The 144,179-nt window shown below is 31.2% G+C and overlaps 16 protein-coding genes across 18 annotated transcripts; 10 read left to right on the forward strand and 6 right to left on the reverse strand.

Annotated features, from left to right (window-relative positions):
- Window positions 1–3,917: 3,917 nt before the first annotated feature.
- On the forward strand, window positions 3,918–10,091 carry LOC125818083 (BEL1-like homeodomain protein 3). Its single transcript, XM_049497605.1, has 5 exons — window positions 3,918–5,304; window positions 6,595–6,968; window positions 7,401–7,461; window positions 8,205–8,475; window positions 9,355–10,091. Exons 1-5 carry the CDS (start codon window positions 4,372–4,374, stop codon window positions 9,831–9,833), a joined length of 2,118 nt encoding a protein of 705 aa, XP_049353562.1. The 5' UTR covers window positions 3,918–4,371; the 3' UTR covers window positions 9,834–10,091.
- A 5,370-nt stretch (window positions 10,092–15,461) lies between these two features.
- On the forward strand, window positions 15,462–16,771 carry LOC125818090 (E3 ubiquitin-protein ligase PUB23-like). The gene has a single exon (XM_049497612.1). The coding sequence runs from the start codon at window positions 15,484–15,486 to the stop codon at window positions 16,768–16,770; it is 1,287 nt and encodes a 428-aa protein (XP_049353569.1). The 5' UTR covers window positions 15,462–15,483; the 3' UTR covers window position 16,771.
- A 14,558-nt stretch (window positions 16,772–31,329) lies between these two features.
- On the forward strand, window positions 31,330–36,615 carry LOC125818082 (ubiquitin-like modifier-activating enzyme atg7). The gene is made up of 14 exons (XM_049497604.1): window positions 31,330–31,618; window positions 32,436–32,653; window positions 32,935–33,126; window positions 33,210–33,264; window positions 33,351–33,445; window positions 33,585–33,774; window positions 33,872–33,977; window positions 34,055–34,199; window positions 34,289–34,447; window positions 34,547–34,735; window positions 34,881–35,081; window positions 35,160–35,275; window positions 35,362–35,521; window positions 36,290–36,615. Exons 1-14 carry the CDS (start codon window positions 31,483–31,485, stop codon window positions 36,476–36,478), a joined length of 2,151 nt encoding a protein of 716 aa, XP_049353561.1. The 5' UTR covers window positions 31,330–31,482; the 3' UTR covers window positions 36,479–36,615.
- A 2,192-nt stretch (window positions 36,616–38,807) lies between these two features.
- Window positions 38,808–40,064, reverse strand: LOC125818093 (E3 ubiquitin-protein ligase PUB23-like). The gene has a single exon (XM_049497614.1). It carries the CDS (start codon window positions 40,029–40,031, stop codon window positions 38,808–38,810), a length of 1,224 nt encoding a protein of 407 aa, XP_049353571.1. The 5' UTR covers window positions 40,032–40,064.
- Window positions 40,065–51,431: 11,367 nt separating this feature from the next.
- LOC125818092 (methyl-CpG-binding domain-containing protein 11-like) lies at window positions 51,432–54,557 on the forward strand. The gene is made up of 3 exons (XM_049497613.1): window positions 51,432–51,538; window positions 52,973–53,123; window positions 53,292–54,557. The coding sequence occupies exons 1-3, from the start codon at window positions 51,452–51,454 to the stop codon at window positions 54,332–54,334; spliced, it is 1,281 nt and encodes a 426-aa protein (XP_049353570.1). The 5' UTR covers window positions 51,432–51,451; the 3' UTR covers window positions 54,335–54,557.
- Window positions 54,558–56,989: 2,432 nt separating this feature from the next.
- Window positions 56,990–61,512, forward strand: LOC125818097 (NDR1/HIN1-like protein 10). The gene is made up of 2 exons (XM_049497621.1): window positions 56,990–57,835; window positions 61,309–61,512. The coding sequence occupies exon 1, from the start codon at window positions 57,039–57,041 to the stop codon at window positions 57,810–57,812; it is 774 nt and encodes a 257-aa protein (XP_049353578.1). The 5' UTR covers window positions 56,990–57,038; the 3' UTR covers window positions 57,813–57,835; window positions 61,309–61,512.
- A 3,168-nt stretch (window positions 61,513–64,680) lies between these two features.
- LOC125818099 (NDR1/HIN1-like protein 1) lies at window positions 64,681–65,366 on the forward strand. Its single transcript, XM_049497623.1, has one exon. The coding sequence runs from the start codon at window positions 64,723–64,725 to the stop codon at window positions 65,350–65,352; it is 630 nt and encodes a 209-aa protein (XP_049353580.1). The 5' UTR covers window positions 64,681–64,722; the 3' UTR covers window positions 65,353–65,366.
- A 7,092-nt stretch (window positions 65,367–72,458) lies between these two features.
- Window positions 72,459–73,895, reverse strand: LOC125818088 (probable aspartyl protease At4g16563). The gene has a single exon (XM_049497610.1). The coding sequence runs from the start codon at window positions 73,851–73,853 to the stop codon at window positions 72,495–72,497; it is 1,359 nt and encodes a 452-aa protein (XP_049353567.1). The 5' UTR covers window positions 73,854–73,895; the 3' UTR covers window positions 72,459–72,494.
- A 984-nt stretch (window positions 73,896–74,879) lies between these two features.
- On the reverse strand, window positions 74,880–79,115 carry LOC125818094 (uncharacterized). 3 transcript variants are annotated; one of them, XM_049497615.1, is made up of 6 exons: window positions 78,917–79,115; window positions 78,595–78,785; window positions 77,895–78,017; window positions 76,801–77,019; window positions 75,343–75,798; window positions 74,880–75,210 (listed from the first exon to the last, which is right to left on the reverse strand). In XM_049497615.1, the coding sequence occupies exons 2-5, from the start codon at window positions 78,763–78,765 to the stop codon at window positions 75,370–75,372; spliced, it is 942 nt and encodes a 313-aa protein (XP_049353572.1). In that variant the 5' UTR covers window positions 78,766–78,785; window positions 78,917–79,115; the 3' UTR covers window positions 74,880–75,210; window positions 75,343–75,369. The 3 variants fall into 3 exon arrangements, with proteins under 3 accessions (XP_049353572.1, XP_049353574.1, XP_049353575.1); XM_049497617.1 differs by having other exon boundaries at window positions 78,595–78,790; window positions 78,917–79,057; XM_049497618.1 differs by lacking the exon at window positions 78,917–79,115 and having other exon boundaries at window positions 75,370–75,798.
- Window positions 79,116–80,227: 1,112 nt separating this feature from the next.
- On the reverse strand, window positions 80,228–87,581 carry LOC125818086 (uridine 5'-monophosphate synthase). The gene is made up of 7 exons (XM_049497608.1): window positions 87,002–87,581; window positions 83,861–84,200; window positions 83,364–83,447; window positions 82,672–82,754; window positions 82,505–82,592; window positions 82,163–82,417; window positions 80,228–80,579 (listed from the first exon to the last, which is right to left on the reverse strand). The coding sequence occupies exons 1-7, from the start codon at window positions 87,454–87,456 to the stop codon at window positions 80,451–80,453; spliced, it is 1,434 nt and encodes a 477-aa protein (XP_049353565.1). The 5' UTR covers window positions 87,457–87,581; the 3' UTR covers window positions 80,228–80,450.
- Window positions 87,582–90,291: 2,710 nt separating this feature from the next.
- LOC125818102 (50S ribosomal protein L27, chloroplastic) lies at window positions 90,292–93,166 on the forward strand. Its single transcript, XM_049497625.1, has 4 exons — window positions 90,292–90,339; window positions 91,680–91,953; window positions 92,576–92,677; window positions 92,749–93,166. The coding sequence occupies exons 2-4, from the start codon at window positions 91,687–91,689 to the stop codon at window positions 92,932–92,934; spliced, it is 555 nt and encodes a 184-aa protein (XP_049353582.1). The 5' UTR covers window positions 90,292–90,339; window positions 91,680–91,686; the 3' UTR covers window positions 92,935–93,166.
- Window positions 93,167–96,897: 3,731 nt separating this feature from the next.
- LOC125818106 (uncharacterized) lies at window positions 96,898–97,826 on the forward strand. The gene has a single exon (XM_049497631.1). It carries the CDS (start codon window positions 97,500–97,502, stop codon window positions 97,731–97,733), a length of 234 nt encoding a protein of 77 aa, XP_049353588.1. The 5' UTR covers window positions 96,898–97,499; the 3' UTR covers window positions 97,734–97,826.
- Window positions 97,827–98,750: 924 nt separating this feature from the next.
- Window positions 98,751–104,121, forward strand: LOC125818089 (transcription factor E2FB). The gene is made up of 14 exons (XM_049497611.1): window positions 98,751–99,206; window positions 100,603–100,783; window positions 101,027–101,086; window positions 101,274–101,359; window positions 101,465–101,553; window positions 101,682–101,736; window positions 101,999–102,051; window positions 102,138–102,188; window positions 102,309–102,357; window positions 102,459–102,524; window positions 102,622–102,698; window positions 102,832–103,054; window positions 103,304–103,370; window positions 103,560–104,121. The coding sequence occupies exons 1-14, from the start codon at window positions 99,051–99,053 to the stop codon at window positions 103,691–103,693; spliced, it is 1,347 nt and encodes a 448-aa protein (XP_049353568.1). The 5' UTR covers window positions 98,751–99,050; the 3' UTR covers window positions 103,694–104,121.
- A 320-nt stretch (window positions 104,122–104,441) lies between these two features.
- On the reverse strand, window positions 104,442–106,426 carry LOC125818100 (uncharacterized). The gene is made up of 3 exons (XM_049497624.1): window positions 106,083–106,426; window positions 105,444–105,635; window positions 104,442–104,676 (listed from the first exon to the last, which is right to left on the reverse strand). The coding sequence occupies exons 1-3, from the start codon at window positions 106,305–106,307 to the stop codon at window positions 104,518–104,520; spliced, it is 576 nt and encodes a 191-aa protein (XP_049353581.1). The 5' UTR covers window positions 106,308–106,426; the 3' UTR covers window positions 104,442–104,517.
- A 5,201-nt stretch (window positions 106,427–111,627) lies between these two features.
- On the forward strand, window positions 111,628–112,166 carry LOC125818104 (transcription repressor OFP6-like). Its single transcript, XM_049497627.1, has one exon. The coding sequence runs from the start codon at window positions 111,628–111,630 to the stop codon at window positions 112,045–112,047; it is 420 nt and encodes a 139-aa protein (XP_049353584.1). The 3' UTR covers window positions 112,048–112,166.
- A 5,374-nt stretch (window positions 112,167–117,540) lies between these two features.
- On the reverse strand, window positions 117,541–118,852 carry LOC125818096 (probable CCR4-associated factor 1 homolog 11). The gene has a single exon (XM_049497620.1). The coding sequence runs from the start codon at window positions 118,461–118,463 to the stop codon at window positions 117,606–117,608; it is 858 nt and encodes a 285-aa protein (XP_049353577.1). The 5' UTR covers window positions 118,464–118,852; the 3' UTR covers window positions 117,541–117,605.
- Window positions 118,853–144,179: the final 25,327 nt, after the last annotated feature.

The following is a 144,179-nucleotide window of genomic DNA, read 5'->3' on the forward strand; positions in this document are numbered from 1 at the left end:
GTGAAAAGACCCATGTTGACAAAAACTAGTGATAGAAATTCCAAAGGACAATATAAAAAGGAAGAAAAGAAAGATGAAAAGAGGTACGAGGTGAAAGTGAAAAGAAAGAAAGAAAAATTAAAGAAGAAAAAATAAAATTAAAGTTCTTGTATCCATTATGGCCATCTAAAATGAAAAATGTTATGCTTTTATGTTACATAAATAAAAGAAATTAGTTGTTAAATCATCCTTTTCAATCAAAATCCGTTTTTTATTTTTATTTGGAAATAGTAATTAACAAACTAATAGTATATAAGTAAATTATGAAAAAGTTGTTCAATTAAAAATAATTGTGATGTTGATGTTGAATTTAATTAATTAAGAGATGGAACACTTGTTATCACAAAACTTTGAGTTAATTAAAGGATGGAACACTTGGCATCCAAATTTATCAGGGATGTAAAGCGGGTATTATATAGTATCAAACATCGGGTGAGAAAAAATAATTCATACCATCATTTATTTTGAAGATTAAAGATAAATTTAAAATCTAAAATTTATGGATTCAAAATTTAGGTTTTAAACACTGAACCAATTGTACTTTTAAATGATGGATTCAAATCTATTTTCTCTTTCCCTAATTACTTGTCCACTTTTGAATTGACACACCTATTAAGAAAACAATGATTGACATAGGAGTTTACCATTTACCCCCATTAATTATGAAGTGGGTGAATTAAAAATTAAAGATTTTCAAGAAGTTCTACTTTTTCAAAATTAATTAATTGAGGATATAATAGGTAAAAAAAATTCTTTCTTGATTTGTCAAAATGAACAAATAAAATAGAAAAATTGGATAGGTAATTAGGGACACAAGGAGTATTACATATTACAATTTTAATAAATTTTCACGTACACAAATTTATTCATGTTAAAATTGTTTGAGATGTTCATCTTTGTTTTATGTTATAAAATAATAATACATATCTATCATTTCTTTGGAAAGTCTACTTGTCATAAAACCTATAAGGAATTAGCAATAATACATACAAACATACACACATATGACATATATATGTAGCATCAACCCTTTTCCTTTCAATTGAGTTGATGCCTCTTAAATTTGACACTTGATTTTTGTTGGCCAAGAAGTTGCAATACCTTCTAGTGACACCCTACCCACCCACACTCTATGAAGGGGATGCCCAAAATAGTTATTTTTTGAATATAGTAATGTTAGTATTAATTTGCTACCTTATATCAATACGAATATCGGATAATTATGTTCATTAAAGGCTGTTGAATAGATAATAAAGTAAATAAAAATGTGTTTTCTGATTCTCTCAAACAAATAACAATCCATGTATGCATGTTGATCATGAGATCGTTCACACACTTCGATATAATAATAGAACAAATAAATATCTTAGGTTCAAATCTCATTATCACCCAACAAAATATACCTAGTGTGTATCAAAAGATTTTCACATATATACTTGGATCATAAAAAGAATCAGGTTCGTAATAAGTAAAAGCGTGTTAAAGAGATAATAAAGTAAATAAGGTATGTTAGCTCACTCTTTACAAACTAAAACTTTTAGACGAGAGATAATTAATATATATATATATATATATATATATATATATATAATTCAGCAAAAGCTTACATAAATAAGAAGAAATCTCATGGGGCTTTCTTTTTGTCTATGTTGAGAATTAATCCCTAATCTCTAATAGATTTTCACCAATTTAGTTGATTGTTAGGCACATGAGCCTTAATAGCAAAATGGAGATTAAATTACTCTTAAAAGAATAGATGCATGTTTAATAAATACACTATTTGTATAAATAATTATTTATACTATATATCAAAATATTATTTAAAAAAGGTTTAGGATTTTGGGTACAATATTTGAAACAATTAAAAGTATGATGATAATCAAGGTTTTTTTGGGTTTCTCACTCGATATTTGGATTCTACATTAGAGTCCTGACTAAATTCATATTCCACACTACATAACCCATTCAGAGGTGATGCTCCCAACAAAATTTTCTCCATATTCAAAACTCGAACACGAAACATCTGATTAAAAGTGAAACAGTTCCACCACAGCACCACATCTCTATAAAAAAAGAAGAAGAAGCTGACACATACTTACAAAATGCTGTTCATGAAAAAAAGCAAAAAAAAAGAAGAGAGAGAACTAATAATTCAAATTATTCTTCTCAATAAAATAATCAATTCTATGAAAGATGATTCTTGGATCTCAGAAAAGGAGTAACTAACTAACTGTCCCTTTAATTTTATAGAGTAATTTCCCTATCAAGCACATGAGTTATGAAGTATATTTTTGGTCCTTGATTTTATATGTACTTCAAGAATGTCACTTATTATATACTATTCATAGAGTATATAATAAATCCAATAATTTAACTTTCTTGGAGTTGGAGGATAGGGATGGAGGGACACTTTTTTTTCATGTTGAACTTGTCATATGGTCCATGACCTAGGTACTAATCGGGAGAAAGGGTTTTCATTCGGATTTTTTTAATCGAAAAAGCATATTGTATATGATTTTTTTTATGTATATATACATTAGATGAAGATAAATGTTCTTTTAAGTGAAAATCTTGCTTTTATCATTAGTTAGTACTTACAATTCTTTCTGTCTTATTTTATATGATATTTTTTAAAATTTAGTTTACCCCAAAAATAAATGATATGTTTTTATATATTTAACTAATTCAATTTTAAACTTCTTTGAATCTCAATCAAATTGCCTCATTTTTGAGAAGGAGTTCGATTTCAAACCCAGATTCGATCCACCCCAAGAAAAAGAGAAAAGAAAACAAATCAACTACGAACCCCCACCCCACCCCCACTCCCCACCATCGGAAAAAGGGTCATAAGTAGAAATAAAGAAAAAATGAGGGACTTCTAGCAACTAATATAATCAATTATGTATTATATATGGACCCACCAAATTGGTGGAAAAAGACGTTTCCTCATTTTTCATATATCTATGGCCTACTTCCTTTAAGTTAATGTTTTTTTTTCTTCATCTAATTTTAAGTCGAGTATTTATTTTGAGACTCTGATTAATTTAAATTGATATTTTTAGAAAAACTTATTAAAAGTGAAAGTCTAACTTATTGAGAATTTTCTTATTTGTATGATTCAAATTTGTAACCTCTAAATAAAGATGAAAAATCTTAATCATTTCATCATTACTCGTAATTATTTTCTTCTTGTTAGTGTTCACCGTACGCTCTCTTTCTCTCTAAAGATATTTTTGAAAAAAAATATCTAAATTATGCCAGCATCAAATCATTTTATAATAGTGAAATTAAGATTGGGTCTATTTATTTTTTCCATCACACGTATGTACCTAACACCAAATAAAATTATTAAAAAAAATATCCAAAGAACAAGAACCCCCCACCCCCACCTTCGCCGCCACCCCCACCCCTTACTATCGAGTTTAACTAATATTTATTAGTATAAAATTATATTTATCTGTCATAACAAGTAAAATGTCTTATTTTTAAAATTGAAAGTTTACATTTTTATGAAGGGTTAAAACATGTAACATCATTTAGGTAACTTGATATAGTATAAAAAATTATTTACATTATATATAAATTAAATGCATGATTACTAAAAGAATTCAATCATCAGGTCATCTTTATCTATGAAATGTTTTATTTGTGAAATTACAAACCTCACATTTAAAAAAGTTTATCTATAAATATATTTTTAAATAACCTTCCTGATAATGTAAAAATATTTATACTGACGATTCTTACTGAATTTTTTTTTTTACTGTGTTTCTGAGGGGTGGGGGTGAGGGTGGGGGTGGGGGAGTGGGTAAGGGGGATATGTTGGGAGGCTTACACTAAATAAACATGTCTTCTTTATTCATATTCCCCTTTATGTGTTGTGGAGTTTTAAGAAAATCTCTCACTTTCTCTTTCTCCCAATTATAATAAGAAAACTTTCTTTCCTCCTTGTTTTTATTTTTAAAAAATATTTCAGTTTAGTATATGGTTGAAGATATTTGATATAGCCTTTATATATGTCACTTATGTGAGTACAATTTTTCTCCATATATATCAAAATCAAGATTTTCAATTTGAGTGATTAATTAATTGTATATAACTCATCATATATTATTTTAATTTTCTTTGTTAAAAATGTTTGCTATCTTTAGGGTATTGCATGGATTTATTATAATTTTTTTCTATCTTACTTTCTAATTTCAGGTTCCATCATCAGCCAAGTGTTAGAAGTCACTTTCTTTAACAAGATTTTCTTGAAAAATATTTAAAAAATTGAACTCCAAAAAAAGAAAGAAAAAAGGAGTGTAGTTTTCTTGATTGGTTGTGAAATTTATGGCTATGTACTATCAAGGAGGCTCAGAAATCCAAGCTGATGGTCTGCAGACACTTTATTTGATGAACCCTAATTATATAGGCTATACTGACACACATCATCATCAACACCAACAACAATCAGCCAACATGTTTTTCTTGAATTCCGTGGCGGCGGGGAATTTTCCCCACGTGTCCCTCCCTTTGCAAGCACATGCGCAGGGGCACTTGGTTGGAGTGCCCCTGCCAGCTGGTTTTCAAGATCCTAACCGACCTTCCATTCAAGAAATTCCGACCTCTCATCATGGCCTTCTCTCGCGTTTGTGGACTTCTAGTGACCAAAATACCCCTAGAGGTGGAGGAGGAGAAGGAAATGGAAGTCAATCACATATACCGTCTTCCACGGTGGTTTCTCCCAACTCAGGTAGTGGGGGAGGCACCACCACGGACTTTGCTTCCCAATTAGGGTTCCAAAGACCGGGGTTGGTGTCACCAACACAGGCGCACCATCAAGGTCTTTCTCTAAGCCTTTCTCCACAACAACAAATGAATTTCAGGTCTAGTCTTCCACTAGACCACCGCGATATTTCAACAACAAATCATCAAGTTGGAATACTATCATCATCACCATTACCATCACCAGGAACAAATACCAATCATACTCGAGGATTAGGGGCATCATCGTCTTTTTCGATTTCTAATGGGATGATATTGGGTTCTAAGTACCTAAAAGTTGCACAAGATCTTCTTGATGAAGTTGTTAATGTTGGAAAAAACATCAAATTATCAGAGGTTGGTGCAAAGGAGAAACATAAATTGGACAATGAATTAATATCTTTGGCTAGTGATGATGTTGAAAGTAGCAGCCAAAAAAATATTGTTGTTGAACTTACTACAGCTCAAAGACAAGAACTTCAAATGAAGAAAGCCAAGCTTTTTAGCATGCTTGATGAGGTATATATACTTCTAATTATTCATATATTAATTAATTAATCATATATATATATTAATCAAATTATTCATATATTTATATCAAGTTTCTTGATTTGGAGTTTGATCATTTAGGCAAATTTCACTACTATATATAAAACACTCAATTTTAACGGATGTTTGGTTAGTAAGAAATTCTCAATTTTCAATCAAACATTTATTAGAATTTCACATTTTTTAGTAGTGAAATTAATTAAATAATCTAAAAATTGTTCAATCGAATTTACAACAAAACGTCCATTGAAATTTTGCTTTCTTTTCAATAGTGAAATCAATTAAATGGGATTGACTATCCAATTAATAGTTATTATCTTATCTTCTTCTAGATTTTAATATTTTTTCAATATAAAGAGTAATTTTAATTATGAGATAATAAACTACTGATAAATTATGACAATATAAAAAATCAACTCCTATTAAATGATTCAAAAAGTGTACAAATTTGTATATCTTAATGTTAATTTCTTTGTTTTATTTATTTATTTAGTTACTTTTTTTTCCTTCTTGGGGAGGGGGAGGGTTCAAGTTGCTATTGATTCATATACTAGCAATAATTATTGATTTATTTCAAAGGTACAATTTTGTTCATCATGAAACTATAAGCTAGACAATATATGTGGTTCTAAATTTTTTTCTATTGGGGGTCCAACTAAAGTTAAAGATAATACACCTAATATGTCTTGTTGAGTTGACAAAAAATCAAAGGCACGTGGTCTTATTCAATCACTTAATTAGAATCTTTTAAATTTGGAAATATTCTTACCTTTCTTTTGAGATAATCACATAGAAAAAAACTTTTGGAATAATTTATATTTTTGGTATTCCTATTGATATTTGATATCTTTTTTGAAGCTTAACTAATATAAATATTCGTCAGAAAGTTATCTCACTTTAGGAGGTTAAAACGCTTCTTAGTAAAAGTGACTTCATATTCAGGACTTGAATAATATTACTTGATGATCATTTGGACACAATTGATCAATTGGGAAATAATGAAATATTATTTTGCAAATCAAGTTTTATTTTATAATTTCATTAGTTATTTCGACTTGAACTTGAAATAAAGAATTTGAAGTTTGAAAAATCGATTCAAAGAGTATTTTTTTCCACTCTAAGAACTTCAAACAATTTCAACTTCAACTTCATATAATCATATTTTTTTTTTCTACTTCAATCAGATACCGTCGAGACATGATCAATACCAGTCTACTTATTTTTATTTTATTGTTTGTATTTTTTTTGAATTTTTTATAGGTGGATCAAAGGTATAGACAATACCATCACCAAATGCAAATGATTGCAACATCATTTGAGCAAACAACAGGAATTGGATCATCAAAATCATACACACAACTTGCTTTGCACACGATTTCAAAGCAATTTAGATGTTTAAAAGATGCAATTTCTGGGCAAATAAAGGACACAAGTAAAACTTTAGGGGAAGAAGAGAACATTGGAGGCAAAATTGAAGGATCAAAGTTGAAATTTGTGGATCATCATTTACGCCAACAACGTGCACTACAACAATTAGGGATGATGCAAACCAATGCATGGAGGCCACAAAGAGGTTTACCCGAAAGAGCGGTTTCGGTTCTCCGCGCTTGGCTTTTCGAGCATTTTCTTCATCCGTAAGTATCTGTTGAAGACGTAATTAAGTAAATTAATATACATAACTTTTAATAGTTTAAGATTTTAAACAAAGCAATCACAACATCCTACATGTTTCACCGCTTGTACTCCTTATTAGGAAAGATAACCAATTGTTCTAGAGTATATGAGAAAGAATCAGACACGCAATCTAGCATTTGAAGTGGCAAATACAAGACTAATTAAGTAAATACAAATAATTTTGTTAAAAATAACAATTTAAACTTTTGAATGAGATAGATTTAATTAACACCTTATATTACCTATAAGAAATGAACTTCAATCTCTATTTTTTTTTTAAAAAAAACAATTTTATACACCATTTAGAAACCTTTATAAAGAAATTAAATTAAATCACTCATACCATTTCTTTTAAATTTCAATAAATAAATTATATATTTCTTGTCTTGCAGGTATCCCAAAGATTCAGATAAAATCATGCTTGCTAAGCAAACAGGGCTAACAAGGAGCCAGGTTTTTGAAAAATTCATCATCTCAATTTATTTGACGCATTTTTTTAACATATCTAGAAAAGACGTTTTATTTCATATTTAGAAATAATAAAACTTTAAAATTCTCAACAATCATAGTACCTCTCTATATAACTGTAACAACATCTTATTATAACAACCAATTTTTTGAATATGCCATAAAAAAAAAATTATATTTTCAATTTAGGAACAATATAACTATAAAATTCTCAACAGTCATAGTACCTCTCTATATAACAGTAACAACATCTTGTTATAACAAATTAAACTAAGTTTTTTTTTAAACCAACTTTCACTACAACAAAAAATAACTTTTAGCGGCAATAAAATATGCATATTAATAAAGAATACTAAAGCTTTTACCGGCATTAGTTAATTTCATTGGATCCATTATCGCTATAGACTGTAGATACATTTACAAAATGTATTAATTACCACTAAAAACACATATGTAGTGACAATTATGCTATTGCTATTAATTAATTAATTAATGTTATAAATATAATTTTTAATGTAGTGTTTCATGTTATGTTAAAGTCATGTAGTATATGTTCTCTACGAACAGTATTTCACTATATCAGACAAAAAATATCTAGAATAAACAATGATGTTATAGAAAGATTTGACAGCAAGTCACACAAATATATACCTAAGAGTACTTATCTTAGACTACAAGTTTTAAAAGTCGATCGTCTGTTCTTTCTTAAAATACTTTTGAAAATGCAGGTATCAAATTGGTTTATAAATGCTAGAGTTAGACTATGGAAGCCAATGGTAGAAGAAATGTACATGGAAGAAGTGAAGAAAAACAATCAAGAACAAAATATTGAGCCTAATAACAATGAAATTGTTGGTTCAAAATCAAGTGTTCCACAAGAGAAATTACCAATTAGTAGCAATATTATTCATAATGCTTCTCCAAATGATATTTCTACTTCCACCATTTCAACATCTCCGACGGGTGGCGGCGGTTCAATTCCGGCTCAGACGGTTGCAGGTTAGTTGGGATATATAAGAAAGTCACTTTAAAAGTTGTCGTTGTTTGACCTATAATAGGTTTTGAGTCGTGGAAGCCATCACTAATTTGCATAAAGGTAGGTTGTCCCCTTGGGGTAGGGTCTTTTCATGGAGTAACGGTAGAGTTGTTTCCACTGACCTATATAAGTTACAGGTTCGAGTTGTGGAATTGGTTGCGTTGTTGATGCTCATGTCGGGGTAGACTGTCTACAACACACACCTTGAGATACAACCTTTTATTGTACCCTACATGAATGTGAAATACTTCACGCACCAAACTGCCTAATAACTCTTAGAAAAGAACACACTTGACTCACACATCTATATAGCTACGTAGTACCTCAATTGATAAATAATCTAGGATGATTAGATGGTTACACATATCAAACATATAATAGGTTCAAGTCGTAGAAGGCGTCACTAATTTGCATCAAGGTAGGTTGTCCCCTTGGGGTATGATCCTCTCATGGACCATGTAGACACTCTTGAAGTTGAGTCTTGAAGTAACAGTAAAGTCATCTCCACGTGACCTATATAAGTCACAACTTCGAGTTGTGGAGTTGGCTGAGCTCTTATCAGGATAGACTGTCTACATCACATGACTCCTTGAAATGCAACCTTTTTTTGAACCTTACGTGAATGTGAGACTACGCTCTTGACTAACATCTATATAACTACTATACCTCAATTAATAAACAATCTAGGATAATTAGATGGTCACACACTCTAAACACCTAGGTTAGATCAAAAGACAATAAAACTAGCTAGAGTACTTTTTTATTTATTGTAACAAGTATTACTTATCAAAGTGTGACTCTATACTGTTTAACTAATTAACATGTTTAATTTGTCTAAACAGGTTTCTCCTTCATTAGGTCATTAAACATGGAGAACATTAATGATCAAAGGAACAACAAAAAGGCAAGAAATGAGGTGCAAAATTGTTCAACTAGTACTATTCTCTCAATGGAAAGAGAAATCATGAATAAAGTTGTCCAAGATGAGACAATCAAAAGTGAAAAGTTCAACAACACACAAACAAGAGAATGTTATTCTCTAATGACTCCAAATTACACAATGGATGATCAATTTGGAACAAGGTTCAACAATCAAAATCATGAACAATTGGCAACAACAACAACAACTTTTCATCAAGGAAATGGTCATGTTTCTCTTACTCTAGGGCTTCCACCAAATTCTGAAAACCAACACAATTACATTGGATTGGAAAATCATTACAATCAACCTACACATCATCCAAATATTAGCTATGAAAACATTGATTTTCAGAGTGGAAAGCGATACGCCACTCAACTATTACAAGATTTTGTTTCTTGATGATATATATAATTTGCAGGTAAATCAGCTTGAAATTACATCATGAAAGGCCTTGAATAAAAGAAGGGGAGTTGAGATCTAGTGATCATATAAATATGTATAGGTAGAAAGTTTAGTTAGTATATATAGGTTATACTTCTAGTTTCTTAAATGGAGATACAACTTTTGTTGTTATTTTTGTATTGAGATAACTAGCTAGCTTGGATTATTTAAAGTTGTTGCATGCAACCAAAGAAGAAGAAAAAATAATCTATATATGCAAACTATAGTATGTTGTAAATTTTGTGCTTCTTTTTGTTTCAATTTGCATATATGTAAACCAGGTGATTGCATATATCTTCTCTGATTATCTCCCAACAAGTTCAAAAGAATTGTCCCGAAAATTGCATATACACTATCCTCTGCAGACTCGACTTGTGTGATTACAGTAGTTATGTTGTTGTTGGGGTTGCTTTATTTTTTGGTCATGTAAAATGGGGTTTGATGAAGTTGTTATTTTACATTTCTCTTGTTTGATTTTTTTTTTTTTCAAGCTATGGAATTACACCTACTTACCCATTTTACTTGAGTTTATATTTGATCACAATGGTCTTGTTGAGTTTAGCATTTTTTTTAGCGGATGCAAAAATACCAGATGATTAATTTGTTCCATCAGTCCAAGCCTTACTATACAGAGCTACATGGAGCGTATAACGGATGCAAAATATGTGCAGAAATGACAATTAGTCGAGATGTGCACAACCTGTCTCGGATGCAACTGTTATTAGTTGTAAGAACAATAAATAAGGGTTGTTTTGTTATGAAGGGAACACCTTCCTTCTTGTTCAGTAACAAAAAAATTGAGACAAATTATCGCTAAATATGTGTCGGATCTTTTAAAGTAATGCATTTTTTCAGGATTCATGAACATGGGCGCGGTGACATTTTCGAGGAGTCTGAACAACATAACTTAACATCATTCAACCCTGTTGGACTGGGATGAATATATGTTATGCCAAATTTGGATTAAGTTGTTTCTGGCTTCCATATGCTCATATTCAAAGCTCACTAATCATGATTAAGTGTTAAAATAGATGTGCAAACACATGTTAATTAATGCATATTGGAAAAATTATATAATTAGACATACTTCACTATCATATATAATGTTATTACATGCACTTTTAAAATATTATGTATCTTACCACGGATTAAGAGTTTTGTATCATATATTAAAGAAAATACACTTAGATACATGTGATTCGCATGTATCTGAGATACCAGATACATGGGAGAATGGCGAGCGAGATGGGAGAGATGTGAGGGCGACAAGCGAGATTTGTTATGTATTTCAGATATATGGAATCTGATTGTACAATGTATTCAGAACAAATTACACTTAATTTTGACTCCATTCTTTTGAGATGCATGTATCTGAACGTATCTGGAGGCACCAAAATCTAGTAAGATGCATAATATTGTGAACTAAAGTATATCTAAGTAATTGACTCCTGAACTAATGAGATTTATGTAAGTTTTCCTAATACTTATTTAGTGCAAAATTTGAGTGTGAATAAATTTTTACTAACTAGTCTTAATTACGACCCTTAATAATCATCGAACTTGGCTTAAACCATGTCAATTATTAGCTTCATTTTTACACAAATATATCAAAGTTACTTATAAATTATTTTGATCAACTTATATGCTTAGTCAAATCATCGCAAATAATGACAGTTTAAACTATTTAGATCAACTTTAAAATCCTTCTAGATAGTTTCTATACACTATTTTTCAAGTGATTGGGACTATACTCCATCAACCATATATTATATACCAACATGTCGTAGTTTAGTCTCCAAGTATTAAATTGATCTAACCTAAAAAAAAAAAAAACTAAACTATAGTCCTTTTTAAAAAGAAAAGAAAAGTTGGTTTATCTTATTTTATTATTTTTAAAAAAGGTATGGTAACGGTCATGATTGGTGCTAGAAGTCTTATTTGGACGGTGAAGACCGGAATTTAAAACGAAAGAATAGATGTTTACCGTTCGAGCAATTTTTTTCTGTTCTTCTGGATTATATTCAAATATTATATGTAAAATTTTAATCCGTTTGGTGTTAATATCCTAAATGTTTGTGTGTATGAGAGTGTATTTTACTTTATAACAACGACAATAAATTTAGCATAGTATTATATGGAGAGTCTAGAAAAAGATATATATATATATATATATAAATTTTATCTCTTATCTTTATGAGTATTTTACTCTCTTTGAATTAATTTTTATTGTGGAAAAATGTATCCTCAATAATTATAATTAGACATACCGAAGTATTTAAGAGTGTGGTTGTATTGTGTCATTTCTTTAAATTATTTTGACTGTTAGTTAATTTTGTAATATCGTATTGTTCAAATAGTAGTTATGTAATTTTATGTAAGGATTAATTTGATGTGATTATGTCATTTTTGTTTTAAATCATTTATATCCTACTTTTTTCCCCTTATAATTAATAACTCTGCCGGCTACCCTACTGTGTTAAGTTCGAACAATCTATTGCAACGATTAAAAAATTATACTAAATAAACACCTTTTATGTTTAATCCAAATAATATATTACGATAATTATAAATTCAGGATTTTAAATTTATACGTTCTAGATTTAATTAGGACATAAAAGTGGATTGTTTTTTTCAAACATGTGTTCTTTGCTTTGATGCATGCCAGATCATTGGAATTTGTACTTTCAAAATTCACTGTTGAAAAATCATACTGATTGAAATATTTTCCACAATTCAAACACCAAAAGTATAAATATTGGGACAAAAAAAAAGGTGCACTATACAAATCTACCATGATTAACAAATCTTTTATTTCACATATGGACAATCATACTTTTTAATTTTGAAAATTTAAAATATTCTTTGTAGGGACATTTTGCCAATATTAATTATTATTTTAAAAATAACCAGTTTACATGTTTGTTTTTAGATAAATATTATTAAGCTAAATTATTTTATATCAATAAATCTGTTCAATTCCCCACGTTTGTGTCATACATAAATAATTTTATGATGATCTCACTTTGATATTAAAAATTATAAAAACTGAGTTTATAATATTATGAATTTCTTATTGTGAATCTGAAATAATTAGATGTCAAAATAAGTACTCTTAAAAATGGACCCAAGTTAACTTTCTTAGAGAGTATTTTATCCTTTAAATTAGATCTTTTTAGCGAAATTTAAGATTAGTTGGTTCCTAAAGTAAATTCCTGAATGGCTGAAAATAGATTCGTGTTTGATATATAGCGCTTTGCCCTCCAAACGAAATTTTTTTGATATGATTTCAGATTAATCGATGAACCCTACATTAAAGTGGTCGAACAGGTACCCTGCAAATAGCATTGTAAATAGTAGATGGTGTTTTACTTTCACGTAAGACTTTTTAGTACAAATTTAAATAAATTGGATCTCAAACCAAATATCAAATGAGTTTTTTTTTAATTTTATGTTATATATATATATATATAAGTATAACAATTTTTGATTGGTTCATTTTTTCTACAATTATAATTTATAGGTATGTTTTAAGTTGACTTTCAATAAATGCTAGTTGTAATATAGGATGGAATGCACCAAACAGAATATATGATCTGTTTTTCATCTTGAATAGTTCATATAAAAAAACAAAAATAATAAAAGATCAATCAATAGGACATTGAAAATCAAACATTTTAAGTCAAAAATGGAAGCTTGATTTGTTTGACTGAAATTGTCTAGATAACTTAAAACACTAAATTTATATTTGATTTACAGATAAGATAGGTACTTCATTTTATTGAAAAATTATATTATTTATATAAAAGTTGAAAAATATATAGAAGTTAAAAATTATTTATATATATATATATATTAAATCTTAAACATTCTTAATGAAATTTATGATTTCGTCACGATAGATAAGGTTATATAAAAGGAAAGAAGAAATTATGGAGGTGAATGATTAAGTGTTTTATCCTAAAGTGAAATTTCTTTCATTGTTTTTATATGTGGTTAAGATTATTCCTTTAGAATTGAAAATGATTAGCATACTCGCACACCAAGCTATATCCTCACAAATCAATTCGCTCGCTTCGATCCATAGCCATTAGAGCAAAACTCATTTGTATTAATTAGTGATAGGTCAAATAAATTTTCAATTTTTTTTAACAAAACGTCACTTAATCGTATATTATATTTTAAAATTGAATTGCAATAAAAAAAAAATTTTCCAATTTTTTTTTCTATTTTGTTAAGATAAAAAGAGATAATTTTCAATGTCGTTTATTTTATATTTACAAAATAGACTAGTAACGTCACAAAATGGTGAAAAACATGTTCCATCTTTAATGAAGAAAAAAATAAACAAGTAGAAAAACATATATTCGAATAAAAACAAAGCAACGTTGGGTCAAGCCGAAATTAATTACTTTTTGATTTTCATTCATATATACCAAACTTCTAATTTAAATTTATATTATTCACATGATGAAACGATTTATACATGTAAAGCAAAGTGGGGGTGGGGTAAAAGTGCATGAATATGGAAATTAAAGTTGATTATGAATTTATATGAATTTAATATATACATTTATTAAGATATTTTATTTATAAATATTTAATTATAAATTTAGTTGTTATTATTATAATATTAATTTGAGGTCTCTATATAAATTTTTAAATTTTGAATTTATTTCTTACTAAAATGGTCATCAAATATTATCATGATCATGTGATAAGTATCTTTTCTTTTTAACCAGGGTCTTGGGTTCAATTTGAGTCCCAAGAATATAATTATTTTCTATAGTGCACTTCACTTCATCTCTAAAGTGAATCTACATTTAAAAGTGATGAAGTCACAAAAAAGCTCTGAAATTGTAGTTAGCACTTTCACTTTCAATGTGAATCTAAATTTAATAGTAATAGAGTCACAAAAATATCAAAAAAATCTTGAATAAGGGGTACTGAATCCATCACTAATCCTTTCAGTTTGAATTTGAATTAACCAATCTAATACGAAAATCAGCCCAGGTGGATAACAAAATAAATAATCTAATTAAAGTTAATTCAAATTAAACAATCATACAATGCACTTGGTATATATCAAATGCTAAGCAAATTCAATTTATCATTCCAATTTCAGAAAAAAACATTCCAAAAATAAATCAAACACTCCATTAATTACCTTTGACTTTGATGTTTTTTTTTTCATGTCGACTATGATTTATCTTCCACGTGGCAAATATTTAAAAGTCAACAAAAATGTGAGATTTTCATATCTATTTTCAAATTATTTAATCTTTATCGTGGGGATTTGATTAGCCACCACCTCCTCAGTCCTATTCAACCTTTGACCACTAAAACCAAATTCAAAAATAAAAAAAAATACTTCCAACAATAATCCTATAGTTTTTTTTTTTAATAAAAAAATAACTAAATATCATCTAGAATTTTCTTAGTCTTCATTCTTCCTTCTCATTCAAACTTCCATACATTATATTAGCCCCTTTATCATACCAAAAAATTGGGGGAAAAAATCATTGAACATATCTTATTTCTCTCTTTTCATTATATATATAGAATTAGGTTCTTGATTTTATATTTGTAGCTAAAGAAAAAAAAAAGTTATATGGAAGAACTAGATATACCACAATATTTTTTATGCCCTATATCATTACAAATTATGAAAGATCCGGTAACAACGGTCACCGGGATCACGTATGATCGAGAAAGTATCGAAATGTGGTTGTACACGGCAGAGGAAGAGGTGGTGACCACCACGTGCCCGGTGACAAAGCAATATTTGCCTAAAGACATCGAGTTGTTGACTCCAAATCATATGCTCCGACGATTAATTCAAGCATGGTGCATAGTCAACGCGGAAAATGGCGTTGACCTAATCCCAACGCCAAAGTATCCGATGGATAAATCGAATGTACTTCGATTAATTCGCCAGGTAAATAATAGTAATAATAATAGTAATAATGATCAACAACTTTGTGTTAATGCTTTGAGGAAAATGGATGATTTAGTTAGTGAAAATGAGAAAAATATAAAGTGCATGGAGGAAGTTGGTGCAATTAAGGCTATTATTGGTTTTATTGTGAGAAGTTACAAAATTAGGAAATTATTAATTCCTGGACTTGAAGAAGCTTTAAGGATTTTTCATTCAATTTGGAATCCATCACATGAAGATCACAAGAATCATGTGAAGGATAATCATGATTTAGTCAAAGCTATTTTATGGATTTTGAAAAACGAAACGAAAAACAACTGTCACGATAATGTCATCAAGACACATGCAATGATGGTCTTGAAGGACGTGATAGAGGTCTCTAGTTCAAATCTTCTATCAGGATTAGACTCAGAATTCTTTCAGGAAATAGTGCACACATTACGAAAAAACAACAGGACTTACATCTCCCAGCAAGCAACCAAAGCAGCCCTACAAGTGCTAATAGGCGTATGTACGTGGGGGCGCAACAAGCTTAAGATCATCGAATCAGGAGCCATATTCGAGCTCATCGAGCTCGAATTAACTAACCCTGAGAAAAGGGTTAGTGAATTAGGGTTTTGTCTATTGGCTAATTTGTGTGTTTTGGCTGATGGGAGGGCAAAATTTCTGGAACATGCAGCTGGAATTGCATTGGTAACAAAGAGGACATTGAGAATTAGTGCAACTATAGATGATAATGCAATACAAATATTTGGTTTAATTTGTAAATTTTCAGCCACAAAAGAAGTTTTATTGGAGATGTTGAGAGTAGGGGGAGTGTCAAAAATTTGTATGGTAATGCAAGCAAATTGTGAAATTCATTTGAAGAAAAAAGCAAGAGAGATATTAAGAGCACATTCACATATTTGGAGTAATTCTCCATGTATACAAATTTTATCTTTTGACAAGACAATAGAATAGAGTTTTTTTTTTTTTTTTTTTTTGTAATTTGTATTTTTCCCCTTCTTGTATAATTATAGCAATATACATCATTTTTAGGATTGTAAAACAACAATCAAAATTGTATATATAGATCGTTGGAAATCACAATGATATATGTGAAGCACTAGTTGTTTATCTCATTTTGAGTGTTTTTTTTTTCACTACAAAAGGAACCTCAATTACCAACAAATTTTTTTCTCGTAAATTTATCAAATTGGTTGGCAAATTGAGTTACCAACCAAATGTCAACTTATATTAATCCATTGCTAAAAGGCTCGTCGGTAAATATTACCAACCGATTTTAATTTGTTGGTAAACTTACCAACCAAAAATCAGTTGGTAAACACCCAAAGATGTTGTTACAAAATTTTGAAACATGGCCCTAAAATTTCCGTTGGTAAATTCACCAACTAATTTTTGGTTAGTATATCGTTAGTACCTTTACTAACGAATTGAAAAGGAGTTAGTAAAATTTTTTTTTCATTATTTGATTCCGTTGGTAATACGTTGGTAATTAAAGTAAATTTTTGTTGGTAATTTACCAATAAATTTTAAATATATATTTTTTTGGTTTCCCATCTGGTGTTCGGTACCCACACCGGAGCCCGATTAAATCCGAATTCACGTTGGAAAGTCCCACATTGGGGAGTAAAGCGCTCCCTAACAAAGGCGGCTATGTACCAAGGGGAATCGAACATGAGACCTCTTGGTTAAGGATGATGCAGTACTTACCAGTTACCACTCCACCACAACCCTTGTTGGTAATAAATTTTAAATACGTTAGTATGATTATTTATTTTTCTAATAAATTTACTAATTGATTGTTAGTTTGTTGGTAATATATCATTCAAGGCAACTCCGTATCCAAGGGGAATCGAACCTGAGACCTCTTGGTTAAGGATGAAGGAGTACTTACCACTCTACCACAACCCTTATTGGTAATAAATTTTAAATACGTTAGTATGATTATTTGTTTTTCTAATAAATTTACTAATTGATTGTTAGTTTGTTGGTAATTCACTACTAGAAATTTGACTTACTGCAACGCTTATGTATCAACGGTTACACAATCGTAGCAATAGATTGCCTATTACAACGGTTATAACTGTTGCAATATATCATTGGATTTAATAGAACAATTCTTAAAATGAACCGTGGCATCATCCCTATAACCGTCCCTATAGAGTTTCTATGGCTACAGATTTTAGAATCGTTGCAATAGATGACTCTATGGCAACGATTATTTTAGGAGAAATATTGTGGTTCCGATTTTTATCCCTAAAATATATTTCCCTCCCCAAAAATATATATTTCCCTCCACTAATTTTGCAAAGCGCCAATTTTTTTTATGTCATTAAAAAAATCTAAAAGAAAAAAGGCCTTTCCCATAAAACCCTTTCTCAACCAAATTAAAGCACGCTTTTTCCCAAATGTTGTTCTGTTCTACAAAATCTCAGCGAAATTCTTGGTGAAGAAAACAACAGCGAAGTTCTTGGTGAAGAAATCTCTCTGGTGAAGCTCGTTGGTCTTTCGCCAGCAAATTTCTTGGGCATTGATATCTTTTACTTCAGTTGAAGCTCCACTGGTCTTTCGACAACAAATTTTTGGATGTAAAGGTGAGTAAATTTTATGTTTTCTCTGCTAGTTAATGATTTCTAAGTCCCCATTGAATGATTTTTGAAAAATCGTAAAGAATAATATATGGGTTTGTCTTAAATCTATGTTATTTGTTCTAATCTAGGTCTGCCATATAATCTAGGGTTATAGTTTGTATTTCGTGCTTGGTGGAGATTTGAGAACTCTCAAGCAAAAGTCTTTGAGAGAGTGAATTTTAGTTTTATGAGAGAAATTTCGATTTGTAGTTGATTTTTTCCCTAAAAATCACGCACAGGACATATTGAAGGTAAAAAAAAGTCTAAGATACTTGTCATCTTTTTCTATACAATAAACTGAATATGCTGGTGTAATAACCCGTTAGATCATTTTTAGTACTAGAATTATTTGACTATTCCCGAAAATTTTATAAGGGGTATTTTGGACTATTAGTTAATTATAGTTATATAATTGAAGAATTTTAATTATTTATTTAAGGTCTTATATTACTTGGTCCATGTGTAAAAGTAAATTAGGTTTATAATATTTGTGGAAACCGCATAGTCGTGCGGCGTTAGTCCTAAATGACCAGAAGAAAGCGTGAGCAGTGATTTCTCTTCCTTTAGGTAAGAATCTTTGTTTTGCTTGGGATAACTTAATTCATGTCTTAATTATATGTTTTGTGGTTATGTGCGATAGCTGAAAGATATTGGAGTTGAAACTTGGAAATTCTCCTAGACAGCGTAGGTGGAACTATTTCATGGGATTAAAAGTAAGAAAGTTAAATAGTTTTGATTGGTTGATTGGTTAAATGTTGATAGCTGTAGTAGGTAGTGCACTTTCTTAATATTATTTGTATAGAAATAGTAAAAATTTCACTTGAGAATTTGCACAGCGACAAGTTTGACTTACAATCATGGAAATAGTGATGGCATAATGATTAAGGGTAACAAATAACAAATTATTAGATAGTCTTTAGGAGTATAAGATGCGTGGTTACTTTGTTTTCCCAAATTCACGTCACTGTCTGGTTACTTGATGGTAAATTGGACTTTTGTTTCGTGCTTTAAGTTTCTTGTTATGGTTACATTATTATTCTAGTTTTAATATATTGAGATAGGTACTTAAATATTTGGGGTATTATATTACTTGAATACCTTTAAATTTATAATAACCGGAGGAATTAAGACTTGACCTTAGCCTTGAAATTTGGAAAATGTTAAGAGCTTGTTACAGATTTGAGTGAGCTTTTGGGTCTAGACTAGACACCTAGTAATATGAGTGTTGTTAGTTATGAAATCTCATTGTGGTTATGTATTTGAATAGATTACATTGATTTGGAAACTCAACGAAAAGGGAAGGCTCAAGTCTCGGAGTGAATTGTGAATCCATTGAGGCAAGTGGATTTCTAAACCCTTGTTAAGCGTATGGAATTCGTGTATTTCCTTGTCGTATATGTTCGTGAGTAATGTGATCAATTGTTTGTGTGATGTGTTGTGAATTGTTTGAAAGACTTGTTGAATCATTGTTGAAGTTGTATCATGATTCGGTTGTTGTGATTTGTGCAATGTTATGAAAATGGTCATCTCCTTATTATTTGTGTGAACATGTCATTTGCATTATTCTGAGACATGGTTGTGACAAGTGTTATGTGCATTGAGAAAGAATAAGAAATTAAGGAGGATGTACCATTTCGAGGGACGTATCGCGCGCCGCGATGGATACTATATTTCGAGGGACGTGTCGCGCGCCGCGACGAATATTATATTTCGAGGGACGTATCGCGCGCCGCGATGGATGCATGGACAGATATGTCCCCCATGGGTCCCGGACTGAGAGACAGCGGGTGTGTATCATTAGGTCAGACATGCATCACTATAATTGACATTGCATTTCATTGCATTGCACATTTTTATTATTAATGAACTTGATCTTGTGTGTTGTTGATCTTGTGAGTGCCTCTCTATGGAACTTGTGACTGACGAATATTGAGGTGTTATTGAGAATATATGACCTGTTAGAGTGCTATTGTTGAGTTGTATGCTTTGTAAATTGTAAATTGTTAGGTTGGGTTGGTTTTATGCAGGTTGTAGTTATGGAGGTTAGGATGGGGTGTAAGGAGTACCCGTATTCTGTACTCTTAGCTTGTGTTTAGAGGTTTGCTTGTTGAGTACCGTGTGGTTTGGTACTCACCCCTTGCTTCTACAATCTTTTGTAGGTTACGAGCCCGGATCTTCGTGATACCTTCAATTCTCTTCGTTTCCGAGGTTTTCTGTGGAGATCTGAGAGGTAGCTGTTTGTCATCTCAGCGAACCTTCTTACTCCTGTTTATGATTTTGTTTTTACTTGAAAGACAACGTCATTTGAGACTTGCGTATTTTCTTTCAATTCTAGTATTTACATTAGAGGCTTGTGCACGTGACAACCAGGTTTTGGGGATTGAATTAAGTTGACTTGTTTTCGTAATAGTAATTGCTATTGAACTTTGCTTTATTTCCGCACTTTATCGAAATGATTGGGTTTTAGGCTGACTTGTCTTGGTGGGATACGACGAGTGCCATCACATCCATTTTTGGGTCGTGACAGCTGGACTGATCAGATTTGAAAATTTCAGGAAGAATTTTCATGCTAGAGTCTAAGAGAATTTCACTGAATTTACTTCTTGTATGCGTTTGAGTTTATTCCCTCTACCTTTTGATGCTAATATCCATTTCAGGGGTAGCTACGTAGATGAAGATTCTGATTACACTATTTATTTATGATTCTGTTGTAAGACTATATGGAGTAGGAGTTACAAAGACTACTTTGAAAAACAAGTTGGCAATTCGGAATCAACTTTAAATGCAACAACTGATGGAATGCAGCAAATGCAAGAAAGGATGCAGAAAATGGAGAAACAAATGGAGGAATAAAAGAAAACTGTGCGACAAGAAGTTATTGCAGATGTAATTGCACAACTCAAGCATGCGGGATTAATTGATCCTAACATACTGGCAGCATTGTCCATTCCTTCACCAAGTGAACCTACTTCTGTTCAAGGGGCTGAGCAAGGTTGGTGTCGCTAATTCTATGTTTTGAGTGTTTCTTCTTCTTCTTTATGTTTCTCTTGCAACTCTATTTCCTTTCTCTGTTGCGACTTTGTTTATTTTTCTATTGCGACTCTTTTTTTTGCTCTTCTTCTTCATTTTCCTATTGATGGTGATATGGAGGGTTAAACCAAAGGCCTTCCATGAGTTACTATAGTTTAGTACAATTTACGTTGGAGGTTCAGTTGGTGACTTTCTTTGCCTGCTCAATGCAGATGTGGGCATTGTGTAGATTATGTTGAATTGTACAGATTATTATTGTGAAGTTTTTAGAGTCCTAGCCAAAATCTGCAGAAATTTTTGGATGTGCTCTGAAAATGTGAATGTGCTGAAAACTGCATTTTTATTTTGAAGTGTCATGTACTAAATTGTGGAGCTTATTTGTGGTGAAATTGTGCTGAAACAACACAACTTAAACCTATCCAAAAAGAATTTTACACATATAATAGTCTGCTTTAATGGCTTTTTTCAATTCCATCTTTCAGAAACTCTTTCAGATTTCTCAAGAACTGAGCTTCTTCACTTGTACCTTCTATGTTTTCATCACCAGTAAAAGATTGCCATTCTATCCACTTGTGAGCTATAACTTGACAAATACCTTTTGCGATGTTTAGGGACAACCCCTCATACCCTATATATCATAGAGAAAAAGACAGATTTATTAGGAATGTTGTTCACTAGTTTATTTTCTATTATTTGTAGTTTAAATTAGACAAAACCAACTATAGATTATAGTAGAAAGCTGGAAAGTGCACACCTTGGATCTTCATCCAGTGTGCATCATTTCATGAGCCAAAGTTGCTGCCAAGTCCAACCTGTTTACAAAGACTAGTTATGCATACCATAAAATTTAAGTGGGGAACTTGTTTCAACCTTACACATCCCCTCTTAAAGACTGGAAGTAACTTGTCTTTGGAAAAACATAGACATCAATCCCAATTTAGGTGACATAGTGGGATGAGTAACATGAAAGAACCTACTACTTAAGGCAAGAACAATAACTGTAAATGGTTGTTAATAGTGCAGATTTTTTGATAGATTCTTTGAATCCCAAAATATATTGTGTTTAATGCAAATGAGAGACGCATATACTATTCTAAATCAACTGCACTTTTTCAACTAGCCATACTATATATTCTAAGATATGTTCATCAGAAGTGGCATCTTGTGATTGTTTATTACATGAAATATGAAAATGCAGATTCTTTTTATATTTTAAGTATATAGCTTGTAGATAAATCTATTGGGTATCATACCACTAAATTAGTCAAACCCAGTTTTTCTAAAACATGGCTTCCTTTGGCCAACCTGGGCAGCTGCTGGTAAGTGTAATTGTTGTAGAATGTCGGACCATTTAGATAGGAAGTCAGTTGTATAGTTTGCCTCTCTATATATGTGATTGCACTTTAAGATTTCCAGCTGATTTGTGAGCCTTTGAAGGTCCTGAATGCACTGGTGGAGTGCCGATGGAGGTTGGCTGTTGTGAGCCTATACCCATGTTGTATGCACTAGTCCATCTTTATCTCTCATTATTTCTAAAAACAACAACAATACACCTAGTGTAATCCCTACTAGTGGGGTCTAGGGAGTGTAGGAGACATACCTTACCCCTATCTTTGTAGGGTAGACAATATTTACTGAACTAAAAGTATTCCTGACAGGCACCAGATTTAATGTAACAGTAAAAACAACAACTAAACCTTAATTTGAACTAGTTGTCACTGTCCATATGGTTCTTTTGCTTCTATTATCTTCTATTATTAGCTAGAAGTCATGAACATTACACATACATGATGGCGATCAGTTTGGTATTTCTTTTGTTCCTTTGTTCTCTGGTTTGGTAACAAAACAGAGAGAACTAGCTGAATGTAGTTGTTCTGGTTGGAGGGGCCGGGATGTATGGTATTCTTTACACCGTCTCCATTTTTGATGAGATACATGCATTCATTTTGGGATTATAGACTTCCAACTCCCCAAGCTGAAGCATCTATGGCAGCAACGAAGTTGCGGAAAAGTTTGAGATTAGTCCATACTCCATATATATAGTTTAATGTTATTTGAGTTTATTGAATTATATGTATGTCTTAGATATAGAGTATTAACTTTGTAATATATGACTACTGTGGAGCCATTAGGCTTTTGCGAACAAATTGCTAAATTATTTATATTTTTTCTAATTGTATGTAGGTGATGAAATCGAAGAAGGCGATGAAAGCAGTAGTGAAGACTTGACATAGAAGCTGAAGTATTGTTAATGTTAATTTTACTCATGATGTTCTAGAAATCTTTTATTTTTGAAGATTGAAAACTGTGTGGTGAATGCTTGTGTTTCACCCTTTTTGAATGGTAAAAAAATATTTGTATATATATTTTGGTTTTATGGATCTTGAATTATAATTTTGGTAATGAATATTTCTTCTCGTGAACAATTTATGTGTATTTTATGTTATAAAATTACTGCATTAGCTCAATAATATAATATTTATGGAAGTTCACCAACAATATATATATATATATATATATATATACACACACGTTGCAATAGCTTAATAACAATTGTTGCAGAAAGTAAGAATTGTTGCAGTACCCTGTAATAACCGTTGCATTACTCTATAACAACCGTCGCAATAGAATGAAATGGTTTTTGAATAGAAAGAAAAATTGTAGCCATAGCCTCAAAAGAACTGATGCATAAAACTCTTTTCCAACAGTTCATAATCGTAGCAATACGACACTAAGCGTTGGCAACTTATTAAAATTAAAACCGTGGCAATAGGTCTATCTACTGCTACGGTTTTTTGAACCATCGTACATAACCGTAGCAACATATCTATTGCTACGCGATCTGTTGTAGCGGTTGCTATAACCGTTGCATTAGACCAATGGCTACGGTAGGAAAGTCTATTGCAACGGTACATGAACTGTGGCAATAGATCAAATTTCTAATAGTGTAATATATCATTCAAGTTCAATGTTATGTTAGTAATTGATTGACAATATGTTCAAAATATTATTAACTGAATGATTATACAATAGTAAAAGATTTATTAATTTATTGCATTTAAAAATCTAAGAGCATGAATATAAATCCAAAAATATTAATATCAATTTTATAAATCATATTTGAATGAAACAATGCAAAATCTATGATAACAAGTTAAATTAATCTCAATATGACACATATCATTTTATCAAAAATTTTAATTTGAGCACGTTTATCAAAAATATTGACCAAATCTAAATTTTGGCTAAAAATTAAAAGTTAAAACGCCTAACAACACAAACTGAAAATGGAAGCCTCAAAACCTGAACCAACCATCCTATTAGATATAAAAATGACTTTCCAAAGCTAATCGTGCTGACGGAATTCTCATCAGAGCACGTTTACAAAATATGTTAAGCAAAGTCAAATTTTGGCCAAAAGTTAAAAGTTAAAACGCCTAATGGTACAAACTGAATATGAAAACCTCAAAATCCAAATCAACCATCCTATAAGATGAAAAATGACCTTCTAGAGCTAACCGCGCTGACGAAATTCAAATTTGAGCATGTTTCCCAAAAAAATTGACCTAATTCAAATTTTAGCTAAAAGTTAAAACGTTGAACGACACAAACTGAAAATAAAAGTCTCAAAACCCGAACCAACCATCCTATGAGACCAAAACAAAACTTATATGGCTAACCGCGGTGACAAAATTTCAATTCAAGCACGATTACCAAAAGTATTGACTAAAGTGAAATTTTGGCCAAAACTTAAAAGTTAAAATACCTAACGGCACAAACTAAAAATGGAAGCCTCAAAATCCGAACCCTCTATCTTATTACATAAAAAATGACCTTCCGCATCTAACTGCACTGACGAAATTATCATCTGAGCACGTTTATCAAATATATTGACCAAAGTTAAATTTTGGCCAAAATTTATAAGTTAAAACACCTAACGGCACACACTAAAAATGAAAGCCTCAAATCCCGAACCAACCATCCTATTAGATAAAAAACGACCTTTGGAGTTAATTACGCTGATGGAATTCTCATCTGAGCACGTTCACAAAAATATTGACCAAAGTCAAATTTTGGCCAAAACATAAGATTTAAAACACCTAACGGCACAAACAAAAAACGGAAGCCTCAAAACTTGAACCAACTTTCCTGTTAGGTCAAAAATGACCTTCGAAGCTAATGACACTGACAGAGTTCTAATCTGAGCACGTTTATAAAAAAATATCGACCAAAGTCAAGTTTTGGCTAAAATTTAAAAGTTAAAACGCCTAACAACACAAACTAAATATAAAAGCCTCAACACTAGACGCTGATTTACCAAAAAGTTTAACTTCAATTGATAAATTTACCAACTATTCAAATATAAGTTAGTAATTAATAATTTACCAATAAATTTTATCACAGTTGGTAATATTTACTATTCAACTAAACATTCATATGTATTATTACCAACTAATAATTAATATGTTGGTAAATTTTACCAATGGATTAATGATCGGTTGGTATATTACCAACTATTTTAATGATGCTAGTAATTTACAAACTACAATCTTTATTCGTCGGCAAAATTTTCAACTAATTGGATATTGGTTGGCAAGTTTACCAACAAATTACATTTTGTTACTAATTTACCAACACATTTATATTTGGTTGGTAAATTTAGCAACACAATCTTGCCGTTGGTAAATGTTTGGTTAGTAATTCATTGGTAATATGTTAATAAATTATATAAACAATTTTTTGTCATATTTACCAACTGATATAAACTTCGTTGGTAATATTACCAACAAAAGGTGTGTGTTAGTAATATTTCAGTTGGTAATCCATTGATAGAATGTTGCTAAATTTGGCGCCATTTTTTTCCGCCGTATTTACCAACTAAAATACTTAGTTAGTAAGATTTTGGTTGGTAATCTGTTAGAATTTCGTTGTTATGTTTTAAAATATAATTCAGTTAGAAATATGTTGGTAATTTGTTAGTAGAATACTAACCAACTTAAGTTGTTAGTAAAAATTGTTGGCAATTTGGGGTTTTTTTGTAGTGTTTAATGGTATGATATCTACTTTGAAGCTTGATTAATCTGTATTTAGCAAGAGACAATTTTATATTTTGAAGTAAAACACTTTCTACCAATAAAAATGTCATTATAATCAAACCTTGATTAAGAATGAAGAGGCATTTAATTACCACCTCAATACCATGTACGATTTACTAATTTGAGTTTAGAAGAAAAAATAAGGGCATGTTTCAAATTTTAATCTTTTGACAAGACAATAAAATAGAGTATTTTTTTTTGTTTTTTTCCCCTTCTTGTATAATTATAACAATATACAACATTTTTATGATTGTAAAACAATAGAATAAAGTATTTTTGTTTATCAAGTGATGTATGGTATCTGTTTTGAGGTTGGATTAATTTATATGACTCTGGAGGTCATTTCATGCTTTGGGATAAAATATTCCCTATCAATAAAAATGATATCATAATCGAACATTTAATCAAAGATAAAAGAATATTTAATTACTAATTCGAGTTTAGAAGAAAATATTAAGTACATGTTTCAGAGTAAGTGTCTCATAGATAGAGCTGTCAAAATGGGATGGCCCAACCCAACCCAACCCAACCCTAACGGGCTAGAGAGTTAAATGGGTTGGGACGGGCTAGCCCTTTTAATTAAAGGGCCGATAAAATAGCAGCCCAACCCAGCCCTAAGCGGGCCACGGGTTGGGACGGGTTGGCCCTTCAACCAAAAAATGAACAATATTACACTCTTAGAAAGAGTATCGAACTTTGACATCTATGAACACGACATCAATACATACAAAAAATTATTTATAAATCACACTTCGGTGAATACTTACAAAAATACATTTTTGAATCACACACGAAGTGAATACTTACAAAAATACATAATAGCCAATGTAAGATTTAGCGGATAAATGTTGATCATTCCAATTTCCACCATTCCTTCCACAAAAAACTAGCTGATTTACAAGATTTCCAGCAACACAAGGCAGCCCAAATACTTAACAAATCTAAATTGCTAAATATTACATGACCCGTTAATTAAAGTTTCACGACTCCGCTTCCACTTGTACCATCGATCACATTTGAATCAGCATGTGATATTGTTTCCTTAAGAAGTTCATCTTCATCTACAATTCACCATACAAGATGTTAGTTAGATAATAATTAACAAATACTTTCAAAAAAAGAGTGATATATTAATAGATTAGATAGAAAAATATTACCCTCACTAGGTTGAGTAAATCCATGCAACCAATTTCTGGTAGTGACAAGAGTTTGAACATTTTCATGATGGATAGAATTTCTATATTTGGTAACAACACGACCACCAATACTAAATGCCGATTCAGATGCTACGGTGGTAATTGGAACACTGAGGACATCTCGTGCCATTACCGAAAGATCAGGATATTTTTTTTCATTATCCTTCCAATACTTAATAACATCCATCTCATGAAAAGTTTGATAATCGAGCTTTTTTTCCTCCAAATAAAGGTCCAATTCTGACTTTCCAGCAATGCAAACTGATGTACCCTCAAACTCTTTAAATTCCTATTAATTTGAAACATGAAATATACTAACGATAAGAAGACGAACCCCATCATAGCAAGTAAAAAAGTAAACTGATTTTAACTTCAAATAAAATAGAGAAAGGTAACTCTACACTAATTTTAACTTCAAATAAAATAGTGAAAGGTAACTATAAACTGATTTTAACTTCAAATAAAATAGTGAAAGGTAACTCATAATTGATTTTAACTTCAAATAAAATAGTGAAAGGTAACTCATAATTGATTTTAACTTCAAATAAAATAGTGAAAGGTAACTCATTTTTATCTAACTACACATTAAATAGAACTACAAAAATTATCAAGTAGACAAAATTAGTTCTAAAATGTGTAAGTGCTTTTAATCACAACCCATCAAAGTAGAGAATAGAAGTGTTTTTAAGAAAAGATACATAATGATTTAAAGATAAAAAATTAAATACTTACCGCAAACAAAGTAGACTTCTTTTGTTTGGATTGACTTCCTTCTTCAATTGGTTTGGACCAAGTAGTAGGAGCAGTTGTCCCTATTTGATTATTTGCATATTGTTCATAGAGGTTGTATAATTTTAACTTTATAGTTGCAGCCTGCGCTTTTGCCGAAGAAGTGTTCACCTTTGAGAAACAATATTCTAAAAGTTGCATCTTGAAGCGAGGATCCAAAATTGCTCCAAATGAGAGTACCAAACTATATCTATTCCAATATTTCTGAAACTTATTGAACATTCTTACAGCCATTTCCTTAATAACTTCATCTAAATTACTTGAATTCTCCTTCAGCAAGCATTCAATTTTCCAAACTTGCATAAAGTACAAATTGGAAGTTGGATAACTTGAACCAGAAATTAAGTTTGTTATTTCATAAAAAGGCTCCAAGAATCCAAATATTTTTTCTGCCCTTCTCCAATGATCAAATGTAGGACAACTTGAGTAATTTCTATCAATTAACTGTAGACTAGAAAAAGCTTTTTCATATTGTAGTGCACTCTCAAGCATCAAGTACGTTGAGTTCCATCTAGTTGTCACATCCAAACGTAAACCCAAATTTGTACTAATTCCAACTTGCTTAACACATTGCTCAAACTTTCTCATTCTACCATCTGATCCTTTAACATACTTCACACTTTCTCTAATTCTAAACAAGGCATCATTAGCTGCTTTTAAACCTTCTTGGACAATCAAATTTATAATATGAGCAGAACAACATACATGAAAGAACTCACCATCACATAACAAACTCTTTTGCAAACCAAGATGACCTTTTAAAATAGTTTGCATGCTATCATTGTTAGTGGCATTATCTAAAGTGATAGAGAACACCTTCCTATCAATTCCCCACTCTTTCAAACAATCATATATAGTTGCAGCCAATTCAACTCCGGTATGAGGAGGAATCATATGACAAAAGTTCAAAATTTTACTTACTACCTTCCAATTATCATCAATATATTGAGCAGTTAAACACAAATATCCTTCAGAAGTACCTGCTGTCCAGCAATCAGAAGTTAAGCAAACTCGATTAGGAATCTTCACCAACACTTGTTTTAATTTTTCTTTCTCTCTGAAATACACTTTTTGAACATCCACAACAGAAGTGTTCCTTGATGGCATTACCAATTCTGGATTTACATAATCTGCCCAAGCTCTAATTTTTTTATATTCAACAAAAGAATACGGCAGATCATGCTCAATAATAGCTTCAGCAAGCTTTTCACGGGAAATTAATTGATCGATCTTTCTTGATTGTATGTTACCTTGATGATCCATATACATTTGACCCAAATCATAGAACTTAACCTTTTTACATTTAATTAAATGACGTTTCAAATGTGATGTTCCATAGTTCTTACCATTAGGTCCAGGAGTAGAACCAACCCTATATGGTTCCTTACAACCTCTGCATATTGCTTTTTCCACTCCATTTTTATCTCTACCAATCTTCTTGAAATACCTCCAAACAGATGATTTTAACTGCCTCACTTTCTTCTGTGGAGATTCTTTAGATTCACTCACCCCTACACTAGTTTCATGTGCACTATATTCATCATCATCCTCCATTGATTTCTCTGTATACGTTAAATATGTCAAAAGTTAGTTTCAAACTTCAAAATGAACATGTAGAGAAACTAACTTTTCTGATTACTCATTAGGAAAACACAACTAATACACATGGTATCATACAATACGAAAATAATTAAGAAAAAGATGTTATATATGAAACTATCACAAAAGATGAACATGATTAAGAGTTAAGACGAAGTTCAACTCGTTTTGGAGAAGAAACAAATCGAAAAAATGATAGATTCTTACTTGTATGGTTGTATGCTTGTATCAATATTCAATACCAATCTGAAAATTGAACTTTGAATGAGCTTGGAAACTCTAAAACTTCAAAACCCTAATGTCATTCCTAAAATAAAAGAGAAAGCTGCTGCCTGCTAAGCTAAAAGACAAAGAGAATATATATGATTATATTATATACTTATAATAAAATGAATCAAAAGTCAAAACTCTAATAAAGTAATGGGCTTGGGCAATTAAAAAAATCTGTGGGCTCATGGCCTAAAATGTAAAAGATTTGCAAAAGACTTGATTTTTTATTTTTTCAAAATATTTATTGATAACATCTTTACAAATAAAACACTACTAAAAATATATATAAAAAAAAATTTAAAAAAATTAATAGCCCACGGGCTGGCCTCTGAGGCTTGCGGGTTGGGCCTATGAGGCTGCGGGCCAAACGAGGCTGGGCTAAAAAGCCTCGTTCCTAAATGGGCCAAAAAAATTAAGCCCAACCCCACTTAATTCAAGGGTTGGGTTGGGCCGGCCTCGCGGGCCAAGCCCATTTTGACGGCTCTACTCATAGATATGATATTGGTGAGAATATCTTCGATAGAGTAAGTGTCTCATAGATATGATATTGGTGAGAATATCTTCGATAATTGTTTTAAATTTAAAAAATAAAATTAATAACATATTATTTCTTCCGTCTCATAATAAGTGTAATATAAAAATTTGTCAAAAAGCTTCAACTTAAAATTCAAGATAAATTTTTATTCGTTCTTAATTTCAACCATACCCTTATATCCATCTTTTTAATACTATTTCGTTCTCAAAAAAATATTTATTAAATATAAATAATTTAGTTAATTATCATTTATTAATTTCACAATAGACGTGATTTTTGCTAAAATAACACTTATCTTAAGATAAAAGTTTTTATATTTGCAGTTTGCACCCTATACTTTGCTAAAATACCAAATCAGTCCACTTCGATTTGTAGTTGTCATCTTCTTCCTTAACGATCTTTTTGTTTCTTTTCTGCAAATATATCTAACTATTAAACCTTCAATTCTCAGCAAGAGAGGTCAACGAACAACATATTTAGTGGGTTTTCAATAAGCTCAAGATTTTATTGCTCGAGTTTTATCCATGGCGGATACTGGAAAAGGAACAATTCTTCAATTTGCACCTTTCCAGAGTTTTGTAGATGAAGGGTTTTGGCATAAATTATCTTCTTTAAAGCTTAATAAATTGCGTCTTGATGAATCCCCAATTCCAATTACTGGTATAATACTAAACCCCTTTTACTTCTTTTTTGGTTTCTTACAAAAAAAATATGAAAAAAATCGTTGGCTATTTGTTTTAGTTACTGTAAATTAGATAGCTTTTGTGATTTTGTTGAATTGTGTTTGATATTTATAAGTTACCCTTTTTGTTAAAATCGATAATTTGTGTTTATTTGATTGTGATTGTTCACTGTATTGAGCTCTTTTTTTTTGCAGTTTTTTGGTGATTACTGGATTGTTCTTGCTATTTATAAGATACCCTTTTGTTCGGATTCAACAATGTAGATCTTTGTTTATGATTTTCCATTACTTTTTAGTGTTTACCCCTTTACTTAGAATCAATCAATAAGTGCTTATGCTTTCAGTTTATCTCGTCGTGATTTTCATTGTTTTGAGCTTATTCTTCTTCTTTTTCCCTCTTTTTTGGATTAGTGAGCTATTACCCTTTTTAGATATAAAAATTGAATCTTTTTGGGGTTTATTTCACAGTCTTTGTTTGGGGTGAGATTTAGAGTTTTTGAATGTTATCTAGTAGTATACATTTGTCTTATTTATTGTTTTGGTATGATGATGACGTGAGTTGAGGTTAAACGGGGAAGGATGGTCAGTGAGGACTCGTATAGGCCGTTCCCATCTCATTTGGGATTGAGGTGTAGTAGTTGTTGGGACTGAAATTGTAGCTTTTTGGGGTTTATATCGTAATAGAGTTACTGAATTTTATCTGATTTTATGAACGATTGCCTTTTTGATGGAATTGAAATTGTAGCCTTTGGGGTTTAGTGTTTGTTCCTGCTGGACTGAATTGTTTTTGTGCAGGCTTTTATGCACCTTGCTCGCATCCTCAAGTATCAAATCACTTGACTCTCCTGGCTGAATCTTTGCCTGCTGATTCCGATGATGAACCATCGTCTCTTCTAGCTAGTCAGGGGAATAGAAATAGGTGTCCTGTTCCTGGCGTTCTTCTCAACACAAACACGTTAGAAAGTTTCTATGCGCTTGATAAGCAGAGCCTGCTTAAGGCAGAAGCCAAGAAGGTATAGTAAACCATTTTTTTCTCAAAAAATTGCAACTTATATGTTTAGCCATATCTGCTAACACTTGGGATAGGTTAATATTTGGCCATAGAGTAAGAGAAAAACAATAGCACATCTTGTCTTCTTCTATTTCATAAAGAAGTTATAGCTATGAGCCTATTGCATAAAAGATCTTTTGCATTATGTTATTGTGTAGCTTAATAGTATGTATCATGCATGGGAAGAAGTTGAACTTTAGTGTCATCTCACCGTGATAGTTTTGTATTGTTATTGCGAATCAGATATGGGATGACATTTACTCAGGCAAAGTTGAGGAGGACAGTTCTGTGCTCTTAAGATTCCTAGTTATATCATTTGCAGACTTGAAAAAGTGGAGCTTTCATTATTGGTTTGCGTTCCCTGCTTTGGTGCTTGATCCTCCTGCAACTCTAGTTAATTTGAAACCAGCTTCCCAGTGCTTCACTTCCGAAGAGGTTTTTTTCTCTTGACTGATCCGTTAATTCATTCATTCACAATTTAGATGTAATTATCTCAAATTGGTTGTAATGGTGAACAGGCTGAATCTGTGTCTAGTGCTTGTAATGAGTGGCGCAGCAAGAGCTCCACTGCAGGTAAAAAGTTGACTATCATATAATCCTTAAAGGTGACAAGTTTTGACATTTCTTTTTCCGGGACCTGAAGCATTTGTTGAATGCAGATATACCATTCTTTTTGGTGTCTATTGGTTCAAATTCAATTGCTACTCTCAGGCATCTAAGGGAGTTGGAAACCTGCCAAAATAATGGTCAAAAGGTTTTTCTGTTTGCTCTTGATGTTGTTTGTAATCTTAACTAGTATAAAGGCTGTATAGTTTCCGTGTAATCTCTTCATATGTGTGATATTTATGTTACAGGAGTGTCTTTGACATAATTTCAGTGATTACGATTAGCAGGTTCTTTTTGGTTTTTATGACCCTTGTCATCTTCCGAATAATCCTGGATGGCCACTACGCAATTATCTTGCCTATATCTGTTCAAGGTGGGGCCTTGGAAAGATTCACTTTTTCTGCTACCGCGAGAACCGTGGTTTTGCAGATCTGGGATTGTCCCTTGTTGGAGAAGCTGAAATATCTCTTTCACAAGGTAGATCTATTGGTAATAGGTTTGGTTTCCGATTTATGCTTTCCTTTATAAATGGTGAAAGTCATATCTTCTACATCGCCCTAATGAATTTGTTTAGGAGGAAGGAGTCATCAGAACATGCCCAATGTTGTGGGATGGGAACTAAATAAAGGGAAGAAGGGTTTGAGATGCATCAGCCTCGCTAAAACTATGGATCCGACGAGGTATGCATAAACATCTACTGCTGTATTCTATGAATAATTTAATGGTCATTATAGGAATCACTGTCATGTTTTACCAGGTTAGCTGTATCAGCTGCTGATTTGAACTTGAAACTAATGAGATGGCGCACATTGCCGTCATTGAATCTAGAAATGTTGGCTTCCACGAGATGTCTCCTTCTGGGAGCAGGTACCCTTGGATGCCAAGTTGCTCGAATGCTTATGGTAAGTGCTCAAGAAAATGGGAAAAAAATAGAAGCAATAATTGTGTAAAAACATTTGAAAGTTCTTATCAGACTTTTTAAATTTTGTAGGCATGGGGTGTCCGAAAAATTACATTGGTTGACAGTGGTAAGGTCTCAATGTCTAATCCAATAAGGCAGTCTCTTTATGCGCTTGATGACTGTTTAAATGGTGGCAAATTTAAGGCCGTTGCAGCAGTTGAAAGTCTCAAGCGAATATTTCCAGCAGTGGTATTGATCCATTATTGAGACCTCAGAATCAAAATAAAATAATTTAAGATATAGAGAAAAGATAAATTCATTTGCCGATGCACCTTAATTTCTTGACAGGAAGCAGAAGGTGTTGTGATGGCTATTCCGATGCCTGGACATCCAGTGTCTAGCCAAGAAGAAAGTAGTATACTTCAGGACTGCAGAGATTTGAGTGATTTGATCAACTCACATGATGCAATCTTTCTATTAACTGATACACGGGAAAGTCGGTGGCTTCCTAGTCTACTTTGTGCTAGTGCTAACAAGGTTTTACTCCTTTACTTTCTCTTGTGAATTTTCCTTTGAAATTTTGTTTACTTTTCCGAAACTAGTATGTTGCATGTGATGTTGAATTCACTAGAGTCAGCTGAATTCTTCCTGATTATTACACGTCTTTTGTTTCTCTCTGCAGATCGCTATTACTGCAGCCTTAGGCTTCGATAGCTTTCTAGTGATGCGTCATGGAGCAGGCCCTTTGGATGCTCTACGAAACTCACAAGCTGAAACTTCGAGTAATGTCTCTGCCAGTATGGAGAATCTCTCCCTTTCGAATCAAAATGAGTCAGTGCGATTGGGATGTTACTTCTGCAATGATGTGGTTGCACCAATTGATGTAAGATTCTTGTGAAAGTGATAGTAATTGTTCGATTTCAATAACTGCATATATGAATCGTTTTTGTTCTGTGTGCAGTCAACGGCTAACCGTACCCTGGACCAACAATGTACAGTTACTCGTCCCGGGCTGGCTCCTATTGCATCAGCCCTTGCTGTTGAACTTTTGGTTGGAGTCTTGCATCATCCTTCTGGGTAAATCCTTAACTATTTTGTGATATACATGCAAATTATGTTGTATCCCGACATTTTAAGCATTTCTTATTTAACTACGTTTGCAGAATATGTGCCAAAGCTGAGTTTGCAAACTCTAATGATAACGGCAGCACTGAACAACCTCTTGGCATTCTACCTCATCAGATTCGGGGCTCCATCTCTCAGTTTTCTCAGATGACACTTGTCGGTCATGCTTCAACTTGTTGCACTGCTTGTTGTAGCACTGTAAGTTAAAATGTTTTAAGGCAATTCCATCCTGAACTATTATTATACTGTACAATTTGACGTCATTTTCTTGCCTGCCCCTCTGCTTAACCCGTAACCTCCGCCTATATTATCAAATATGAAATTGTTCCATAAGATCTTAGTTATTTTGTTGAAACTTTGTATATTGATATGATGATTTCCACCTTATTTATGAGAACCTAGAAATTCAGTTTCCTGTATTAGCGTGATTTAGAAATCCGTGTGACGATGTTCATTAAAAATTCAGATCCAGTTTGAGTCATGTGACCATTCATTCATCTATGGTCCTTGCACTACACAATGTAACATCTTTAACTAACTTCGATTAGATTATGCCTAAGCATTTAAAAAGAGAACACTTAGATTAAGTAATGCCCAACTATGTTGGCGTTTGACTTGGGAGCAACACAAAGTTGTTTCTAGGTGACCTATAAGTCAAGGGTTTGATTCGTGGAATTAGCCACTGATACTTCAATAGGCTGCCTGCACTACACCTCCTTGAGGGTGCAAACCTCCCCCAGAGTCCAGACCCTGCGTGAACTGGGATGTTTTGTGCATCCAACTGCCCTTTTTATGTTGTCGTTGGACTCTTAAAAAGGAGAACTATTTCTTGGGTTATGAAACTGTCCATCTTAAAAGCAAGTAAAATTCTACAACATGAACTGTTTTTCCAGCTAATTTTACAAACTTGACTATCCGAAAGCATCATAACTTGACTAATACACATGAAATTCCTTATATGCTCAGGTTGTATCAGAATATCGAACGAAAGGGATGGACTTCATACTTCAAGCTATCAATCATCCTACATATCTGGAGGATCTAACTGGACTAACAGAACTCATGAAGTCAGCAGGATCTTACACGCTGGACTGGGATAACGATAGTGAAAATGATGACAACGACGATGATGATGATGATTGTGTAGAAATATAACCTTACTGTAACATAACTTACATTCATTCTTTTGCAATCAATTTGATTGATTGTTTGTGTTTCACCTGACCGGATTTTCATTGCCGTATGACAAGTTTACAACTACAGTGATTAGGTACCACAATGTTCTGTTATAAAATATGGCATTCTGTTTTAGTTTTTCTAAGTACTAACAAGTCTGGTGTTTTGGTTATCGCATTATTTTGTTGTTGCTACTGTCTTCTTTCTGTAGTGCTTGTTTTTATCTCTTTTCTTCTGTATCTTCTTTGATTTGCGTTACCTGAGCCAAGTTTTTTCGGAAATAGTCTCTCTATTTTCGGGAAGTAGGGATATTAGAAAATACCCTACATGTATGTATTGTGTATATCTTGGAAATTACCTTACATATTGCATTCATTTGCAATATAATTCAATTTTCCCTCACCTACTTCTGCAATTTATTATTATTGTTAGTATTATTATTCTACAACCAACTACATCAGTGTCAGTATGGCAACTGTATGAAAAGTTTGTTTCTTGAATTAAAGAATTTTTTTTTCTATTTAACATTATATATATTTGGTCAATAATGACCACCAATGATATTACTATTTTTTTCTCTCTCAATTAAATACTTTTTCATTAAAAAATACAAGGAGAATACAACTTGTGAATTCGAATAAAAGAGGAGGATTGTGATAGATCGATAATAACTCATTTGTTTAGTAAAAGGCTACTTTTAGTAGAAGTGGTAAAATTATATCAAATATTTTGACTGAAATAACTATGTACATTATTTTTTTATTCACTCGTGATCTGATGATATATATATATATATATATATAACTTGTGTCTATTATCCCCCCAAAGCGTCTACTATTTCTTTTCTTTTATTATTATTATTAAATAATATAATAACTTGTGTATATAACAACATTGAATTTGAAATAGACGTAATGCAATTTGTTTAAGACTTTTCATGTTCACACTTTAGAGTACTATTAACTAAGGTTTTGACTTTATTAATTTGTTAAAGTCAATTTATTTTTTATTTATAAATCAAAGTCTTTTATGAAAACGAAATCACTCAATTATCAAAAGAAATATTGACCAAGCAACAATGTCTTTTGCCATCCGAGACGGATTTAACCTTTTGGCTACGAATTCATCTAAATACGAAATATAAATATATAAGAATCTTAAAATTAGAACTCATCAAATTTAAATCTTGAATCCATATATATATATATATATATATATATATATGTGTGTGTGTGTTCTTCATTCTCTGAAAGTAGAAGCGTCAAATTGGCGAGTCAAGCTATTTTGAAATGAATTAAAATGTGTCAAAGCAATAAACTAGTTGAGTCATAATCTGCTTATTATTATTGATGAGTCATATTTTCATCATTTCATGAGCTAGAAAATAACATTTACTAATCACTTTTTGATTCCCAAGTCTTTAATAAAAATAACTATTACCCTTTAATTCTCAACTTTGTGGAAGCTAAAACTTCGAGATACTGATTTTTTTTTAATAATTATTATAAATGTAAAAATTGATTTATTTATTTATTCGAGTTTTGCACCCTGTCTCATAAATGTTTCCTCAAATATTATATTAAAAGTGTGTACGCATAATGTATTGGGTAGGTGTGTAAGCTTTGGACAGATCAAATACAGCTCAAAGACAGACAAGTATTTTTTAGAATCATATTATATTGTTCGACTTGATACGTCTCATAATTTTTTTTTAATTAGAAATATATTTTGAAATTTTAAATTTATGTAGTTATTTAATATTAAAGATAGTATAGAAAAACAAAATAGAACAAATAAAAATGAAACATCTAATTATAGTATAATCGTCAGGTAAAATAAAAGAAAGGAAGTATATGATTTCGGCCTAATTCAATAACTTTTGATATGTGCTAAGAAAACCACACAAAATATACATGAATATAAAAATCCAAGCTCGGACATTAGTACTTGAGATCTTTATTCAGTGATTCTGAATCTATAAAGTTTAAATCGTGAATATTCTGATACTAAATACTTGTAAGAAGCCAAGAAAATAACTACATAAATTAGTTTTTTTTTGTTTATTCATATGCTTGTTTGCTTCATCACACTAAATATATTTATCCCTAGATAAAATCCCAATGCACTATATATGTACATTAAAAGGAAAAAAGAAAAACTCTCAAACTACCAAAATAACAAGAAATCAGCTACAAACTTCGTCGTTGCTAATAAAAAATAGTTCGTAGCTAATAAGATTTTTTTTTATGATAACCCTATTTTGGATTTTTGTTGTTTAACGACAGAAGTTGTCCGTCACTATTTTTTATCAAGGATAAGAAGAAAGCAAATGAGGAGGTATACAAGAAGAATCCCTCCAAACCCTAGAATGTAACCTTAGAATTTCCTTAGTTTTCTCTTTAGTCTTTGGACTAACATCCACTTGAAGAACCAAACACAACTTTGACACAACTCCCACTTGCAACATCTCTTGAAGAACTTTAGTACTATAACAAGTTGCTAAGAATTTTGAAATTGAATAAAGGATCCTCACTCCCCTATCACTTGCCAAATGTGAAACCCTAAGAATTTTCTTAGAAACAATGGCTATTCCTCCACCATGTCTCAACAACTCCGACCTCCCATTAGCACATGTACACAGATGATCCAGAGCCGTTAGTATCAATTCGCAAACCCTTCTTTCATTTGTGTCAAGAAGAAGTTCAATTAGGGCAAACACAGCTCCATTTTCAACCGCTTTTATTTTATTTCTTCCCCATGGACATAACTCAACTAGGAGCTTAAGTGCTACTTTTGTTGCTTGTTGAGAGATTTTGTCATTTAATATACAAACTATACCCTTGATATACACTGGTTGTATACCAATTAATTGAGCTGGATCAGCCACATTTAGGGTTGATCTCAATAGGTTTATCGCGTTGGTACGCGATTGAACATGACCATTATTCAAGAATTGAAGTAAAGAATCCAAGAAATGCTTATCATTTTGCGAGTTGATTAACTTTTTCAACTCAGTATCAGAAGGGTTTAGATGAAAAAGAATATTCAAAGCCTCAGCGCTCGCCTCTGATACCTCTGATTCTTCTTTTTTCTTCATCATAATCGAGGTCAAGAAATCAATTACCCCAGCTGACTCTAGACACATTTTATTACTCTCACTTACACACGCTATTGATTTGATCCTCCTAAGGCAATTAAACTCCATATTCGGATATTTTTGTGCTTCGTTCAATATTCTCACAACGTGAGCTTTTTGAACCTGAGGCTTCGGGGTTGGCATCCTTTGGATACCATTTGAAGAATTCAACATGCACCACGATTGGATCAAACGTCGTAGATTATGATTTGGAGTAAGATCTTTGAATTTTAGGTCTTGATTTGTGACAGGACAAGTTGTGTGTTTGCATGAGAATAACCATTTTTCTATATTTTGTCTATCATATGTTATTCCAGTTGATATCGTAACTGGATCCCTCATAACTTCCATTGAGATTGGACATAGAAAATAAGAAGGAATATCAATTTCCTCCATATTTTCCACTATACAATATGAAAAATTTGAAGGAAAAAAAGAAGAAGAAAGGATTTGTATATATTGAAGATGGAAATGAAATTATTGGTTTTTATATATATAATATGTTTGTGAATGTGAAGAAGTATATAGTAATTAATAAGGGACCATGTTTAGATGCAAGTTGATTATTAAATTATTAGAAAGTCAACAAAAGAAAATTCATAAGAGAGAGAGACAAGGAGAAAGGGGCTCTTAATAGACTTTTTCAATATTTTGGAAAAATAAAATTGAATTATATAATATATTTTGCAGACTTTTTGGTCAACAAAGATAAAATTATGTTAAACACAACGTATACATTTTCTTCCATTCAATTCGTAAGTGATCGTATCGAAAAGAATGTGTAATAATTATTTTTTAATATTTTTTTTCATTCAATGTCCAGAGTTCATATTGGAGCTATGACTAAATTCATATCGCGTACTACAGGACCTACTCAAAGATAATGCTCCCAACAAGATTTCTTCATACCCTAAGCTCGAACATGATACCTCTGAACTAATTTTTAACTTTATTTCAATTTATATGACAGTTCTTTTAAATTTTTTATAATTATTTGAAGTTTCTCATTTCTCAAAATAAAAATCTTGAACGATGCCTCGATATGATTCAAATTCCACCTATATTTATTTTTTAGATTTACATCAAGTATTTTTCTCTTTTATTATTCGTTGATAGATCTAACACTGATCGACACAATATTATTAGCCTTTCACTCTTTATAAATAATCTAGAACAATGATAATGGTCATAAAATGACAATTTAGCCTTTCCTCATGAAAGTTTAGTATCGCAACAGCAAATTCGATCAAAGTTGAAATATTTTTCAGACCCTTATCCCACATAGTTATAGAACGGAAAATGAAGGTCTATAATTGTCTTTTCTGAGACATAAAATAAAATTAAAACGATACAAAAAACGTCTCGAACTTATAAAATTATTTTTTATGGCATTGAATAGCACATAGGAGGGGACGTCGGTGTTGCGTTGTGTAGATAATGTCCACATTTTGACCTTTTAGTACAATCTTTAATTTATTGTACCAAATTAATAATTTACAATATACTTTGTAAAAGTACATTTTCTAATATATTTTTCTTTTAATGTAACAACGTGAACACATGCTGGATACCGACAGAAATCAATGTGCCAATGTGGGGTTCTTCCGTATTTTAAGGTTAAAAAAATATTTACTTGCCGATGGTTTGATAGTTAGTTAGAATTATTTATATATTAATAATGTAGTTATTAGTTATATACGTATATTTAGTTTTGGCGATAAATCTCCTTATGTCCCTCTAGTTCCACCCGGGATTGGGGTCGCTAGAATGAGGGTATGTACATAAGTACTAAGACACTCATTCACATTGAACAAGAATGAATGAATAAGAGGACGCTCATAAAATTAAGATGTAAAAAGAATTCAAAAGTCTCGTTACAGTTGAAGAATGAGTGTGTTGTTAAGCCATCACAGAAATAAGATAGAAGCGCCCACAAAACAAAAAAATAAAACTTTAACTTATGATAACTTTTTCGTAGATGTTTACTTGCATTACATATACAAATTATATTCTCTGAGTCTTGTAACTTAATATCTTTAACTAAATAATTTGTTGAACATTGAGTGGTAAAAATAATTAGAGATTGGTATGATTTAATTCAACTTTTGTTCATTCAGATTTAATTATGATGTGCTATTATTCGAATGTTGTCTATCATTAAATAATTAAATTGTTGATATTGACCTAAAAAAAAACTTATAGATACAACTAGTTCGTGATCAACTAATCATTGTACTAAGAAATTCGAATATGTTATATTTGATTGATTATTTTTTCTAAGATGATTTACTAAATTTATCGAGTTATTTTAAAGATCAAAACGATCAATTATTAATGAAATCTTCGAGAACCTACCTTATATGTGATTGTTGTGAAAATTTTGATTCCAAATCAAACTATTTCTTTACTTACCTCATGAAATTGGGCCTCTCTCATAATTGCAAAATTGATATAAAGTTTATTATTTTTTAGGGATAAGGGTCTGAAAAATATCTCAACTTTGATCGAACTTGCTGTTGCGATACTAAACTTTCATGAGGACCTATTACCTCCCTAGACTATTTAATACCGTATTTTAAACATATATATTTGCCTAAGTGGACATAAAAAATAATGCAAAATTATAAATAGTAATGTGTCCACGTGGGCACGTATGTACCTTTTTAAATACACTATTAAATAGTTCAGGGGGTAAAAAATACGGTATTAAATAGTCTAGGGGGGTAATAGGTCCTTATGAAAGTTTAGTATTGCAACATCAAATCCAACCAAAGTTAGGGTATTTTTCAGACCCTTATTCCTATATTTTACCATTCTAAACTATATATAGGTTTCTTGATTTGGTCCATAACAAAGTTAATGGTTCCACCTATCCAAATTAATTTTGATGGTCCAAAGAATTGGCATTTATATATAGAGAAAGTTTCCTTCTTAATTCTTTCATTAATTTTTTAAATATTTAATTTCTTGCTTAACTTATTGAAATTTTTTATTAAGTAACGGTCAAGTAATTAGTAAAACTTCAAGATTAAGTTTGGTGTTTTCCAAAGAATTAATGAGATAAGTAAGTTATGTTAGAAGTATTCTCATGGGATATTAATCAAGTCAAAATACAAACCCTAGGTTAGAAATAAATAAATAAAAATTAGTAGCTTGTTTGAAGGGGCACCTTTGATAAACTACTCATTAAACACAAACCCTGAATTGTAAATAAAGTCAAAACGCAATTTCCAGAACTTACATAAATATCACTAGTTTAGGAACTAATTATTTAGATATACTATAATTTGCAATATTACGTATTTTACCAGATACATGAGGTCAAATTAGGTGCAATTTGTTCTAGATATATTGTATCAAAATGGATTCGCATGTATTTGGGATACATAATAAATCTTGATTGTCTCCCTCATTTCTCTCCCATCTCGCTGGCCACTCCCCCCCCCCCCCCCCCCCCGATACACGTGAATCACTTCAGATACATACAAATACATGTATCTAGTAGCAAAAATACATGTATCTAAGTGTATTTTTTTCAAAATATATGGTAAGATACATAATATTTTGAAAGTATAGGTAATGATAGTATATATGGCAGTGGACTATGTCTAATTATGTCGTTTTCCTTTCCTTTAACCATCTAATTTTCGGTGCTTACTACTTAATTTGAATTAACGCCGCATAAGACTTAGTTAAGAAATAAGCGCTCGATCTCTATAAAAAATTCACCGTTCCTAAGGTTAGGACCCAAGACCTTTGGTTAATCATTCACACCTATGAGAGGGGACAACTTATTTGACTTGAACTTTTTTCGTTTTCTACCTGATGTGCGATACCGATTTTGGGACGTGACCAATTCAAATTTGCACTAGGAATGTCCACTTAATTAAAGAGGTAAAATACTCTTTATAAACCAGTGTTCAAACTCGAGACCTCCTAATGGAACAAAACCTATTAATTCATGTACTACAATACAATGTAGTAGTTGACATTGAGAAATTTACAAAATTCTTGGTTGTAGTTGGAGGAGTAATAGAAAGGACATTTGAATTTTCCAGAAAGTCTTTTGCAATTACTAAATTACATATTTAGTCATTTAAGTTGCTGTAAAATAGGGTAGCATATCACAAAAGTCTCACCACAAATTGGTACATAGTTATTTTGTAGGGAAGAATATTAGCACAACATTGATTAGACAATCAAATCAAGTTTGACTTACTCCACTCACGAAACACAGAATTTCTGACAGACGTTCTTGTCAAAATACAATCAGAAATATGAAATTTTCAATAAAAAAATAATCGAATTAGTTTTTTTTTAGTAGTGCTCCTATAATCTATAACATTTACAAATTTGAATAATTAAATTCATTTAATTATCTAATTAAAAATCTAATAGATTTTTTTTATCTATCGACTTAACTTTTTAATAATTTTTTTTATATCTTTAATCAAGAGGAATATAATACAAAAATCAATTTAATATTATAAAATGCTGTGTGTGTCAAATAATGTCGCATAAAATTCAAGTTCAAATTAGTCTTTGACTACACAATTTCAAAATTCAATTATAATTTCTACTCAAACACCAAGATTAATTTTTGAATACAAGTCAAATGGATTGAAACAAGCAACTCTAACTCAAATCAGTGGGGCTATTATTTTATTTTTGAATTTTCTGAATTTGAAAATTAATTTATTGAAAAGCTCCATTGACAACCGTAAAAAATGTTTTGAAGATTAAAGTTCAAGTGATTTTTTTTCTTCAAAAATATTATTTATCTGAATTGAGGATTGTAACAAACAATTGGGAATATTTTTGGAGTTTATATCTCAATTCTAAGAGAGTTCGCTGAAGATTAGAGTTGGTTTTAATTTTAATTTTAAATTTCAACCAAATACATACGAACAACATACAAATGACATAATGACATACACAAACATATCAAATACATATAAACAGCATACAAAATGTATCTAACGAATAATATAATTGTATCATGTAGGTAAGTTGTATATATCATTCGAATGTGTATACAATAAACTTTTTGTATGTAAGTAGTTGTTTTGATCGAATTTGTATATAATAATAAAATTGTATACAAGTTAACTTGATTCTACGCAGCATAAAATTGTAAAGAAATTAAAGGTAAGTTGTATATTTTGTAAAACATAGTGATATTATGTTTTTTAAAAAAAAATAAAAGATATAAGATTTATGCATTTGTGTATCTAATTAAAAATCTTAGCAGTAAACATTCTCAATAGAGATGATGACATGCTCCATTATTTCAGTTTATATAAATATCTTTTACTATAAAAAAAAAACACCTAATTTACTTATTTACGTACAACATGTAAGTGTTGATTTCTCGATACGTACGACATACACTTGATATATCTTTCACAGACTGTTGACCTCACATACAATTGACTTGCACGTACAGTTTGAAAGCACATACATTAGATCTAGTTGGTGGCGCATACAATCAACGTATACACATACAGATGCATACATCCAGCTTTGAAAACACATACATACATACATATAAAAATCATATATTATAGGGAAAAAACATAAAAACCCCCCTGAACTTGGCACGAAAATTTACTTTAGTACTTAAACTACACGGGTGTTTATATACCCCCCTTAACATCTTTTAAGTGAATTATTTTCAACCCTCCGAACATCAGCCCAGTTGAAGGCTGGGCATTGTTACCCACGCGTGTTTTCATTGGTCCACGTCGCAAAGGGTTTTAAAAATATCTTACCCATTTTTTATAACCCACCCGTTCCCAAAATACAACCCAACCCATTTTTAAACAACTATCCCTAAATCTCTCTCAAATCTAAAGACCTAATCTGAAGAATAACAAGTCATTAGCGTGAAGGATTTGCTGAGTTTAGGATTTTCGTGAAGAAACAAAGGATTTGCGTGAAGAAACAAAGTTACCAGGTTAGTAATCTTCGTTTAGATGATTGTAATATTTGACCGAGTTTAGGGTTTTCGTAAAGCTTAGTTTTTTTTTTATCTTTTCAGTTTGACGATGGATGTGTACGTTACCTTAAGGTTTCACCATGGTGGAAAACTACAACAAAAACCTCGTATTAAGTATGAAGGAGGTATTGTCACTGATTGTTTTGATGTAGATGTTGATAAATTGTCCTACTTTGAATTTGTTGATATAGTTAAAGAAATTGGCTATAACTGTTCTGCTTGTGTTGTTTATATTAAACCACCTAAATGTCGACGTGTTGTTGAAGTTAAAAGTGATAGGGATATTATGGGTATTGTACATAAATTAAAAAATGGAGATATTGTTGAACTTTATGTGACTCATTTAGTTGAAGAAGCTGTTGTGCCCCCCCCCCCCCCCCGAAATTGGATATCTAAATGATGTGGGTGGGGAATCTAGTACTACTTTTGATAAGGAATCTAGTCAAACTTTTGAGAGTAGTAAAGGTTTAGAATTTGAAGAGGCTGCACAACCTGCACAACCTGAAGAACCTATTGTGGGTGAAGAGTTGGATGAAGTGTTAGGTAGGACTTCTGCTAGTGTTGGAGAGGACTTGGGTAGGGCTTCTGCTGGTGTTGGAGAGGACTTGGGTAGGGATTTTGTTAGTGTTGGAGAAGACTTGGGTGGTACTTCTTCTGCTGCTGCTGCATCTGATATTCCAGAAGTTGGGTCTGATTGGGAAAGTGAAACAGAAGCAAGTGATGATTTAGACAATGCAGATTTGTCTGATGAAGGAAAAGATGAGTATGGTAGTGATGTTCATGAGGAGGTTATAAATCTTAGGAAAGAGAAAAGGGCTGCTAAAATAAAAAAGAGAAAAGAAAAGGGCCCTAGATCTGAAGGAGTTGATTTAGGAAAAAAAGGAGTTGATTTGGGATATGATGTATATTTATCCAAGAAACAAACTACTTTTGAGGGTAAGATAGCTGGAGATGAGCCTTACTTTGATTCAGATGAAGCTGTTAGTTTTGAAATAGATACTGATGAAGATGTTAATGAGGAAGATGAGGTTGAACAACCTATAAGAAGACAAAGAAAAGCAAGAAGAGCAAAAAGAAATAAAAAGAAAGTTGTATTTGATCCTACCTGTCAGTTAATAGTTTGGGAGACTGGTCTTGCTTTTGAAAGTGTTAAGCAATTTAGAGAAGCTATTACTAGATATGCAGTTCAAGAACATGTTGAATTAGATAAATATGTTAATGATGCAACTAGAGTGAGGGTAAAGTGTACTGCTGGTTGTCCATGGTTGTTGTTTGGAAGTATTGATTCAAGAACATGAGATTTTGTGGTGAAGAATTATAATCCAGTACATAAATGCAATGGCACAACCAAAAATAAATTGGTGAATTCAAAGTACTTATCAGAAAGGTACAAGGACAGAATTATTTCTGAGCCTGGCATTAGAGTTTTTCAGTTTCAAATTTTAGTGAAGAAAGAGTTGAATGTGTATGTAGGGAGGACTGTAACAAGGAAAGCTAGAAACATTGTGTTGAAACAAATTATGGGTGATCATGTGGAGGAGTTTAAAAGAATTTTAGATTATAGAAATGAGCTCTTAAAGACTAATCCAGGCAGCACATGTGTGGTGAGACTTAGTGAAGAAACTTTTGAAGGTGACAGAAAAATGTTTCAATCATTTTACATATGCTTTGATGCTTTAAAGAAGGCATTCAAAGCTGGAGCTAGAAGATGTATAGGATTTGATGGTTGCTTCTTGAAAGGTGTTTCTAGAGGTCAATTACTTGTGGTTGTTTGTAAGGATGGGAACAACCAAATGCTACCACTAGCATGGGCAGTTGTTGAGGTTGAAAACACATTCACTTGGAAATGGTTTATCAAGCTTGTAAGACATGATCTTGAGCTAGGAGATGGAACAGAATTGACAACCATTACTGATATGCAGAAGGTATTTTTGTTTTCTTTTTTATTTATTCATTTATTTTCTTTTTAATTTATTCATTAAGTTAGATCTCATGTTAGTATAAATGTTGTTGTTTAAAGGGTCTTGACAAAGCTATTCAAGATCTTCTGCCAAATGCAGAACAAAGAATGTGTGCAAGACATGTTCTAGCCAACTGGTCTAAGAATTGGAAAGGCATTGAAAGAAGAAATTGTTTTTGGAGATGTGCCAAATCTACATATGAACAAGAATTGAAAAGAAATTTGGATCATATGGAGAAGTTAGGCACTGGAATATGTGATGACTTATTGTGGTACAATATAGAGAGGTGGTCTAAATTATACTTTAAGTTTTTCAGCTGTTGTGATAGTGTTGACAACAACATGGCTGAAAGCTTTAATTCATGGATTTTGGGGCCAAGACACAAAACTATCATCACAATGCTTGAAGAAATAAGGATCAAAGTGATGAGAAGAATAGGACAAGTGAGGGAGTTCTGTGATACTTGGATAACAAACATATCTCCAATGGCCCTAAAGGTATTGACAGAGAACACAACAAAGTCAATGAAGTGTAACCTTGAATGGAATGGCGAATATGGTTTTGAGGTTAAAGACAGCTGGGATAACACATTTGTTGTGAACCTAGGCAATCAAACATGTACTTGTAGATCTTGGATGCTAAGAGGTATACCTTGTTGTCATGTTATAGCTGCACTTCATTTTAGAAAATTGGAGCCCATTAACTATGTTGCACATTGGTATAGCAAGGAGACTTATCTCAAGGTCTATAGTCACTACATTCAACCAGTTACTAACATGAAAATGTGGCCACAGTCGGCCAACCCTTCTGTTATTCCACCTGTTATAAAAACACTACCAGGAAGGCCTAGAAAGTGTAGGAGAAAGGAGCAGAATGAAAACAAAACAGGAAAATTATCCAAGAGAGGTGTTGAGATGACCTGCAGTCTTTGTCATGCAAAGGGTCATAATAAGAGGGGTTGTCATTTGAATAATCAAGCTAATGCAGGCAGAGGAAGAGGAATGGGGAAAGGATGTGAGCCTAGTTCAACAAGGTCAAGTGTTGGTTCTTCTAGAGCACCAACTGAATCACAATCAAGCACAAAGAGAGGAAGAGGTCGACCAAGAGGTTCTACAAAACAGGTAATGTTTATAGTAATTCATTTAGTTGTTAATTTACATCTTAATCAGTCTAATATATTTGTTGATCAACTTATGTTATAGGCTAGTGCTACTGGAAGGGGAAGAGGAACTGCAACTGGTAATGGAACAGGGATTGGTGTTGCTGCTGATAGTTCTGGTGCCACTGGAAGGGGAAGAGGAACTGGAACTGGTTTAGCTGGAAGGGGAAGAAGAACTAGTGTAGTTGTTACTGCTACTGATGTTCCTGGTGCTACTAGAAGAGGGAAGAGGCCAAGAATGGTTGGAATGGGGATACTACATACACAGAGTGGTTTTACAATCCACAATGTAAGTTGTCTTAATTATTTACACACTTTTTAATTTTAACTTATGAAGCATCTAAGACAACATATTTTTGTAAATCTAGCCTGGAATGCCTATGAACTCTTCAGTAGTGACTGGAAATCTTGGGCATCATAAACCAAAATCAGGCTTAAAATGGAAAGGAAAGGCTGTTGTAACTCAACAAGGTCTTCAAGAGATGAGAGAAAACAAAAGAATGAGAACAAGGTCCAATGCTGCTGAAGTTTGATATGGAGACTGCTTTAGTTTGATATTTTAGCTGTTTTTGGAACAATTATGCAGCTGTGACTGCATTAGTTTGATCTGTTTGTTTTTGAAACAATTATGTTGCAATTGTGACTGCATAGTTTGATCTATGTTTGTTTTTGAAACAATTATGCAGTTGTGACTGCATTAGTTTGATATTTTAGTTGTCTCTTTTTGAAACAATTATGCAGCCAGTTTTGCATTACTTTTATGTGTACAATTATGCAATTGTGACTGCAATTTAGCGAATGCAGTTGTAAATAAAACACAAACAAATACACAAACCACCAAATTACATTAAGAGAATAAGAAAACTCATTACAAAAGAGTTTTGCACCTAATTGGTTACAACATAAACAGTGCTACACTACACCAACATTGGATCTCACTACATCAACAACTTAAGGTAACTTCATTGAACATTTCTTCATATTTATCACCCAGAACCAATAGCTTATAGCTATAACCATAACGCAACAACAAGCAACAGCAAAAAAGAGCACATTCTGCCATGTTCTTCTCCATTTATTCTGCATCACTTTCATCTTCTCAACCTCTTCTTGCAACATTTTCAATTTCATACCTAGACCATCATCATCTTGTTTGAAATCTCCCGGCTTGTCAACTTCTTCAGTAACCTCAATCAATTCAAATGCAGTGGCTGAGGTTTGAGAGGATTCTACTATATTCTCAAGCTCACCCAATTTCTGTATTAGTTTAGGAATCACAAATTTCGATCTTGAATCAATATTTTCTTTATCCTTCCAACACCAAAAGTTGCAAGATCTAGGACTCTTCAATAATGAAAAAGGATGAAGGAATTAGTGGTTAATCAAATTCTTAATCGGCTAAAAAAATTTAAACAAAAATGATCTTTACCCCATAATAAGGACATGACCAATATCTTCTTCCGGGGTTATTTGAAGTCCAAGATGTTTTCAAACGCACCACAAGTCCATGATTACAATAAACTTTTTTCTTCGTAGTATAATCATCTTCTTCCATACAAAGATTTGTCAAATTAATTGATCGCATTGTGTGCTACAATTTTGTGCAAGAATTAACGAATATCTGGAAAAAACAGAAAATAAGAAAAAGGGAGGAAAGAAAAATCAAAATAATAGATGAAGAAGAGTAGGTTTGAATCTTACATTTTGAAGAACACTTCCTTCAAAGATTCAACTTTTAGGTTTGAATCTTACATTTTGAAGAACAATTCCTTTAAACATTCAACTTTTAGGTTTGAAGAGCTAAGATTTGAGAAAAATAATGAATTAAGTCGCCATTTTTTGGATGATTGGGTTGGTGAGGGAGAAGAGGTATTTAGGGTTCTTCAAAAGTGAAGATTGTTCTTCAAATGGGTAATGGGTCGGATATTACCGTTGGAGGGGTAAATTTAATTTTTAAAAAATGTTAAAAGATGACTAACGCGCCGTTCTAAGCTGTAACAACACGCGCACAAGGTTGGTGTTCGGAGGGTTGAAAATAATTCACATAAAAGATGTTAAGGGGGGTATATAAACACCCGTGTAGTTTAAGTACTAAAGCAAGTTTTCGTGCCAAATTCAGGGGGGGTTTTATGTATTTTCCCTATATTATATTTGTGTTTCACTTAAGATTAAATATTATATATACGTAAACACAAGATATCTTACTACATTTTGAAAAAAAATTCAAAAGTAAGTGAAGTACTTCAACAGATTATATCGAAGGAGCCGTTGCTAAGAATGAAATGCATAGATTTGGAACTTCCTCCTCTGCGACTTTGTTTCAATCTTTTCTATCCTGCTCACACATAAGCCGATTACTCATTAAGAACATTTTATAAAACATCTAATTTTCTACGTTTTGAAAAACAAATCCCTATATATTTACAAAAATGAGCACTAAATAAAGCTATTTATTAAAAATCCTAAATCTAAAAGAAATAATAGATCCTAAATCTTCGTCAAAATAATAAAAATGAGTTGATCGGACTTTAACCGAATAATTCCAATTTAGTTAAGGAAAAAAATCTGACGTCCGTTGTTACACTTTCCCTATTTAATTTCCCAATTCGAAAAATTCCCCTTTTTGTCTGTTTACAAAATTCATTCTGAGCGGGAAAATCTTCAAAGTTTTTTCCAGTTTCAAAACCGAAGAAGAAGAATGGAAATGGAGAACAAAGATGTTGCTATGGAGAAAACCGACGCCGTTCCGATCGAATTACCTGCTCCTCCTGGCTGGAAGAAGAGAGTTTGTACTCTTTAATACTTTCTTCGCAGTTAAAATTTCGATTCAGCTGTTTTGATTTAGTGATTTCTGTAATTTTCGTTGCTTAGTTGCGTTTTTGTGGTTGAAAAATGGAGATTTAACTTTTGCTGCTGTTAGTGTGCGGATTTAGGTTTTCATGAGGTTATGATTTGGTGATTAAATTTCGATTTAGCTGTTTTTTGTTGTTTTGAATTAATGATATGTTAAGCGTTAATTGTGATCTAGATTTAATTATGTGTGACATGTGCAGCTCTGAAACAAGTAGATGCATTATGCTTTAGTTAGCTTCCTAGCAAAAAATTATGCAGTTTAAGTATATTCAGTATGTGTTTGCAGATGTGTCTTGTATGAACTTGATAGAATTCATTTTTTGACTTTTTTATCTTGTTTGAATCTGAATCTGAATGAATAATTATGAGTGATGTATCGTGGAACTCAATCAAGTAGGTGTGTTATGCTTTAGTTAGCTTATTAGCAGAAGTTCCGTGAATAGGTGTATGCAGTTTGTCTTATGAAGTTAATAGAAATCGTTTTTGTTTATGATTTTCATAACTGTTGGGATTGTCTCCTAGCTAATCTGCATAATTTCAAAATTAAGATGCTGTGGTTTAGTTTGTTGATTTCATCACCTCGTTTCAGTCATATACCTTCCAGGTTATTAGTTGAAAGGGGTAGATCGTCACTAAGCAGTTCTTTTATGTTATTGAGGGGGAAAGCTGTTCCAGTAATGACAATGAAAGATGTATACTACTTGAAATAAATGCTTATTTAGGAGAGGTATTTATACCAGCATTTAGGACGTAGGCGGAATTGTCTCCTAGCTAATCTGTAAAATATCATAATTAAGATGTTGTGGTGTTTGTTGGTTGATTTAATCACCTCTTTTAAGTCATGGTTTCCAAGCCATTATTCGAAAGACATAAGATAGTCACTGTACAGCTCTTTATGTAATTGAGGGTGCAAGCTGTTCCAGTATTGACCATGAAACATCCGGAGTACTCATAGATTCCTATTTAGGAGAGATATTTATACAAGTACTCAGGACTAACTTGGAAACTAATGCTACTAGTCTGCCCTAATACAGAAATTTTGTTGTTGTTTGAAATATATCTTAAGATTGTCAGAAGTTTGAATCAACTTCAACTTTGAATGTTGCTTATTTAAGTTTGTTGAATGTGGCACCAACTATAATTACCTGTGCGGAACATATACGAAAAATATCAGTGAATCTGAACTTTTCTCCTCTTTTGATGGACCTGTGGCCTATCTGATGTGGCTTAAAATTCTGAAGTGAATTTCTCCTAGAGGGTTGTATACAAAAGTTGAGTCTCTATTTAGAATGCCGACTTGTGGAAGTATTATTTATTTTAATCAGTTTGTATTTTGTTGGTAGTAAGTATTTGTTTGTCTTTCCAGTTCACTCCAGGAAAGAGCAGTACCCCTAGAAGGAATGATATTGTATTTGTTTCACCTGATGGCGACGAAATTAAGAACAAGAGGCAATTGGACAAGTATCTGAAATCACATCCAGGAGGACCTCCTGCGTCTGAATTTAATTGGGGTACAGGTATATCTTCTCTATTCTCCTTTTCTTTGTCTGTGCATATCTGGAATGCATATCTCCCAATGAAATATCCAGTAAATTCTTCGGATGAGATGTTGCAGATTCATCTCTGGGAGGTTTGTTTCAATTCCTTATTGATTGGATGAATCCTCTACTTTCTGACTTATTCAGGTGACACTCCTAGACGATCAACTAGATTGGGTGGAAAATCTAAAGCAACGGAGACACCAGAAAGTGATACTCCCAGTACGAAGAGACAAAGGAAATCAAGTTCCAAAAAAGAAGCCAAGGAGGATGGTGGCGCACAAGAAGCTGAGGGTGCTACTGAGAAAGAAGCTAAGGCAAGTGATGAACCTGCTTTGCCTGATGCAGAGGATCTAGAAGTCCAAGATGTAGAGATGGCATCTAAGAATCTCACCGATGGAGATAACATAAAGGATGAGAAGGAGCAGACCAATGATGGTGAGATTGTCCCCAAGGAGCCTCTGGCAAGTGAAGATAAGATGGAGATTGTGCATGAAAAAGAAGAAACAAAGGATGAGAAGGAGAAGATCAGGGATGGTGAGATTGTCCCCGAGGAGCCTCTGGTAAGTGAAGATAAGATGGAAATTGTGCAAGAAAAAGAAGAAACAAAGGATGAGGAAGAGAAGACCAATGCTGGTGAGATTGTCCCTGAGGAGCCTCCGGAAAGTGAAGATAAGATGGAAATTGTGCAAGAAAAAGAAGAAACATTGGATGAGGGAAACATAGAGAAAATGAAAAATCGAGAAGCGGAAGATAAGCCTCTGGACAACAGCCTTAAAACTGACAATAAAATGCTTCCATTGAATGTGTTTGAAGAAAATAAGAGTGAGAGTAAACCAGCTGGGACAGATGCCTCGTCTCTTTCTGCTGAACTCAGCAAGGCAAGCTCAGGTAGCCCAGAAGAAATTGCAGAAGAAGCTCCTGCCGCTGAAGATGCACTGGATGTGGTCGATGAAAATAAGATAGGGAGTAAACCAGCTGGGCCAGATGCCTCATCTCGTTCTGCTGAACTCAGCAAGGCAACCTCAGTTAGCCAAGAAGAAGCTCCAGCCGCTGCAGATCCACTGGTTCAGAATTCTAATGATGGTAAAGTACACGAAAACGAGCAGATTGACAGGGAGATTCCAATTGAGGAGATCATTGGCACAGGATCAGCTGCAGCAGGTGTTAACAGTTCTGTGCAGCAATAACCCACCGTAATCGACCAAGCCACCTCAAGTTAACTTTTTTATATCTTTTAGTATAATACTGTGTATCATCTGCCCTTTATTTCTTTTTGGCCCTGATTTAGGTAACTGGCAAACAGCATTAAGCATGCTCTTCATATGTTAAGAATTCTTAGCTACTTATTTTGTGTTACATTTGTATTGCTGCTGTTATCATCGACATTGATCAGCTTATATTCTATTAAGGTCTCAGCAGGGTACTTCAAAGTTTGCTTGAAGTTGCAATAACAAGTTATTTCATCACTTTTTCGATATAGCTCACTGTGCAGCAATTGAAGATTTAAAATTTCATCAACATGAATGAAGATTTTTGATGGGGCTTGGCTGCAGTTTCAAGTATACATCGAACTCTCCATGAAACCGTAAGTTCCTTCCCTCTAATTTCAGGTTTTGTTTCTCCATATCATTTTCTTTCAATACTTTGATTACAGTTCTGAATTGAATAGTTTTGACGTATGCTATAATGTGATTTTCTATCTATTTATACAGATGTTTTTCATTCAGTTTGAACTGATTACTTACTTGTAATATAGACCGATTATTATCATAGATCTGCTTCCTTTTTATCTCCATTTATAATGAGTGATCATGTAAGAGCTTGATCACAAGCTTTTTTTTTGCTTTAAGTTTTATTGAAATGATGCTGTTGGAAGTTAATTTTAACTTCAGTTAATATGATTATGTTTTTTTCTGCTGAAAATTGATCTTGTTGGTGAAATGTTGTTAATATTTTTAGATATGGGATATTGATTTTGTGTAATGTAATATTTTGTTATTCTCCGTACTTTTTACTCACTTGTAATTGCTTCTAAACTAAAAAAAAGGGAGAGTAAGTTGGTGCATGTTTACTTCAATCATATGTTCTTTCATGTTATTCTTTCCTTTTAGTTTGAGGAACTTTGTCCGCATGCATAATATTAATCATAGTATTAGTTTAAAATTTAAATATTTTTTATTTTCATTTTTAGATTAAATATATTGTAGAGGGTTAATAATTTTGCAAGATCTAAAAATGAAAATAGAATACAAACTTTGGAAAGGAAATAAGAGGAATTTAATTATGACGTCAACTTCTTGATGGGGCATTAGTGAACTTCGATACCTAAGAACACGATTATATGTGCTCCCATCGTCCTAAATTATTAGTCGTGTTTTTCTTTATATATTTTTTTGAAAAATATTAATTAAAAGAAGATTTTAGCTATTTTATTTTTATTTTTGTTTAAAATAGAAATTTCTTTTATGAAATATTTATTCTATTAAGGTGTTAAAAGTCTTCAAGAACAATTACTACAAAAAATAAATTGAGAAAAATAATTAATTATGTCTTGAATTTCTAAACAACAACATAATATGCATAGTCACACAATGGATTTCGGAAGAATAGAATATACACATAATTTTCTAAAATAATAAATTATTTTTAAAAATTACGAATATAATCTGAGACAAAAAAAATTGAATCTTGAATATGAAAAGGAATACTAGAGAGCAGTGTATTTTCCCCAAATGACCCTTCGAGAACCTCAATACAAGTATCGAACAAAAATATAAAACAATCAAAAATAGATGAGTAAGCATTGAGTTGTCCATTAGAAAAACCGCTGCTTAGAAACATGGATTTTGTGGGAAACAAAAGTGGTGGTTATGATATTTATCTTAATTTAGTAAATTTATATTTTCATCCTTCTAGTTTGGTTTAAAAAAACATACACTTCCATGTTTTAGTAAAAGACAAATACCTTCATTCCTCGATAACTTTTAAATTTTAAGTACATATACGTGATAAAAGGACCATTTGATCATTATAAAGAATCTTATTCATTTTATCATAATCATCGTATTAACAAAAAACTATTTTATCATCATCTCTTCCTTCTACTTTAATTGAACTATCATTATAAATAATATACGTATCACTTAAAATATTTATTTCTAAAGCAAACCAAAATTATTATAAACAATAACCAAAATTTAGATATTGCTGATGAATCTTCTAATAAGAAATTGATAAATTGTACAAAATAAAGATTATCCGGCTAATCCTCAAAATAAATAAATAATGATGGAGAAAATATTTCACTAATGCAAGTCATGTGCGGATGTGCCTACTACTTAAGCGCTTAATTTTTTTTCTTAACTTAGAAGAAATTGAAAAGATCAAGTTAGAGATGTTATTTACATATCAACCCCCAACCTTTTCATATACGAAAATCCACCCTCACATTTCACCTTAATTCGAGACAAAACTTAATAAAACTCGTAAAATTCGACGAGGAATTTGAATCGTCCCTTCTGACATTTCTAACTATTCGGTTAGCGTTCTTCACTTAATGAATCACGCTTATTTTCAAAACATTACTATTTCTGAATACAGATTTGAAGATTCATGCCATGTCAGTTTTCCTTTGCTAATTGAAATTTTATTCCAAAGATATAATCTTAGAGCTTGCTTATACTAAGTATATGTATAAATTGAAAAAAAAATAAAAATTGTGGACATTATTACATATTAGCCCCCAAACTTCTTAAAATGTCAAAAAACGCCCCTAAAGTGTTTATTTTACTCTTTTTGTTTAAAAAGGAAGAATCATTGCCGACTTACTGCAGCATTTCACTATAAAACTTCACAATTCTCCGCCTTTTATGCTACCAAAAATTCTCCGCCATGAACGACCCCAATCGGCCAGTTACCGGTTACCCTGCCGCCGGAGCACCGCCGCCAAACCCTAACGGTTACGGAGGTGCTGCTCACCAACAACCACCGATAGGCACCGCTTACCCATATGCAGCACCGCCACCTGCCTCCGCGGTGTACTACCAAAACAACCCGTACTACCAACCTAATAATCCCTACGACGCCCAACGCAACACCTTCCTCCGCCGAGTGATCGGTATGGCTATAGCTGCTATGGTCATCGCTGGTACCTTTGTTTTCATTCTCTGGCTTATACTCCGTCCTCGAATCCCCGAGTTCAGAGTTGATTCACTGTCAGTATCGAATCTTAATCTCACCAATTCGCTGATTTCTGGTAAATGGGACCTTCGTTTTACTGTTAGAAACCCAAATAAGAAGATGACTCTTTACTATGATGATGTCGCCGCTGCGGTTTTCTATGATGACGTGTCGCTTTCGGATACAACGGTTCCGCCTTTCTTTCAGGAGAAGAGGGCTGAGACGGCCCGGCAAGCGAGTTTTGCTACTGCGGGAGCATATGTGAATAATCGGGCTTTTGATCAGATGAACAAAGAAAGGTCGCGAAAAGGTGCAATTGGGTTCAATGTGAGGATGGTGGCTAGGGTTAGGTTTAGGGCTGGGGCTTGGAGAGCGAGGAGGAGGTTTGTAAGGGTCTATTGTAAGGATTTGTCAGTGGAGGTCGGGTCGAATAATTCATCGGGTACCTTGCTTGGTGGTGCACGACAGTGCCGCGTTGGACTCTGACGGTGATCTTTGCTTGTTTTAAGGTGAAAATCTATTGCTATTGGCAAATGCAATGTGGTTAATTGTGGTCTGAGTAATTATAAGAAAGACTATTTATAAGGGTTCATTGGTTTACATTGTGTATAATTTTCTCAGTAGTTGTTTTTTCTGAGGTACATTGGTTATCAAGCTAATAGCTTTTCCTTGGTTGTTCTTGCTTTTAATAGTCCATAGCATAACGAATGAAGTGGACATGAATGTAAACTTGATATGTTCTGTTAAAAAGTAAATATGAATTGAGAGTAGTTATATACATCACTGATCTTGAGGTAAATCGAGATGTAGAAAGGCCCTTTAGTTCAATTATGGAATTTGCTTCTGGATCATTCCGCTGATTCACATATTTGATTATTGACATTAGCCTGTATAACTTATTTTTTTGTCCTGGTGCTCTGACATGTTTGTTTTCCAAGTCCAACCAAAGTTCTTTTTGGAATATAATCTACTGGAAAGTGATACCTAATAGTTCAAGGAGAGTAGGATTTGTTTAGTTCATGTGCAATTTTTGTATATAATGTTTTCTTCTATACTAGCTGCTGGTAGAAGTTCACTCTTGAACTGCGACAACTGGAATGTGCTCATCTCTTGGTAGATGATAAGTACACTGGCCAGTTGCTGATGTGTTCAAGACCTCCTAGTTTTTGCTGAAATAGAGGATATCACCTTTCTTAGTGTCTGTATTCTGATCTGGTTAGGTAACCGACAGCTCGGAGCACACATGTCTGTCTCTTCAAATCTGGACCTACAGTCCTCAAATGAGAAAGACTGTCACAAACTTGAAGGTTTAGATTCTTGGTCCTAAAGAATCCTAATCATGGCTGTTACTGATGACTTTGGCTTACTCTTAAAAGTTCCCTGATCACCACACTTGATAACCTAAGAAGATGTGTGGATTTGAGAAGAAGAGTGAATATTAGGGGATAGGAAAGGACTTCAGTAATTGGAGATGTGAAATGCACAGATGAAATTAGAGTTAAGATGAGTCAGTTTCAGTGGTTTAAGAATTTCAAGGTGTGCAGCTGCTAGCTGCATTTATGTACTTGGTCTTAATGGTAAGGTCAAACGATTAGTTAAGCTGTAGGACGTTTTTCTACATTTGCAAATTTATCACTGCTTGTATGATTGCATACTTCCCATCTATCTGAGAATGTACTTTCCCGGTAATTGTTCTATATTCTTGCTTTATGGTGTAATGATAAAAGCGTTGGAAAGAAGTGGATGTGAAAAGGTATATGAATATATTTATAGAGAGTATTGCCTCGTGTATGGATGAGGGGATAGGAGTGATATCATAAAATGGACTTCTGGGTTGGGACTTGGGTCAACCATAAATGTTCGGGCAGGTTGAGTCACAATTCCTGGCTTAGTAGATGCCATCTTTGCTTCAATCTGTTTAAGTTTTGGAAGATATCATGGTCTAATAAAATACATATACGTCATCCACTATGTATCATTGAATTTGGGTGGGATTGGCGTGCTTTCCTTTTAATACTCCTTTATCAGCTCTCCACTTGTTTAGGAAAGAAATCAAGTAAACCTTCTAAGCAATGTGCAGTTTCGATGACGGGACTATGTGTGCTTATTTCTAGCTGATAGTAGGTTTGATTAATTTTTATATGTACGGTCATAATTCATCTTATAGTTCGTTGCATGTTCAGATTTTGTCAGGGGAGACAGTATCCAACTTTGAGATCTTTATGTTTTTGTTTCTCAAAATGTAACTTCTGTTCATTACTTATCGCGTCTTAGCTATACTGCTATCCCCAAAAAGATACTACCAATATTTTCATAGAGCTATTATCTGCCCTTCCGCAGAGATCACCTTAAATCACTTGAAGTAATACAAAGCATAGAGTTTTGAATGGGCTTTTCTTTATGCATGCAGTTTTATGTTGTACTCTTAATGATAATTTTATATCTATTGCCACAGGTCAAACGATATTATGTGAGCATAAATCTATTGTTGTCATCATAATTTCTCTGAATGTAGAAAAAGCAATGACTTTTGGGGTATTGTGCTGTAATTTTGGTGATTTGAAAATTAAGGGACAACCTTGTGCAAGGAATAAACTTATGACCTACAACGAACAGAACAAACTCAGACATAATAAGGTACATTGTGGGACTTCTCCTAGAAAATACGTGTAGACTATTTTAGATATTTAAGTTTAGAAGATAAAAGGTCAACGCACAACCAATAGAAAAAAAATGATAATGGTCAATGCATAGTGCCTTGTTATATATCAAGGATAAAATTGAAACATTAAATTAGGCGCTGGTTTGTTATTTACATCCTCATGTCCAATCTCCCTGGGTTTTGTTAAGGAATCAAGAAGTATACTTGATAGGTATATTCTTCACACATTTTCTATTTCTAGATCACTTAATTGAAATGTTGGCAATAGTAGTAGGTACTGGCAGTAGTTTCTAATATACACGTGGTGTTTGTAGCGTTAAATATTCCTTATATTCATAAACAGATCATTTTATCTTTTCCCGTTCTTCTGTGTGGAAGGAAAAAACTTACTTTAGGACTTGCCTGCCATGCTATGCTTCCATAGAGGTTTTCCTTTTAAGCTGTTCTCACAATAATGCAATAAGGTTTTGGAACTTCCTAAATGTTTGAACTGTGCATCACTAATACTGATCATTTATTTTTCCAATACTAGTAGTCGTAGTATTACTCTGGGAGTTTCTTGTTATTCCATTTCTATTACTATTTAATGTTTCTTGCACTTCGATTATCGTATTATTTATAGTAGTGACTGCTCCTTTTTAAGTATGCTTTGTCATGCGTTCTTTAGCATTTTGTCTTGGCTTCTTCATTCCCATTGTTTTGTTTTTCAAACTGCTTTGTGATGCTGCTTTTACTTGAGCTGAGGGTCTATCGGGAACATCCTCTCTACCTCCCAAGGTAGGGCTGAGGTTAAGTTGTGGCTTGAAATTTTCCACATTGATCGAGTGGCATTATTAATTTCAAAGAGATCTACCTATTACATTTGTACTTTCCACAACTTTGTCACGGAAGGCCCGTGTATCTGCCTTCTGTACTTTGAGCCTGTAGTTTACTAGTGAAGCTTGTACAGTTCATGTTCATATTTTTCAGAACCAAAAAGATATTTTGGCTTCTGTGTTTTTTGATCATATTATTTGGTGGTGCTGTATTTATAGTTCAGGTTTTGTTATGCAGTTAAAGTATATTCCATCTTATCTAAGGGATAAGACGGTAAGAAAAATATGCTTGCGAAACAATACAGTTCTATGTTTGCATGGACTCTTTCACAATTGCAATGGGTACGTGCCGGAACCTTCAGAAGTAGTGTATATTTGGAGAAACCGACATGGATGCAACAACATTTGCTGAGAGTTCAAGCAGACATAGTTTTTATGAGACAAGTTGTTGAAATATGATGTTCTTGTCATCTTGCTTATGAAGCTAACAAAATCTCGTTTACAGGTATGCGTGGGAACAGCGTGTTTTTGCCAGTCTTAGTTGCCGCGTCTCTACCAAAACGACATCAGAGGCTTCTGCTGCTGTTGCTGTTTCATCTGGGATAATTTTTTAGGTTTCTTCAATTAGAACTTGGTAGTAGTATCAGTTAATATCATATGCTCCCAAAACATATATTGTACATGCTTTACATTGACAACTTAATTGTCTGTAGATATCCTTTTTATTAATGTTAAAAGCTTTTGGGGGCTCATTTACTTTGCTTCTTCATAATTGTATAGTTGCAATTTAGTAAACTGGCTAAATTGTTTTATATTTTGTGGCGGCGGAGCTAGCTAGGATTTTGAATTTATGGGTTTTAGATTTTAAAAATAGAAAATCATTGGGGGTTCTTAATATTTTTTTGAATCTCTAAACTTCAGTTAGATGTGTAGACTAATATGGTTATTTCTGTTTCCCATAGGTAATTAGTTTGAGTTTGATCTTGAGTGCTTTACTATACAAGATGAGGTAATTTTTTGTCTGTTTCAAAAGAAGAACGATACATTTCTATATTGAGAAACAATTAAGCTATAAATAACATCTAAACATTGCAATTTCTTGTAAATGAGATGGTTTATCGACGAATACATGAACTTTGTGCTCTGATTGCATATACAACTTCATTTACCAAGTTACTATGGTTAGGGTAGAGCTATGTGTAATTCATTCTTGATTAAAGGTTTTGGGTATGAACTTTGAGTATGAAATCATATCTTATAGGAAGTGCATCTTCAAAATGGAACTTCTCGATATGAATTCAGATTAGTCGAATTTTAAATTGATTCTGACAATGCATGAGGGAGAAACAACTTCTTTTTCAACAAAGTTACAAAAGGTCCTTAGTCTCAAAGTATTCTTTTCTTATCCTCTTTCTCATTTTTTTTTATCCCTTAGAAAGTTAGATTCTTAACACATAGATGAGAAAAGAGGTTGGTAGTACAAGTTTCAAGTTTGAAACCCATTGCCACTGAAAGTAAGGGATTGTCTTCTGGCTCGGGTTCATTGCACTCGGCTAACCTAGTGTGGTTTACCTCTTTTGTGTGATTTACGAGTTATTGCATAGAAGCAGAAGTTTTACTCTGTGCGCACCCAAAAGATACAACTGTGGATTTTCCTTGTCATATAAAAAAAAGAGGTGGTGATATTAGTATTTGCTTTGGATATTTCTCTAGTTCCCTACACCTTTTCCTTCTTTGTCTTCTCTGCTTGGATTAAAAGGAGATTGAAAATTTTATCCACATTTAATATTTACATAAAATTAATATATTATAAATAATATACATAATCTTTATAAAAACATATTTTTTGCTTAACTATAATCATCAAGTCATAATATGTATAGAGCGCGAATAAATAATTAAATAATAGAAGTTTCCATCATATTTCTACAATTGTGTGGAAACTTCATAGTTCATTACATATCATAACGTTAGTATAACTTATTCAGCACAATTTCGTAAATGAATTCTGAATAGAGAAGTGTACATAGGCTCTTTTCTCTTATTTTTATGGAGTGACGATAATTTTTAATAGATTCTCATCTTAAAAAAATCTCTAACAAATTTGAAAGAGCAAAAGGCACATGCACAAGTGAATTCTGAATAGGATATAATATATGTAGAGAATAAATTTTCTAACATATTAAGATTAGAGTTAGGTTTAAGGTGATAACTAATGCCCCTAACTCTATTCTTAATCAAAATTTCGGAGAACTCTAAGAATATAATGGTTTTTAGTAAAAAAATTTTTTATTTTTAATGAAGTATTTCGAGTTCAACTTATGAAAATAGAAAAATTCCTACTAAATAGGAAGCATTTCTCCCGAGGATTATGGTAAAAAACAAGACTTCTTCTATAATTTGTAGTCAAGATAAAATAAAAATTTGATTAGCTTATTATTAAAAAAAAAAAAAAAAATCTCAGCTATAAATATTAATATTTACTCCCTTCCTATAAAACTATGAAATATGATAAAAATACGATAAGTAGGTACATAAGGTGGCAATAAATTTATTACGTTTGTTGACCCATTGTATGGTAAAAACAAGAAATTAATTGATTTTACATAATATAAACCTAAATTAATTGAGCTAATGAATTTTGATAGCAAACTACTAAACAAAAAAATGTCTTTATTACATGAAAAATGTGTTTTATTATCTTTTGCTCATTCATTTGTATTTTGCTATTTTGTTGTTATATTTTATTTTATTTTATTTTTATATTTATGCTATGAATTCTTTTATTCTTTTTTTTTCTTCCTTTTTAAGTCGGGAGTTTATTGAAAATTATCTATTTATCTCCATAAAGATAGAATGATTTGTATATATCTTATTTCTAATTTTTATTTATGAAATTGCACGAAATATGTTCTTGATATTGTTGTTATCGTCTTTATTCATGAAAAACGAAATCGAAATTTCCAAATAATGAAAAACTCCAAATTAAAGTTCTTACACTTTCTTGGTATAATAGGCAGAGTTGGTGGGTGTGACTTGAGAATCATGTCATACCTTCATCATGTCATTTGCATTTACAATATATATATATATATATATATATATATACTTTTTGGTATAATTCTTGAATCTTTCTTTATAACTTTTTAACCTTTTAACCCTTTTTTTTTTGTGTGTAGAAGCATCTATCCCTAAAAGATAAGGTTGTACCAAACAAAACTTCAATTACCATCACCAAACTTCATTTTCCACCATTCACTTTAATATCATCTAATTCATCATAAGTAATAGTAGTTGGTACATCTTTGGCTTCTGTATTGGTCTTTGGCACAATTTATCAATAACTACTATATATGACAGGATAGATAAGATTATTTCACTCTGACATACGTCTCTTATAAATATATATGGACCTTACATAACAATATAAATTTAAATTAATCATATTAATATGTTATAATTCTTCCTTTACGGATAGTAAATGGTGATATAAAAAAAGACTTAGTTCTTATTAATGGAAAGTAAGTGTCGATTCATGTATTAAACTAAATAAAACTAGAGTTTAAATTATATACGTCATCAGTTTAATAATGTGATTTTACACCATCAAGTTGATTTTACTTATAACAATATATATTCAGTATAATTTCACAAGTGGAGTTGAAAAAGATAGAATATACACATTTTATTTCCATCTTACAAAAATAAAGAGATTGCTTCCGAGACGCACTACTCAAATAACACATCTGTTTTTTTCTAAAAAAAAAAGGAAGATTTTCATATATATCCCCTACTTTGTTCCCTTCTAACACCTACAAACCATATTTCATCAACTTATCTCAAAACTCAAACAAATACTCTCTCAACTTCAACTCTCTCAAACAACCAAAAAATCACACCACCACCATCCACCACCATCATGACGGAAAAGGACTGCAGCCACCACATTGACGATGAGCGGCACAACCTCCAACGCCGCCTAATCACCGCCTTGATCGCGTTCGTAACCCTAATCCTCTTCACAATCCTCCTCATTTTTCTCATCCTACGTCCAACAAAACCACATTTCATCCTCCAAGACGCGACCGTGTACGCGTTCAACACCTCTACCCCCTTTAATTTCCTCACGACCAACATACAAATCACGATCGCCTCTCGTAATCCTAATGATAAAATTGGAATTTACTATGATAAACTCGATGTCTACGCCACGTATCGTGGCCAACAAGTTACACTACCAACATTGTTGCCACAAACGTACCAAGGTCACAAAGATGTGTCGATATGGTCACCTTTTGTGTATGGTAATAATGTACCAATTGCACCTTACTTAGGTAATGAAATTAGTCAAGATATACTATTTGGTACAATTTTATTAAATGTTAGGATTGATGGAAGAGTTAGGTGGAAAGTTGGGAGTTTTATTTCAAGTAAATATCATTTGTATGTTAATTGTCCTGCTTATGTTGGTATTGGTGGAAAATTTCTTGGGAATAGTGTTGTTGTTGGGAAGTATCAATTGGTGCAAAATTGTCATGTTGATGTTTGAAGAATAATTGAAGAATTTCTTATTTTCAAAACTATCTTTCTCCTCTCTCTCTCTACTAGATCTTTTTTCTTTGGTGAAATCTTCTGGTATTCGATATTCAGTATTATATTAGTCTTATTGAATAGAGCAAATCATTTTCGTATCAAAAGTTATTCTATTTTGGGAGTTTAGACTCGAGATTTCTAGTTAACTTCGTGTATGCCTAGCTATTCTGAAGGTTTAAACTCGAAACTTTTGAGTTAGATAGAACGATTTAACCACGGTTTCTTTATCTAGAATGTACGGTTTGTTGATCATACACTTTCCTTTTAAATTTTTGTAATTTATTGGTCTTACTAAAGAGAAAAATGCTTCCTATCTCATAAGTTTTTTCTATTTGAACAGTTCGAACTCAAAATCTATAATTAACAATCGTGTAGTGCCTAGCTATTAAAAAGGAAGCACTTCTTACTAGTGTTTTTGCCATTTCAAAGCTATGAACCCGAAACTTCTAAATAAGGTAAAAAAATTTAACCCCGATTTCTTCATCTAGGTTTTACCGTGTAGCGTTTTATTTTATTTTTTCGAAATCATCACCAATTGGTTGTAAGTCACTAATGTGGGGGTTAGACTTGATCCTTGCCATGTCCATTAATTCAGAAAGTGTACAAAATTAGAGGGTAACATGAACCAACCTTACCTCCAACAAGAACCGTGTAGCACTTTCCCTTTTGTTTTTAATATGTTCTGAACTTTTGTAATTTTATTGTTATTGTTTTAGACCTTTGGTGGGGATTGTTTTATTTTGGTGTTAATAATTCACTTGAATTTTTTTTCTCTCTCTTCTTTTTTTTCTTTTTATGGTTAGTGAATATTTGTAGAATGCATAAACTTTTAATTGGTGAGAAGCAAAAGTTTAAGAATCAAGTTAGGGACATCGGATAGTTTGATGAACAAAATATTTCAGTTAATTATTTCGAATCTTGAAAAAGGCTATACCAAGAAGTGTGATGTAATCTTAAAATATTCATGTTTTCACGAGCATGATCTTAGGATCTTGTTACAAGGGTGCAATACATGCACCAACAACTTTCTAGTATCTACAAAACTATTTTATGGATTGAAACAAAGTATATATGCTTAATAGATACAAGTGAATCCACGTTCATATATGTATAGAAATATTCCGTATTCACGTATAATTTGAGAAAAAGATTATAGATGTAAGCGACGTAAGGTATCAATAGTTGATTCAAAAAATCCTATCTAAATACGGAATACATCATGCACCGAGTTTCAATAAATAATTTAACAATGATATAAATTTTTCTCATTAATTGTTTTTTTTGTTTTTCTTAGTTCGAGTCATGCAAGAACTTTGGACATGCAATACGTGTCATTAAAGGAAGAAGTCGTTTCTATCATAATATTTTTCATTTTCATAATCAAACTTAAATTTTTTAAATTAAAAATGAAAAAATCGTATTCATCCGCGATGTGAAAGAGATTGGAGAGGTAAATGCTGATTCCCACTTGTGAAAAAAAGGTGTTGTGTGGTACAGAAAAAGCTTGAGAATGTGGTACGTTATTAATTATAGTAACTTCTTTATACCTACTGCTACTTTTTCTTACTTTATTTTTTTGCTTTTATTTACTGCTAACTGTACCCACTATATATACACAATCATGTAAGTTTGTAACACAACTATGATGTGTGCTTTTGAAAAGCTTTTTATCATCAACATGGTTGAATTTGGTGAGATGGTTCGGGATTTCTTCACTCTTTAAGTTTTAATAAGAGGTCTCAGGTGAAAGATATTTTAAGAAATGAATTTTATAATGCGTAAATTCAAATTTTATTTAACTCTAATATAAATATCAGACATCGAGTGAAGAAAAACAAAGAAGCTTTTTATTGATCATTTAGCTTAGTCCTTACGAATCAGTTTAATTTCTCACAACATTTGTTAAATGATCCATATAATTAAAGGACTGTATTTTAAGAGGTGTGATGTAAACAGTATATCTTAATTAGTTATAATTCTCACAACTCAAAATTATATGCCCTATAGATCACACAAAAACAATTTTATCGTTAATCGAAAGCTCCTCAGATGATGAATAGAAGCTTTTTTCTTTGTTACATTCAATGGATGGCTACTTGACAAACACAAGTTTAATACTCGTCAATTATTGAACTGACTCACTTCTCTATTAGAACTAGAAAAATATGACATGTGGCACAGGTCCAACGTGAAGATTGTTTAAGCTAGATTGATGTTATTCACAATAATAATTGGAAAACATATACTTTCTTTGTCCAAATTTATATGATTTACTTTCCTTTTTAGTTAGTCCCAAAAAGAATGACACATTTTCATATTAAGTAAGAATTTAACTATAAATTGTCTATTTTATCCTTAATGAAATGATTTACCGCCACACAAATTTCTATCATTTATTTTAGACCGCAAGTTTTAAAACTCTTCATTTCTTTCTTAAACGTTGTGCCGAGTCAAACTACCTCACGGAGGGAGTATTAATTATTTGATAGTACTTACCAAGAGGAGCCAAGTTTCCAAAATAGTTTTGCGCGTTTTATTTACATAAGTTTACAAAATAGTTTTGTGCGTCTTATTTCCATAAATTTACAAAATAGTTTTGCGCGTCTTATTTACACAAGTTTACAAAATAGTTTTGTGCGTCTTATTTACATAAATTTACAAAATCTGATGTATCTTGAAGTTTCAGATTCTTAACCATAAAATTGAGACCCGCTACATAAAGAAGGTGAGATTAAAGTGAATCACAATCACTTGAAACGATTAATAATCAAAATGAATTAAGAGTTATGACCACTTTTATTCCCAAACTAACAACAACAAAAAAACATAGGCACACATCCTTTTGTGATCATTATCCAAACTTATAAATGATCGACATACATATATGTAAGGAAGGGGAAAAAAAGAATGAATAAATATCCTTTTAGTTGAGATGGTATTGAAGTTAGGAAGAGTTCACAAATTGACTTGGTGGTGTCTACTCCAAAGTCAATGAATTTTGTTTAGTTATTGGTTCTAATTATAAAGAATTGAAGTTAGAAGAGGTTACCATATTCAACAATATAAATGGATCTCTAACATATCCCAACTACCTAATGGAAAAATTAGCTAACTAGTCAAAATTTCTAACTTAATTATTAAAAACATCTACACTTTAACATAATTATTTAAAATGTCAATATGTCAATATTTTAGCAAATAAAGTGTATCCATCGTATTTTCTCTCATATTTTTTCAAATTAATTTTTATCTCTCTCATATATAGCAAATTATATGTTTATAATTATCCTCCTAAAATAAATCCTATTTTCACTCCCCTTCAACCACAATTTTCACTCTCCTTCAATCCCACTTTCTCTCTATTCATTATTTTTATTCCCCTCTCTTTGTCCAGATTCTTTCTTCTTCTTCTTCTTTTCAAAATGAAAAAGAATTATATAAAAGATATGTATCAAATTATCATTTGATCGAATAACTTCTTATTGGATTTATATTTATTAAGTTCATATCAATATATATGCGCATCAGATTATCCTTTGATCGGATAAATTCTTTTTGGGTTTGTATTTATTAAGTTCATATCAATATTTTTTAGTTTTGATTTGTATATTTTGAGTCTTTTATGTATTTTTGTGTTTTAATATAAAATCGTTTATTTAGTAAATTTTCTTTTGGGTCTATATTTTTATTAACCTCACTATTATTTAATTTGTGTTGATATTAGTATTGTCAGTTGTATTTTTCATATGTCAATTATATTTTCAGAACATTGCATTTGTTTGAATGAAATTATAAGCGAATTAAATGATATATATCTTTACTTAAATTTGTATGCATACTAATATGTATGTTGTATTCTTTATATTTGAATTGTATTTTTCAGTAATATAATATCGTATTTATTTTAACATATTGTATTGTATTCATGTGCATTCAAATCATTCATTTTGTATGTTATGTTCAAGTTCAATTATCAATTATAATTGTATTCAAATAAATGTATTTTGTATGTTGTATATCAATTATTTATACTCATATAGTTTCATTTTAACTTTTGATTAAACAAAAAAATTGTATTCAAAACTGGATTTTGCATTTCAAAAATTGTATTCTAAAGTCGTTTCTTAATTGTTCATCAAATTAATTATTCACTTTTATTTATAACTTTTGATGTAAACAAAAGTTATATTCTAAACTGATTTGTATTTCAAAATTTTCTTCTCAAACAGAAAAATAGAATTTAATTGAATTCACTTCAACAGAAATTGAGTAGTATCAATGGAAATTTAATATTGATATTGGAGAATTTGATGAAGAAGAGGGATGGGTGCTATGCATTTATTTTTAAATTTGTAACTTATGAGAATTTTAATTGATATGTTCTTTTTTTAAAAATAATCTCTCCTCTAAATTTTTCATTTCTGTAATTAAAAATAAGTGTATTCTTTTAATTAAATCAAATAAAAAAAATATAAATCAAATACATAACAAACTAAAATTTTGACATTTTTAATAAATATTGAAAGTGTGGCTAAGGGGTGGTCCTATTAAATGCTAAAATATTGATATTTTGAAAAATTTCCCTAAACTAATACTCCATTTGTCCTAGATTTACTTTCCTTATTAAAAAATGACACATTTCTATATTTAACAACAATTTAATTTTAATATGTTTATTTTATTCTTAATGATGAAATGATTTTTAGTCACAAATATCTATGACTCACATTGAACTACAAGTTTCAAAAGTTTTTATTTCCTAAACTCCGTGACTAACTCATATAAATTGAAACGAAGAAAATACTAAATTTTATACATGGAATATGATGAATCACATACTTTGGCACCTCCAAAATCTCTTTCATACTTTACTTCATTAAACAACACTTGTCTAATTTTAACCAAAAAAAATCATTTGAATCCACCAGCTCAACAACGAACCAGCCTTGATGAGCATTTCTTTACTTTAATTTTTTCTCTCACACAACAAAAAATCGAGCCTCTGCAAATTCAACTGATCTTTCCTCAAATTTTCTGGATCGAACAAAGTCCCACTTCCTATAGTCCAGAGCAAAACCTACAAATCTAGTAAATTACCTAGAATGAGTATAATCGAATTGAGTTTTCTTTCTTCCATAATTCTTCCATTAAAATTTATGGAGGATGAAGAGAAATCTCAAAGCAAAACCTAACCATCTAACCAAATTATAACAAAAAACTGAATTAATGATACAACAGAATAAATTTATCTGATATAACAACACCACTACACCTTATGCTTACTCTTTCTTTTCCTAAACACAGAAGAAGAGATACAGACCACCAAGAAGAGATCAGTGACATCCTATTTAAGTTAAAGCCAAAGTATTGCTACGTGTCTACTCCAAAGTAGATATAAGACACGTATGTTGCTTGTAATTACAGATCAGTTTGATAGGGCAAATGACCATAATACCGATATTTTAGAATTAATTGATATAGGATAAATGACCACAATACCCCATATTTCATAATTAATTTGAAACTATCTCTTTTATATAAGAGAAAAAAAATCTAAGCAAACAATGTTTTTTAAAAATTTAAAGAAAAAGGGTAAAGTGAAAAATCAATAAATACACTCATAACGATCGGACTTATTGTTACCAAATTCAGTCAATAAATGCGCTTATAACTACCATATTTATTTTCGTAATTTAATGTTTTAACTAATGATAATCAACAAAGGGATGATCTAGACATCTTTTTTTTGTTTTCCACCTAGTGTTAGAAGTCCGCATTAGAGCCACGACTAAATTTGGATCACGCACTACCCGAGACCTCTGGTTAAGGGTGAAGCATCACACCACTGCACCCACAACCCATGTTGATAACGATCTAGACATCTAGTCGTTAAAAGAGGATATATATAACGACTAAAATTCTTGCCGCCAATAAATAAATATTTAACCATAAATGATACACTTTTAACATCGAGATAATTAAATATCAGATATTATCTCATCAAGGTAATCATATTTCTTTCGATAAATATGTTTTTCAGACATTTGAATTTGTTTGGATTACATCTAGACAAATATAACATAGATTTGTGTTTGGGCTGTAAGGAGTTGAGGGCCCTAACATTTGGACTACTTTGATAAATAGCCCTCTAACAACTGTTGTATGAAACTCGACAATGTATATATATTCAATGAATTTCTTAAGAGAAATACAGAGTTAGGATTAATGGATTCGGACTCAAGCTTCGCACATGTTTGTATTAACCACTTAACATAAAATAATAGTTCAAACTCTAGAATATTTTTCTAAGGTTTCACTTGCTAAGTTTGAATGTTCTAGAATTTTACTTACACAAGTTCCAATCATATCCTACAAAAGAGTATTCAACACAGACAGGCTCAGGGAAAACATCCTAAAGAAAAAAGGTGACATAATAGGTCAGAATTTGTTCTCTCGCTCCTTGTTGGAGGAGCAGCATACCGGAAAAAAAAAGCCCACCCTTGGATTCGAACCGATGACTTTCTTAGCCTATTTCTAAAGGGCGAACTGAGCAAAGGATTGACAAGTCTAATGGGGGAAGAATGGCTGACACGTTGACTGCCTTCGATAGACGGAAAAAAACCCATGATATGCGAGATGAGATAAGTAATAATAGTTCATATTTTAAGGATAAAATAATCTCGTGATTTGCTAATACCTTAAATCAAATGTAGTAAGCACTATCATCGCCCTCTAGCCAGTGACTAAACTACCTTTTCTTTTCTTGCGAATATAATCACAATGCAGTTATGGAACAAAAAATCATCTCATGAATACTTCAAAATAAAATCTTATTTGGTATTATTTTTATCTTATATTCTAAAGTTCAAGTAAAAGAACTACACAAAAGCTAAAGTCTTTCAACCACTTTTCACCTAGCTATATTGTTCAGACTCTTAAAATATATCGACTAGTGCATGTTGGATCCACCAAACATAGCGCATCCAACACTTTACCTTGCTCGAACTCTTTGAAAATGCTCAACATTTTAAAAGCATTCGAGCAACATAGTCTGATAATATTTTTAGAGAGTCTAAGCAATATCGTCAAACTTCCCTCTCATTTGCACACTTGATGCCTGAACCCAAACATGTCATTTTTGAGATCAAACTCAACAAAAAAGTTCTGCATTTGAAAATTCCCAAGAATTATCGATGGTCCGGTAGACAATTCGAGCCTAGAATCACTCACCATTGTCAAACAAATCACATCATTTTCACCAACAATAGAGAAGTAATTTGCCAATGGCAATACCATCTCTGAACCCCCTTGGAAATGAAACTTCATCTCTGGCAATGACACTATTTTATGCCCTGAAACATTGAAACATGGCCTTAAATTTGTCAATCTTTCAATTTTCTCAGTTCTTGAAAACCCCTTTACTTGGTTCACAAATGCATTCATCACAGGCACAAAAATATCATGATTCAAGAAAGTGAAAGTCGTGCCTGAATCCACAATCGTCCCACCATTCCCTTTTGAATTTGGTGCCAAATATTGATATGGTACCTTCACTATTTGCTCACCAACTGTGATTTTTCTCAATCCAACATAGTAGTATCCTGCTAATGCATTTCTTCCAGCAACAAATGGACTTTTTAGCAATGGGGTGCGGATCAAATTTTTGGACTTTTCGTAAACAGTGTCCAAAACAAGCATGCTACTCTTAGGAATATCATCAAACATATGAAATACAAGACAATAAGACAATTTCTTGGCTCCTAATTGGTTTGGCAATGATGACATTCCCCTCCCAAACCCCGCGATTCCCGCAGGCTGTTGGGAGGAGAGTAAAGAACAACCAACAAGAAAATTAGGTATTTTCTTGTTTGGTAAGTTCAGTGTTTCAACTAGGCCAATCCCAGCTGTGGAACCTGAACCATAAAGAATCATATAAGGTGGACAAGCATGTTTACAGTTTGTTCTATTACGTGATTCGCAATCATGGCAAAGAGATTTTGGGCTGTTTTTTGGGTGAATCCAACTGCATTTTGGATTTAAACATCCAAGAACTCTAGCTGAAGATGACAATCTTGGAATAAAAGTTGGATTCTTTTGTGAAGAAACAGGACATTTGGAACATTGGTACTTTTTAGTACATGGGAACCAAACAAAGCTACTTCCAGTGTCCATGACAAATGGGATTTTTTGAGGAGGTGTACCAAATGGAAGTGTAATTGAGTAGCCTCCATAGCTATGAGGATATAAAGGGATGTTAGAAATTGAAGAATCTTGAGGATTCTTGATATGATGAGCTCTAGCTAAAGAGAAAGAAGCTAAATGAGTGAGTTTTTGGTAAAAATCTTGATTTGTGTTAGTGTTGAGAAATGAAAGAGGGATTGTTGTGGAGGAGTTTGATGAAGAAATGAAGGGAAATAGGAAAGAAATGATGGAGAGGAAAAGGAGGAAAGAAGCCATGGTTCTTGGGAACTTTGGAGATAATTGACATTTGCCAAACTATATAGTATTTCATAATAGTATGTTGAAGGAAGTTAAGAGTGTCTTTAATATCAAACAGTTGTTGTGCTGGGGTGATAAGTACTTCATTAGAGGTTTTAGGTTCGAGATTTGAGAATGAAATTGTTTTGAGCAAGGAGTATTTTTCTCCAAAATGAGACTTCTTGGCGCCACTCTTAGATTAGTCAGGCTCCAATGTGACACCAGGTGAAAAAACTAAAAAGAGAAATTGAATGTCTTTTCCATCAAAGGTAGTTGTGGTAGCAAAGGCGGATCCAAAATTTAAGTGACAAAGATAAATGTTATGGGTTCTAATGAACCCACAACCTAGATTCATCTCTCTGACTTCTTGATGTAAATCCAGATTAGTTTGACCACAAAACGAATATCGAGACATCGGATAGAAAAAAAAGAAGTTTGAGAGCCTTTAGTTAAAGCAGAATAGTAGGTTTTGGTACCACTATTGGGACATAGGTACAACAATTTGGCAGTGTGCCATGTGATTCAACAATCAACAATCAACAATCAACAAACTTCCAAAAAAATTAGTAATATTTTGCACCGATAAAGGAGCGGTGGGGTTTGATAAAATCCAAGAAACCTTGCTGCAACACATTTTTGTTTTGGATACTTACCATTACACAAGCATTTGTTTGCTAGTATATATATATTATGTACTCAAGTTTCAATGCAGCCATAAGAGCTTACAAGACTATGTGATGCAATATACAAAAGGGATAGGTACAACTAGGAGTGCAACATAGTGGTCAATGAAATGGATCGAGAAATCAATAATTTCTACAGCCTATGAGTCATGAATTTGAAGTGGATTTTGTGAACCAATCAAAATTAATAGACTACTATGAAAATGTGATTATAGGATAAACATATAGCCCTCATTTTTTTCTGCTCCAGCATTAATGGATAAACTGCCATTCAATAGCAAAGAAAATTCACAAATAAATCACTTTTCAGCCCCAATAAATGAAAAATAGTTATTATCTTGAAGTTTCAAAATCAATTTGGAATATTTCATGATAATATCTGAGGGTTCCATTTTCTAGAATTTGAAATTTCATTACAATAGCTATTTTTCAAAGACGGGACCAAAAAGTGACTTGTGGGCACTATTTCTACTTTTAAGACAACAGCGATAAACCCAATTTAATCCCACAAGTGGACGGGGGAGTTAAGATGTACGCAACCTCACCCCTACCTTTACGGGATAGAGAGGCGATTTCCAATTGATCCTTGACAACCCTACTCCATACTCCAGAAGTTTCAAAAACAAGGAAGCTATGCAGCTTTGATCAGAGTCCTGTTCAATAGAAAGTACGAAAATGTGCATTCAAATGTCGAAATCATGAAAAAAGACAGTTACAACAATGTGAGTGTGTGTATATAACAGGAGAAAATCTTAATCATAGAAAGATAAGATATCAGCTTCAACCAAAAAAACAACAGCAGCAGCTGGAACCTATTGTTCCTTCGCCCTCTTCCTAGCCAAGAACCGTTCCTTAGCTGCAGCAACAGCGTCCAGACTTCTTTTATGATGGTCAACTTTCGGTTGATCACTTGCCGCAGGTTCAGTGGTAGTAGTTGGTACATTGTCGGAAGCTAATTTTTCAGCCCTCTCGTCAGACAAACCATCTGAAGGAGGTTTCATATCCGCGGCTCCATCAGTCCTTTCCTTACGAGGAGGAGAAACAGAAGGTTCATGATCTTGCGTCTTTATCTCCCTAGACATGTGTGAATGTACATCTGCTGATGATGAAGGCTTTTCTTCTGTCTGAACTGCTTCCGGTTCATGATGATTCACAGCCTTCTTGGACTTGCCCTCTCCTCCAAAGGCAACATTTTTCTGAAGACTAAAGTAAAAATCACTGATGTCCGTCTTCTTAGTAACCTGTCAATATATTTCACATTATTAGAACATAAAGGGATTATGTGCTGATAGGGGTCGCTTTCAGCTCAAATAGAAAAATTAATGCATGCAACAGACAACCATAGCTTCTTTATATTTTCCATACTGATTAACAGCGTCAACTGACACAGTATTTCTGTTAGCGGTGATTATCTCTTGTGAAGTGTTCTGTGTTAAACCAACAAGGGAAGTATGATCAAAAGCTTATGTCCATAAAATAAGTATTACTAGCAGTTCTAGTTTTTCCTTTTGACATCATTAGTTGTAGGGTGGCTTCAGTACTTCTGTTCAGGGATAATTAAACCAGTTGAAACTGTCCGCATCTGAGAAATAAGTGTGTTGGTATGAAGAATATGTCCTCCAGTATTCGATAAATTTTACTAATGCATTTAGTCTGACATAATTGGAACTTATGGAACTGTTTTGGACCTGCAATTCAGATTTCAGGTGCTAGTTTTAAAAGACACAAACACGGCCCCACTATCAAATGTGAGTGAAATCTTCTACACCAAACACTTTATGAAGTAATTATCTAAAATTTGGGAATTCTTTTAAGAATTATCCGAAAATATATTTCTTTAAAAACTAATACACTCCAAAACAGACCCTTAATATTGAGAAAGTAATTTTCTTTCATTCAGTTATGTTTCCTTGATAAGAGTTTCAAATATTCTTCCCATGGAAATCACTATGAGATTTTAGTACATAAAGCCAAAACTTTTCAAATGAGCTTGACAATCATCAATCACATTTAAGCAGAAACTAACTTAAGATCTTGCTAGAACATGCTCGGTCATCAGGCAGTTATCAAATGAAATGAGCAGTTAGGTGTAAAATTAAATTATGATCATTAACATAAATGGAAGGCCATCCGTAATTTTTACAGAAATACCTCAAGTATAAAGATAAGCAAGCAAAGAACAAAAGAGATCCTGAAGTTGGTACCAACTGGAAATCACAAGTAGATGAAAAGATTTCACTTACATCATCTCTCTCCTCTCGTAGTTCACGAAGACGCTCTTCCTCCAACCACTTAGCCTGCTCTTGAAGTTTCCTTTTGTAAGCAGCAGTGACGAACTTGTCTTTGTCTGCAAAAAGATGATCATCTTTACTCCTCTCTTTTGCTATTTTCCTCTCATAAATGACCTCATGCTCCCGTTCTCGCTGTTTTGCCTTATCCATTAGCATCTGGATATATTTTGGCTGGAACAAAGCATAAAAGTTCAAAAAGGTGCAAAAATTGTGGAAGTAATTTTCACTTCCGTCAAGTTAAAAGTGCAGATATTAATGATATCATCCCGTGCACAAAGAGTCATTATATGTTCTAGATATTATTGAAAAGGAAGAAGGAATAAGGGAAGTCACAATAATATATAGCTCCAGTTTCGCAGGAAAATTTTTTGAGAAAGAAAACTGCTGTGCATATTTCAAGAGACCTTCAGGGAGAAGATAATGCAACCAGACAAAAGCAGATTAGATTGAAAAAATTAGCATAACCACTGAGAAAAGAGAGCCATCTCCTATTTTTTTCTAGCATAATTCCATCAGAATAAAAACTTCTCTAATGTAAAATATACTTTACCTCGGTATGAAAAACAGTTAAAAGAGTAGCTTACTTGGTCCTTGAATGAAGAATAACAAATCAAAGAATACTTAAATTTAACACTATGCAGAATCTTTCCATGATTCATTTCACTCGGAAGATGCTCCTTATCCTAGCATCTTACTGCCAAAGCCACCATAGCATGTCAAATTTAGGTTCTAGAGCTAAACCAGGATATATCCTAGAAGACTTCAAGTTGTATTGAGGTGAAAAGGTAATATCGCAAAATCCAATTTCACTTATAGTCTACCACAACAGAATTTACAATACAAATTACTTCGACCAAGTGATTCCTGGCAAAAAGGTCTGTTAGCCTACTCAGCATAGCAACTACTGTCACATGGTTTTAACAATTAATTGCAGAAACAATCATGAGTATCCTCTCCAAACTTTTGAACTGTTCATTTATTTTGTTTCGTCAAATCATACTGGATATCTAAAAATACACTGGAAAAGATGCAACTTAAAACATTACCTTCCTCTCTTCGCGATCCTGAGCTCGAGGTTGGACAGCCTTCACTTTCATATCATCATATACTCCATCATAATCAAATACTGAAGGGTCCTCTTCTAAAGCCTTCTTATGTTGTTCTTCAATCTGCCAAAAAAAAAAAAAGTAAATTGCATCAATGGAGTTATAACCCTAGTTAGTCACTTCCCCTTTTTGAGTCATACATCCGTTTCTTATTTCGGAGATAAACAAAAACCAGTCTAAAAAGGTTCAGAACAATGTATACCAAGCGACCTAGTGGTCAATGGGTTGAGAAAAATAAGATTCCAGGTTCAACAAACACTAGGCAATTTCTTCTCATATGCATATAGTTTCAGGTGTCGAGGAGCGCACAAGCTGACCCAGACACCATGGTTATAAAACTTCAGATGAATTTATAAAACAGAAGTGAAAATTATCATATACAGCTAAAGCTTAGTAGTAGGTGCAGGCGTGCAGCATGGATAGAGTCGAGCTGCGCACGAACACAATGATTATCAAAAAAGTAAAGAAGAATTTATAAAACAGAAGTGAAAATTATCTTATACAGCTAAAGCTTAGTAGTAGGTGCAGCCGTGCAGCATGGAATTAGTCGAGTTGCGCACGAACACGATGATTATCAAAAAAAGCTAAGAAGAATTTATAAAACAAATGTGAAAATTGTGAGATAAGAGCTAAAGCTTACATCTTTAAGAGCCTTATTCTTAGAGGCATGACGAGAAATTTCTTTCTCAACATCATCATCATCACCATCCCCAAAACCAAGTACTTTAGGAAGCGGAGGCCTCGCAGGCTGTTTCTTCTTCTGCTGCGATGGTGGAACTCTTAATTGTAAACCATATCCCGATTTTTTCATGATTCACTATCAACTTCAAACTGAAAATTCATAATTAAAAAACAAAAATCTTCAGGTGCTATCGTATGAAAAACAATTGCAATACAGATACGATAAATTTTCTATATTCCAATTTGAATTTACGGGTTTAAAGCTTATTTTGATTACTTACAGTACAGGTCCTTTGATTTGTAGCTGACGCTACCAAACCCTAAAACACTGCGGCGAGTTCTGTTCTTGATTGACAGAAGTCGGAAATTTAGAGACGTCGGAAGAAGACGGTGGTCCGGCGGCAGAGAGACGGTGGCGGAATGGAGTACCGGCGACGATGGTAAACTGGACCGGTATGGATCCAATGAGGTCACCGGTTTCTTATTTATGTATAAGAAATATATATATGAAATTGAAAATAGAAAATTGAAATATTACTTTTACACCATGTTTGGATGGTTGTTACGGTAGTATATTGTATTATTAGTTTAAATATAATGTTTGTTTTAATTATTACTTAAATTTTATTGTATCGTATAGTTTAAATTTATCGTAAGATAACAACGAAAAAATTGACTTTACGTAAGGATCGATTTGATGTGATTGTGTGTAACCTTAATATTGTCTTCTTATTTTGTCATTATTTATTATTTAATAATCATATTTCATCTTTTATCCTAATGTTTCATAGTAGTTCTACCCCGTATCCTACTTTTACGTAGGTTTATCATTTAAATTATAGATGTATACATTATGTAACGACGGAGAACGATATAATTTATCCAAACATTGTATTCATTAAAACAATATAACACAATACAATACAACACAATATAATATAATAACATTATGAAACAATACGTAACAACCATCCAAACATAGTGTTAAAGAGATAGTAATGTGATACTCAGAATTAAGTTAGCAAGGAGTAAATTTAATCTCAACTTTAATATTGGAATATCTACATTATTCCATCTAACTTGGTAATTATTATTTTGTCCCAACTTGCAAATGGGTATAAATTGGTCTTAGATTATAATTTCAAGATTATAATTCTGAAATAACTGTGAAAAAATGAATTTTCTTTTAAGAAACGTATAGTAATTTATAATAGAACTCTTTCATGGAATAATACAATTAAATGAGATAATTAAAAACTTTAAACTTTATAAAAATACTTGCAATTGAATAAGTAACTTTAATGTTCAGCAGAAGATAGCAACTTTAAGGATTATTTTATTAAAGATTTAGCATTCACTAATTAATCTATTTACATTATTTTATTTTTAATGCACATGTATTTGAATATGTTAACTAGCCACTGGTGAAACTAATAGATGATTTCTACACTATACATAGTTTTCTATACCACCAATCATTCCTTCAACCTCCATATGCAATTGTAGGGAGCGCTTTTACCCCCAACGATTTTAGTCGGGCTCCAATATAGGTATCAGATAGGGAAACCAAACCAAAAAAAAAAGATATATCATTCATCCAAACTCAATTGTATTTCAATGCATCTAGTTATTCAAATCATCAGAGTCGGAAGAAAGTAGTCTAGAATTATTCTTTTAGAGCACACATCTAGGATCAACACTCAATTTCGAGCCCAACTGGCTGTGAAAGGGCGAAAAAGGCGCGATCAAAAGAAAAAAAAAACTTGAAGGAACTCCTGGCTCGAAAGCCCCCGTCCTCCCTACTACAACTGCCTCTTACTTGGTGTTAACCAAATATGCATCCCAACCTTGAAGCCGGTATTCACGAGCTGCTTCTGCGGGGTTAGCAGCCTTTATAATTCCACGGCCAACAATAATAATATCACTGCCTCTATCAGCAATTACCTGAAACAACAATTTCTCACAGTGAGCAGCTAATACAATTCTATCTATGTCGCGTTAAAACTAGAGCAGTTCTAACAAAACCAAACTTTCAGGTCTTCAATTTTCTTATTCTTACTGGTAAACCTGCAGTTGAGGCAGTTGCAAGTTGTTATTCTTGCAACAAACCCAATCAGTAAGGTAGCAGGGAGAAACTAATTATTTGAAGGAAAATTGAAGGTTTACGGTCATGCAATTGCTGCACAACCACAAATGTCATAAGATTCTAGTATATTTCATTCACTGAATTATCAAGGTGCAATCTTTGGGATATAAGCCATCTTATGAGTAAAAGTTGCTTCTCTAGTTCGTTGAGGAAAAAAGTTGTGTTTCTAGTTTAATGTTGCGACTGAAGAATATTGGACATTCATGAAATGGATAAGAGGGTTAGACAAATTCCAAAGTACAACAAGGTTTTGAATTCCCTTAGCACACTGGAGACAAAATGAGGGTAATTTAAGCACCAAAAGTGTTGAGCTCAATTAAGTAGAGGCCATGACATCATACTTCACAGGTGAGCCTTCTAAGAAGGTACAAAGAGTTCGGTCATCAATTCCTTTACCTCGCCACCCAAAAACAAAAGGAATTTCTAACAATAATTGATGACAGGTTTGTTTGTGCCACCCCCCACGCATGCATAGATGTGTTGACAGCTATGGTTGAGGCTAAGGTGTATGAAAGGAAGGGTATTCAAACACCTGAAGAATGTTTGAGAAATTTCAATCCTCGTCAAGGTTCATCAGTATGCCTTCATGGATTCATAAATACATTTGGACATAGATGCGGCAAAAATACATCTGTCTGTATACCAGGCAGCAAATTTTATCTATGACAATTATTGGAAGGGCCACAAATAGTCTAGCTACCAGAATGAGTGTTGGTATGGATTTGGGGTTCTCCATCGTTTGGTATATAGGGAGAAAGTACATAATTGGACCGTTTCCTAGTTACTTAAGATTGTAGGAATACTTCATCTATTACACGCAGGTTACTTGGTAAAAATTTGGTTCGCGGTGTCGACAAAATTATGTGTTGATGCTAGTAACTACCCACAGGGGTGTCCTAGCCATCAATGACTATAATCCATATCAATCTGCTGGCTCATCCATGATACCAAATTATATATTATTGATACGATGGAGCTGGCAGACAGGGGAATCGAACCTCAAATAGAAGAAAGTGGGGTTTGTATAACTTGCAAGAGTTTGAGAAGTAGAAAAGAAGATAAAGAAGCGAAAAGTTAGTAGAGCTTTGGTTTTCCCGGATGAAGAAGAATAGAAAAGAAGCAGCTGCTAGAAAACATCATTTATCAATAAAGGACAGTCATATAAAAATGAGAAGGAAAATAATGGGCAAACTATTCAGCTCTTCTGACCAACTTACAGAACCTATCATTCCATTTTGTTTTTAAATTTTTTGATAACTATGGTATCCGGGACATCATGCGCTAACCTAATCATTCTGTAATAGACCATCTACTTCAATGTAGGTATTAAGACTGAAATGTAAGAAATGAAAAATAAGACGCGATAGCAAATGGGACTTACTGAATTTGGAGTGTTATATTGTTGGCCTAGGGCATCGCCTCCTTTTACCAATTGAACACCAGGTGTAGCATGGATGAGGGATGGGTTTCCAGGTCCATTAGGCCAAGAGGCAGGATTCACAGAGATGAACCCAATGACGAAATCCGAGTGATCCTCGGCAATTTTTACCGCTGCTGCTGTGTAATCTCCCGTGGCTAGGTTACCTGCAGAACTCATTTCAGCAAGAAGCAGCAGGCCTCTTCCACGTGGCAAGCCCTAAGTACAGGAGAACCAAATCAGATCTTATTAGAATGTTCTGTAGCTCAATAGCTAAGGTATCAGTAAAAGTAAAATAAAACAAACCTTCAGTTTCAGACCATCAACAATTCCTGGACCAGATATAATGTGTGCATTAATTATATCAGCCCAATCTAAAATGCGGAAGATACCTCTGCAGACAAACAGATCATATTAGATCAACTTGAGCAACAAAAAAATAAGAATGTTAAAGAAAGCTGGCATTCCCTCACCCTTCAGCTTGCATTGTCACTGTATTTCCAATGTCAGCAAATTTACGATCTTCAAATATTAAGAAGTTGTGCTTGTCTGCAATCTACAGAAGAAAAGAAACAATAGGAAGGACTCACATAAACTTTAAAAATCCCTATTCATTGGCAAAAACAAGCATTATTTTTAAAGCCCCTTCAATATCATTTTTCTTTTCAACTTGCAACAAGTGTCGATTAAACCTGATGTTAGCATACATTATTATTTAAGTCAACAAATACTTCAATCACGTAGTATCCTTTTATTTGGTCCGTTGCTATCAGCTAGAGCAGAACCCAGTAGTTTTGGCTCAAACACTATTATTGTGTAGAAAATTTCATATAATATGCAGAAATAATCTATTCAGAACCCACTAATGGTCCGGAACCATAAACTAAAGATCTTAGCTTCATCACTAGCTATCAGCCAAGGAAACTAAGTCAGTTTTCAGATAAATACCTAAACATAAGCTACTCCTTGGATGCAATGGTTGAACTTTTAAGATAAAATTCGTAATCTTTGCTGGCGAGCTCATTATTAAATAGCTCATGCACATGTTGAAGGAATAAATAAATACAGAAATACGGTAAACATGATCCAAAATTTTCCTAGAGCAAAATGAAGCACAAACTGCATCATCATCCACCAGAGCAATCAATGAGCACTAGCAACTTACCGATCTAAGCTTAGAACCAAAATCAGGAGTAAAATCAGGTAATATATCAACATGTGTTTTTAACATGCAGATTTCAGGTCCAACCTACATAGAAAGATTAGAAATAAACTTATCAGATTATTAAACATGAAAGGCACTGACAGAAATATTGGACAAAGATTAAATAGGAAAGGAGAAAAGCAGCATGATTTCCTTGTGTCACACCAAATCAAAGGAGATTTAGCACAATTCATATGCTAAATGCAGCTACCAGTGTGATTATTTCAGTTTATTTGACACCCATAGACAAGGTAATAGGGTCTCTACAACTCCTGTAACATAAGTACATATATAACAAGAAAGAACAGCAGAGCGGCAGCGATTATTATATCTCACCAGCACTGTTCCTTGTTTGCAGAAACTATTTTACACACATTTTGCCTAATGCCTACTTATATTGTTTCCTATACCTTATTCATGAACGTTCACAGATAAAGATCAAAAGGTATTATCATCACCTTGTCAGCAATATCTAGCAGTTCAGCAGCAGTGGCCACATCAGCAGCCAAACACAAATTAGTGTTCTTCTGCACCATGATTTCAAACAACTTCTTCCCAGTAGGGTTTTTTGCAATCTTTGCCCTCTCATCATATGGTAATCTGTCCCTGACCTTTGTTTCCTTCACTGGTGCAGGAACCGCAACCTTGCGGTTCTCCTCCAAGAATTTCTTCACCATTTTTTCTGTTTCCTCTGAAACCCTACCCTTTTCCTTTAGTATCCTCACCATCTCAGTAAGTTTCACCATTGAATGCAATGTGATTCCATTATCAGCCAAATTTTCCCTTCCTCCTTGCTCTCTGTCCAAGAGAATCACCAAACAAGCCACAATCAGGAAAAAAGAATAGCCCCAGTTTCGCCAATATATCACAAATCTGTGCTAATTGAATTTCTCAAAGACACACTAACACCAAATAAGACTTAGGCACCAAACAATCCTCTTACCGGTAAAAAGAAAATTGAGGAAGGTAACAAGTACAACCAATATATTACAACAATTGTACGCCATCATTTTTCTTTTCGCTTGTGTTAATCATGTTCATGCTTATCTCTGAACTTGACTTCTACAAACATTACGCTAGTTTTAAAATGCAATACACCTTACACTTCCCTGATTTAGCATATAATTTTGATCTATCGCACACCTCTTTTAAAATAATAATGGTTTTCCCAACAGTTCAATCTAATATAAACTACTAGTAGCTCTTTATAGTATTTCAGATTTTGACACTGAAATGTTCAACTAAATTTCCCATCTTAACATATTTTAAGGTATCACTTCCTTCATCATAAAAAGGATGACATTATTACTATTTGAAAAGTCAAACAACATTACTTTAAACTAAGATCTTATCAAACATTTAAAAATCTTAATGAAGTGTTACTTATAGAATGTTTTAGGCGAAATGGTCTGGTGGACCCTTATACTTGTATCAGTTTGTATTTTGAACCCTTCTACTTACACCTTTGTCATCTGGACCCTTAAACTCAATAAAACACAATTTAACAAACCCCTCTGACCGTTGACCAGGCTTATGTGGCAGTATGATGTCTGATTTGGCAAAAGTGTGTAACTACACGCCTATTAAGGCGAGTGAGGAGCATTTTTACTTAAAAAATATTTAAAATTATAAAAAAATATTTTTTTTTAAACCATTAATTAAAAAACTCCTTCTTCTTCACCCATTACACCTCATTTTCAGCCATATTCATCCCTTCCACCAACCCTTTTTTTCTTTTTTTCCAAAATCTATTTTTCGGCTAGATCTAGTGTGTTGGCTTAGGTTGTTGGTTTTGTGAGGTTGGACAAGGAAAGGAAAATGGTCGTCACGTGTGGCGGAGATGAAGGCAGGTAAAGGAAGGAATATGAGTGGTTTCGCCGGCAACAATGGCGACGGCGGCGATGGTTTGGGCCATGAAACAATGGGAAGGGGAGAAACTATAATGGGTAGATTTCGACGAGTTTCACGGCATAGGTTGGTGTGAAATTGTATTTGTAAACAATTTGGGGTGTGAGGATTACGAAAAGTTCGGCCAGATCTGGTTGTGCGGTGGCCAGATCTGGTTTTGCGGTGGTTTAGGTTATTGTTATTGTGGAGGTTGGAGGAGGAAAGAAAAATAGTGATGGTGTGCGACGGAGATTAAGATGGGTGAGGGAGAAAGTATATGTGATTTCGCCGGCAAAAATGGCGACGACGCCGGCGATGTTTGATCGTGAAATAGGGAGAATTAGAAATGCCAATAATAAATTAAAATGTTATTATTTTACATTTTACTAAATAATTTTGGTTAATAAAAAATAGTTATGAAATAATTATGATGTGGCATTAATATATCTGACGTGGATATGACATGTCAATTATATAAAGGAGAGTGAGCTACACACATGGTTGGAGGGGCTTAAAAGTCTCATTTTAATTGAGTTTAAGGGTCCAAATGACAAAGGTGTAAGTAGAAGGGTTTAGAATACAAACTGATACAAGTATAAGGGTCCACCAGACCATTTCGCCAATGTTTTATGTAGTTTAAAATATATAAATTTCATTTTATATTTTAAAAAAAAGGAACTTAATCCAAATTCACAAAGAAGTTAGATTAGTTGACCTCCATGTTTGAACTCTGTCATTCCTTTGGAATGACTAGACCATTTTAAACTCCTTTATAATAAACTCAATCTAATCTTCTACTCAAACATGTCAAACCCTGTGATAATCAAATTCCTTTGATGTTATAGGGGTTAAGTATTAATTCATATAAGCAATACTAATTAGTTGGGATTAAGAACTTGTCGCGTTGATGCACGTACTTCCGGTCTAAAGTTTGCTAGGAATCTTTTAGTCCTGTTCAGTAGAAAATGTGAAGAACTTCTACTTTTCCTGAATCTTTTTTTCCCTTTGAATATGGGATTGTGACAGGTCTAAATGGAACAATATGGATAGTGAGGGCAGGCATAGTAGTAGTTGTAATAAATTATTGTCTCTGATCTATCACACACAGAGAAATCAATAAAATAATATACTCCAACATTTTACCCTTACAATTCTTGAAAGCCTATGGTGGCATTTATGATATCAAATTTTGCCCAAAAAAAAGAAACTTGTCCAGACAATGCTGACCTCAAAGCCTAGAAAATCTTTCTGCAAATTTTGGCATGATGAATAACCACTCACAAACATTTTTTCAACTTGAAATATCCCATTTGCTTGTTTATTAACTGGACTATTTACATTGAGAGTCCAAACAGTGACTATTAGATACCCAAATAAACACCATTGGAGCTGCTTTTACCCAAAAATTACTATCCAAGGTCTAAAATCTTTCGAAAATAAACATTTTTATAACCTTGGTGTCACTAAGGCCAGAACATATGCAAAAAAAATCACCTAGCTTGTTGTCTTAGTTGGGATTCTAACCGTGACCTCGTGGTTGTTCTCAACCCACTTCATTGACATATACGCCAAAAAATGTGACTTTTGCAAAACTCTTTGTAATAAAGTTAGCTAATTTATTATTTTTCCGGTAAAAAATAGTCCAAACGCCACAAAAGTGATCGATAGCATAAATTCAACTGTATGAGTAAGAAGAAAAGAAATTGGAGTACCTGTCAATCATGACAACAGCATCAGTAACCTTCAACCCAACAGCACGAAGAGGAGCAGCAGTCTCAAGTACCGAAGCACCACTAGTAACCAAATCCTCAACAATAAGACAAGCTTGACCCGGTTTAAAAGCACCTTCAATAGCCTTAGCAGTTCCATAATCCTTAACCTCTTTCCTCCGCATTAACATCGGCAAGTCATGTGCAGTGGAAATACACGTCGCAATAGGCAACGCCGTGTACGGTACACCGCAAACAACGTCGTATTTGGTAGATTCCGGTAGTGAACCAACCAGGGTTTCTGAAATCTGACGGAGAATCGAAGGGTACGAAACGATTAACCGGAGGTCAATGTAGATTGGGGAAAAGATACCGGATTTGAGCTTGAATTCGCCGAATTTAACGGCGGAGATGTCATGAAGCTGAAGGATTATCGACTCCATTGTTTCAGATACCATTTTTTTGAGCTTTTAGATTGAAGGTGGCTATTGAGTTGAGTCCAAAGCATGAAGAAAATAGCACTTTTATAGTTACTTTCATGTTGGGAAAGTAGGGAGAGGTTTTGTCTAGGGCAAAAATGGTACACCTCTCGGAATATAATTTAGACAAATATTATGATATTGAATCCAAAAAATATTGTAATTAAAATTCGGATTAAGGTTAGGATCAAGAGTCAATTAGGTTTCACGTCTCGACCTTACACTCAAGAGTCAAAATCAAGATTGGAAGTCAGGTAGAGGTGGGGTTAGGTTTGGGAGATCGCGAGTTCAACCCATGACCTGACTTGACATGTTAGGATCAATAGTCGACCTTATACTCAAGAGTCAAAATCAAGATTGGGACTTGGGAGTCAGGTCGAGATGGGTTAGATTTGGGAGATCGTGAGTTTAATCCATGACCTGACTCTCGACCCTGAGACTAGGGTCGAGGGCTAAGATCAAGAAATTATAAAATTTAAATCCCAAAAAATTATTACCATTATTTAGATAAATTATTTTATTAGAATAATTGAAAAAAGTTCAGCTTTTACGATAAGATGATTTTAATTGGAATAACATTTCATGTAATAATATAATTAATTTCATCTTTCTTAACTAATACTACATTGAGAACATGAAGAAAAAACGTGACCATCAAAGTAGGGTTCGATACTTTTTAAAAAAAAGTAATTGCGGCTTATCGTGTTAGTTGATGTATTTTTTATATTTATTTATTTTTATATTTGAATCGTGATTTCAAAAATTGTCTCTTTATATTCACGAAATAATGATAAAATCTACGTAAATCCTGCTTTCTTTTAATTTTACTTATAAAATTTCATTAGATATATTATTATTAATCGCAAACCGATTGAATCAACCAATCAATTATTAAAAGAAGGAAAGTGCTAATTGAGAAAAAGCACTTTGACTATTAACTTACGGCTTTTGAGGGCCCGTTTGGTCGTGTTTTACGTTGATTTGATGATTAATTTGATGAAAAATCAAGTTGATTTAAAATTAAAAATATTAATATTTAGTTATTTTTTAATATGGTTATTTCATAAGGTATAAATAATCTATTTACATTGAGTATGATGTATTTATTTATTTATAAAATATACATTTATGAATTAAGTTTTTTTTTTTTTAAAAGTTTAAATCACAAACTTGGAATTAAATTTCTATTTTAGAGAATTTGAAATTGAAGTTAAAGTTTTGTTCAAAATAATTTTTAGAGAGGCATTCAGATAAATTTGTATTGAGTCTGATTAAAATTCGAATTCGTGTATTACATGACTCATTTTTTAGGTCAATACTTGTAACCAAAAAAAAAAATCATTCTCAGGTGATCAAATTTGAGACCTCTAACTAAAGGTGGTGAGATTATGAACTATTCAAATTTCCGTCACAATCTTTGTTGATAATTTTTACTATTACATGTTAAAACCATTTATACATTTGCACATATGGATTATTTTTATAGCATGATGTAGGAGTTCATTATTTTATTTGATATTTGTTATCTTTTACTATATATGTATTAGATAATTTTATATTTATCGAAATTTAGATATACCAAAAAGTTCACCTAATTTTTTTTTTTTAACCAAGAAATATATTATTCTTTGAAAGAATTAGGTTCATGGCATTTATATTCTCCACTTGTTCTTGTCCTATAAAGGTAAAAAATCAACCATCTAACACTTTAAATAATCCACTTGTAAATCCTTTAATTTACCAACACTACTTTAGAATTTAGATTCGAGCAATCAATTCCACTAACTAGTTCAAGGAGCATAATATGAGCAATTATTCAAGATCAATGTGGCATGATCGTATGTCGGGGTGTTAAATGAGCAGGTTAAATTAAAATTGAAGGTATTAAAATGAATTGAAATAGAAATTGAGTTGAATCATGACCCGTCCAAATTTACGTTAGGCTCAAATGGGTTAAAAATTGGGTTGGATCATGACCTGCCCAATTTGACATGTTTAATTTCAATAATTTGAACATATTGTTATTTGCCTTTAATAACCATAATTTGAATTTCAACTCAAGAAAAAAGTTATTTTTTTTTTACAAATTGATAGATAAATTCTCTAAAATATAAAATAGATAGTAATCCATACCTTCAATATGAGAACATACATTACACAAATGTAAAATAAATAGTTTTGAAATGGATTGAAATTAGAGATTAAATTGGACTCAATTAAAGATTCTTTTAAAATGTGTTAAAGTTTGAATGAGTTGAGATTGACCCAATTCAAATTATCTTGAGCTTCATCCATAAAATTTTAAATGAGTTAGACGAGTTACATATACTTAGGCTCATTTTGACAATCCTAACGGTACGTTATTTGGAGGTATGAAGTATAATTTATTCTAATACTTTTTATCGAAAAATCATAATATATATGCCTGTAAGTAGGAGTGCGAAATTTTCTCGATGAAAATCATGAAAAAAAAGTTTAAAATATGTTTTCATTTTTCGAAAATACTTTTCGAAGAATATCAATATGAAAAAAAAAATCCGAAAATATAAGAACAATCACTTGGGTTTTAGCTTCGGAGAAAAGATATCCGAAAGAAAATGTTTTATTTTACTATTCAAAATCACATTATTTCCCTTTATAACTTCGATGAAATGTTTTAACTTCTGTATTATAGGCAAAACTAATTTATGTCCATAACTTATGTTCGATAAACGAAACCACTATGTTAATATTTAAAGTAACCCGAAAACAAGCTAAAAGCCCAATTCAAAACGGGTCAAGTATATTATAAAAATGATGGCTGACATTTCTCTTATCTTTTATCTTTGAGGATTTTGCCATTGTGGCTCCATAATCCCCTTGGTGAGTTCATCTCTCTCCCCTTCTTCTGTAAATTCAATGTTTTTTTCTTGTACTATATCTAATTGGGTGTTCGAAAATGTAGTTAGTTTTAGCTGACTTGCAAATCTTGGTTTACTATTCTCTCCGTTTCAATTTATTAGTCTGGTTTTGGCTTTGGCAAATAATGTAAGAAAGTAAAGAAATTTTGTGAATCTTGTGGGGTTAAACTAATGATATGTAGAATGTACCAAAATGTTCTTTAATCTTGTATGGTGAACAAACATGAAATGTGGAAAGGTAGAATTGAAGAGTTGCTATTGGAAATTGAAATGGAGGGAGTAGTATTTATGTTTCACTAGGATTTGAACTTGAGATGTTATGGTTCTCAATCTACTTTATTGACCGCTAGTAAGATTTTAGGGGACTGCAATGTTGATGAACACACTAGAGTTTATGTTGTTGTTGATACTGGTTTCCTTTGATTTCTCTTTGTTTGTGGTTTAAAGACTTGTCCTTTATGATTAAATATGGTCCTTTTATGACCAATTGCTTGCGTAAGGACTTATTTGCGGAATATTTTTTGGTGTAGAGTTTGCGTAATGCGTTTGTGGTGGAGGGTTTTGATGTTTGGTGTAATTTTGAAAAAAGCAATGAGTGGAAGTAATGTGTATTGATATCCAAGAGATATAGAATGGAGTAAAGATAGTTGTAATGGGGACTTGAGTACTTTTCTGGTTAGGTGTGTGTGTTTTTAGAGTACATCAATTCATTTGGTATATAGGATTGGGAAATGTATTTTTGAAACGTTTTATTTGTTTTCCTCGTTTTATCGTCAAGTTAAATGCATTATTAAAGATTGATAATAAGCTCAGCAAATTGGATTATATTTTGATAAAATTTTGAGTATTAAGAAAGACAATATTATCTTAACACTGGTTGGAGCGAGCGATAAGGAGAAAGAGTTGAAATAGTAGTAATAGGAAATGACTTATCTCATAAGTGAGAGGAGTTATTTCCCCCTTTTGATGGAAACCATTTTTTCTTAGGAAATATTTCTAGGAACCATTTTTTATTACTCTTCTACTGTTCTAGTCATACCAAGCAGTGTTAAAGTCAGAGTCAGACCTTCTGTGGACTTAATATAAAAATATATTTTATCCATTTTGTGTTCGCGATGATCAGAGGAAATTTTAGATTGGCTATAAGATTCTTGGTAGTTGTTATGGTAATAGTTTTGTCCTCTTAGTAGTTCTATGCTCATATTTTTCCCATTGTTAAATATCACTCCCTTTCCTTTAGGCCTCTCATCTTTGAGAGTAAGTGCTGCGAGAGGCTACTGAATTTCTTTGTTTTCTTTGCAGCGTAAAAATGGCAGTGAGTTTGAGTCTTGTTTCCTCATTCAAAGGACTCTCCTTATCTTCCAATTCTCTCCTCGGGGTTTCTCTTCCCATTGCCCCCAAGTTCTCCGTTTCCTTCCCGTTGAAATCTCCATTGACAATTGAGTCTGCACACAAGAAAGGAGCAGGTAGCACTAAGAACGGTCGAGATTCTCCTGGACAGAGGCTTGGTGTCAAGATTTATGGTGACCAAGTCGCCAAGCCCGGTTCTATAATCGTTCGCCAGCGCGGTACAAAGGTTTCAATTTTACTTCTTCTGGGTCTCCTCTCTCTTTTTTATTTTTGCCTAAAACTCATATTTACTGTGGAAGTTCTGATAGTTCTTTTGATTGATTTATGGTTCTTGAAATGAATTCAGACGAACCCGCCCAAGTAGAGTATAATTCCAGTTTTTTTCCTCAATACCTCACAAACATACTAGGTCCTGGCATCTTGTCAATATCTCTGCTCCATTCTTCTAGCTTTCTGCATTTGGATTGTATATTATTTGTTGGAAATATATGGATCGTCTAAAGGGCGTTAGATTGAGTACAAAACAAGGTATTGGAAGGTTTAAGGGGATACTTATCTTGTTGTCATTTGAAGTAATAAATTGCTATAAGGTTTAAGGTTCTGAGCTCTCGTACCTGATCTATCGTGAAGACATAGTTAGAAGTCCTCTTTAAGAAATGACAAGCACAGTTGTAATCTGCTCTAACTTATAGTCATTTATCTAAATTTAGTATGCAAATCTTTTGGTACTTTAAGGCTGCACACTTGTATATAAATCCGACTTGAGTTGTTCTTCGTTTCTGACAATATGATGATGCTTATTCTGTTTCCTTGATGAATACTAATCGTCCTCTTGGTGATATTTCCAGTTCCACCCAGGAAAGAATGTTGGACTTGGCAAAGATCACACAATATTTTCTTTGATTGATGGACTAGTCAAATTTGAAAAGTTTGGGCCTGACAGAAAAAAGGTTGAGTTCTTTAGCTTACTGCTTGTAGATATGTGGTACACCAGTGTTATTAACGTATACTGAATGTGCAGATAAGTGTTTATCCACGCGAGGTGCAACCTGAAAACCCCAACAGCTATAGAAACCGAAAGAGAGAGTCCTTCAGATTACAACGTGAACGTAGAAAGGCACGAAGAGAAGGTGTCATCCCTGAGCCTCAGTTGATAGTTGCTTCTGCTGCTGAATCCTCCGAGGATAATCCTACAACCACTTGCTGATAATGGTCTTTCGACTTTTTAAACATTCTGTTGTCGTTTTGGTTATTGCTAGTAGTTACTTGGGAACACATATGCAGGCACATTTTCTAAACTGTGTTTCTGCCATTGTTGTCTTTTGTTTGTAAATTGTGTTACTGAAATCATGGATCTTTGTCACAGTTTGTATGAGTACAGAATGAAATGTATGATTCAGAAGATGCACCTTGGCACAATAGCACAACCAAAAGAGTTTAGAAGGTCGAGTTTCATTCAGTTTAAGTGTTTTCAGTTGGAAAAATTATATGTAAAATGGTCCAAGTGACAATTCGAGTCAAATATAAAGACCTTCCACGTTATTCTGCCGAAGAAGACAGTAGTAAGAGAAATCTTCTAAATTAAAAAAAACTTGAAGGCTTCATGATCAAATTTAAATTGTTTAAATCTCTTAATTTGAATCGTGCTATATAAATTGGAACAATGAGAGTATATTTAAAAGTAAAATGAGTAGTATAAGGGTTTATTTGGTATGAGAAGGAATATTAATTTTTTGGGATAAATGACAAGATTGTTTTATACTACATTTGGTGAGAGATAGTAATTAGTTCCAGAATTATTATTTCTCGTTTGGTGTGAAGGATAATATCGAATAGTCCTAGTATTAAATTAATAGTACCACTTAATTTGTTATTTGGTTGGCAATTTCGGAATAACTTATTCCGGGATTAATAATTAGTATCGAGATAAGTTATCCCTCCCTTTGGATGGTATAGTAATCCCGAGACAACTTATCTCGGGATAAAATAAGTAAATGACAAAAATGTCTCTTTCAACCCTTTTGTTACATCACTTTTTACATTCATGAATGACATTTTTGTAAACAAATAAATTGTTCTTAAAATGTACAGTATTATTTTGAATACAACAAACCAAACACTCAATAAAAAATAATCTCATCATAACTTATTTCATCATAACTAATCTCATCATAACTAATACCATCATAATTTGAATTCAAACCAAACGACGATATGATAAGTTATCTCATTATACAAAATTGTTTTATACTACGTTGTTTATCTTATCCCCCGTACCAAACGAGCTTCAAGTGGTTTGTGAGAGTGATGACAAGTAAGCGTAATAGTGGTCGTTTGATTAGGAACAATTTAATCCAGAATAAGTTATTTCACCATGTATATAAGATAACTCATTTCATCACTATGACGAAAATGGTGGAATAAATAATCCAAAAACTACCCAATACCTCATACCAAACTTGGGATAAAATAATCCTATATTTTATATGGATTTATTATACCTTATACACCTCACACCAATTAGTCTGATCCCAAAACAAATTATTCAAAATGAAATAAATAGAAAAGGGAAAAAAAACAATATTTCGAGATCCGACCCGGAAACCGACTTGAACCCGAAAATGCTGCAAAACAAAATTGTGGCAGCCATTCCTCTGTTCCTTTTCTAGAGGATTTTGCGATTCTGGTTGTTCTTCATCAGGTGAGTTCATCTGTCTCTTCTCATATTTTAAATTTAGTTCTAATATGTGTTACTCGAGTCGAGTGTAAATCGCACTAGGCAAGTCCTGTGAACGAGCTCGAGTCAAAAGGGCCAATAAGGGGTTTCGAACATGAGACAAACTTATGGTTCTCAATTCTATTGACTAGCCAAATTTTAGCTGACTGCAATTTTGATGAACATACTAGAGTTTATATTGTCATTGATACTGATTTTTTTCTGATTTCTGTTTCTTTGTGGTTTAAAGACTTGTCCTTTTTGATTAAATCATGGTTTTTTTATCACCAATTGTTTGTGTAAGGCCTTATTTGCGGAATCTATTTTGAGGTAGAGTTTGTGAATGAGACTATGGAGGAGGGTTGATGATGTTAGGCGTAATCTTGAAAAGAAGAGTGAATGTGATGTGTATTGCTAGGAGCAAGAGATAGTTGTAAGAAGACTAAAGGTGCTTTTTCCATTTAGGTGTGTTAGGCATGAAGGAAAATGTTTTTCGGAAAAATAAGTTGTGGGTATTATATGTAAGCATTGGTTGGAGATAGCCGAGGAAGTGGTAAAGTCTGCGTACACTTTACCCTCACCAGACCCCACTTAGCGGGATTTCACGGGGTATGTTGTTGTTGTTGTTGGTTGGAGCTAGCGATATGGAGTAAGAGTTGAAATAGCAGTAAAAGGACATGACTTATGAGATAAGTCAAGAGTCATTTTCCTCTTTTGATGGAAAATATTTTCAGTAACCAAACACCAAAACATAACTTCTTATATTTGAAGTTAACAATTTTAAAATGTAGTTGTGGAGAATGATTTTAGTCATACCAAACAGTGCCAAAATCACAATCAGCCTTTTCTAGACTTACTATCAAAAATGTATTTTTTTCTCAATTGTGCTGGTGATGATCGGAGTAAATTTTGGATTGGTTATAAGATTCTTGTTAGTTGTTATGTCGATAGTTAGTTCTATGGTCATTGCTTTCCATTTTCAAACTTGGTACACTTTGGCACATCCTAATATGGTGAAATAGAAACGAGCCTTAGTCTTGAATTCCTTTAAGATCTCTTACATTCAGCTTGTTACCCTTCTTTATACTTCCAAGATAATTTCAGACTGTTTTTGATATTGTGATATTGGATTCTACAACAGTCCTAATTTGTATGCTTGGGTTGTGCCCGAGTTTTTTTTACCTTTTTTTAGTTGCATAAGCTTTTTCATTCCATGGGCAAATTCTAAGAGGGTAACCTAAAACCATCTGTATATGGAATGTACTAATAAAATAAAAGAAGGTACTGGACTGGAAATTATATAGCAATAGACATTTAGATTAGGAAAATGATGCAATTGTAGAATTTGTCAGTGCAAGATGCTTTTTGTGGCTTACATAGTCCGAACCTATACTGATAATAGCTCTAATCAGCAGGTTGATTGAGCTGCTCTTGAGTCATAATGTCATTTGTACCTATTTATGTTTGATGCAGGTTTTAGTTTGTATTTAGATTGAGAGGGACAGAATACAGTCACTGGTAGCCATCTCAGCCATTGCCAATCATCTTACGTGCTTGATATGATATTTTTTGCAAGTTCTTTCATATATTATTTAATGAAGATGGAAAACTCCATCTCCTGGTTCTTGCTTATCATGTTGTTACCCCTTTTCGATCTCTTGGCATTTTATTTGTAGAATCATTTGCCATATGTCCAAGCCTCGGTGGACAGAGTTACCTTATACTTGTTGTTGGTGGGAGGTAGCAGGTATCCCATGGAAGCAAGTTGACCCGGACACCACGGTTATCAAAAAATTAATAATCTGTAGAATCATTTGTAGATCCCTCAACTTGCAACCGGGACTAGGTACTGCATTTATCTTCTAACTTCTGCTGAAAGAGAATCCCACTAAAACTTACTGATAAAAAGATACATATAAGTAAGTCCTTCTAAAGCTTATTGCTAACTACAGCTGCAAGAATACTTGAGAATTCTGCAAATTAAGCAGATTCATTTCAATTGAAGAGCTTTTCTTTTGGGTGGCAGGTGGGAGAAGCAGAGGTGGATCCAAGATTTTAAGTCTATCGGTTCTTGATTTTAGTACACTACAACAACTGGTTTCGGGATAGATATCTAATTCACACATATTAAGTGAATTTCATTTCTTAACACCATTACATAGTTTGGGCCAAACCTCTACTGGATTTTGCGAACCCATAGCTTGTGGTGTAGATCTGCGGCCGCCCCAGGGGGAGAAAACTGTTAAATGAAAATTTTTTGGTAAATTTACGCCAAACCAAGAATAAAAATGGAAAACTCTGAACAATTTCTCTGAATTATGAATCCAGTGCCTGTTGACTGCAAAGAGACTCAGAATTTAGGGAATGGTACTTACCAGAACCATAAGACCAGCAAGCTATCCAAGATGATATTTGGAAGCCTATCTTGCTCTTAATGTTATATAATAGGTCTGTTAGACCAGGTTCTGTATATGCTTAATCAAGTTGTTCTCAAAAGTCATTACAACACAGCCAGTAGAAAAATGCTGATTGCTGAAAGTGAAATAGAGCGACTGTTGCTGCATGGGCAATGAATCATATTGGTGCCCATGAAACTTGGACTCTCCAAAAATGCTGTTGCACTTGTGTTGAATCCTCCAAAAAAGCTACTTTTGGAGGATCCGACTTGCACTTGTTGGCATTTTTGAAGAGTCGGAGCAACTTAGATTGGTCCAATCATCCTACTTATAGACATCTATGTTGATTATTTCACACTCTTGCTCGAACTTTAAGCATTTCTATCCTTGAAGCCTTTGATTTGTTGCGTTGAGAAAAAAGAAAGTTGATATTGACCATATGCTGCCAAGATGTTCTTACTTTCTATACTGCTCCTGAAAGTATTGACACAGCTCCTCCTTCCACATGTTTATTGTTCATTTTATCTTCGGCTTCATTGAGATGCCTTATTCTTCTTCTCTTTGTGGTTTAGTGTTTGTTAACCTTCAGCATATCCCTTTTTGTCTCACCACGTTGTCTCTTGTTTGCATCAGTCATCAGGTTCTTGAAGTTGACCGGTGATGGGAAATAGGCCAGCAAAGCCGGAGAGAGATGAGGTGCTTTTGAAGATTGTGCCTCCTCTAGATCAAGCATACGTTCGATGGCTAGCTCGTGACCTCGAGAGGATTCATGGCTTCACTCCAAGAAACCCTCGTGCTGTAAGGCCACCCGATCATTACATAGAATACATGCGCTTACAGGGATGGTTGGATGTCAGCTTAGATGACCCCGACCTTGCTCGTCTACTTAAATAATGGAGTAAATCAACTGCAATACTCTTAAGAACATGTATAAACTTCAAATTGATGTTTAGTTTTCTGTACTGGTACAGTGAGATTCAGATGCTGAGCAGTGGTATGATTTATGAATGGAAATCTTGTCAAATATTTACTTGTATGCTTGAGCTATGTGACTTTTCTAGTATGAGTTTGCAACTATTTTCCCCCAGAGGGTTGTGGTGTTCGAGTCATGGAATAGACTAACCTTGTAGAGAACACTTCCCCCATGGTTAGTCTATTCCCATGACTCGAACACCCAAGGAGGCCAACTATAACGGCACAAATGCGTATTAGTTGGCAACAACCTCTATATCTCCATAAGATAGACAAAGTCTAGATACACTTTACCCTCTCAAACCTCTCGTATGGAATTTCATCGGGCATGTTGCTATTATACAAAGTTATGATATATTTTTCAAGTGATGTGAATCTTGCTCCTCCTTTTAGTTTTGTTGAGTAGGTTTTAATGATTATTTTCATAATTGTTTAATCTAGTGCGACTTACTTCTGATTTAAAACTGACTAACAATTCAAACGATAACCTAACCTCTAATGACTAATAATCAATAATGAATATAGTAATAATTCTCTAAAAACATATCTACAAATCGATAAGCCGTATCGAACTATATCCCGACCCTTAATATTGTATTTATAACCACACAAATATTATTGATGACTATATATGATTATCGCTATGCAAGTAACTTTTTTTTAACCGATTAACTAAACATATTAAAATCTCTATCAATAAATAAATTTTTAAGGAGCCCATAGAATTCAATTTGACATGTGAAAATAGAGGGTGCAAACTAGATCCAAACTTTCTTAACCATATGATTAAACTATAATTGCATATCATATTGTTTTAAAAAAAGACATAGTACTAAAGTACCATTTATTTAATTTGATTAATTAATTTTTATAATATAGTATTTTTTTTATTTACAAATAACTGCAAATTCCCTCCACCTATATATCCGAACTAAATTCCCTCTCTTTCTTCTTCTTCTTCTTCCCTTTCTCTCTCTTCCCGCTATTTTCTTTTTCCCTTTTCCCAATTTCAGATCTCATCTTCTTCATCTTTTTCCACTCAATTCTCCTTTTTTTCCATCAATTCCCACGTTTTTGCCAAACCCCATATGCCTTAAACTTCAAGAATCGAAAAGGGCTTTCAATTTCATCAATTTTACCTCTTGTTTTGTCACTGAACACAAAAAAGATAGATTTTTTTGGGAATTTTGGGAGTTTTTAGCAGGTGGGGTTGTTCAAGAACGAAGATTTTAGCAGATCATGAAACCCCAACAGCAGCAGCAGCAGCAACAATCTTTGAAGCGTCAGCTTCAGTTTTCGTCGATTAAACCGGTGTTTGGTGACTACCACCGGTTTTCCACAGAACCAGTTGATTGTTCCTCTCAAGAACCCCCTGGAATTGTTGTGAAGACTCCGGTGAGCTTTTTTTACTGTTATTTAGTGTCTTACTGATGTAATATGTGTGTGGTGTAAATTGAACAGTGTTGTGTAAAAATTGCTGTTGGAGTTTGGGTATTAATGGTGAAATTGGATTTATTGATTGCTGGTTAAGATGTTTGACTGGAAAATTTGAGGTTTTGTGTTGTTTAAGTGAAGCTTTTGAGGTGGGTTTGACTTGAATTGTAGTTTTACTGTTAAGGCTCTTGTGAGCTCTCCAATTGTGTAATGCTATGCTGTGTATCTTTCTGTGATGTAGTTTGCTTTATTGTTGAATGACAGTGGTAGAAATGGATCAAGGAACTGGTTGTGTTAAATGTTGTTGAATTTTGGATATCGAGACTAGTGAGCTTTCTTTGTGATTCTTTAGTGCCTTACTGATGCAATATAGGTGTGTTTATGGGATAAATGAACAGTTTTATGTATAATCTGTTGTTGGCGTCTGGATATTAAATGGTGAAAGTTGCTTTATTGATCGTTGGTTAAGATTTTCGACTGGAAAAATTGAGGTTTTGTGCTGTTTAAGTGAAGTTTTGAGGTGGCTTTGACTGGAATTCTTGCTTTACAATTCAGGCTCTTGTAAGCTCTCCATTTTCCTTAATGCTATGCTGTATGTCTTTCTGTGATGTAGTTTACTTTATTGTTGAGTGCCAGTGGTATAAAATGGATCAAGGAACTGGTTGTGTTAAATGTGCTGTTGAATTTTGGATGTATAGTGGTCATAGTAGCTTTATTGAGCTCAACTTATTTCTCCAATCGTAAAAGCATTTGAGAAATGTTTCAAAGGGACTATGCGTAAGTATCTGAGAAATGTTTCAGATGTAGCACACTATTTATTAGGTTTTATAGGACATATTCTTTTTGATACGAGTCTCTAGAACCTTGATCTAGTGGAAGATTTGGTAGTATTTAATCTACCACTAAACTTAAGGAAGACTAATTTATCGGGCATATTCTCTAATTTAATTTTTCTCTTTCCTTTTATTGGTTTTGGGGAATGTTTAAACCAATGAACTTATGGTCTCATTACATCCTCGCACTGAGCAGCTATTTGATGGTTGTTTCATCTGTTTTTTCCATAACAATACATCCGTCTTCAGCTATCCAAGCTATGAACTGTTAGTATGACCATCAGTGTGACTAATTTTCACTTATTATTCAAAGTGTTGATAGTATGTGATTAATTTGCCATTGTTCATGCGAAATACTTGTTAATTTAAAATGAAACTTGCACTTAGCCTATGCTAATTTAAAGGAGATGCATGCGGTTGACAAGTTCACATTTATATATCAATTTCATTTTCAGACACAATTTAGGTTAAATCTTTAAAATAATTTGCTGACAGAGCTTGGGGTACTCAATTGTCTTTTTCAGCCACTGAAGCGGAAGAGTGCAGCAGCAAATTATGGACAGGGGGTTGGTGACCGGAATCCAGCTTCTGGATATACTAATGTCAACAGTCCCATACAGACACCAGTATCTGGAAAAAATGCACAGAAAGTTCCTAGGACTTCAAAGGCCAGATCTGCCTCTCAAGCTGTTACCTCCAATGTTGGTGAGGATTTTTGAGAAAAATGTTTCATTCAAAATGTTAGTGTACTTCATGTTCTTTCAATGGAACATTCAGTATAGCAATCTTACTTCTGCAAGCCAGTAAATTGTAGATTATGTGCTGCTGCTTCTTTTCATACCCTTCTCTCTCTCAATCCTTATCTTTGTTGTTCACTTTTTCTGAGACAAACCTTATTTATATAAGCAGAGAATTAATAGTTCTAACTTTTGCTTATTGAATTTACAGGATCCCCTTCAGGCAATAATGTTACTCCTGTTGGTCCTTGTCGATATGATAGCTCCCTGGGTAAATTAAAACTTTGATGACATAATTGTTGATTTGTCCTTTAATCTATTATTTCTCTAATGCCTGAGTTGTTCTAAAGTGTTACATATTTGTGGTTTATTGGATACTTCTCTGGCAATTACCTGTTACATGGAAGAGCTATATACTAAACTAGTACTTATAACAGCATCTCTTGATTTCCATTCAGGTCTTCTAACGAAGAAGTTCATCAATCTAATCAAACATGCAGAAGACGGTATGCTTGATCTAAATAAGGCTGCTGATACATTAGAGGTGAAGTTCAATTTATTCAAACAATGCAGAAGACAGTATTCTGAATCTTGATGCTACTATGCCTGATGAGGTCTTACCAGTTTAGGTGGTTATTTCTTATAACAGGTGCAGAAAAGGCGTATATATGACATCACAAATGTCCTGGAAGGCATTGGGCTGATAGAAAAGAAACTCAAGAACAGGATCCAGTGGAAGTATGGGCGGAGATGCTCATCCAATTTGAATAAATTGCTCAGTTGTTTATTATCAATATTTATAATGCGATTCGGGATAATTCAGAGAAAACATAAGTTAAAATATGATTTTAAACATTATTATGTAGGGGTCAAGGTGTCTCGAAACCAGGAGAAGCTGACGAGAGTGTTGCAAGTTTACAGGTAAGGACCATTACTCCAACGCCTGTTGTATTTCTTAATGTTTTTTAGTTTACACATTTGTCCTCTAAAAGTGAAGTAACTTGAGCAAAAGGGGCTCGGACTGATGAAAAGATCCTCTATTTTTTCACAAAACAACAGTTTTAAGCATTCCAATGCTCTTAATTTTAACATGTGCCTCTTCTGCTGAAGGCTGCTAACTTGCATTGACCTGCTAGTAACATATTTAATGGTATTCTCTTATCGGGAGTTTGCACTCTTGCAGGCAGAAGTGGAAAAGTTGACGGTTGAAGAGCATAGATTAGATGACCAGATAAGGTAACTTCTTAACTTGTAATACAAAAATCCAACAGTGCTTTGCTTCATCTCTGACCTTACATTGTGTTATTGTTCGCTTCTTTCAGAGAAATGCAGGAAAGTTTAAGGGACCTGAGTGAAGATGAAAATAATCAAAGGTAGCATCTTTGGCTTAAATATGATTAACATTCTGCTCATGCGATTTTTGATGGATTTAGCTGCTCACCATTTTCTTCTTCATTCTTAAATACTGATATCCTGAAAATTTCTTTTCAAAGATGGCTTTTCGTCACTGAAGATGATATCAAGAGCTTACCTTGTTTCCAGGTAATATTTTAACCCTCCTTCCAATTTTTCCATTCCCTTTCTTTCTAAATGCAACCTTCAATAATTGACCGCTTAGTCTAAAAATTGATTGGTTTGATCAGAATGAAACATTGATAGCAATTAAAGCTCCACATGGTACCACTTTAGAAGTTCCAGACCCTGACGAGGTAACCTATATCTCCTTATTACAGAAAAAATATTGTTCCATTTCTTGCCCTTTAATCACTTCCACATATCTTAGCATGTCCTTCTTGCCTCTAATAGGCTGTTGATTATCCACAAAGGAGATACAGAATAGTGTTACGGAGCACGATGGGCCCCATTGATGTTTACCTAGTCAGGTATTTGCTGCTTCTTAGCACAATATGAATCCAGGATGGGAGAAGGGGAGGGTGCTTCTAATCTTTTTACATTATATGGGGTATAATGGATATATTTCAATCTTTGAAACTAGAGTTGTTGTGTTTTATTTAGTCAATTTGAGGAGAAGTTTGAGGAGGTAAATGCTGTTGAGGCACCCCCAAGTGTGCCTTCAACGTCTGGTCTGAATGAGAATGCAACTGCAACATTGGCTACTGAGGAGAATGAAGAAGTTGATATTGGCATGGAGGGAAAAGAAAATCAAAATGTGCGTTCAGAAGTTGGTACTTCACAGGACTTTATGACTGGAATCATGAAGATTGTTCCAGATGTTGATGTAAGTTACTGTTACGAGCATTGCATTAACCTCTCGTTACAAGCATTACATTAACTGTTCATGGGAATTATTAAATAATTGCAATGCTATTGAATGCCGGGCAAAAGTAAGAAAGTACGACCCATAAAGCATTTGCATTTTGCCATTCCTTGAAGAATAGATGTTTCAGACACGATCATATTTATTATGATAAAATTTAGTATTTGAATAACTATGGTTTTCAGTTTCTAATTATTTTCAATCTTTCAGAACGAAGCAGATTACTGGCTTTTGTCAGATGCAGATGTTAGCATCACTGACATGTGGAGGACAGAATGTATCCTTCTGAAATCTGTTTTCTGTTATTATCAAAAGGATTTAACTTTATATATATTGATTCTAACACTATTGATGTATTATGGACGGTTACATGTAGTTACCTTTTTAGGCAACCTGTTTTGTGCATCAAAGTTGAACTTTTATTGAAATTACTTCTCTGAATGTAACATCCTTAACTCGGAAATAGCTGCTATTGACTGGAACGAGTTGGATGTAATTCAAGAAGATTATTCAATCGCTAATGTCAGTACCCCAAGAGCCCAAACTCCACCACCCGCCACAACTGAAGTACCTTCTGCTGCTAACACTTCTGGGTGCTAAATGGTATTTGCTGGTGCTTGTATGGATGCTCTTGTTTAGTTTTCTAAAAGATGAATGCTCGCTCCATCTGCACGATGATGCTTGTATTATTGGTTGAACAAAAGCTTCTACATTAGATTCAATCCCCTGTACAGCCATTTGAACTCTATAAAGGAAAGAACAAGTGCATCCAGGGCTGTTGCATTTGAGGCTCAAGATATTGCAAGACTCGAGCCGGTTGTTCATTGTACAGTTTAGATATACTTAGATTGCACTTGTAATAGCAACAGTCGGTAGGTTAAGCTGTCGATATCTTGCCTTGTGTATCGTATAACTCATTGCTTTCTATGATCTTAGCTCTAACAATATAATTAGGTTGATTTAGCCTAGATTATTCTCATACTTTGGACAAGTTTTATTTAGTTGCTGCAGTTCTTTTTACATTTGAATGTGTCTGGAGTTTGCTTTTCTGCTATTCAAGTTCTCAAATTGCATCTATTGAGAAAGGGGGACTTGGAGCAATAGTAAACTGTTGAGTCGTGGAATCAACCATTGATGCTTGCTTTTATCTTACTGCCTGCACTACACCCCCTTGGGGTGCAGAACTTTCCCAATCCTAGCACGAACGTGAGATACTTTGTGGACTGAGGCTAAATTGAGAAGAACGATAGAACATCGATGAAAACTTGTATTTCCAGTTATATACTGAGCTAAATCTTGCACTTATCAACAGTGTTGTTATATTTGGCTATAACAATCAAATACTAGTAAGATAATTAACCTGTAGTATTTACTAACACACATATTACATCTGCAGCAAAATTGTGTTCAAAATCAACCTAGTTTTACTTCTCTTTATCAACTTTCTTTCCAATCCAACTAGCAACAATTGGTGTTAAAGCAACAGTAGGGGGAAATCTAATAGGTGATGCAGCTTTGTGAGCAGCATAAGCCAATGCAAAAGTTCCCACTTTCTCACCAGTCTCATCAGTAGAAATTCCCACCTGCAAAATATATATATATGAGTTCCTATAGTCAAAATGCTTGCAATATTGGGACTGAGATGAGTTTAAATGGAGCAATATGGACAACGAGAATTCATACTAGCCAATCCTAACTTGTTTGAGATTGAGATGTAGTAATAGCAGTTGTAACATGCCAACCTACGCTTCACATGGTATTCATGCATCTCCTCATCAGTACGTGATAAAATCACTCAACTATGAACTTTTCTCTCATAAAGTCACTCAACTTTGATTTTTTAATTAAAATTTCAATAGTTGAGTGACTTTTGGGTTTGAAATTGACTTTATGAGAGAAAAACTCATAGTTGAGTGACTTTTGAGTTAAAAACCAAAGTTGAGTGACCATTTGAGATATTATCTCGATTTTCATTCCAGTTTCATTGACTGCCAGACTATACTCGGACTCTTCAAATATGTTGCTATCCTTCAAAATTACACTACTTTTGGGAATGTAAAACGCTCTTCAAATATGTTGCTATCCTTCAAAAATGCACTACTTTTGGAAATCCAAAACGCACCCAACAATAGTTTTGAAAAGCCAGAGCAGCATAGACATTGAACCATGCCATTCCTTAAAGGTGCAAAAAAACATTCTTTTGGAGGATCCGACATGAACCAGCCCCGAGCAGCATAGCTGCCAGGCCACACACCTTGGAGGTGCAAGAACACATTATATCTCTTTCCTCCTTTTCTACTAATTCATTCAAACCAAACTTAATAGCAAGTTTGTGTTGGAAAAAGTGTACCTTTTGTAGCAAGGATTGAACATCAACACCAGAATTGATGAGAGCATAACAGAGACCAAATGATATCAATGAGAGAGTAATGGAAGTTGCTAAATAAGCTCCTCCATATTTTGCCAAAAGCTCTTTTGCTTGATCCCCTTTTGATTTCTTATCCTTGTTCTCTTCATCTCCATCCTCTTTTGAGCTAAATATCTGAAATCATTTAATATATTAACAATAAATGCATGATACGTGTTTGCACCCTTAATCAACCACAATTAATTAACATATTTTTCACCTCTTTGTTTCACTTAACCATATTAATTTTAATATGGTTTGATTATTAGTCCCTATGTTCTTAATTATTTGTCCACTTTTGAATTGACACACTTACTAAAAAAACAATTAATAAAAACTTAATATTTTCAAAGTAATTAATTGAGAGTATAATAGGTAAATTTTTTTGTCTTTCTTGATTTATCAAAATCAACAAGTAATTAGGGATAACTAAAAAAGAAAAAATGAACAAGTAATTAGGTACTGATGGAGTATCAATTAATAGCGATAAAATAATAAACTCACTATATCAATGATTATTTTTCTTAATAGATATCTCAAGTCAAAATTTGACGAGTAAATCCGAACAGAAAAGAAGAGTACCTTCCATAGGCCAGCTTCTAGACCAAATTTCTTTGTGATTTCCTCAGCAGACTTAACTTCTTCTGTTGTTTTCTCCTTCAATGCTCTAATTTTAAACTTTTTATTGGAATTTGAGGTACCTGAATTTAGTACCTTGTTTGGTTTTCTTAAATTTGGAAAAACAGGAAATAAAGAACAAAGAGCAATTTTACTGTGCTGAGAAGAAATTTGCAAAGCAGAAGCCATCTTTTTTTGAGTTTATCCAAACGTGGCGTTAGTTCTCTTCTTCTTTTAGGAGTGGACTCAAATGGAGAGTTAAACAAAAAAAAAAATCAGATGGAGAGAAAGACAAGTTTCATTATTTCTAGCCTTTCTTTGTTTTAACAAATGAATAAATGGAGATATTCTATATTCCTTACTATTGGGCTTCCTACTTCTTTTTTGGGCCTAGTCCAATCATACATATATTTTTTTTAGAAAGAAAGATTTTTCCCGTGTTTGGTATCTACGTTAGAACTTGACTAAAATTTGAATTCATGTAGACTCCGTACCCCCAATAAGACTCGAACTCAAGATTTGTGGTTAAAGATGAAGGAGTACTTACTACTTCATTGCAATCTTTGTTGGTCCAATCATATACTAAAGATTAAGAAAAATTACGTGACGTGGTAAATATTTAATTGTATTTATGATAAATAGTAAGTATAATTTTAAAAGTTTATGAACAATAACTATGTTTTGGGTTATGTAGTAAATACACAATATACATGCGCGTTGAGGCAGCTCTTTGAGCATTTTCGGTTGATAAAATTGATACATAATGTCAAAATACAACTCTTTTGCCTGATACGAATGATATTCAACTAATACAATAATTGTAGTTAATTATAATTATGCTTGTAATTACCCCTTCAAACTACCGTTATTTATGATTTTTTTCTCAAATAATCAGGAGGGATAACCAGTTTTTGGGTTTCTCATGAGTTTTTAGCCACCATTTGAAAAGTAAATGAAAAATAGTCGCACTTTAATGGAAAAGTAAAATTTAAACAAAAGTATCCTTACTTAAAACATGAAATGACGTATATAGATTTAAATTCCGTTAATTATTTCTTGATTTTATATTTACAAATGTTTGAACCTCATAATTATTATTTTTTTTGGTTTTGAAACTCTAGAAAATTTTAAACCTCTTTTTTGGTTTTGAACTTATAAATATTTAAACTTTATGAATAGTAAGTTATACATTCATTATTATAACTTACTACTCAATTTTAAATAATTTATTTTTCATAATTATCAGTGGACCTGATAATTTGAATTGTTTTTCTTTTTCTTTTAATGAATATCAAACATTGCTTAGTAATGAAGGGAACTACATTTTGCTATTTTCTTGAAGTGAAAATTTTTAGAGTGACAAAATTACTCTATATAATTTTTTTCTCCCCTTTTATTTTATACAAATTAAATGACTAAATTGATTGCAATTTGGAAGACAACTTAGCTCTAAATTGATGCATTACTTGAAATTGAAAATGAGAACTAATCTAAAAATTTCCTTAAGCAGAAGTAAATTAACTATTAAGAAAGCAAACAAAATCTTGAAAATATACCACTAAAGATGTAGTGAAATTGCAAGTACTATTTAATTTTTAATTAGAGGTTTCGAGTTTGAACCGTGAGTATATAGTCATCTTTATTAAGAGAATTTATCTCTCAAAATGAAACTTTCCGATGCGAATTCAGATTAATCAAACTTCAAAACAAATATTGAATATCAAGTGAAAAGAAAAGACAACCTTGAAAACATAGCTATTGTTCCTTTTAGCAAAATTTTGGTAATAGGTAAAGCTCATTCACCAACTAATTAATGATATATGAACATGAAAATGTAGATAAATGTTTTTTTTTGAAGAAAAAAATTAATGTTTATAAGTAAGTACAAAAATATTATCTCAAGAGCAATTAGATATAATCGAATAAAATACTATAAGGATGGAATAAGATGAAGTGAGAGTTCGGAGATAGCAAAAGTGGGATGAGATGGAGTGAGAGTTCGGGGATAGCGAAGGAAGATGATGTTGGGTTCTGAAGGTGATTAGGGCGTCATGCGGAAGCTTACAATTTGCAAATCATATAGTTGATAAATCAGCTAACAAAAAAAACTTATACTAAAAATCAAATTATTATTATATCAAAACTAATATAAAGGAAAACAATGAAACTTTAGAGAGAATAAATCTCCCCATAAACAAGACTCTTAATCGACTACATTGTGAATATTATTGTTATTGTGTTAGAAGAAACAAACCTATATTTATAGAGTCCTAAAACCTTTCCTACTAGAGTCCTAAAAGGAGAGAATAAACCAAATATGAAAGAATATTATATTTTCCTTTCAAGAAAAGTAAAAACATTTATGTAATGTTTTGCCTTTTCTTTAAGGAAAAATAAATATTAAATTATGGTAAGAAAATCAGGGCAAAACCCTAACAAATCTCCCATTTTGGCTGAATTTTCTTGACAAAGTTTGATCTGTCTTCTTCATTGCATGATAACCTTGTTCTTCACAAAATCTTCATCACCGTTACTTGCCATGGTTTAAAATAAAGTTTAAAACATATGGATTAAAAATGGGTTTAAAATATTTTATTTTTATTTTAAAAAATTGCAGCAACAAGAATGTTGAAAATATGGTTGAAACTTCTTCTCCACATGTAGCTCGACAAAAATCTTCATTATCATCAAAGTTGTTGCAAATTGATTTGAAACCACTTGAACCTTTCTTCAATCTTGTTGAACCATAGGATCATCGGACCATGGGATCGTTGGACCATGTGCTCTGATACCACTTGTTGGGTTCTGAAGGTGATTAGGGCGTCATGCGGAAGCTTACAATTTGCAAATCATATAGTTGATAAATCAGCTAACAAAAAAAACTTATACTAAAAATCAAATTATTATTATATCAAAACTAATATAAAGGAAAACAATGAAACTTTAGAGAGAATAAATCTCCCCATAAACAAGACTCTTAATCGACTACATTGTGAATATTATTGTTATTGTGTTAGAAGAAACAAACCTATATTTATAGAGTCCTAAAACCTTTCCTACTAGAGTCCTAAAAGGAGAGAATAAACCAAATATGAAAGAATATTATATTTTCCTTTCAAGAAAAGTAAAAACATTTATGTAATGTTTTGCCTTTTCTTTAAGGAAAAATAAATATTAAATTATGGTAAGAAAATCAGGGCAAAACCCTAACAGATGAGACACTAAACTTAAAAGGTCACTTATCAAAAAAAAATTCACTACTTCAATTATGTAAATCATTTTTCTAATTTTTTTTAAAAATATTTTTTGTTTTAAAAAGATCCAACATAATTTGACCAACCGAACATACAAAAAATATTTAAAAGCATTTTTCAAAAAATATTTCCAACACTCCCCTATTCTCATTATATATATTTTTTCCTATAAAAAATGCACATTTCGATAGAATAATAAAAAGACCTATCAGTGGGCTCTTCAAATCATGTATTACTTGTAATTTACTTCACTCTTCATATTTCTCATTTTATATTAAGATATTTATGTATATATAATGTTTCTATATTAAGAAAAAAATTTATGTATATATAACGTTTATCGATTACTTTTGGGTGATGTCTTTAAAAAATCAAATTTCGAATAATTTAAGGACATAATTGAATTTTTTGATTTTGTTTTGAAGCAGCTATATGTTGAAAGGTTTTTTTAAAAAAAGTTACTTGACTAATTAATTAAAGGACATTTTGAGCTAGTTAACTAATAATGAGACTTATATTTTGTCAAAAAATATAACGGAGAATAAAATTGACCTATTTCAAATAGTTCACATAATTTTTAGCCCTTTTCCTGGTTCACAAATAACCACATCTTAATCCCTACAATAAAAAAAAAACAATCAATCACTGTCTTAAATTTTTTACAATAATATTAAATTTTTAAATATTGGATAGTTGAAACTTGCGTGTGTAATCAAATACCATTTACATATCCAACCTTTAAAAAAATTGCGTTTGTAATTATTCTTTGGTATTTGCGCACACACATATATATGGCAAAAATATACTATATAATTAATATAAGCTTTCAGGGTTAATTCGTTAGAAATCTTAAAATTACTTTTCTTAAATCAAATGTATATCAAAATCAAAAATCAACTTTATTTCATATAAGATAAAAATAAAGTACGTATATATTCTATTTTTTCCCAACCTTCATTTATAAAATCATATCAAAATAACGTATTATAGTAAGTACTTTAATATTTATCGAGAGTATAAATAAGCTTAGCTAGATATTTTCCATCTTACCTTTAAAGAGTCAACTACCTAGCTCTACACAATTATTATGCACGTCTCTCTTACTTGTTATCTACGGCAAATTAATTGGATAATCTAATAAAATAAATTGACACAAATTTATTAAAAATATTTTAAGTTCTACACACGGTTTTAATTTGTTTGATTTGTATGTTGGGATTATAATTTATAGTATGAAGATTTAATTTAATTATAATAAAATTATTTAGTAAATATATTTTGTCCAAATCTTCTTTTTAAAGTTGAGAATCTATCCAAAATAAAATATATAAATGTGATGTATATTATATAGAATCAATTAAAAAGAGAATAATAATAACAACAAATAATATGATAACTAAAAAAATAACAAGGTAATATTAAAATTCTTGAAAATTCAAACAAAATTTTATACTTTAAAGTTATTTTTTCACATCATCAAATCCCACTCTTCATCCATATCCTTAGACAAAACGTAAAAGAAAGAGCCAGAAAAAAAAAATGCAAAAAAAATCCTCAATATAATCCCCCTTTTCCCTCCCATATGGATCAAATAAATAAATGAAAATGACCAATATACAAAATCTTATAAGGGTACAATATGATGTAGTCTTACTCTTATCTTACACTAGAAAGACAGTTTTCGAAAAACTCTCTATTTAAAGAAAATCAAAATTGAACATCAATAATAATAACATACGTAGGGTAATTAGATATAAAAAGGATAAAATATAAAAAAATTACCTAAATACACAATTTATTTTACAATATTCTTTAAAATTTCCTTTCATTTGAAAAAATTACAAAAACTTCCACTCTCTCATATTCTCGGATACATCACTTTACGCAATGTATAAGGACATACGCTATGTACCGATGTGTTGAGTGATGTATCCGAAATGAGGACGTTTTGGGATGTATAAATTGTATTTTGTGTAAAATTTGGAAAAGACTAGATATTAGATGTAATTAATTCTTAGCACTATGTGTTTTGTGTAAAATTTTTCAAAATATACACAAATCTTATCTCCATATTTTTGGTCAATTATTATTAAAAAGTCAAAACAATATTTTCTTTGACCATTAATGTTTTCTAAATATTTATAATATTAATTAATTTGACCAAATAAAAATTGAAACATTATATCACAAGTTAACTCATTTATTTCCTTCTATATAACACCTTATTTTTCTTCTTCTTCAAAATGTGTTCAAAAATGTCTTCAAAAAACAAAAAAAAATGGAATTGCATTACTTCCAATGGAACAGCAGGCTGTGGTTGCAGCAAACCCAAATTATCAGAAATTATTCAGCCCAAACCCAAGCCCAGGCCCAAACCCGAGCCCAATTCTCACTCATCTTCAACCTCGAATTCAGATTCACCATCTCCGCCGATTTTGCCGGCGAAGATCGTCGGAAGTGTGGCCGTAGTAAAGGATTCCGATGATCCGTTTGGGGATTTCCGGCAATCGATGTTGCAGATGATAACGGAGAAGGAGATTTACTCCTACGATGATTTGAATGAGCTTTTGAATTGTTTTTTACAGCTGAATTCGCCTTCTCATCATGATATTATTGTTCAAGCTTTCATGGAGATCTGGAATAATGGGAAAAATTGTTTCCAAGCAGGATCCTAATTTAACTTTTTTTCTTCTTTTTTGGGTGAAGTCTTCTTCGAAAATATTAGATAATAACATGTTGGGATTGGAGAATCTGATATGACTTATGAGTAATATATATCCTATATTTTATGTTAGTCGGATTCTTTAAAAATGTTGTATGAATTTCTGAAAAAATAGTATTGGATAATTATTATATTTTAAAATTTATGACCTTAATATTAAAAATATGAGTAACTTATAAACTATATCTTGTTTTTTTTTTGGGTTTAATAAATCTTTAATTATGATGAACTTTTATATGTTTTCCTTTCTCTAAAAAAAGAAGAAGCTATATTGAAAAACCAAATAAAATTGTACGTATCAAACAGAGTATATATCTAATTTTCCTGATATTTTGCGGTAAATAAATAATATATTATTCGTCGGTTCAGTTTTATATATTATCAGTTTGATTTTTTATTTTTAAATACGCTATATTAATAACCAAATTAATAAGATGTTTTTATCAGTTTTTGGTCCTTAACGATTCGATTTTCGGTTTAACCAATAAGAAAGTGCGCATAAAATAATCATATGACTTCTCTAATAATTTGGTGCGACAAGACAATAATATAGCTTTACGGAATGCTCATAAAATATAAACAATAGTAACTAACATGAAGGAATTATTCAAGTACAACGTCCACTTTTATTTGTCGTGTTGTGTTTTACGAAAGTCAATTTGACTAATTTTCAAAATTAAATTAGATTGCATCAATTCAATATTTTAAATAAAAAATTTAGACATTCAAAAACTATATGAAAAGTACTATAAATTGCAATTTTTTACATATCGATATGATGAAAAAATACATAGTAAAATGTTAGTCAGAGTTCTTATAGTTTGACTCTAAAAAAGGAAAATATGACAATTAAAAATATAATGTAATTGAAGGCTAAAGAGCAAATGTAGTAACTAATAATGTATTGATATTAAAATAGTAAATTACTATTGTCTTAATGAGTCTCGGTTTACCAATAACCCAATATCAAAAATTTAATATCAAACTTATGACTCAATAATATTTTTTATAAAACCATAAAAAACATTAACTTAATAACTCAATAATATTTTTTTGATTTGATTAATTGATCGATTCGATTTTTATACGGTCCGAATCTATACCAATCATCTTTTGTTTAAATTTAAAAAGAATTTATCTTTTTTATATATATGGTGTACATTTGTTATGAAGACTGTGGTCCAAATTTTTTTAATTAATAAGTAGTAGTTGTGTGTCTAAGTTTCATAATTTATTTCTTCACTTATTTTGCTGTTATGTTTCATTTTCACATGCATCATATTCCTTCTTAATTGTCACTTACATTAACCATGAAAAAATGTGGGACATAGGGTTTAATTCCTTTTTATCCATAAAAGGGTGTGTTTGTTAGGAAAAAATAATTTTTTAAAAAAATTAGAAAGTAAATAAGTAAAATATTACTTTTAGAATATTTATATATAGTGTAGGTGGCGAGTGAGGTTCGTTGTTCGAGTATGGTGGGGTAGGATGATCAAGGGGTGTGGATTGATGAGTAGATAATGAATTTGAAATGACATTTATAGAACTTGTTTACGTACTCTTATTAGAAAAAAATATTTTTCTTTTTTTTAAGGAGCTTGTTATCTTATCAAACAAAATCAAAACATCAAGAGTTCTTCTTGAATGCATATTATAAAAAGAAAATATTTATACTATCTTTTGTTTTGTTTTACTCGACACAAATTTTAAGAAAGTATTTATTAGGAATTTGTTTAACTAATTATCCTTATTAATACCATGCTTTGGATACAAATTTTAAATGCTAATACTTTATATAGTGTTATTAAATTATAAGGGTAATATTGAAAGAAACTAACGAATCTCTCTAAATCGCTAAAATAAACACGTAAATAAGAAAAATCTACTTTAAGTAAAAAATGCCAATTAAACTGAAACAGAGTGAGTAATAATTAACAATGTGAAGGCATTTTTTTCAAGTAAAATGGAAAATCTATTTATAATGCTAGTTATAAATGTAGCCAAACAACCTCGGTTCAATTTTGCAAAATGTGGCCTAAATTGTAGTATCGCGGTTACGATTGACTCTACATGATTGAGAATTTAGGTCTGAAGGTCTCCTTCGTAATAGCTCTCCTAATGACCAATAAACGTTATTTCTATCTTTCTTTTCGTAGACCGATGTGCAATACTGGGCTTCTCCATGACCACAAAATCTTGGGCTTTTCCTATGGAGCCTCTCAAGCCCAAATCTCATACTCCTAGAAGCTGAAAAGCCCATTTCCTAAGGGACAAATGCTTCATATTAAATGTGGCTCTATATATTTATGTATAAATTATAGGAACCACATATTATAAGTACTAAATAACATCCTATCCCTTCTAGTTTTCTATTTACCAAAAATCCCTTAAAAATGATGTTTACGGGATACATAGCGTTGTGCACGAGATACATTAGGTTTGATATATTCCACATAGCGAGATACATAGCGTTGTGTACGGGATACATTAGGTTTGATACATTCCACATAGCGGGATACATAGCGTTGTGTACGGGATACATTAGGTTTGATACATTCCACATAGAGGGATACATAGCGTTGTGCACGGGATACATGCGGGATACATAGCGTTGTGCACGGGATACATCGCGTTTGATACATTCCACATAGCGGGATACATAGCGTTGTGCACGGGATACATGCGGGATACATAGGTAAATAAGGGATTTTTGAAATTTTTGAAATAAGTAGGGATAAATGGATATTAAGGTAAGTAAAGGAGTGTAGTTAAGTAATTTGTCCTATATTGTATAGGGCTTATTAATCGATACTTACAAACTCACCACAATCTTTAATTGAGTATCTCTTCGAGATCTCTGATTAAAAGTAGTAATTTTGTTCGTAGTATAGTATTTTATTTGTAAATACTAAGTTAGGAAATTTACAGGTTTTTCATTGCGAAAGCAAATTTCTTTTCATCAATTATGATTCGATAGAAATTCTCAATAAATGGATAAATTCCTTAGTTTTCCACTTAACCTTAGTTATTGTTTATTTCCCACAAGAAAAGATAGAAAAATAATCTGATCTTTCTACACCCATAATAATATATTCTTAGAAAATCGATTAGAGTTTAAGTGAAATGTTAATTACTAGTCTATTTAACATTTTTTTATTAGTGGTCCCGACCAAATAACATTCTACAACAAATAGAAAACAGTTTACCTTCAAAATGATCTTTCGATATAAATTCAAATCAATCAAATTTCAAATCGAATAGTATTATGTTTGAAGGGGAAATATTTTGATGATGCCTCATTTATCAAAATGAAATATTCTAAACTCCAATGTAATAACGTGGGAATCCCCGTGCTTCCTTGTTAACCTTATCTCTAATAATAATATTCCAAAGTCCAAAAACGAGTATCTCGATACTTCAATGAAATGCTCTTTTCGTTTCAATTTATTTGGCGTAATTCGAAGGATGAAGATTAAACTAATTAATGTTCTCTATGAATTCAAACATAAAATTTATATATTTATAAACTACGGTAAAATAATATAATATACGCCACAAATAGTTAATAATTTAAAATGTTTTTTAAAAATTTATCCCTTAAAGCTAAATGATAATTAACACAAATAAATGGAAACGAAGCAGTATATTTTACCTTATGCGTTGGCTAAAACCAATAGAGATGTCACCCTCGTCGCTATAGACTATAGTGCATGTCATTATCAATCCAATTTGTTCATGTATCATGGAATTTTAACTACTTATCCACGTTTTAATTAATTTTTATGTCAAATCATATTAATAAATATAATTATTTATCGGATAAATAAGCACACCTTCTATACGACTAGATAATCTCATGATTTTATTATAAATTTAATTTCAATTTCTTATATTATCAGATTACTTATAGATAGTATTTTTAAAAATATATATAAACATTATAATTTTAAAATAAGATAAAATATTGAATACCACGATATTAAAATTGATCTAATGACTAAAAATTTATATTAATAATATATAACTTAAATTCGAAAATCTATTGTGTGGTGTGAAAAGAAAAGACAAATCAAGCCACCAACAACTACTTGCATCATTCTCAACTACTCAAAGAAAGTTGAAGTCTTCCAAACCATTACTTTGTTTAACAATAGTTTTAGTTCCTTCAACTTTGTTCTACTTGGAGTTGACTATAATTACTCGCTTAGTTTTAAATTATTTGTTGTGTTTTTCTCTTATATGCTTTTTAAATAAAAATGAATTAAGATTTTTTTTACTTTATATTTTATTTATGTCTTTGGAAATAGTTTTAAATTTTTAACGAACATATATTAAGTGATTTTTACCTATTTGTTCTAGTTTTGGTGGAGTCCAGAGGCAAAGCCAAAATTAGCAGTTTGGGGTTCACAAGTTAATATACATAATTTATTTAATTTTCTAATATAAATATAAGGTCTACATAAAAGCTAGTGGGTCTGTCCGAACCCATGAACCTCCACCTAGCTTCGCCTCTATGATTGACAGAGTTATATGAAGTCTGTTGTTGATGAAAGGTAATATGTATCTCCTGAAATTAGTCAGGTGGGTGTAAACGGACACGACATTACATTACAATTATAGAAACAAAAGAAGATATGATAATCTCTCTTTATCAAGTATTAACTCTATTGAAGTATTTGTAGTCTACATAAATGATTACTATTAACTACTAAGGATAAAAAATAATTTAAAATAACTATTTCAAAAGATCACGGCATATAATTTGAAACGAAAAATGATAATAATTCTATACGTCCTTTATTAGTCTAGTACTACATATATACATTGTGTTAGCAAAGTCACCATATGTGTTCGCATTTTCAAACGTCGGCCAACAATATTGGTGGCTAGTAGTATATTATCTATAGGCAATAACAAACGTGAAACGCTTTAAAACTTTCCGACGCGAATTTAAATTCGTATCAGCTTTACCCTCGGTATGTGACTTTCTTTCTGGCGTGAATTTGAATTTAGTCAAACTCCAACATCGAGTGAAAAACAAAAATCAGACATCGAGTGAAAAACAAAAAAAAAAAAACCATTATGTAACCTTAATTAATTAAATCATATTTTTGACTTAAACAAATTTCTTAACCAAGGTAAGTTGCATTAATTCGATATAACCACTTGGTGTCGTTATTAAGTATATATACCTTTTTTTTTAAACCCCTGAATAATTCGCAGCCGCTACAACCTCTGCCAAACCACACAGGGATGTAAACAACACTAGACAAGCCCTATGCGACAGACTCAACTCATAAAACATTGATGGAGGATCAATCCCGGGTCATCCATATGAATAAAATCACCTTCCAAACCAACTGAATCATCCCGAAGGACAAGTATATATACCTTAAAATATTACGATTATCAATATTAGATATCACAATTTAGTAATTTACCACCAAGAAGAATTAATTAAACAAATTTTATTTAACTAACATTAAATTTTTTTTTAGTACTAACTCCTAATTAATACACTTCTAATCCAAACAAAACGCCGGCGTATTTCTCCGGTCCGTCATTTACAAAGTACACGTCCCTCATTTTTTGAAAAGCGTGCCACGTCAACAAACTATCTGAACCGGCCTGATGACACTTCCCGACCGCCCGGTTCACCTCTAACACCTTCGCAATCCGGTCTAAACCGCCATAGAGTTCCTCACAAAACCTCATCAAATGCTTCACATCATAAACATTATTACCGAAAAACACCCTGAAAATCTCCAGAAAATCCTCTAAGTCGCCGGGAAGTTCCCGGCGGGTGAGGATTTTTACGAGGTATGCGAAATCGTAAGCGCTGTGGAACGTAACCCAGCTTACGGTTTCGTTGCATACAAGCCCAGACGACATCATCAGCTCGGCGAAACGACAAGAATCGATTCCGATCACCTTGTTCTTCTCGAAATCGATGCCGTGACGCCGGAGTAGCTCGATTGAGTCCGGAGCGTGTCGATCACGCGCCACGTCGAAATCGGAGAAGTTGAACTGCCAGATGTATCGATTAACACCGGCGGTACCCAGATCCGGTAAGTTCCCATCGGAGTCAGACAATGTAAGTCCTACCTGAATGATGTTCAAAACGTCGACGTTTAATTTCAACATCTTGTAATGCTCCGATGGTAACAGCGGCACATAACGCTGGCGATTTTGCCGGGAAGAAATAACCTCCGGCTTGAAAATCACTCCCGGAAACTCAGTATCCATTGAGATGAATGGGTACTGATCAATTACTGTTCGTATAAGCTCAAACTCCGATTCCAGATTATCCGACCAAACTTCCCGGATCTTAATCGGGTTTTCATCCGAATCAACAATTTCAACAGCCATAACTCAAAATTCAGCAAGATTTTCAGATGGGTCGTCGTAGAAACTTGAATAAATAATGGGTTTGCAGTGAATTCCAGATCTGAATGCAAAAAAAAAAAAAAAAAAAAACTTTGCTTTTGATTTGCTTTTGCCTAATGTTGAAGGGAACTGGTTGTTTTATAGCAAAAAAAGAAGTTTGAGAAAAAGAACAGAAAACAGAATAAATAAAGAAAAAGTTAACAAAAAAGATTCATTAAATGGGCCAAAGTAAAGTTTTTAATTCAGTTTTATTTTTATTTTTTCTAAAAAAAGAATTGTTTTAGCTAAAGGAAAAAGAATTAAAGAAGGATTCTTGTTTTTTTTTTGTCCAAGTTCAACGCGTCTAGACTGTTTATTTAAAGCAACAAGTCGGTATTTTTTTATTTTTCGGTTTTCCACTAAATATTCGGTATTCACATTAAAGTTTGATTAAATCAAAATTCGTATTGAAAATTTTCTCATTAGAGAGTAAAGCGTTCTCTAACAAAGATAATTACGTATTCATGAGGATGTGAATCCTAGACTTTTGATTATAAATGAAAGAATACATATTGTTCCATACCATCGATTGTTTTTATTAGCAAGTTTTTTTCAATGTTTGTTGCGTGTGATGTTTGTGTTGTTACTGGAAGTGAGCAGATTCTGTTGCAAGTATGGTACAGAGTTGACATCAGGGTGTACAACTTGGTACTACTAAATTTAGATTCGATTTGAGAAGGGATTGAATTCGAGATTTTTGATTAAAAATGGAAGAATGAAAGAATATTTATCATTACAATCTTTGTTGGTAACTTGGGTACTCTTGTTTGTGTCTTTTTGTTGTATGTGATAGTTTGAACATGTGATATGATACTAAATGTATGTAAAGTTGAAGTTTAAATAAAGATACTACTTATGTCGTCTAAATTATGTAGTATCGTTTGACTTGGTATAAAATGTAATTCTTAGATATTTATATGATTGTGATTCATTTTATTAAGTGTAAAAGAGTAATTTTAAAATTAAATTATTTCTAATTATAGTAAGTATCATTCTTTGCAGAAAAGATTAAAAAGGAAAGAGTATCACATAAGATGATACAAAGGAGTAGTAAATAAGCTCTTTTGAATCTTATAATATTAAATTAAATATTTATTAAATATATTAAAGCGTAATTTAATTTTGTGATTTTAAACGATACACGTGAAAAATTGAATATTTGTAACGGAGGCGGACCCACATGGTGTCACGAGGTGCACATTTTTTCACACAACATTTTTTCACACCTCTAGTCAATGTATATTGATACTACCATTTTACATGCATGCATCTTTTTTTTGGTTTCTCACTCGATGTTCAGAGTCCATATTAGAGCTTCGGTTAAATTTGAATCGCGTACTGCATGACCCATTCGGGGGTGGCGCTCCCAGTAGGATTTTCTTCATATCTAGGGCTTGAACCCGAGACCTCTGATAATGGTGAAACACTCCCACCAGTACACCACAACCCATGTTGGTACATGCATGCAACAAGCAACGTATATGTTATGTATGAACAACGTAATGTCATATTATTGATTATTAGTTATTACATATTGTGCTTCTAGTCAAATTAATATATGTTTTTCATGTTATTTCTTGATATAGTATATTCTTTTATTAGTTGAAAAATTCTATAAAAAAAGTGGACATCTAATTAAGAAAAAAACATCAAAAGAAGAAAATAACAATTACGTACTAAAATTTACAATGCAAGTACTTAATAACTTAAAATATATTACTTCCTCCGTCCCATATTATGTGGCACTATTTCCTTTTTGGTCAGTCCCAAAAGAATGTCACATTTCGTTATATGGTAAGTATTTAAATGTACAATTTCTCTTTTACCCTTGTTGGTCCCACTTAATCTTAAAATAATACTCCAATACATTTATGAGGAGAGAGAAAAGTGAATCTACTTTTTAATGGGCAATTTAGTAAACATTTCAAAGTCTTCATTTATTTCTTAAACTCCGTGTCTGGTCAAATGTTGCCACATAAAATGGAACGGAGGGAGTAAGATCTTTATGGGGGGAAATAATTATCTATTTATGTTACTATATCTTTGCGATTTTTTTTTTCTATTTCTATATAACCATAGAAATATAGAACAAATGGGAAAAGACAAAACAAAAATATGTAAATAGGGACTAAAAGGGCGGAGCTAAATAGAATTAGATGGAGCAGGGTATGATAGGGCAAAATTTTAGTAGGAAATGACTTAACACTCTTCATTCTATTGTTATTTTCATCTATTCGAGCTTTAATAAATAAAATAATTTGATAATGATATTGATAAAGAATTACAAATGTCTGTCTAAATTAATTGAGATTCGCATAAAATAATGAGTACTTTACTTTAACAAATTTTAAAAATTATACCAATGTATGTCGTCTAAAGAAATTAATATATTAAAAAGGTTTCCTCTAAGTTTTCCTTTTTTACCACACGTGGAAAGGGATTTCTTAATATGATATTTACAATATGTAATAAAAAAAATATGATCCCTATGAAGTTTAATAATTCATTAATCTTATTGGAAATGTGACTAAAAACTAAATAATTAAGTGAAAAAAAAAGAAAAGTCAGCAATTTGGCTAAGTCAACAAGTTGGTGTTTGTTGAATACACATTCTTTTTTTATGGTCTTTGACTTCTCTAATTATGGAGATAAATCAGTACTCAATTTATGTATCATTTTTTGAATTTTGAGATTTAAATAATTTAATTTTTATAATAATTTTTTATATATCTTTTAATTTTTTTATCTTATATTTTATTGTAATTTATATAGTAATTTTTACGTAGTTTTTAAATATGTAAATTTTGTTTCAAAAAACTGAAAGATTTCATGCTCAAATTCAACGTAAAAATTAGATTTTTTGATTTTTGAAATTCGAATGATGTCATGTAAATTGTGATAAAGAAAATATAAATTTACTATATTATCCTTCTCATTTAATTTGACTCAACTAGATTAGTTGACTTTAAGTCGACTTCTGGTCAATTCTGTGTACTCATGGAGACCAAGTAAAACTCTTAATTTTTTTGTAATTATCAGTTTGTTTTCTATTTACTTTTAGTTTATTCATTAAAATAAATATTCAATATAATTTTCTTGTGCAAATTTGAATAGTCGAGTTACAAAATGAATGACACCAAGTGAAAAATCAGAACAAAAAAATTAGAGATAAAAGCGCGATGTGGCAAAAATTCCTTTCATTCCATTGTTGATATTCATAGGCCAAAAACACATATGGGCTTTGCACAATTTAAGGCCTATTATACTTCCATATGAAAACTATTTATTTACAAGAATGGCCTTAGAGGCGAATGCTATTGAACTCTTGGCCTCGTTTGTCTTATGGGCTAAACTTCAATTTTAAGTTTTGACCATGAAGATTTGCTTGCGAGGCGCAAGTTGAGTGTCAGTTCAAGTTTACTCCTTTATAAGATCATGAGTATAATTTTGTATGAATGCACCGCTTATTGTCCAAAATAATTTTGACTCCACAACTTATAATTTAATTCAAACAATTTGTTCTTCCAAAACTATGTTATTCGGAGTTTGCAAAAATATTATCACATATGCATTAGAAATGCACTATTTTTTAAAAATTAGGCACACACTCATCGACTTATTCATTTTTTTTATTTGAAGAGTTTGAACAACTTGATCTCAAAATATTCAAAGTTATTTCAAGAGTTTGAACAACATATTCCCAACAAAGTTATTTGATAATCCAATCTCCAATCGTCACTAAATAGGATTAGCGATAAATTAAATTTTATTGTTTCGCTTCAGAATATATATCTAATTCTTATTTTTTTAGTGCCACTTAATCTATAAATAAACTTTTATGATTAAATTACACCTAACAAACATATTTTCTTCTTTAAAGCAAAAAGCTTACTTTATAAACTTAATTCCCTGAAATTAATCTCTTAATGACATGCATGGTAGTGTAAGAATTCTCTTTATAGTGGTTAATTCATGATAAAATAAAATAAGATATAACATGCATCTCAATATACACTTGCTCCTTCTTTTTTGAATTTTTAATTCGATGTCTGGTATCCTTATTGGAGCCCGACTATTTCAAATTCATACTGTACGGGGGAGCGCTCCCTATTAATTGTTTTTTCATATCCAAGACTCGAACTAGAAACCTCTAATAATGGGAGGAGCAGCCTCATCCGCTACGCCACATCCTTTGATGGTCTCTATATACACTATAAAGTCTATTGTTACTACATCATATATACTTCCTCCGTTCCTTTTTAGTTGTCATGTTGTGTTTTGTCGAAAGTCAATTTGACCAATCTTCAAAGTCAAATTAGATTACATTTAATTATTTGATATTTTAAACTAAAAATTTAGATATTCAAAAAACTATACGAAAAGTACTATATATTGCAATTTTTTGCATATCGATATATATGATGAAAAAATACATCATAAAATGCTAATCAAAGTCCATATAATTTAACTCTAAAAAAGAAAACCATGACAACTATAAAGAAACCGAAAAAATACCTTTAAAATATTCAATGAATTCTTTAATTAGGAAACACCAACTGTTGAAGCTTAATTCTATTTGGGTCATGTGACTCTTGCCAGAAATTGTACACTTAATTGAATGATATGAGCCCTCTACTAATGGCTAGCTATTATTGTACTATTATCATTAATCAGATACAGTACAACTTGATATTTATGTATTTATTTACTTCAAGAGAAATTTATTTGACAATTACATATAAGTGGTAGGGGTCTAATTGTTGATGTGAGGTGGATTCATAAAGTTCAAACATATTTTTAATATCTTTTCAGTATTCAATATTAATTCTGTTAGAATCTCATGTAACGGTCCAATCTATTAATGATATTGATTATTTTAGATCTAAGCTCCATCACATAATTTAAAAATGTGTTACTAGGGTCTAAAGTTTGCTTGTGTAGATCATACCCAACATATACACCCCCTTTAGGCTTTAGGGATTCAATATCTTCACTAAGGTTTGTCCCATCATCATTTACGATTGAACGCAAAGTGATTTTGATATTATATGTTACAATCCACCCCGCTAGTAATATTGTTCTCTTTAAAATGCATCACTAATAAATACGACTGGTTCTCTTATAATATTCACTATGATTTCTTGCATTTTGTTGATGTGGGATTCGCCTATAGAAAAGTCATGACAACATATACTCCCCCCCCCCCCCCCCCCCCCCCCCTTAGGGATTCAATATCTCCACTGGGATTTGTCCCATGCACTATCATTTAAGGCTGCAATACGAAAGTGATTTTGATATTATATGTTACAATCCACCCCGCTAGTAATATTGTTCGCTTGAATATGCGTCACTAAGAAATAAGACTTGTTTTCTTAAAATATCCAATATGATCTCTCGTGTTTTGTTGATGTAGGATTCGCCTATAGAAAAGTCATGATAACATACACCTTCTCTCCCTTTTAGATATTCAACATCTTCACTGAGATTTGTCCCACAATCATTTAAGGTTGTAGTACACAAAGTGATGTTGATATTATATGTTACAATTCAATCCGCTAGTACTAATGTTCTCTTGAAAATGTGTCACTAAGAAATAAGACTTGTTTTCTTATAATATTCAATATGATCTCTTGCGTTTTGTTGATGTGGGATTCACCTATAGAGAAGCCATAACAACATACACCCCCTTCACCCTTTAGGGATTTAATATCTTTACTGAGATTTATCCCACCATCATTTAAGACTGCAATACGCAAAGTGATTTTGATATTATATGTTATAATTCACCCTGCTAGTAATATTGTTCGCTTGAAAATGCTACTAAGAAATAAGACTTGTTTTCTTATAATATCCAATATGAACTCTCGAGTTTTGTTGGTGTAGGATTCACCTATAGAAAAGTCATGATAGCATACACCCTCTTCCCCTTTAGGGATTCAACATCTTCACTGAGGTTTGTCCCATTATCATTTAAGATTGCACGTAAAGTGATTTTGATATTATATGTTACAATCCATTTTGCTAGTAATATTGTTTGCTTTAAAATGCTCACTAAGAAATAAGACTTGTTTTCTTATAACATCCAATGTGATCTCTCGTGTTTTTGTTGATGTGGGATTCGCCTGAGATGTTATGTCCAAATTAGACAAAGTTTGTGTTGAGTAAGGCTTATTAGGAAGTGTTTAATAGCTATCATGACTTTTCTATATCCACAGCTGATTCAAAATCTTTAATTGAAAATAAAAAAATCATATTCATCTCATCTCAATTCTTAGATAATTTTTCGTTCGAGGTTATGACTTATAAACATTCCACATGCAATGAGATTTATTTTTTATAAAAAAAAAGGAAGAAGAAGAGAAAATAACCTCCATTGATAAAGATGTAAAACAACTTATTTAATGGCCACTATTTTGATAATGTGATAAACTAATTCATGTTGGACTTTTATATTGCCCATTTAATTAACTAACAGCTGCAATTAATATGACTAATGAATATAAAGAAGACTCTATAATATTAATTACTTTCGAAAACTACAATTTTATTTATTACTTTCTCTTATCACAGGAATTAAGATATAATAATTGATTGAGTTAATTTTACCAAATCACTCTTATTAAATATAAGTCATCTAAATAATGAAAAATGGATATTCTAATATTTAATAACAAGGGTAAAATAGACATAAAATGGTAAATTATTCATTGATTTTATAAACTGAACAAATATTGTTGGACATCCCAAAATAGTATAGTGGACAAGTAAAGATGAACCGAGTGAGTAATAGTAAAAATGATACTCCCTTCGTCCCTAACTACTTGTTCACTTTTCCTTTTTAAGTTGTCCTTAATTACAATTGTCCATTTTGACAAATCAAGAAAGACCAATTTTTTGTTACCTATTATATCCTCAATTAATTACTTTGAAAAATATAAAACTTCTTGAAAATCTTAAGTTTTTAATTCATCTACTTCATAATTAATAGGGGTAAAATGGTAAACTCAATATGTCAATAATTGTTTTCTTAATATGTGTGTCAATTTAAAAGTGGACAAGTAATTAAAGACAAAGAGAGTAATAAAGTGTTTCCATGTTATAAAACTCATTTTTTTTTTGTAATTAATGAAGGTAATAACAAGGGATGTTGCAACAAAAATGTAGTTGCATTTATAGTAAAGATAGCAACTCTACATGAACTACTAACATCAAAATATTAATTAATATGATGACCAAACCATAGTATAGTAGGTTTCATTGGGTTACAAATTGCACTAGTTGAATACAAAATTCCCAAATTTTCATGATCACACAATCCAATAATATCAAGATAATCAAAACTAAATAAAAGCTATAAGCTAATATCAATTGAGTTGCGAAAACTTCTTGATAAGTATATTTTAAAAATATTCAGAACTGAATTCAACCTGGTCCAAGAATCTCCTTCTAATTGTTCTGGAACAGTTATGAGGAGATTGATCTCTACGAGCAATACTGGATTCTGCTTCTGACAACAACATGTTTGATCCTTGATTACTTTGAGTTCTTGATTCTTTCCTCATGGAATAAATCAAGCAAAACAGTGCTCTTGCATTTAGGGCATTTTGGTTTATTTACTGCTAACATAACATACATCAAACATCTAGGGCATCCCACAAGCATCATTGAGGTTGTCTCTGAGCTACTAGGGCAATCGGAAAATGATCGATCATCGATGGGGTTCGGTTCTTGAGAAACACAAGAGGTGGTTGGTGATCTTATGATCTCCATTGAAGAAGAAGAAGAAGATGATGATCTTCTTGGTGGTGAAGGTTCATCTCTTGGAAAAGTTGCCCTTGGTGGTGATAAGTTTAGCTTCAAGTCAACTTTTGCATGTGTATGGTTCATTTTTTTTTTTGTTTTCTTCAAACCTATCCCACAAAATTCTGTATTATATAATATAAATAATAATTAGAAAAAATAAATAATGATAAATACAAATTTTCGAGGTAAATTGGCTCGTTGACAAGGAATTTTTGATGAAAAGTATGTCGAAAACGTTTTTAGAATAGCCAATTTCACAAGAAAATTCACCTTTTCAGTACGATATAAATATATAATATAACCATCAAAGTAACAATGTTATGTAGGGTTAATGAAGTTCAATTGAATTCTCTAGACAGAAAAGTATACAACATATATAGGTAGATGTTGAATTTTCTTTAGTGTACTATTATTTAAATCTCCTTTTTAAAATTTCTAATTCTGTTATAAGCTACCAACCTCCCTCGAAAAAACAAATAACCAAAATAAAAAGAGGTGTGAACATGAAAATTAAGGAGAAATCTAAAATTACCTTTGATGAGAAGAGTTGACAATTGCCTAATTGTGTAGATCAAAATTTTCTAGCCAAATAAGATAAGTGAAAATTGAGAGAAGAAAGATTGGTGGAGGAGGAAAATATAGCCTAAGTTGGATAAGATTTATATAGTAAGTTGGATGAAAGAGAAGTTATGAGGCTTAGTGCAAAATTAATTGTGATTGCAACTTGGATATATATATAAATATATCATGACTTGAACTTATACTGATAATGTAAATGACTTAAATTTATATGAAATTTACTCTTTTTAATTGATTTACCAAATTCTCTCTCTTTCTCTCTCTATACAGGGGTGTACATAGGTCAGGTTGATTTGATTTTTCATTAAAAAAATTTAAATCAATTAGATTGGTTTATTAAATCTAAAAACAAAATCAAACCACATAAAATTGGGTTTTTTTGGTTTCGGCTTTAGTCGGTTTTTTCGGTTTTTTATAATTATACGGTGTTTGAAAAAGAGATCAAATATATTTTCACTTACTTGTGTGATAAACTAAACTTTAAAACTGTTAAATGAATAGAAATCTTCGAAGAGACAGTAAAATTCACATGAGTACAAAATACTTTTACTGAAATATCAACGTTCATTATGTTAAATTAATAAGATTAAAGGCTACAGTCAAACTAAATACAAAACAAAATATTTACAAAGTAAATTATTAACTTCGAATTTAAAAAATTATAACAATATAATTATAATTCCGATCTTAATACAAAATAAAATATTTACAAAACTTCATTATAGTAAAAGAAATAGTTCTACAGACCGACAATATAAAATTTTTTGTACATCAATATATTTTAATCTTGAAAATTGAGTCATCACCATTAATTTCTTTGTGTATTGAACTATTTTAAATTACATTTCATTAGCCGAAGAAACTTACTATATTAATTTAGTTACGACTGTATCATATTAATAATTAATATCTATCATAACAATACATACGTAATCTATCTATATATAAAAGGAGAAGAAAAAAAGACACATGTCAATACCACAAATTTTCATAATTTTAAATAATTAATAATTATTAATAATTAAATAAATAAATATAGACACATGTCAATAATTAGAATTAGAACGACATATGTCAACACCACAAAATTTTAAACTTTTAAAATTTGACTAATTTTAAATAATCAATAATTAATTAATTAAATATAAACACATGTCAATAATTAAAATTAGACCCATTTATTAGACCCAATTAATTCTACGGTAGTTACACAAAATTGTAAATAAATAATAATAAATTATTAGACCCAATTAATTCTACGATAGTTACACAATTAAAAATTCACAGTTACTTTAACTTTTTACTGTTTTCCAAAATTTAAAATTTTTACAGTTATTTGAAACAATAGAATTTCATTATATATATTTACTTCTTCTTCTTTTTTTTTGTTAAAACTAGTATACGTACTCACGCGTTGCACGAATATTTAAAAATAAATAATTTTTTAATTTAAAAACAATTCATATGAATTATTATTGATTATTAAAATTGCAGGTGCAATCATATATAATGTTTTGATTTTATATTAGTAGTTGATGCTAATAAAACTTTATCCTTTAAAGAGATCACACATTTTTGTAACAACTTCTATTTTTCATTGTATAATGAAAATTAATAATAGCATATGTGGTGTGTGTTAGATTGATATTTGTGTTAATTAATTAAATTTAAAATTTATAGACAAATTTGAATTTAGCATTAAAAATAATAACTCTAACTTTAGTAAAAATATTAATATAATTTGCAAAATATATTGCAACCTATTAGCACACTCCTCTCTAGGTCAAACTTGTAACGTAAAATGATTTTCATTTAATTAAATAAATATAAATTCATAAAATAAGGATACACAAAATCAAATTATTATTCAAATTTAAAAAAACTTAGACGTTCGGATACTAATTTGGATAACTACCATTTTTTTAAAAATAAATTTAAAAAGGAGATCTCAGAGGTAGTTAAGTTCTTTTTATTTTTATTTATTTTTCCAAAACCGTATTGTTTTTTTTTAGTGTTTACCCTTTTTATTTTATTGTCAATTGTTAATTAATTTAATTCATAAATTCTACATATTATTTTGTTTAATAAAGAAAATGCAAATGTGGGGATTCCTTTTTGTTCTTTCTTTTTAAACTGATTTTTTGAATTTGCTTCCTATATTTATATAATGCAAACATTAAAGAAAATAGGATAGTAATTCCTGTTTTTAGAAATCTTTTTGAAAAATAGTATAAAATTAATTTGAAAATTATAATTAGCTTTAAAATTATTTAGGAGTTTGTAATTTTATTTTATTTTAGTTAAATTTTGATCTAATAATTACAATAATTGGAATTACAATAATTTGAATTATGGATTTCTTAAAAGGAAGAAAAAAAGTTGTTAATCAGTTACCTATATTTTAGGAATCCATTACTATCCTTCTCTGTGTAGCTCATATATATAAAAAAAAAATAAAAAAAAATCATATATATATATATTTAGAATTCTTTTTGAAAATTTGTATAAAATTAATTTGAAAAATATAATTAGCTTTAAAATTAGGATAAACTACTTTATTAGACATATATCAGTACCATATATATTAATATTACCTCTACTTTCAAACAATTACATATAGTACCACTTTTAATATTTTATACAATATATTATTGAAGAAACAATTTGATACTCACATCCCTAAAAATTAGGATTGATTAATTATCCTTATATTTAAATTCCACAATTATCATTTTAATAACAATCAAATATATTTCTCTCTCAGCATCTCCCTCAATCTCCAACCCTAATCTCCTCCCACCCACCTCCCACTTATTAGCGAGTGAAACCTGCCACAAACAAATTATAGTTCATGTATTTTATTGTATAGAGGAGGCTACAATATAATGGCAATTGGTGTTATTTTCAAGTAATTTGTTTGTGCTTTTTTTTTCCTGCCAAATTAGTCACGATTTTTTCCTAACAATTTCACTCTTTAGTTGACTCAAATTTCATCTCTGACGACTTGAGGGCCTTCTTCTTCAAAAGTTTATTAGTCGGAGGAACGAAAAAGCGAAATTTTCAATGATTCTACCGGAGATCTGTCAGATCTAGGCAAAGCGGGCAACATCGACAAATCAAAAGGTGAAACAAATACCATCGCGGTGAGATGTCCTGACCAGCTAGCTATGAACGTAATCAAGATGGAAGAATTACACCAAGCTTTAATTAACAGAAAAAAATACACCATTAAGTATCAAGTCCAACAATGTTGGATACACATTAGGTATACATGTCTCTAATTAAGAGTTTGTGTATCTGAGTTAAGATTATATGTATCCATGAGAAAAAAAATTTAGATGCTAAAAAAAGAATGAAGAATTTTGAATTTTTTTACTTTTGTTCTTGGATTAATGATAAGACAGATACTGATCTACCGTCGATCCGAGATACATGCTTTGAATATAATGTATGAAATTGACACTTGATACATCAAATTAATACTAGATACATGAAATTAAAATTAGACCATATAAATAGATACATGAAATTAATATTATATCATATAAATAGATACATGAAATTAATACTAGACACATATAACAAATATACACAATTAATAATACTAGATACTTCTATGATACATATGAATGTACTTGTATGATACTCATGTATCTAAGTGTTTGGTTTGTTGTATACATCATTTATTTATAATGGATAAATAAAATTAATGAATTTATTATTTTAAGAGTGATAAAATGAAATTAATCAAATTACATGATCAAGAAATACATGTTTTTGTCTTTTATTAATAATATTAGTGAAATTATTATTTCAAATAATAATAAAGTGAAATTAATTAAACATAGATACACTCCTTGATTTCCACCTTATATTAAGCAATTTGATTAATTTAAATTTCCAAAATTAATTGTCCATTCGGTAGATACATGTATCTCACAGATTCAAACTCATGTATCCTAAGCGTAAAATATGGTAGAGGAAGTACTATTTGAAACTATCGGAAATGTTAGTAATTAGGACCTAAAGTAGTGGGATTTATGTAGTTTGACCTTAAAATTATTTGTGAGTTTGTAATTTTATTTTATTTTTGTCAAATTTTGATCTAATAATTACAATAATTTGAATTATGAATTTCTTAAAAGGAAGAAAAAAGTTATATATATATATATATATATATATATATATATATATATATATATATATATGTGTGTGTGTTAAACATTTGAATTATCCATAACGATAGTTGTAACTGATTACAAATTAATAAAGCTAATTGATTAGGATATTGATTTGAATAAATACTAAAGCTTTAAACTACTCTCGAAACTGATGTATTATTAAAATAAAAATAAAAAAGCAATTTCAAAAATTTTGAATTTAAAAACTTAAAAAATTAATAGAAAATAAATATCTATAAGAATTTTATTTATTTTCTTCAAATGTTAATTCCAAATTGCTAATGTTTTACCCGATTAGGTAGTCCCGTAGTTTACTAAATTTTTTGGTTTGAATTATATAACATTAAAAAATAATTAATAATAATTTTAAATTTAAGTAGATAGAAAAAAAAAATTTAATCCTGATTTTATATCCTAGGCATATTTTGTGGAAATACAGTTTCAAAAAATAGAATCTTATAAGAAGAATGTGTGTAACTTCTTTTTAAAAATGAAATTGTTTTAAAAAATATTATAATTTGTTGAAATTTAATTTTATTCTATAAATATTAAAATCATGCATGTGGATGTTTGTGAGTTAGTGAGGATGTGGGGTCAATGACGTGCATGCTTTTATTTAGTTTTTTGTTCCTTTTTCTTTTCTTTTTCTTAAAAGATTAATATAAGGGAAAATGGTCAAAAATACCCCTCAACTTTGGTTTATTAGTTGACTATACCCTTACTGTTAAAACAAAGTTATTTATACCCTTGCCGTTACCAATTTCACCATTTATACCCCTCAATTGACGGAAATCTCCAAATTGACTCAAATTAACCAATTTTACTTAAATTACCCAATTCTAACCCGATCCGACCTGACCCGACCCACCAAATAATATAAACCCACTTTTGTTCATCTTCATTTCTGTTAATCTTCAACTTTAAAATTAATTTAAAAAAAAGTCCAACATAATAACAAATTAACAAGCAAAAGCTGTAACAGTGCCCAAAAGTACAATAATATCAAATCAAAAATTAAAATAATCAACAACAAAGTGTAATAGCATACACAAACTTGAACAACAAATATGAATGAAAAATTATTGGAGCTTGAACTCCCTAACCAAATCTGAAACACAGGGAATAGAGTGAAAAATGTAAAAAATAAATAAATTATCATAAACTATAAGAATGGAAAGAAAATAGAGGGTTAGCGGAAAATGAGGGTGAAGCTCGGTCGTGGAGTTGTGTTGGTGTTGTTAACTGGTTCGAGAAATGGGTTTGCTGATTTTGGCGTTGGGAGAGAGGCTGTGGTGGCTGCTGATTTGCAGAGCCTCGCCGGAGTTCATGGTCATTGTTCATCGGAGTTGGAGCCAAAAACACATATTCAATAGAAAAAAACGTAAAAGGGGAAAAGGGAGGGGATTGGCGGCGAAACTAAAAGGGGAAAAGGGAGGGGACTGGCGGCGAAACGTAAAAGGGGAAAAAGGAGGGGACTGACGGCGTTCGCTCTTCGCTGGAGTTCGTGGATGGAGCAGGTGGTTTATGCTAATTGTTTGATGGGTGTTTTCAAATGTATTGTTTACAGGTTGTTTTTGAAAAGGAATCCAACATTAAAGATGAAGATGAACAAGATAGAACAAAAATTGGTTATATTATTTGGTGGTTTGGGTCGGGTCGGGTCGGGTTGGATCGGGTCGGGTCGGGTTAGAATTGGGTAATTTAAGTAAAATTGGTTAATTTGAGTCAATTTGGAGATTTTCGTCAATTGAGGGGTATAAATGGTGAAATTGGTAACGGCAAGGGCATAAATAACTTTGTTTTAACGACAGGGGTATAGTCAACTAATAAACCAAAGTTGAGGGGTATTTTTGACCCTTTTCCCTCAATATAATTTATACTTTATGTTTTAACCTAAACATATACTTAATATTTTGATTTAATTAAACTGATCTAATAGTATATATACTGTAGTTTTAAATTTAAATTCAATCTTCTTACATTGTTAGGTTTTATGAAATATGAATGAAATTGTAAATATTATCTATATTAATTTTTCTTTATTTCCAAAATTCTTAGGCATGTAAACAAATTTTTACTTTTCTATTTTAAATTTCATTAATTGATTTTTCCTTGAAAATTTCAGTCTTATCTAATATATGAAAAATATATTTGAAGCTATATAAGAGAACTTGAGTTGACCTTCTCTTTTTTTTATTTATCTTAGCAGAAAAACTTCACATAATAATATCAATGTATAGTTACATAATTTATTATATTTTTATTTGATTTTTTAAATTTATTTCACTCAAATTTTTTAAACACGTGATTTATGTTTTCCTTACAATATTTTTTTTAATTTTTTTTGAAAAATAAAGGCACCAAAACGTGAGAGACAACATGAAACATGAATAAGGATATGCATGCAGCATAATACCTCTATTGCATTAAAAAAAATCAATAATCTGCATAAGAATTATAAAAAAATTAACCACATGCATCATAAAAAAGAATTAAAGTATAAGCATTGTATTATACATAAAATGAACTCTTATTTTTATGTGGATTTATGTTATGTGAACATAAATTGAAATTCAAGTGTTAGAAACTATTATTTATATTTTATTACATTTTTCAAATATAAAAGTGATTAATACAAAATGGATTTTCATTTACCATCTCAATAGAAATGAAAGACATCAACGGAATTGAGAATATGTTCATCAATGTCAAAAAATATTGGTTGAGCAATCACTTAAGTGCAATGAACGTACAATGATCCTAAAATACTTAAAAGAACACCTAAAACATTAAAGTTTAATTGTTTAATGTCGTTAAAAAACACATTTTAATATTGAGAGTCGAACAAATTCAAAATTTAGATCGTTTCATGTTATTATATCATGGTACATTTTATGAAGATCTAAAAAGTAGAATAGTATTCATATCAACCGACAACATAACTATAATACAACAAAAGCTAAACATATTTCCTTTCAAAATTCAGATCGCTTCATGTTAATATATCATGGTACATTTTATGATAATCTAAGAAGTAGAATAGTATTCATATCAACCGACAACATAACTATAATACAACAAAAGCTAAACATATTTCCTTTCAAATTAAATAAGCACATTGATAGTATAAAACATACTTCTTATCTTCAACAAAATTAAACAAACTCTTCTCGATTAACACCACAAAACTATAAATTTATCTTACAAAAAACATAAATGTCGTCTACATATCTTTCTGAATATTCTTCTAAGCCAAGAAATCTTCTCTTCATTAACTAATCATAAAAAAAATATTCAAACAACACTAGAATCACCCAGAGGAAATGCAAATAGAAACTTAGCCATGAACTAAGAAATTGCAGAGAGCGTATTTGCTTGTTTCAACAAAAAAAGCAGTAAATATATATATAATGAAATTCTATTGTTTCAAATAACTGTAAAAAATTTAAATTTTGAAAAACAGTAACCAATTTTTAATTTTTTTTTTTTTATAATTATAAAAATTTGTATTGTTGACATGTGTCATTCTTATTCTAATTATTGATATATGTCTATATTTCTATATTTATTTATTTAATTATTAATTATTTAAAATTTGAAAATTTTGTGGTGTTGACATGTGTCATTTTTCAAATAACTGTAAAAAATTTAAATTTTGAAAACAGTAACCAATTTTTTTTTTTTTTTTTATAATTATAAAAATTTGTATTGTTGACATGTATCATTCTTATTATAATTATTGATATGTGTCTATATTTCTATATTTATTTATTTAATTATTAATTATTTAAAATTCTAAAAATTTTGTGGTGTTGACATGTGTCAGTTGTTTTTCTACTTTTATATATAGATAAATTATTATTAGACCCATTTATTAGACCCAATTAATTCTACGATAGTTACACAATTAAAAATTCACAGTTACTTTAACTTTTTACTGTTTTTCAAAATTTAAATTTTTCACAGTTATTTGAAACAATAGAATTTCATTATATATATTTACTTCTTCTTCTTTTTTTGTTGAAACAAGCAAATACGCTCTCTACAATTTCTTAGTTCATGGCTATGTTTCTACTAAGTATACATACCCGCGCGTTGCGCGGATATTTTAAAATATTATAATTTTTAAACTTAAAAATAATTAATATGAATTATTATTATTGAGTAACAAAAGTGCATGTATATAATATTAGGATATAGTTTTAAAAAATTAAATTAATTTTATATAAATAATTAATATATTTTTTATAATATTAATTAGAAAAAGGTTAGACATTATAAACGTCACCAACATGCTATTATGAATATAACGTGAAAACATACATGGTATTTCATTTCAAATCAATTTTAATTTGAAATTTGAAAGCAATGATATCAATTATTATCTTTAAATTGAAATACATGTGGAGAGATTTTATATGATAGAATGAAAATTTTGAAATGATAAAATAAAGTTGATCAAAATGAAAATCCAAAAATAACACTTTGCAAGTTATCATTCATTAAATTGAAATCTTCTGAGCATGCTAAATTGCTAAAGAAATAAGAATTATAACACAAATTAAGCTTGACTATATAAGTTCTCACTAATCTAAATCCTAACTTTATCAACGTGAATCTCATCCATTTTCAAATATAATTTCTAGTATAGTAAGATAAGCCATATATTTATAAAATTGTCCATATGTCTTTTATTTTGTATGTACAATTCAACATTAGCTTTAATTATTATTATTTTATTTATAAAGGATAAAAAGCTATAATAATTTTACATTATGAAAATTTACTTTACACGATTATTAAAAGATATAATAGGAAATACTTCTTATTCTAAGTTAGCCTATATATTAAAAGTTAAAAATATAATCGGGAATGTTTCTTATCCTAAATTTTGCAGTTAAATTGAAATTAAAAAATATAATATGAGATGCTTCTTATCCTAAATTTGCATATATGGAGTATAATTTTTGAAATACTCATAAAGAGTTGTTTGAATTTATTCTCTTTTTTTTTTAAATGATAACTCGAATACATTTGATGACATCTTTAAAAATAAAATATAGATTTAAAATTATTTAAATTTATTTTTAAAATTCAAATTTTGTTTTTTGTATGTGATGTTAAACGTGGTACTTTTGTTTTTCCTATTATATAGGTAAAAGAGTAAATTGAGTTTTGAGAGATTAGAGTAGTTAGGTAAGTGGATAAGGGATTTTAGGTTTAGTTTCATTTCCTTATTATCTTTATCTATTTTAAAATAAAAAATAAAAAATAAAAAATTACCTACATATATTTAACCATCCTTATTAATTGTGAAAACTGCTTTAAAATCATTTTAAATTTAAAAAAATAAAAGAGTAATTTATTAGTTTTTAAAGAGGTATTATTATTATTATTATTATTTTAATAATAATAATAATAATTTATTATTAAAATAAATTATTATTTTAAAATCATTTAATTTATTATTTTGGCTAAAGAGGAATTATTATTTTTTAAATTCAATTTATTATTATAATTTATAATAAATAATAAATTTGAGTTATTAAATTTAAAAAAAAAAAAGAAGAAATTTCTTGTCATAGGCTATGCAACCCTTCAATCCTCAACATGCTATGCAATCCTTCAATCTAAAGAAAAAAAATCACACTATTTTAAGTCATTTTGTCATAGTGCATAATAAAGATAATCATTAATAAATATGAAATAAATTAAGAAATAGAACTTACTGAACATTTTCGGCAAAATTATGTGAATCATCTTCTTCAGTTATCAAATTCCAAATGATTGCATATATGTTAGCACATACTATGTCTTCATTGCAATATTTTTTAATAGTTCGTCAATTTATTTTTGTAACCAACATATAATTTTTCAAATAATAGTATGAAACATTATTCTCTATAATGCAAATAACATCTCCAAACTAAAATGTAAAAGATAAGGCAAAACTAATAGAAATTGATAGAAAATTAGGAAAGCAAAATAAGTTTCCTACATGAAAAATACGATAGCACAATCTCTTAAAATGTAAATTTGAAAATAATATGAAGTGAACATCAGATCTGCCTACTCTTAGCAAGAATGTTGATGACTTCTTCCTTTAGTTTTATCATTGCAAATACAACACATTATACCTCGTGACAATTTTATTGATATATTTATATTAATATTTTAAATGGTATCATTAGAATGACTTTTTCCCCATAAATTGTAAAACTTTTTCTTCTCTAATTAAAATAAGTTAAAAAAATTAGTACTTGTTAATTTAACAAATGACATAGTAAATTTCCTCACAAAGCAATATACAGTTATACACACACAAACACACACACACACACAAAAGCCACCACTTGCAACTTAACATTTTCATGTTGCAGGGATCACATAAACTCAAATCTGCAAGATATAAAACAATATTAGTGTATGTTATTATTTATATTAGAAACTCGCATGATAAATAAAGAATTATATTTATTATAATATAAATAATCAACGACCACCCATACTCCTTTATACAACAATTTTTCCTTAAAACTATTAATTTATTAGAAGAAGAACAATAGTCTGTAAATAATTAATCAACTGTAACCATATTGATAGTCGATAGAAGTCCACATTTTTGGTATGTAATTTTAAAAAATCTTAGATAGTTTTTCATACTTGATTTTAAATTAATGCATATGATAATTCACTGCTTGAAGCAATACATTTGTGCATTGAAGATGAGTTTCTCACTCTGAAAAATGATTGTTCTAAAGGATAATACTAACAAAATGAATAAATTTTTTTTGAAAAAAGAAGACATTTATTTATAGAATGAATTAAGCAAATTGATAAATGGGTAGGTGGTTGTCTTTATTGTAGGAATTCAAAAATAAAAGGTAGTTACATATTTGAAAAAAACCGTATTTTTAGATATGTTTTTTTTTCCAGATTTAAATTAAACCGTATTTGATTATCCTTTAAGCAAATTTTCATATTTAAATGGGAAGTTAGATAAACATGGAATTTATTAGATTTTCTCTTTTTCTCTTTTTGGGGTCTTTTTTTTATATACATTTTCTTTTTAAAAATAAATAAATCCGTGAGGTGGTTATTTTTTTGAAAAATTCACATTTAATTAGTGGCCATTTTACTTTTCATTATTATTATTATTATTATTAATAAGAGTTAAGTTATTTAATTTTTATTTATTGAAAATGGTTGATTCACAACCCTTTTAATTTTCTTTTTCAATTTATAAATTTATTATTTAAATGATTTTTCCATATTAATTAGTGGCCATTTTTTCTTTTTATCTATTATTAATAAGAGTTAAAAACTTAAATTTTTATTTTTTGAAAATGGTTGACTCAAAGCCATTTTTTATTTTATTTTATTATTATTTATTCTTTTTCTAAAATTTTGTTATTTAAATATTTTACACATATTTTTGAAATTCAATTATTATTATTATTATTGTAATTAAAAAATCAAAATTTTATGGTGGTTTCTATAAGTTTACACATATTTTTGAAATTCAATTATTATTATTATTATTAATACTATAATTATTATTAGTGATAATAATGTCTGATTAAAAGTATTTTAAAATTTAGTGAATTATTAGCCACTTTTCCATCGGCAATACATTAAAAAATAAAATAATAAATTCTTAAAAAAACTGTTTTAAATTGTTATTTTGTTTTAAAATGTAATTTATTTTTTTAAATTAACTAAAGACAATTAAGTTATTGAATTTGAATTTATTATTTAAAATAACTAAAAATAATAAAATTCAAGAATAATTGCGGTGCTGACAAGTGTCGTTTTTTTTCCTCTCCTTTTATATATAGATAGATTTGTATTTCTTTTGGGTGATTTTAGTGTTGTTTGAATTATTATTTTTTATGATTAGTTAATGAAGAGAAGATATCTTGGCTTAGAAGAATATTTAGGAAGAGATGTAGATGACATTGATGATTCTTCTAAGATAAGTTCACAGTTTCTCCTATTAATTGAAAGAAGTTTGTTTAATTTTACTTAAGATAAGAAGTATGTTTTATACTATCAATGTGCTTATTTGATTTTGAAAGGAAATATGTTTAGATTTTGTTGTATTATATTTATGTTGTCGGTTGATATGAATACTATTCTACTTCTTAGATCTTCATAAAATGTACCATGATATAGTAACATGAAGCGATCTGAATTTTGAATTTGTTTTGCTCTCAATATTAAAATGCGTTCTTTAACAAAATTAAACAATTAAACTTAAATGATATAGGTGTTCTTTTAAGTATTTTGGGATCATTGTATGTTCATTGCACTAAAGCGATTGCTCAACCAATATTTTTGACATTGATGAACAGATTCTCAATTCCGTTGATGCCTTTCTTTTCAATTGAGATGGTAAACAAAAATACATTTTATATTAATCACTTTCATATTTGTAGTTTTGAAAAATATAATAATAAATAAATAATAGTTTCTAATACTTGGATTTCAATTTATGTTCACATAACATAGATTCACATAAAAATAAGATTTCAGTTTATGTATATTATATACAATGGTGATACGTTAATTTGTTGTTATGATGCATGTGGTAAATTCTTTTATAATTCTTATGCAGATTCTAGATTTTTTAATGTAACAATGCAAGAAGACTGAATTTAAATTAAAAACATAAAGTATATATACTATTAGATTAGTTTAATTAAATCAAAATATTAAGCATATGTTTAGGTTAAAAAACATAAAGTATAAATTATATTAATCTTTTAAGAAAAAAGAAGAAGAAAGAGAAAAGAAAAAGGAAAAAAAAAACTAAATAAAATCATGCACGTCCTTGACCCCCACATCCTCACTAACTCACAAACACCCACATGCATACTTTTAATATTTATAGAATAAAATTAAATTTTAACAAATTATGACTAAGATATAAAATCAAAATTTTAAATTTATTTTGTTTACATCTACTTAAATTTAAAGCTATTATTAATTATGTTTTAATGTTATATAAAAAATAATAATTCAAACCAAAATGAAGTTACACGCATTCTTCTTCTAAGATCCTTTTTTTTTGAAATTGTATTTCCACAAAATATGCCTAAGATACAAATCAAAATTTTAAATTTATTTTATTTACATCTACTTAAATTTAAAACTATTATTAATTATGTTTTAATGTTATATATAAAATAATAATTCAAACAAAAAAAAAATAGTAAACTACGGGACTACCTAACAGGGTAAAACGTTAGCAATTTGGTATTAATGTTTTTGAAGAAAATAAATCAAATTATTATAGTTATTTATTTTCTTATAGTTTTTGTAAGTTTTTAAATTCAAAATTTTGAATTTTTTTTTTTTTTTTAATAATACATCAGTTTCGAGAGTAGTTTAAAGCTTTAGTATTTATTCAAATCAATACCCTAATCGATTAGCTTTTTATTAAGGAAAAACTACCTAACTACACATACATCATTACCATATATACTATATATACCTCTAGTTTAAAACAATTCCACATACTACCACTTTTAATATTTATTCCATATATTTTAAAGATTTTAATCAGATACACAAATCCCTTAAATATGGTATTGGATAATTATCTTAAATTTAGACTCCTTAGCCTTCTAGACTATTTTTTTGTGCTTGCTTTCCGAGTAGATGAACACCTTGTGAAGAGTTCGAAGAAAGTCAGAAGGATTATGTATCTCAAAGGTAAGAATGCTGAAACTAGTGTCGAGACCCTAAAAACCACCCACTAACTTCTCGGTTGCCTGTGAGAAGAACGATGTTTCCATCTTGAATTAGTTCTTCCGCTTGAGATATTGCATCAAATACACCATTAGATACATATCAAGTATCTAGTTAAGAGTTCATTTATCTGAATTAAAATTATATGTATCTATGAAAAAAAACATTTCATATTTAGATACACATAATTATATGTATATGCTTACTTTGTATCCGAGATACATATTTTTGAATATAGTGTATGAAATTAATACTTGATACATCAAATTAATACTAGATACGCATAAAGATGCATGAATTTAAAATTAAATCATACAAAATAGATACATGAAATTAATACTAGTCAAATACGAAATACACGAAATTAATACTATATACTTCTATGATACATATGAATGTACTTGTATGATACTCATATATCTAAGTGTTTAGTTTGTTGGATACAAAATTAAATTAATCAAATTATATGACCATACATACTTTTGTCTTTTATTAATAATATTAATGAATTAGTTTTTTTAAAGAATAATAAAATGAAATTAATTAAATATAGATACACTCCTTGATTTCTGCCTTATATTAAGAGATTTGATTAATTTAAATTTCTAGAATCAATTGTCCATATATTCTGAAAATCCTCAAGTAATCCTCTAATTAAGGAAATTGGTAATAACCAATTAATTTAAACAAATAAAATAAGTATCTTAGTTTTAAAATTCAGTAGATACATGTATCTCGCATATTCAAACTCATGTATCCTAAGCATGAAATATGGTAGAAGAAGTAATATTTGAAACTATTGAGAATCTTAATAATTATGACCTAAACAAGTGGGATTTATGTAGTTTGTCCTTTTATTAATTTGTAATCAATTACAACTATACATTACCGTTATGGATAATTCAAACATTTAATATATATATATATATATATATATATATATAGGGCTGTTTATGGTTATGGTTAAACAACCAAACCGAACCGCAATCCGAATCAAACCAATTAAAAAACCGATATATGGTTGGATTTGGTTAGGTTTGGATTTTGAATTTTGAAACCGGATACTGTTTGGTTTGGTTTTGATTTTACAAAAGAATATCCGCAAAAATAACCAAATCGAACCGTTAAATTATATATATAAATTTTATAATTATTTATATATTATTCATAATAAAATATAAATATTTTATTAAATTTTAAGTAACTTAAGTCTTTAACTTTATTATTTTCTTTAGCCCAACACTTAAATTTCAGCCCAAGTATTAAAATCCTAATTCTAACTCAACCAAAAATTTATTATTTAAGTGATTTTTACATTTGGTTTATTAGGAAAAATTCTCAGTTGTCACAACATGCAAGATTCAATATGTTATATATTTATCCAAGACAACTCTGCTAATATTGATTTTCCACTACATATATACATTGCTTTCTCTTTTTAGATATAAGTCTTCTAACAGGGTAATGAGTTTTCTTAGTCCTGTTTCAATTGTTCTATGACTAGTATTGCTTTAAAATTTACAATAGCTTTTCTGATTGTTTATGTACTATGAATTCGTGTCTATCGAGATGCATATGCCCTCAAAAAACTATATACTTTCAAATCGAAATAACCAAAAAAATTGAACCAAACCGAACCAAGCCAACAATAACCAAACCGACAGTTATTTTTTTTGATTTGGTTTGGTTTGGTTTTAGAAATTTAAAAACTGATTAATTGTGATTTGGATTTGGTTTTAATCAATAACCGATCCAAACCGAACCATGAACACCCCTAGAGAGAGAGAGAGGGGACGGGATTGAGTTACGCAAAAAAGGATAGTAATAGATTCCTAAAATATAGGTAACTGATTAAGAACTTTTTTCTTCCTTTTAACCTCCATAATTCAAATTATTGTAATTAATAGATAAATAAAATAAAATTGCCACCTCACAAATAATTTTAAAGCTAATTATAATTTTCTAAGCTAATTATAATTTTCAAAAAGATTTCTAAAAGCAAGAATTACTATCCTATTTTCTTTAATCTTTGCATTATATAATATAGGAAGGAAATTAAAAAAAATCAGTTTTAAAAGAAAAAAGATAAAGGAATCCCCCACGTTTGCATTTTTTTTTTTATTAAAACAACATAATCTGCATATAAATTAATATGCAGAATTTATGAATTAAATTAATTTAACATTTGAAAAAATAAATAAAAAGGGTACACACTAAAAAAAAACAATACAGTTTTGGAAAAATAAATAAAAATAAAAACAACTTAACTACTTCTGGGGGCTCCCTTTTTTTTTTAAAAAAAAATATGGTATCCAAATTATATCCAAATGTATACGTTTTTAAAATTTGAATAACTAATTTAAAATTTAAAAGATAAAACTAATTTACCTATTTTCTCAGGCACGTAGCCTACCCTTCAATTTCTCTCCCCTTCATGTAATATTTACTTATCAATTAATTTATAGATTTTTTAAACCTTTATATTGAATTAATAAAAATATTAATTCTAATATCATTCTTTTTTGAAGATAAGCTGATTTGCAACTATCCTTATTACTCTCATTTTTTTTTAGAGATAAGGTGGTTTATAACTATCCTTAATAATCTCAATATTAAATATTTTTCTCTAAATAATGTATATAGATAATTAATTTGAAATTAACAAAACATATTGAACAAAAATATAACACTGTGGACAAAATTCAAATAATTTAAAATACAATTGATTTTGTGTATCCTCATATAATTTTTAAAATATTGTTCAAAAAAAATAAAATAAAAAGTATAATATCTATTTTAGTTTTTTTAATTAATGGTTCCATTACTAATTTGCAGATTTTAACAAAAAAATTAAACTTTTAATTAAAACATTACTAGCAAATTACAAAAACATCTTTACATCGCCTACCCTTCCATCTCTGTCTCGCTTCATGTAATCTTTACTTATTAATTAATTTATAAAAAAATTAAATATTTATACTTATCAATAAAAAAATAATTTTATATACATTCTTTTTTAGAAATAAGGTGGTTTGCAACTATCCTTATTAATTTCAATTAAAAAAAAATCTATACAGATAATAATTTTGAAATGAGCAAAATATATTGAAAAAAATAGCATTTGTAGAAAAAAATCTAATAATTTAGAACAAAATTGATTTTGTGTATCCTTATTTTATGAATTTATATTTGTTTGATTAAATGAAAATAGTTTTTCTTTGCAAGTTTGAACTAGAGAGGAGTGTGCTAAAGAGGTTGCATTATGCTTTGCAAATTATATTTATATTTTTATTAAAGTTAGAGTCATTATTTTTAATGCTAAGTTCAAATTCGATCTATAAAT

This window comes from Solanum verrucosum, unplaced genomic scaffold (genome assembly GCF_900185275.1).
Source record: "Solanum verrucosum unplaced genomic scaffold, falcon-dt-bn FXZP01000253.1, whole genome shotgun sequence".
In the NCBI taxonomy this organism is placed as follows: Eukaryota; Viridiplantae; Streptophyta; class Magnoliopsida; order Solanales; family Solanaceae; genus Solanum; species Solanum verrucosum.

Excerpts from the sequence above, each read along its gene's own strand:
- LOC125818094 (XM_049497615.1), bottom strand. The coding sequence starts at position 78,765 with ATGAAAAAATCGGGATATGGTTTACAATTAAGAGTTCCACCATCGCAG. Across the intron at positions 78,018-78,594 it reads AGAATAAGGCTCTTAAAGAT|ATTGAAGAACAACATAAGAA; the intron begins GTAAGCTTTAGC and ends TTTTTTTGGCAG. Across the intron at positions 75,799-76,800 it reads TACGAGAGGAGAGAGATGAT|GTTACTAAGAAGACGGACAT; the intron begins GTAAGTGAAATC and ends ATATATTGACAG.
- LOC125818106 (XM_049497631.1), top strand. The coding sequence starts at position 97,500 with ATGGGAAATAGGCCAGCAAAGCCGGAGAGAGATGAGGTGCTTTTGAAG.
- LOC125818104 (XM_049497627.1), top strand. The coding sequence starts at position 111,628 with ATGTCTTCAAAAAACAAAAAAAAATGGAATTGCATTACTTCCAATGGA.
- LOC125818088 (XM_049497610.1), bottom strand. The coding sequence starts at position 73,853 with ATGGCTTCTTTCCTCCTTTTCCTCTCCATCATTTCTTTCCTATTTCCC.
- LOC125818082 (XM_049497604.1), top strand. The coding sequence starts at position 31,483 with ATGGCGGATACTGGAAAAGGAACAATTCTTCAATTTGCACCTTTCCAG. Across the intron at positions 33,265-33,350 it reads CAGCAAGAGCTCCACTGCAG|ATATACCATTCTTTTTGGTG; the intron begins GTAAAAAGTTGA and ends TGTTGAATGCAG. Across the intron at positions 34,736-34,880 it reads TTTGTGCTAGTGCTAACAAG|ATCGCTATTACTGCAGCCTT; the intron begins GTTTTACTCCTT and ends TTCTCTCTGCAG.
- LOC125818093 (XM_049497614.1), bottom strand. The coding sequence starts at position 40,031 with ATGGAGGAAATTGATATTCCTTCTTATTTTCTATGTCCAATCTCAATG.
- LOC125818096 (XM_049497620.1), bottom strand. The coding sequence starts at position 118,463 with ATGGCTGTTGAAATTGTTGATTCGGATGAAAACCCGATTAAGATCCGG.
- LOC125818097 (XM_049497621.1), top strand. The coding sequence starts at position 57,039 with ATGAACGACCCCAATCGGCCAGTTACCGGTTACCCTGCCGCCGGAGCA.
- LOC125818086 (XM_049497608.1), bottom strand. The coding sequence starts at position 87,456 with ATGGTATCTGAAACAATGGAGTCGATAATCCTTCAGCTTCATGACATC. Across the intron at positions 82,755-83,363 it reads TTGGTTCTAAGCTTAGATCG|ATTGCAGACAAGCACAACTT; the intron begins GTAAGTTGCTAG and ends TTTCTTCTGTAG. Across the intron at positions 82,418-82,504 it reads TTGATGGTCTGAAACTGAAG|GGCTTGCCACGTGGAAGAGG; the intron begins GTTTGTTTTATT and ends TCCTGTACTTAG.
- LOC125818102 (XM_049497625.1), top strand. The coding sequence starts at position 91,687 with ATGGCAGTGAGTTTGAGTCTTGTTTCCTCATTCAAAGGACTCTCCTTA. Across the intron at positions 91,954-92,575 it reads TTCGCCAGCGCGGTACAAAG|TTCCACCCAGGAAAGAATGT; the intron begins GTTTCAATTTTA and ends TGATATTTCCAG. Across the intron at positions 92,678-92,748 it reads TTGGGCCTGACAGAAAAAAG|ATAAGTGTTTATCCACGCGA; the intron begins GTTGAGTTCTTT and ends CTGAATGTGCAG.
- LOC125818092 (XM_049497613.1), top strand. The coding sequence starts at position 51,452 with ATGGAAATGGAGAACAAAGATGTTGCTATGGAGAAAACCGACGCCGTT. Across the intron at positions 51,539-52,972 it reads CTCCTGGCTGGAAGAAGAGA|TTCACTCCAGGAAAGAGCAG; the intron begins GTTTGTACTCTT and ends TTGTCTTTCCAG. Across the intron at positions 53,124-53,291 it reads TGAATTTAATTGGGGTACAG|GTGACACTCCTAGACGATCA; the intron begins GTATATCTTCTC and ends TGACTTATTCAG.
- LOC125818099 (XM_049497623.1), top strand. The coding sequence starts at position 64,723 with ATGACGGAAAAGGACTGCAGCCACCACATTGACGATGAGCGGCACAAC.
- LOC125818100 (XM_049497624.1), bottom strand. The coding sequence starts at position 106,307 with ATGGCTTCTGCTTTGCAAATTTCTTCTCAGCACAGTAAAATTGCTCTT. Across the intron at positions 105,636-106,082 it reads TAGAAGCTGGCCTATGGAAG|ATATTTAGCTCAAAAGAGGA; the intron begins GTACTCTTCTTT and ends AAATGATTTCAG. Across the intron at positions 104,677-105,443 it reads TTCAATCCTTGCTACAAAAG|GTGGGAATTTCTACTGATGA; the intron begins GTACACTTTTTC and ends TATATTTTGCAG.
- LOC125818090 (XM_049497612.1), top strand. The coding sequence starts at position 15,484 with ATGGAAGAACTAGATATACCACAATATTTTTTATGCCCTATATCATTA.
- LOC125818083 (XM_049497605.1), top strand. The coding sequence starts at position 4,372 with ATGGCTATGTACTATCAAGGAGGCTCAGAAATCCAAGCTGATGGTCTG. Across the intron at positions 7,462-8,204 it reads CAGGGCTAACAAGGAGCCAG|GTATCAAATTGGTTTATAAA; the intron begins GTTTTTGAAAAA and ends TTGAAAATGCAG. Across the intron at positions 8,476-9,354 it reads TCCGGCTCAGACGGTTGCAG|GTTTCTCCTTCATTAGGTCA; the intron begins GTTAGTTGGGAT and ends TTGTCTAAACAG.
- LOC125818089 (XM_049497611.1), top strand. The coding sequence starts at position 99,051 with ATGAAACCCCAACAGCAGCAGCAGCAGCAACAATCTTTGAAGCGTCAG. Across the intron at positions 99,207-100,602 it reads GAATTGTTGTGAAGACTCCG|CCACTGAAGCGGAAGAGTGC; the intron begins GTGAGCTTTTTT and ends TGTCTTTTTCAG. Across the intron at positions 102,699-102,831 it reads ATTGATGTTTACCTAGTCAG|TCAATTTGAGGAGAAGTTTG; the intron begins GTATTTGCTGCT and ends TGTTTTATTTAG.